Here is a 144,179-nt window from a genome sequence, read left to right as displayed (position 1 = left end):
CAGAATCAATGCAGTGAAAAAAATGCGTTGCAATAGATTACCACGCAAAAAAACACTGTCCCCATTAAATGCTGAAACTAATATATAAAAAAATTCAAAACTGGGTGAGGTAACATCACACAGTACACAAGTGACTTCACCGACCAGGCTTAAGTGTTATGCTTTTCTTTTTAATTTAAGGGAAATACAGTGGGCGCTTTGCCACAGCCACGCAAAAAATAATGCCAGGTGGAACCGCAGTCTTCTATTTTTTTGTGGGTCAAGCCATCTCAGACAGGGCTTTCTGACACTGATTCAAGCTCATTTTTTTTTGGATCCTCAAGAAGCTCCTTGATTTTAGGTCTGTCATTCTTCATCCAACCACGACAAATTTTAAAAGTACGTAAGAGTCTGAGGAAACCAGAAACCCAGGTACGACGCTGCCCTGTGGAACTAGAACCGTAGCCACTAGAACTGTTTATTTAACCCTCCCGAGGACTCTAAGAAAAAGAAAATGGTGGTTGGTGTGATGCAGTCGACTAACCGTTAATGCAAGTATTTAGGAGCACGAGCACAATATTTGAGTATTTTTGGTAAGCAATTACGTCCAGGGACCACCACTGGCATTTAGTTTTGCAGTTATATAAATTCATTGGGTTATTTCTAGGTAGCTACTGCACAAATGGACCTTGTTTCGTTTTGCTTCTCGTTTATCACTTGGAATGTAAGAGAGCATAAAAAAATCACGGGATGGTTACTAATGTTTAACATAAATATTTGAGCATTAGCTGTGGCGACAGCTAGGAAAGAAGCCGCGCACCCTGCCGCTGGACACCTGTACCCATCCTTGTCCGGCCGTGGTGCTCGACCTGACGATCTCTCACAGCCGCTTCCGTCAGATGTACAATCTAGGTGACCAAATATATACTAAGACGTAATGCTATTGCTCACTTTACTTACAACTACTTGTAACGCATGCACAGACACACACAAAGCATTCCAGAACAGTTTCGAGGCGCATTTGTAGGCTCTTGGTGGCTATTACGAATGCGTCAGTGAAAATTTGCAGAGCGCAGAATAATAATAATAATAACAGAGCGCAGAAGCTGTGTTATTTCAGGAGGCGATGAAAGATGGAGTTAAAAGAGAGAAAGAAAGAAAGAAAGCAAAAGAAAGAGAAAGAAAGAAAGAGAGAAGGAAAGAAGGAAAGAAATAAAGAAAGAAGCAAAGAAAGGATAGAAAGAGCGAAAGAAAGGAAGAAAGAAATAAAGAAAGGGCGGGAGAAAGAAAGAAATAAAGGAAAGAAAGAAAGGAAGGAAGAAAAAGGAAGAAAGAAAAAGAAAGAAAACGAAAGGAAAAGAAAGGAAGAAAGGTAGAAAGAAAAAGAGAGTAAGAAGGAAAGAAAGTAAAGAAAGAAAGAAAGAAAGAAAGAAAGAAAGAAAGAAAGAAAGAAAGAAAGAAAGAAAGAAAGAAAGAAAGAAAGAAAGAAAGAAAGAAAGAAAGAAAGAAAGAAGGTGCGTAGTGGAGGGCTCCGGAATAGAACACATACCCCCGCCCACCACCACCACAATTCCTCCCGTGAGCGGCGGAGTACGCAGGCACTGGCCCATTCGGGTCTGGCCTCCCGGCATGAGCTGGTAGGCCCAGTCGCCCGGACAGACCGGGCCGCTTTTGCACAGAGTCTTGTGCATTTCACCTGCAGCGAAACACGGTCGTCCTGCGCCTCAGCAGCCTAGTGAGCGAAAGGTGTATGCGTGTATGCGAAGGAAGGTAAATGAAAGTGCACAAGCCTGCAGACTAGAACCAAAAAGTTTTTTTTTTTTTAAGGAAAGGAAACGGCGCAGTAACTGTCTCACTTGTTGGTGAACATCTCAACCGCGGCGCAAGAGAAGAGAGAAGGATGGTAGGGAAAAATGAAATGCAACTGTCGCTCCCAAGCACACACCGGGGCAAGTTCGGATGACAGCCCATCCCGAAACAGCGCGCTGTGCAGGATTCAGCGTTTCGGTTTCGCCTGCGCTCTTCGCCGTCTTTCAGGCACCGATCTGCACACCTCCAATATACTGCGGCTCGTTCTGGGCTCTCTTTCGTCCATCGTCGCTTGGCCTCACGCACCCCACACACAAGCCCACTAACGCTGGTCGCTTGTTCTGCCCGTACACGGGAACGGCGCACGACAGAGAAAAAGATAAAAACTTTATTGTAACGAAGGAACTCGGGACATGCAAGCTCCTGGGTCCCCGCACGACCACACTGCACTTAAATTTCTGCTTCTAATGTCCATAACACTGCCGACCAGGCCGGGAGCGATGGTCTGCACGGCCTGGTCCTCCGGGCGCAGCAGGGCCTCCCAGTCCTCCCAGGTCTTGAGGTACTCTGTGCCCCACTTGGGAGGATCCGCTGGGCAGAGAGCGAGGATGTGGGGAGAAGAGGTGAAGGGTGCTGTGCAGAGGGTGCAGGCAGGAGTGGTTAAGGAGCTATGATAGTGGGGTAGGGTAATGGGTGAGGGGAGAGTGCGTGTCAGTAGCCTGGGTCACGATGTTGCGTGTTTGTTATCTAGGGACCGGTAGGGCGAGGGATACAGCTGGCGCGACGCTCTGTAGGCATGCGTCATCTCGCTCCCGAGATATGAGCAGCGCCGCAGAGCCCGTGCGAAGGCACTGCACCGAGATTACGGCTCGAAGCCGGACGCCGTACTCGTGGGCGCTGCTTTCCCAGGTGCTGAAGCGAACGCAGCCGAGGTGGAGCCCTCCTCATGCGCAAGACAGACTGATTGCACATTCGAACAAGAGGTGGGCTCCAATATACACGCAATGTCATATAGCTCAATGGACATTATGGTATAAGGGTAACATCAAGGGTACGCCAAGAGACTGGCCTTTGCACATGTCTTATCCCTGCTACGAGTTGCTCTTGGTCGCCATGGAGTAAGGCAGAATTCAGAAATTGTAGGGTAGCTTTTGAAATGCAGAACACAGCCCATTTTTGGGGTGTTTGTGCACCGATGTACTGCAAAGCCACACGAAGAGCGGCCAATAGACCCGGTGGAGGTTGTCCCATGCACAATTAGTTGGTTGATACTGGCTTGTCTCACAGGAATCACCACGGCGCAAGCTGAATTAGTAGATGAGACGAGCCATCTGTATATACAAGAGTGCGATCACTATACTGGGCGTGGAATAAAAAGAGTGTCAACTGTTTAAGGCCAACGTCGATAGAGCCGATTTCTTCGACATGCCCGGAGTTGTAAGGCGCACACATGGCTCCCGCAGACACCACAGCGCAGAGGAAGACCACGCCGCCACGGTGAACTGTTATGGGATGGACGACTGGTGGGTTGCTATTATCTTTCAGAACGCAGCGTGTGGTATTCGTGCCGGTACTGACATAAGGTGATGCTGGGGAATCCCTGTAAGATGACGTGTCTGAATCCGCAGTGTGTCAAGAGCTATACACAAACCACATCATTTATTGCAAGTACCTACAGCGCCCATGTGGCATTATTGTATGGGGGATGTAACTACATACAATAACACATGCAATGAAGATATTGGTAAACATGCCAGCAAGGTAACACAACATACTAAAAGAAGACTAAATGAATTCACGGGTAGTATGAGTGATAACACAACATACATCGGCACAGCGCTGGTAAGCGCATGCACGAGACCTGGAAGAAATACATCAGATCATCATTTCAACAGCACTTTGGAAATCAGGTGCACAAACCAAATTATTCGGAAGCTTATTCCAGTTACACGTCGAAAGTTTGTAGTCCTTGGCTGTAAAAATGGTTGCAACTGTTGACGCGCTCCGAGGGAGACCCAGGCATGTGCGAACTGCATGACCTTGTAGGCCTATAATCTTAAGGGCATGCAAATTTGTCTTGCATGTGTTCGAAAGCACGGATGTACTATGTCACAAGGATCCCAAAAAGAGTGCTCTGTACAGCTGCGGTATTGACTGAACCGATGAGCCCCATGATTTTTCACCCAGAAATCTGTGTAGGTGAGCAATAGAAGTTAGCTTTTTCTTAAACAAAGTGTAATGTGGGCGCCATAGATTCCGGTCTATGATAACCTCTAAAAAGCGATGAGAGGCAAAGTAGGATATGGTATGGTCGTCGATAATTACCGGATATGGAGTCATACACTTGAATGTAAATGCCACTAACGTGCACTTCTTGGATGAAACGCTAAGGTCTTGCTCTCGGAGATAGGAGGAGGTTATGGTCGCGGCCCGCTGAAGTCCTGCTCCCACATGGATGCGTGTCAGAGAGTAGGCACAAATGCAGATATTGTCGGCATAGAGATGTGCACGGCATTAGTTAGGCTTTCTACAAGTGTTATATCTGTCATATTAAACAAAGTAAGGATGAGAACACCACCCTGGGGCACGCCCTGGTAGGTGTAATGCACAGATGTCTGGTAATCGCCACACATGATAAAATATTGCCTGCAGTTAACTACTGCTAAACCTGGTTAGAGAGCGAAAACTGTGGTGTATCGGTGTCACAAAATTCGGCGCATTTGCAAAAAAAAAACCGGCGCTGCGCCTAAGCAATCGCGCCCGCGCGCGGTAAAGTTAAACAAAAAAACAGCGGGGAAGAACCCCGGAGAGCGTGTAAACCGTGCGTGGTCTTTTCACTCATACTACCTCAATACACTGCGGACAGAAGGCGCACTGCCACGGGAATGGAAGCATGCAGAAGTTGTGATGATTCCCAAATCAGGCAAGAAGTTGGAGATAAACAATTTGCGTTCTATCTCGCTCACGTCGTGCCTAGGAAAGCTTTTTGAGAGAGTCATCACAGGGATAATACAACAATACCTGGAAGATGAAGATCTGTACCCGCACAGTATGTTCGGCTTCAGAACAAATCTATCGACTCAGGACATCCTCTTACAGATCAAGGAGGAAGTCGCGGATGCCGCCCCATATACAGAGGAGAACATAATCATGGCACTGGACATCAAGGGCGCGTTCGATAACGTCAGCCATGACGCCATCATGGAAGGGTTAACCACCACCAACTGCGGAAGAAGAGTACACGACTACGTAAGGGCCTTCCTGTCAAACCGCACAGCTACGGTTGGACTGGGGGACCTACGCAGCAAGGTATTCGAAACACCAAACAAAGGCACCCCGCAAGGCTCAGTGATCTCGCCGGTCCTCTTCAAAATAGCCATGATTGGGCTAGGCAGACAGCTGAGCCAGATAGAGGGGATACAGCACGCTATGTACGCCGATGATATAACGATCTGGATCAGCCAGGGCTCCCCAGGGCAAAAACAAGATCTCCTGCAGCAGGCAGCCACATGCGTGGAGAACTATGTCAGAGAGAGAGGCCTGGCATGCTCCACCGAGAAGTCGGAAATTCTACGAGTGGGCAAGAGACCATCCAAAGAAATATACAACATAAAAATTGAAGGGGAGGTCCTCCCGGAACGCAACATGATCAGTGTTGGGAATGTGGATTCAAAGCAGCGGGAAGTGCAGCCACACCCTAAGCCTTCTCCAACAATCAATGCAATAGGTCAGCAGAATGATCACCACAGTATCACAGAGAAGATTTGGCATGAAGGAGAGTGACACGATCAAGTTAGTCAAGAGCCTGGTGGTCAGCCGCATAACATACTCACTCCCCTACCACAAGATGACACAGCACGAAAAAGAACAAGCAGACACTTTAATCAGGAAAGCTTTCAAGACTGCCCTAAATCTACCAAGAAATACGTGAAACGAGAAGCTCAAGTTGGGAGTCCACAAAACGTTTGACGAGCTAAAGGAATCTCAAATAGGGGCCCAAATTTACAGGCTTCAGCAGTCAACCATCGGCCGAGCACTCCTCCGAAGGCTGGGCTACTTAAGTGAAGAAGTGGAAGATAGGGTTGCGGGCATACCTGATAACATTCGCCAAACACTCAGGGTGTGCCCAATACCTCGCAACATGGACCCTAATCTGCACGCAGGGAGAAGGGCTGCGAAAGCAGAGTATGTAGAAAAGCACATAGCTGAAAAAACAAATGTAGTATACACAGATGCGGCTTTGCATCGGTGGAACAGAAACACGAAGGAACGAAGAGTAGTATCGGTGGTGGTGAACCATAAAGGGGACCTAGTCACCAGTATATCACAGAGCGGCTGCAGAGTACCTAAGGAGGAAGAAGCTGCTGTTGCGCTAGCAGTAGCTGAAGGATACCGCAGAAATAAATCGCTCACAATAATCACTGACTCCAAAGAAGCATGCAGGCACTACACTAATGGTAGGATCAGCAAGGGAGCGCTACGCATCATCCTCCAGGCGAGACCCCCGAACAAGAAAATTCAACACAAAATTTTCTTGGTGCCGGGGCACACCGGGGTGACTGAGAATCAGAGGGCCGATTATCTAGCTCGCGAGCTTACCAACCGAGCAGATACATCAAGTGACCCTGAGCCCACCACAACGGTGGAACCATCGTACGCGGAAATCCTAAATCACTACAGAGGACAGAGGATAGCGTATCCTCCACCACACCAGCTATTAACGCAATATGAGGCAGTCGGTTGGCATAGACTGCAAACAGGAAGCTTTCATAACTTACACATACTTCACAAAATGATTCCGAACCATTACGCGGACACATGCAAGTGGTGTGGAGCCACCCCCACTTTATACCATATTACATGGGAGTGTAAAAAACAATTATTCATTCCATAAACTAAAAGAGCCCAATGCGGAACAGCGGGAGAGCCTGCTCACCAGCAGCGTGCTGGCGGTCCAAAAAGGACTGGTCCAGCATGCGTATGAGGTAGCAAGACTCAGTGGGGCCCTGGAATAAGGGCACCACCCCTGGAAGACTCGGAACTGCAACATGAAGACACCTGGGTCCCGCTGAATCGACTAATTTTTGGCGCCAATAAAGTTTTTCTCTCTCTCTCTTCACTCAGCTCGCTGGCGGGGCCCCAAAGTAAACATAGACACGCGCGGCATCGATATGTCTCGAATGGCGGAGAAGTTTTTGCTCGTTGCCGACGGAAAGGGGGTAACCTTGACCGCGCCAAAGTGATACCCTCTCCCCTTCGCTCCTGCCCCGATGACTCAGCGTGCCGCGAATGACCTATACTGTTCTAGAAGGCGGTTTCCGCGCTCGACCAATGGGGTCGGGCGCCCGGCGCAAGAAGGAGATGGAGTTTGTGCGGTTGAAGCTGCGTGTATGTGCGCGCCTGCCTTGGCGAGAAGAACAGACGCATACTGCGCCTATAAATGGGGGGCTTCAACCGCTGTCTGTTAGCCCGAGCCGCCGTTTAAGCTTCCGAGAAGCACGCCCGCTCGACTCCCGGGGAGAACACCACTAGCCCAGCCCAGACCAGCGAGGCAACGTGCGCCAACCTGCGGGACGGCCCCGTCGAGCTCCTCAGGTCGTCGGACTGTCGCAGTGCCCGGTGAAGAAATCGTGTTTTGTTTATTTGTCTCTCTGTGTGTTAGTGCACTTTAGGTGCAAAGATTTTGTTTATTTTTATCTCTCTCTATTGTGACTTTGCATGAGTTGCATTGTATTTGTGAATCACTTTGTATGTGCTCTTAAGAGTGATTATAAATTCCCCTGTATCGTCTCTTAGCTGTATAAACTTGGTTTTGTTTTGTGAACCTTTGGCTCCGACCCATTCTCTGGCTTGCGACCGGCGAAAGCTGGGCACCAAACGAACAAACCCCTTGTCACTTGGTAGCTGGTCTCCGGCTGAGTTTGCCACGCTGAGTCGAGGGCATCTCCTGTTTGACTGAGACCACTAACCCCACACGCTCTAAGGGTGTCTGGGAACGCACACAGAAGTGCGCGAAGTGATGACAATCGGGCAACTAGGCGCGGCTTGGCGTCTGTAACGTTGAGTGCGTTCCGCACACTGGATAGGCAGTGCGCTCACCCTACCACCCTGGCAGGTGTCAATTAAGTTAATGGTTGATCGCGAGAGGTTGGTCACCCAATGAACGCTGCGGCCTATTGCTGCAGTGCCCGTGCCGCGTGTTAGCCACAACGTTGTCAGCGCTAATGCATGCAGCTCTCATCCCTCTCTCACCACTGCTACGTACTTCAAAGCGCGACTGAGGCGCCCACCGTCCCAGGGAACCAGTTATGTGCCTTTCTTTTCTCAAAATCATCGAAGTCTAGAACGTTGTCGCAACGCCAACGGCAATGAACACAACGAACGTCGACGGTCTATAGCTTAAAAATTAAAAATTTGTTTTCGGGGAAAGGAAATGGCGCAGTATCTGTCTCACATAACGGCGGACACCTGAACCGCACCGTAAGGGAAGAGATAAAGGAGGGACTAAGAGACGAAAGTAAAGGTGCTGCAGTTTAGAGCTCCTGAAAAATGTCGGCCACCTGGAGATCTTTAACGTGCACTGACATCGCGCAGCAACAGGGCGCCTTTGCGTTTCGCCTCCATCGAAACGCGGCCGCCGTGGCCGGGTTCGAACCCGGGAACTCCGGCTCAGTAGCCGAGTGCCCTAGCCACTCAGTGTGGCGCCTTTCCAGATTCCCCGAATAACTTCATATTTACTATATCCCCTGAGCGCGCCATTCTTCGTTACAGCTGCGTTTCTTTTTGCTTTCTTTAGAATTTCCTCCATTTGGTAACACATGTATCCTTTGTTAACACATGTATCCTCCATTTGGTAACGCATTTAACACTGCCATCATGTATCCATACACCAAGATATTTCCACGCCTTAACTACAGGTAGCTCTAAGTTTTGTAGCTTGATCGCACCAGGCTCATCATTATAAACCATTACTCCTGATTTTTCAGCGCTAAATCTCAGTCCTAGAGCCTCCGACTCTCTTCCGCAAACGTCGGCGAAATCTTGAAGGCATATCGCACCGTCTGCTATAAAAATGATGTCATCGGCACATATAAATCCCGGTACGCGACTGGCCTCCTGTTGGCCCCTTTTCCGCCATGACACTGCAAACGCTAATCTGTTCGTTTCTTTCTCCAGTTGAATGTCCCTAATGTAGAGCATAAATAGGAGTGGCGATAAAGGCTATCCTTGCGTAAGTCTCTTTTTTTTAACCGCAACTCTTTCTGCAAATTCCATTTCTTTCCAATTCGCAGACACATTGTTTTCGTTATAAACTTGTTTTAACAAATATATTGTTTCACAGCTCACAGCTCTTTGCAAATTTTTGCCACAACAGGTCGTGGTTTACATTCTGGTAAGCAAATTTGGTGTCCAAAACGGCTATTCACAGTGGTCGTTCTTCATTTGCAGCATCGATGCGTTTGGTGACTACGAACAAATTGTCTAACCTAGGTCGTTGTATAGGTGTGTTCAGATAAGAACGGCAATCGCGGTCCAACAACCGTTTTTGGTTTTTCTTTAGGCAAATATGTCGGCATAAAATAATTGTAATTCGTTTGGCAAGAAACAGTAGTTTTTTTCGGGAAAAATCGCATATCACACTAGGTAGTAGTAAACGTCGATTTTGTCATTTCGCAAAATCGATAGTTCGGATCGCCGCAGAAAGGAATATAAAATTTTGTGCAATCTGAATATTTTTAACTAATAGTATGCAAGCTTTTCTGTTGGAGGGATTGCAGAATATTTTCTTGCATCTATAATTTTGCACCAAAAGAAAAATCGCGAACATTGTTAAAAAAGTAAGGCATTCCATTAAGGGCAGTTTTTAGGGCGATGATGGGGCAAGAAAAATTAAGAATCTGAGGCTCGAATTTTTTCGAAAAAGTAATCAGTCCTTTTTACTACAGTCTGACAAAATTTGTAGTTCTAGAAAGGGAAGATAACTTTTAATTAGGCTTTGAAATCATCTAGAATTCGAAAAGTTAAAAAAGGCGAACTTGGACGTTTTAAAAATTCTCCGAATTTTTTTAACATTTTCCTGAAAGATCTTCAGTACCTGGTAATTCTAGATCAAGAAAAAGGCGTTGCATTATATTGTTTCAAATTGTAAAATTAAAGGCCTAACAGAGATCATATTTCGTTCAGTTACCATTACTGGATTTTGGATTACTGCCTTGGACTGCCTAAATGTGCTTCAACAGCAGCAACTGTTCTTGTTGCCCGGGAACATACTGTTACTACATACATTGCTGTTGACACCATGAGAGCACATATTCGGCACCTCACACGGGTTCCCTGTCCTCACCTCGCAACACTCCCAATAATTAGGCCGCGTACTGCATTCGCTAAAGTCATTGAAACCAATCGCGCATATCTTCCATCGGAGTTCACCCCTGCGTCCAGACCGTCCAGACCTTATGGAGCCTTCATGAACCTCGGGTTCACCTCTATATTCCTGGCATTACAAAGAAAGCTGTTGTATCACTGCCCGCCCTCAAACTACAGACATTGAATTACCTGCATGCTTACCACAGTCACCGCATACATATTTACACAGATGGATCAATTCACTCGACCAGTTCCGCGGGGTCGGCGGTGATACCGGCCAGATCCATTTTCATGAAAGTGAACACGACCTATCCAACCTCTTCAACTGGTGCAGAACTCGCAGCCTTATGGGCTGCGGTTGAGTTGATCAGTCAAAAACCTCCACCTGACTGGACGGTTTTCACCGACTCTAAAGCGGCCCTTCAAGCCCTGCAATCTGCGATATGTCATGGGTCGCAGGAACAACTTGTTGCTGAGATCCGTTTACTGTACCACGGCCCCGTTTCCAAAGGTCATGATATCATTTTTCAATGGCTGCCAGGACACTGTGGTTTTAACGGTAATCACCAGGCCGATGCGGCTGCGCCTTCTGCTCACAACGACGGACTTCCCGTGAGGATCCCAGTATCAAGACCTCACGCTGCGTGTGGGCTTCGCCTTTTGGCGCTGGAGCTCACACTTTCAGCGTGGAACACGGGAGAGTTTTGCAACCTCCGCCTCAAGACACTGAAGCCTGGACTGCGCCTTCGTCTTCCACGTAACTTAGCACGTCGCGAAGCAGCATTGTTATGCCGTTTATGGATCGGTGTTGCTTTTACCAACCACTATGCTTTCCGAATGGGGATGGCCGACAGCCCTGCCTGTGAAAGCTGTGGTTGTGAGGAGACCATTGCTCATCTTCTCTGTGAGTGCCCTGCATTTGCGAGTGCAAGACATACACTGTGTTGTGTCCTGGACCGCCTCGATCCTCGCCCATTAATAGAGCAAAAGATCCTCGGTCCGTGGCCGCAGCAGTCGACTGCCCTCAAGGCATACAAGGCACTCTTTGCCTACTTGAGAGCAACTGGATTGAGTGACCAATTGTGACAGCGTTGTGTGTGTGTGTGTTATGCCTTTTTTGCCTTCTCTCTTCCTCCTTTTAGTCTCCTAATTCCTCTTCCCCAGTGCAGGGTGGCCAACCGGAACCCCTTTCTGGTTAACATCGCTTCCTTTCCCTCCACCTCTTTATCTATCTACTGGATTTTGTGTTAAAAAGAGGAATAGTCACTAACTAGAGTTCGAAGTGAGCGCATGTGGCTACGTTTTAGTTACACCAATGGCAAAGCCTCACAAAATATCTTGCAAGCATGTTATTATTTGTAAGCGTCTTTGTAAGTCAAGAAAAGAATACATTTTGTTCACGTGGTTTCTATGCGGCTGGCTAATGGATTCAGAATTTTCCCATTTTTGAAATGGTTCAAAAGTATTTCATGGCAATTTGGTTCGGAATCAGATCTATAAAACACTGAGCTCAATCTTTCATAGCGTTTAGTTCAACGATAGCTCGTTTAATTAAACTCGAACTTAAAACGAGCGAAATGATGTATTTGTGAGTTGGGCTTCTGGTACTCCAAAATGAGTCAGAAAAGCCTCTTTATCCCATAAGCAAGACTGTTCTCTGCATATGTCGAGAAGCTAGTGGCGGCTTCGCTTTCGATAAGAACAAGCGCGTCCGAAATTAAGTAAGTTTTGCCACAAAGAGATTCAATTTTGTAGTGAACACGAAGACCTAACGGCAACTTCGGAATGGAATGAGATGGTGAAACAGCTGAGACTTCTTTATTACTATTGAAATAACTTACAAGGATGGCCACCGAATTAATCCCGCCATGCACATAAGATATATTCCGACAAGATTTTCGCACGAAGGAAGCTATAAGTAATAAATATAAAAAATGAAGTAATTACTCATTGTCATTCACCCCCCCGAGAGCGCCGAACTCTCGAAACTCGCTTCGAAGACTGAGACTGCTGAACTCCCGTAGAGCGAACTCATTTAAACTTCATCGAATTCTCGAAACTCCGTTGAACCTCTGAACGTAATTACGAACCACCTTTGCAGTCTGGGTATTCGAAACTGGTTTTGCCCCCGTAAAGACGCAGCGGAGTTTGCGGAGCCTCTTCCAAGCGCACACCACTGAGAAGCCGGGCTCCGGGCCGGGGGACACTTGTAAACATTTCGACCGGTGGGTTGCCTGTGGTGGGTTTCGAAACAACCACCTTCCGCAGCCGAAGCGATGGTCTTGTGGTAGAGCATCCGCCTTGCATTCGGGAGGTGCTGGGTGTGATCCCCCAGTGTCGCCGGGTACCCGCCGGTTTTCAAATGGGTACAAGTTTTCCCCCGGCCTGGTGCTCGGCTTTCTCGGGTGAACTGTTTGGGAGAAGGGTCTCGGACCAAACCGAAATCGGTGCATTCCAGGGAGCAGTTACTTCCTTACCACAAATCTACTCTACCTTGGAGGATTCCCCTAAGCATTTGATCAACACTGTTCCTACTTAATTGATCGATTCGCACTCGCCCTATCATATGCTTGCCGTCCCGGTTTCAATTGGCTGATGAACTGCTCCGGTGAAGCGACGGTCCCGGGTTCGAACCCCGGACCAGGACGCATTTTTTTTTCAACTGCGAAGTTTCTGAAAAAGCTGTATAGCTTTTCTTTGTAGCCGTACGGCGGTGCTTGGGTGGATGCCAATGAGTAATTACTCCGTTATTGCAAATCTACTCCACCTTGGAAGATCCTCCTAAACATTTGACGAAGGAGAAAATATAGTGTTGCATTTTCGTTTTGTCTAGTACTAAAAATCTGAATCTCCAGATGCAGTCAAAGCGTACCATTGGCGTTTCCACCTAAACAAAAGAACTAGACGCGCGAATTCGCCATTATTTCCGAACTGTCGGACGAGCCGGCACATGGATGGCTGGCTTCATCGCAAGCGAGGCGCAGCATGCATCAACACAGCGTGCCTATTTAATATGCTATGGCCACCTTTGCCATGGAGAGGACTCCCGGTTGCTCCCACAAGAAATGTCATAAAACAAAGCTCCTGTTCCCGGCCACTGAAAACTGCAAAAGTGCGTGTAATGGTGATGGTGGGCTAGTTAACAAACAATACATACCTAGATCTCGATTGGAAATGAGGGCATAAAAAGAGCCAGTGGCTTTGTAGGCGCACTCAAAGGAAAGCTAAATGATATTACCACTCAGGACCTTCGGCATAATCAGTTTAATGACATGGATGGAGGATGGAGGAGAGCTCAGAAAGCACACAGATAACCACATGCATCGATTGTAAAGATGTTCAATCTAATTTAGGCAATACTTAGGTGGCTTACACCACTGTTTCGGAGTGAAATGAGCTGTGTAATAATTCACCGTCTTGTAAGGTGCCACTCATTGTGGCTATAGAGATATAAACTGTTCCCCTCTATTTGGTAATGCAGTTTCCGCAAAAGGAGTCACGAGCCAAAAAAGCTATCTTTTCAAGAAGTTCGCGCTTCGTCTAAGACATTGAAATTAAAACAATTCAGCGCAGGATAGGTTTTGTCAGTAGACTTTGACATGTAGGACCATCATAGATTGAAAATTAAACATTTTGACAGATTTGCCTGTCTGGTTGGGTTTGAAGATTTAATGAAAACTGCACATCTCCCACCAAAAATTTTAAATTTAACCCAACGTTTCGAAGCCGACTCGGCTCCTTCATCAGGGGTGACTGAGGGCAGTAGCTAGCGTCTTTTAAGTATGGAGGGGAGGGGAGGGGGTGAAAGGAACGACAGCTGTGACGCGGAAGACGTGGGGGAGGGGGGTTTAGGCTGTTAGTCACGCTGGCGCACAGCAGGGAGATGGTGAATGGCGACTTTTTTTCGTTGAGTTGACGAGCGAAGTCCCTGGGCATATACTGGGGCAGGTTTCCTTTTGTGCGGTTGATATTGTTCGGGGTGGTTTGGATATGCCAGGATTCCAGAAGGAGCCTTTTGTGGTAATTTGTTTCGATTCCGAAGATGCAGGTTTGTTCGAAGTTGATTCTATGGTCGGAGTCCTCGGAATGTTCGGCTACTGGATTGCGCTCTCTTGAAAATTTGCGGACGTCATTTTTATGTTGCCGAATTCTTTCGTTGAAATTTTTGGTTTCGCCGATGTACCTTGCGTCGCAGTCAGCGCATGGAATTTTGTAGACAATGCCTTGGGCTCTTTCTCTCGGCGGCCGGTCTTTGGGAACAGGTAGGCAAAGCGCAATAGTGTTTGTGGGCTTGTGCGCAACCTGGAGGTCCGATTTTTTCAGGATTCGGGCGATGGTTTCGCTGACACCTCCGACATAAGGTAAAGTGACGTATTTTGGTGGTGGAGTTGGACTTTGTGCGTTGATTTCTTGACGAAGGTTGTGTTTTTGACGTCTAATGGTATTTTGAATAAAGTCTTTTGGGTAGCCGTTCATGATGAGTTCTTTGAATATCGTGCGTTGTTCTTTTTTTCTGTAAAGTTCTGTGCTGCAGTGTGTCTCAGCTCTTCAGAACAGGGTCTTCACCACTGATGCTTTATGTACTGCCGGGTGGTTTGAAGAGAAGTGGAGATACCGGCCTGAGTGGGTTGGTTTGCGGTATACGGAGAATTGAAGGTATTGTGGTTGCGGGTCACGAGGACGTCCAAAAACGGCAGGGAGTTTTCTTGTTCCACCTCTAGCGTAAACTGAATGTCAGGTTCCACGGAGTTTAAATGGCGAAGAAAATTTTGAGTCTCCGATCTTTTGATGACGGCGAAGCAGTCGTCGACATACCTGAGGAAAATCTTTAATTTCGGGTGGAATGAGTTGAGGGCTCGTTGTTCGACGTGTTCCACGGTTAAATTGGCCATGACGACAGAGATGGATGCTCCCATTGGTGTTCCCTTCACTTGTCGGTAAAATTCCCCGTTTGACGAGAAGTATGTGTTTGATAGGCACAACTCCGGGAGGCGGCACACATCATTTACACTCAGCGGGGTTCGTGCGCTCAATGTGTCGTCGCGCTGTAGGGCGTCTCGGGTAACAGTCACCGCAAGCTTCACGGGGATGTTTGTGAAAAGGGACACCACGTCGATGGAGACAAGGCATTCGTCGGCCTCTAGGGTGGCTTGAGACACCAGCTCGATAAAGTGACTGGAATGACGGATATGGGTCGCTGTTTTTCTTGCGATTGGGGATATGAGTTGGTGAAGGTATTCTGACAACGAGCGAAGAGGGGAACACCGGAAGTCGACAATCGGGCGCAAAGGGATCCCCGGTTTGTGTACTTTGTGCAGGCCGTAGAATGCTGGAGCCGATCCGTTGGTGCTCAATAACTGAAGGTAGAGGTTTCGGAAGGTGGGGTGTTTTTGGAATACTTCTTTCAATGTTTTGTTTAGCCTTGCTCGGGTAGTGGTTGTGGGGTCTTTCTTCAGTCTTTCATATTCTTGACTGCTGAGTAAGGTGGATATTTTCTCGTCGTAGTCCCGTCTGTCCAGAACGACTGTTGTGTTGCCCTTGTCCGCTGGGAGGATCGCCATGTTGGTGTCGGTCTTGAGGCCTTGCAGGGCTTGCCTTTCGTCCGGTGCTAGGTTTGATTCTTTTCGGAGTGCTTTCATTGAATTAAGTACGCCTATTGTTTTGAGCCTGACTTCTCGTACACCAGGTTCCAGTTGCCGGATACCGACTTCAAGCGCAGATACGATTGCTGGAAGGGGGGTATATTCACCTGGAGGTAGAATTTGTGTCCCTTGGCTAGGATTGACGTTTCGGCGGTTGTGAGCTTCCTGGAGGAGAAGTTGGCGACCAGGTCAGAATGGTCCGGTGGGGGTTGTTCGGGCCGGTGTTGAAGTTTCGACAACTTCTCTGTCTGCTTGGTGCGGTGTTTGTCGGCTTTTAATGATGTGGTTTCTTTGGCAAATGCCTCGATAGACGTCACTAGGTTGGGCATCTTGTGCTCGAGTTGTCGGCGGGCGAAGAAGGCGTCGATTTCTTTCTTCCTAATCACGCTACGGCACTCATGTATCCGTGCCGTCACTAGGTGCTGTTCTGCCTTGTTGACGCTTCGTCCTTCCAATGTGGGGACCATGCGTCGTAGCCTAAACCCCCCCCTCCCCCACGTCTTCCGCGTCACAGCTGTCGTTCCTTTCACCCACCCCCTCCCCTCCATACTTAAAAGACGCTAGCTACTGCCCTCAGTCACCCCTGATGAAGAAGCCGAGTCGGCTTCGAAACGTTGGGTTAAATTAAAATTTTTTGGTTGGAGATGTGCAGCTTTCATTAAGGACCATCATAACACTAAAACGCTATGCACACAAGATACGAGAGCGTTTTTGGGTTAAAATGCGCTGCCAATGTCCTGTGTAGTGAAGGTGTATGGTGTAATTGAACCCGCTCCGGCTTCTACCTCAGCCTAAATTAAGAGACCAGTTCAAGTATCCTTTTCACGTGAGGGTACTAATATCTACATTTGAAAAACTTGCCTCTCTTAAACCGCACAAACAATAATTTCTAAGGGCAATCAGCGATGGTATAAGATACATTAAGAGAAAATAAATAAATAAATATGGTGACTTAACGATACTAACGATAGCTGAAGAAAAAGAAAACGTTAGTAGATTCAAGTTAGGGATGAAGGATTATGTATCTGCTTGCATTACCGAGACAGGGACAGATTACGGTAAATAGAAGACTTATATTAACGCCGAACGTGAATAAATCTAGACTGACAAGGAAAACAATGTATACGAGGTATTTTCTGAGATCATGTCAATATGGTAACTAATATTTAACATTATCCACCCGGTTCTAAGTCGAATTAGTGATGGTTACTCTTTTTAACAGACAGTATCCAGTAATGGTAACTCAACGAAATAAGGCCTTTGGTAGGCCTTTAATTTTGCAGTTTAAAACAATATAACGCAGCCCTTTTTTTATTCTCGACAATTACCAGGTACTAAAGGTCTTTCAGCAAAATTGTAAAGAAAATCGGAGAGTGTGTCGTTTTTTAACCTCCGTCAAAGTTCGCCATTTTTAAAATTCTCGATTCTGGATAATTTCAACGCCTAATTAAAAATTACCTGCCAGTTATAGAAGTAAAGATTTTGTCCGGCATTAGTAAAGAAGAGTAATTCAGACTGAGATAATTTCAGCCTCAAGTTTTCGCTCCGTGTTGACCCATTATTGTCCTAGAAGCTGCCCTTAATTGAATGCCTCACTTTTTCAACAATGTTTGCGATTTTTTGCTGTGAAATTAAAGTGGCCAAAAATGTTCTTTAAATGGTTCCAACAGACAAATTGAATTCATTTATTTAAAAGGTAATCAGATTGCACAAAATTTCATTTTACTTTCTGCGGGGATCCGAACTAGCCATGTTGCGAAATTGCAGAAGCGGTTTTTTCCAGCTCGTGTGATACAATAATTTTTTTTTTCAAAAAAAGCTACAACTTTTCATGCAAAACTAATTACGACTCCCTTGTGTAGACACATTTTCGTACCACATATAAATATTTATTTGAAAACAAAAAATGTTCGTGGGATATCCATTACAGTCCTTGTCTGAACACACCCATCTGGTTTGGAGAAAGTAATCCAGCGCTACATTGAGACGAGGGCATAAAGAGAACTTTACAGGACGGGTGCCTGTCCTGTCACGTTCTTTTTATGTCGTCCTCTTAATGTAGCGCTGGATTACTTTTTCAAAAGCAGTTCATAACCAACTAGCCCCGCAACGTGTTTTGTTAAGCACCCATTTGCACCCATTCTGCAGTTCTCCCGAACCCACTGCCTCTTCAGTCAATCCTTGTATTCGTTCCCTTGTGGCTTCTACTGCTATTCGATACAATACCGATGTCACTGCTAGAGGCCCTATGGGACTTAATGCGATCTTTTTCGCGTTTGCCTTTGTATACCAGGTTTATTCTACCCTCTCGCCAGCTTGCTTAGAGTTATTTAGTTCTCAGTACGACACTGAAAGCGGCATACAAAGTATTTTTTTCTTTACCAAGCAACAGAATTAATCTCATTGGTAGTTTTCCCACACCTGTTGCCGAGACGCGAACTTAGTGGTGGCACCTGGTTAGTAGGCGTGGCTAAAAAAAAAGAAAAAATGGCGTCATGACGACTCTTTTTGGCGCGCAGTTCGAACTTTTTTTTCTTTATTAAGCAACTGAGGACAACGACAACAACGACGAAGACAGAATGATGCACGGAAGAAGAAGAAGAAGCACCCTGACGCTGACGCTGACAGGGACGTGAAGTCGCACGTCCCTGTTCCCACAGGCGGGCGTGGTCTCACTGGGCGGTGTCTGGTCGTATCAATAGCTTCTGATTGCTTGATTGTCTTTCGCTTTTGCAGGGCGCTTGCAGGTCGCTAGGGGCGCATGTCGACGTCCTCTCCTGGCCAGGGGAACTCCCCCTGGTCGGCCAGCCTCCCCCCTAACCAACTTCCCCTGGACGCCTTCTTTCGGGGTGGCGTCGGCACTATTCCCGTGGCCTTGGTTCCATCGGATGGTGGCGCCATTCGACTGAATAACCCGGATGCAGTTCAGACTGCGCTACAGGCGATTACGCCTCACTTCTTAAAAATCGGTGATGTCCGGCAGTACGGCAGAGGAGGCGTGGTGTGCAGGTCGGCCGACCAGGCCTGCATCATGGATTTGTTAACGTCCACAGCTTTTGGAAGCCAGTCGGTAAGCGCATTTATACCGCCGCACTTGGCGTGCTCTAAAGGGCTGGTGCGAGGGGTTGACCCACGCCTTAGCCCTAAGGAAACGCTAGAGAAACTCTCCTCTGCAGGGGTGATTTCTGTACATCGGTGCACTCGGGTCGTTGAGGAAACAAAACTTCCAACTGAAACGGTAATTGCCACCTTTGCGGGTCTCTCCTGTCCATCTGAGTTGAAGGTGTGGCCCCTGGTTTTCAGGGTCGATCCGTATTCTTCAAGGCCACTTCAATGCCGCAACTGCTGGAGGTTTGGCCACAGCGCGAACGCCTGCAAGTCGAGCTCAAGGTGCAGTGTGTGTGGGGGTAATCATGACCGTGTAGGAAGGTGTTCAAAAGATGAGATGTGTTGCTTGTGCAGCGGTAGTCACTCCGCCACATATTCTAATTGTCCTGCAAGGGCTGAGGAGGTTAAGGTGCTGGAAGTATTAGAAAAGCGCCGGTGCTCAAGGCGCGAGGCTATGGCTATTGTTAAAGAAAGGACGTACGGGTACTCAAGTGTGGCAGCACGGCAGACGACTGCGGTCGTGGATTCAAGTCTGACAGATGCGATTGCTGCAGCGGTTGAAAAGGCAATGGCCAAGGTCATGGATCGGCTAGTGAATTCAATAACAGAGTGCATATCGCAAGTCATGGTGGCGCAAATGACCTCTTCAATAATGACCTCCAATGCTGCGTTCAAGTCATCCGTGGATCCTGCAGTACCTACTAAACTCAGTGCGGAGACACCTTCCCTTGTTTCAATGCAGCCGCAAAAAGAGCGCACGCCTCCAACTCATGTACCTGAAGTCACGACCGGAGCAATTGATGGGTGTGTTGAACTGATGGAGCTCGATGCTCGAGCTCAGAAACGTAGCCGGTCTCCTTTAGCCGTTGCTGGTCCGTCTAGCTCCCCTCAATCCAAAACAAAAAAGAGTAATTCAGGAAAAACTGGTCACCACAGCATTTTGGAAAAGGCAGTTGCTGCTGCAGATCTCTCCCCAGAATAGGCTCTCTGAGAGTGCTGCAGTGGAACTGCCGTTCCATTCAATCAGCTTTCACTGATTTAGTAACTCTTTCAAATCGATTTTCTCCTCATGTCATTGCGCTTCAAGAAACCTGGTTGTCGAAAGAGTTTTCATTTCAAATGGAACATTATCGAATTTTTAGAATGGACCGCCCATCAAGGGGGGGCGGTTTGCTTCTGCTGGTTTCATCCAGATTTTGTCACAAGGCACGATTGGTGTTTCAGCGGGTGGACGCTCATTGCGAAATTCAGGCAGTGGATCTTTCAGTTCCTGGTTTCCATCCCATTACTGTCGCAAATGTATATTTTCCATCTGGGGTTCATGACTCACGGCCATTAGATTCCTTACTCTCTGTCAGCAGATCACATGTGTTGCTTGTTGGGGATTTCAATTCGCATCACTTGACTTGGGGTTATCGAACAGACCAGTGCGGTTTGCGTTTATGGGATTGGGCTTGTGTGAATAACCTAAACTGTCATAACTCGGGTTTTCCGACCTTTCTCCGTGGGCACTCCCGATCAGCATTGGATTTAACGTTTTCAACCCCAGGGGTAGCAGTTTCCTCCTGGACTCCGGTTGACTGTGCCACAAACAGTGACCATTTCCCACTCACTTTTGACATTGTGTGTCCGATGACTTCTATAGGCGGATTCAGTTGCACCCTAATCGATTACAACAAGTTCAAAAGTTCACTCAGTTCAGAACTACACTCTTTGCCGAATTGGTCTCAGGAGAGCAGGGTGTTAGGCTTATGCTCTATTTTAGATCGGGTACGGAGGCAATCAGAGTTTACAGTGTGCGATAGCATAGGCACTTCTCAGAGCCCTTGGTGGAATGCAGAATGTTCAGAAGATTATAGGCGGCGCAAGGCAGCCTGGAAGAAACTTATCCATAATCAATGTCCCCGGAATTGGATCGATTATAAGTTTCTTGCAGCTACCTTCAAGCGCACAGTCGCTAGGGCAAAAGAAAAATATGATGAAGAGAATTATGCCCATCTATCAGAATCTAATAACAGACAAGCCTTGTTTCGCTTTCTGAGGTCAAGGAACAGGCTGCCAGCGCCTAACAACATCCCCTCTAATGTGCTGACTCCAGTAGAGCTTGCCAGGTCATTAGAAGAAATTGGCAAAGGCTTGGAACACCGTTTTTCGGCTGCGCTATCTCGCCCACAACTGCTTGGGAATCACTATGATGATTTCCTTAATGTCTCGGTTTCTGAGCTCTCCCAGGTGATAAATCGGTTACCTTCTGCAGCTCCTGGTCCTGACCGTGTCACCTCTGCGATGATTAAAATACTGTTCGACGAATCCCCCAATGCTATATTGGAGCTGGTAAATTACTCTATTAGAACCCCATGGATCCCTTATGTATGGCGTGTTTCTAAAATTATCCCGGTGCTTAAAAAGCCAGGCGAAGGGTTGGTCTTAGACAACATTCGACCAATTTCATTGACATCGAACCTGGTGAAATTGGTTGAACGCGTGCTGTATGGACGAATCATGCCCATTATTACTGAAAAGGGACTACTTAACCCCTGTCAGATTGGTTTCAAGCCTGGGTGCTCTATATGGTGTGCGCATACTGACCTCGAAAGCCGTGTCCGACTGGCGCACCGGCGTCGACAGTATGCTGCGCTGGTAACTCTTGACATCTCGAAAGCATATGACAGTGTCGAACATGGGCCTCTGATGTACAGACTACGTGCTCTGGGATTGCCAAGTTATTTTGTGGAATGGGTGTCAGCTTTCCTGGCTGACAGAGAATTTTATTGTTGTCAACGCGGAGTTTCTACAAGGAAATTTCATCAATCTAGAGGTGTGCCTCAAGGTGCAGTTCTCTCCCCTGTTCTATTCAACCTCTTACTCAGTTCGATTCCGACTTCCCCTGACGTGACTACGTACGTGTATGCAGACGATATAGCTTTCTTTGCTGCTGCGAGTGATTTACATTCTGTGTATATGGTTTTACAGTCATATTTAAATTCCCTTGACCGATGGTTATCTGAATTACACTTAAGTCTTAATGTAAACAAGTGCGCTTTATTACCTTTTCCGGTTACTCAACAGGTACACATTTCATTGTCTTATCGTCATCATGTCATTCCTCAGGTATGTTCCCTAAAGTATCTCGGGGTAACTTATGATTCCTCTCTCTCTTGGCGGCCACATATAGATCAGGTTGCTGCGAAAGGGATTCGGGCGGTAGGCCTTCTGCGAAGGATGAGTAGCCCTCGCTGCGGTTTGCGCAGACATGCTCTGCTGCTGATTTACAAAATGTATATCCGGCCAATCTTGGAATTCGGTTGCGTTTTGTTTTCTGGAGCAGCTGCATACAAAATGCGCCCACTTCTGCTCTTAGAGCGAGAAGCTCTGCGCCTGTGTTTGGGCCTCCCTAAATACGTGGCAAACAATGTTTTGTATCTGGAAGCGCGGGTGCCGTCTCTTACTGCAAGGTTTCGCCTTTTGACAGTACAAACGTTTTTAAAGTTTTGCGACTCGGACCAGCATGCATCCGCGTTGATCTTCCTAAGGCAGCGAGCGGAGTTCTTGGGTGTCGGATGGTCTCGCCTTCAAACTCCCCAAATCTGTTTCGTTGAATCTTTGCTGGGCCCACTGAATGTGCGAATACCTGAAATTGTTCCGGTGCGGTCCATCCCTGCAAATGTGTCTATCATCTACGATGATATTTATCCACGTAATGCAAAATTACTGCCTTTCTCATGGTTAAATGGTATGTTGCAGGATTATTTGTCGACCTTCAGCTCACATGTTGCAATTGCGACTGATGGCTCGGTGTGTGCAGAAAAGGCAGGTGTAGGTATTTACTCCCAGTCCCTTGACTGGTCTTTTTCTCTCCGTCTCCAAGATTTCACTCCTATCTATCTGGCTGAGTTTCTAGCAGTGGTTCTCGCTTTGCGAAAGGTACCAATTTCTTTATCAGCAGTAATAATAATTACGGACTCGTTATCTTTATGCACTTCCCTCTCGGCGTCCACTGAATCGCAGCTCTTTCGCATTCTAAAATTCCTGATCCCTCCACACATCACATTAATTCGATTTCTTTGGGTTCCTGGGCACAGGGGTCTTCTATTAAATGAATCAGCTGATGCTTTAGCGAAGGCAGCCCTGAGTGGACCGATTGTTGACCCGCTTCCAAAAACTGCTTACATCACGGCGGCACGCTTCCGACGGTACACTGTAATGAACGAACTGGGTGCATCAGCGCTTACTTCCTTGGACGACTTCCAGCACCTACTGTTCCCATGGAGAAGCTCAGTCTGGCGATCGCGCAATCTTGAAGTTTCCTTCACGAGGCTTCGCTGCCGAGTACCGCAACTAAATTTTTACCTATACAGGCCTGGTCTGGCGATCTCCCCATTGTGTCCGTATTGTGCGGAGCCGGAAACAATAGAGCACTTTCTTCTTTTTTGCCGTCGTTACTCATCGATTAGGAGGCGACTATTAGAAGTTCCAATACAGAATCTCAGTTTGCGCCTGTCTTCTGTGGTTGTTCTGTCCCTTGGCGCTTCTATGCTTGGCCATACCAATGGGAATGTTTGCTCTGCCGTTCAAAATTATCTACTGGAATCAAAACGTCTACCTTCATGATCTTTCGTCCTGCCCCTCCCATTATCAGCTTCTGTATTTCGGTTTTTACAACCACTTACAGTAATCCCTACCCCTTCTTTGCCTAAATTTTAGTTTGTATGCCCCCCTAACCTCTTGCAACCTCCTCGGCTACGAAAACTGTGCGATCCAAATTTTGGTAGGTCATCCCATGCTTGCCACATGCAACTGGTCATTTAAATAGCCACCGCCTGGTTATGGCCAATCCCCCTTGTGGGTATGTGCCATTGTGTGAGGTCAACAACAACAACAACAAAAAAGTCAGCAGGCAGATGACACCGTAACTTTTAAGCCGATTCAACTTAACAACAATTTTGGCTGCCAAGTTAAGTCATCTCGGAAGTGACGGTTTTCAACAGGATTAATTCTGGCGGCCTTGTCCAAGCATCGTTCTGTCTGTATCGTCGTTGGCCTAGTCTTCCGTCGAGCGTCATGTAAATGCGTGGCTTTTTTCTGGCGGCTAAATAAATTGGGGTTTAAATTTAATGTCACACCCCTTCAAAACTCAATCATATTTCTCGTGTGATTTCACTAAAAAGAGAAATGAACGCTCCAATGGAAACTGTGTTACATGGAAATCCATGCTTTATTAACTACGACTACACGCTTAGATGCGTCAAATGAAATCTTGAACTGTAGGCTCGTGACCATCCCCCATCCAGCTGCCGTGGATTCTTCACACGTAGACCCTGGAGATGGCGTAATGATCTCAGCGCAGTCTGTGAACGAAACGTGGTTCGACTGTAAAGGGGCGACACTCAACCACAATCAGTGTACTGCCATACGCAGAAGTATTAGTGCCTAGAGAAGAAATCTAAACCAGGCTTTTTGTCACTAAATACGAGCGCTTATCGCGCCTTAGAAGTGAAAATCAAATGCGCTATACTTTTCAGTTTCCCGGAACTCAGAACACGTCATGCTTTGCGCAATTAAATTTCCTGCTCTCCCTTCAATTGACGCCGACAGAAGACAATCTAAGCAAAAACGCGAAAATTTTAACGCGGAAGATCGAAAGCATAAACGCCTACAAGTCCTTATGCATATGCTTTTTTTAGTGAGGAAGCACCACTTGACGAGGTTAACCAGCTCACCGAGTTTGCGTTAAGCTTGACCTTAAAGGTGACTTGGCAAAATCTATCATAGCAGTAACCCATGCAGAAGTTAAATAAATATTGCCGCAACTGAGTTTCGAACACGCGGTTGCGTGAACAGATTAGTGGTAGCATAGTGCGCGAGGGCATTACGCTATCACCGCAGCCAATAACACCTCGTGTTAAACTGCAACACACCCTCGCGCTGTGCATTGCGCTTCGCCGTATTCATCAACTTCCATCTTTGACGCAAACAGGTCAGATCAGCTTAACGACGATCAGAGCTTAACCTGAGTCTCATATCGTGGCCAGACGGGCCGACGACCCAGCAAAGCAAAACTATGAGCCAACCAGGCTAAACAAAGGCTTTCGCACGTCTTCTAGGTTTAGCTACGTTAAAACCCTAATACTTTTTTAATGCACCACTGACTGCAGCATGACGGACAGTCCTCTACATATAACTCCGTATTATGTAGGCCCTTTTAAAACCAACCCATTAAACGCTCTAAAACTAGAGCGGCGTCAGCGCTTTATAGATCTATGTAAAACTACTGTTCAAAGAGCAACCCGTCAATCATAACTTCTTGACCGCATTCAGTTAACGCTTCTGTGTTAATACGGCGCAGAAACCTAAACGAGCAGGAAAGGGAACGGGCGGAACACTTTATGGGTAATGCGACACACGACCGGAAAGCAATAAAACCTCATCGCCAGGGTTAAATGCAAAGCGACGCAGCGAGACAACGGTCGTGTAGGTGCGCATCCACAGAACACGCCGCCACTTGACGCGCCGTTCGCGGGAGGCTAATCTTGCAAGCGCCGACGCAGCATTGTCGGAGCGTCCGAGGAGGCGCAGAGCTGAACCACAACAAGCCCAACCTTGATGAGAAAGTGTTTGACGCAGATAGCCTACGCTGCTCACAGACACTTACAAACAGAAAAAAACACTGCAACAAAGCGGCATTGCTAAACCGCCGCCGCTGCCTCACCGCACGAAAAAAGCTTTCCGCTTGGACCTTCATACTCTAAACTGGCTGTCGCGTCTACAGGACCAAGAAATGGCGCTAGAAACGAACTACAAAATCAGTGCTAGAAACAAATTTCACCTGCTTTTTTTTTACCAAAATTAGCTGAATCACATCTCTGTATGCTCCCAGTAACAAATACTTTACTTTCATTTGTAAACTATACAATAATTTTCAGCAGACTGTTCCGCAATTAAACACGCACCGTAGAGTGCTTCTCTCACGCTAAACTGGTGAATTGTTCTAGCTTAAATTTCGCGCATAAAATGCATTTGGTCCACAGAAATGTTTTATGCAGCATTTGTTTGGGTTACTTGCCTGATCTATAAAAAAACTCGATATTCGCATCGTCTACGCCAAGGACGAAACAAAAAAAAGCCGTTATCTCAGCGCTTGCAACGGCGGCGCCATCTCGTCTGTCTGCCGTGGATATTCGACAAAGGAACGGGGTGTCTTGCGGGAGGTTTGAAGGCGCTTCTTCATGAAAAACTTTAGTAGTTTAGTGGAGTTTGAGCCAAAGTAAGTTTTTGTGATCATTCATGAAGCGGTTCAAAAAGCGCCCACAAACCTCCCGCCAACACCCCCTTCCTTCGCCAAATCTAGTACTGAAGCGAGTAACTGAGAGGTCCCAATCCATTGCAACTCAGGGCAGGAGTTTTCCGATCCACGGCCGACAAACGAGATGGCACCACCGTCAATGTAGTAGCGGATATAACGTCTTGCTTTGTTTCGTCGCCTCCTCAGACGATTGGAATATTCGACTTTATTTGATCGATTTAGGCAAGTACCCCCAACAAACGTAGCTTAAAACAATTGTGCCGACAAAGTGTCTTTATCTCCAAAAATTTTATCTCGAACAATTCACCAGATCAGCAGAGATGCATTCGACGGCGCCAGTTTTCTTGCGGAACACGCAGTAGTTGTGCCTCCATTCCGAGACGTCCCGCCCAACGCACTATTACAGTTGGTGTTGCCGACAATAGGGGACACAAAGTGGCCCAGAGGGCGCTGCAGATGACAGTGAACTAGGGTGCTTCGTAGCCCAGCTACAGTGCTGTAGCCCAGCACTGTAGCCCAGCGCCGCTTTCAGGGTGAAGACACCGCTCTCGGCGGGGCATTTTGGGTCCCACTCTCCCGTTAGGCTGCATTGAGCGCAATGCGGCGGTGCGCCTTTTCGAAGAGAAAACTGCAGCTACCGCGGTGGAGTTCAGGAAATGTGGTGTTCTACTGAGACAGAGTGGTACCAGAGATTCTTTGAACAGTGAATCAGAGGTAGTTACTCTGAAGTATACCATCTTTCGCAGCTGATCGGCCGAGAAATTCAGCGGCTTATGAACAGTCGGTGCATTCATACGTGTTGGCGTTCATTTTGCGCTGTGTTCCTTCCTAATAGCATGCTTACAATTTGCGTAGCATGTTCCACTCTAATCTCTTGACCCGGATACTCTAAATTTTAATTACTTTTCCAACAATCAGGATTACTTATTTCGAGCCATGAAATCAATGCGAAAAGATGCGTTTTATGGCTGCTAATTTAAATAATTATGAGGATGCAAAGTTAAGTTGTGCATTATACTTCCGTCCCCAGCAGAAATTGTTCTGAAAACAAGCATTTCGCATGCCTTAATTACCTCTCATAACTTGGGGTTACCTTTTTGTCAGGCAGTCTGGTTTGACCTGCAATTGGCAATTTTTTCGGCGTGCGCTGTCGCGAGCAAAGCCAAACAGCCGGTGCACTTTAACAGTGTATGCAGAAGACACGGGAACACAAGTCCCTCGTTCGTAACTTGGTCTCTGACTGCTGCTTCACATACACACTACGAGCTCACTTCAAGCAAAGGGGCGTGGCCCGTTTTCGCCTCGGTTTTGAAAGTTTTGTTCGTTCTCCGCCGCCTTTCTTCTTCCGATTAGAGGCGCCTCGTTGTCATTACGCGTCGCGGCCTTTCTTCTCCTGATTACAGCTGCCTTGGTACACATCGCACGTTCTGCACCACGCTGTCAGAAGTCGCATGTTTAGTCCACCAGACCACAAGCGCTTGCACTAGGCCAAGGCCAAGAAAGCCAACAACGTAGGCCAAGAAAGCTGAAAGGCGAGTGTTAAAACGTGCCAGGCTACATCAAAATTTGCCGAGCGGCTTCTTCACAACCTGATCACAAAGGCGTTTCCCAATCATGTAGCCGTAATATTTAGGCGCTCTTGCGTGTAAGCGAGTATGTGAAGCTCTTGTCTCAGCGTTTTTTTTAGTTTATTATTTCTTTTATCTTAATGCCACGAAGGCATTATTACCCCTCCCCTCTCTCGACTTCTTAACGCCAGCTCACTACGAATATCCTGGCGCCAAACCTATCTTCTGTGCCTCAGTAAACAAAGAAGCCGCGGCTGCGTGATGCGAATGAAAGGCGGCCTTTTTCCCCACTAATGCTTTATTTTCCTTCCTTTTCGTATTCCTTTTAAAGAAACAACAATTGCGGGGGAAAAAAAGGCTCTTTTCATTGCCCTCACGCAGCCACGTCAGTAAAATTTGTCACGCGTATTTCTGGGTGACCATATCTTATAGATTACTTTTTTCCTCTTCCGATGACAGCAGCAGCAGGGATGAAAGCTTGTCACTCGTGTCCACTAGCCCGCGTCTTCCTGCGTGCTTTACCTCAAACGCGGTTTTACAACTATCCCAGACTCCTTCCTTAATGAGAGATCTATTGCCTTGCCCGACGACTATCGAGTGAAACAGCAAGCAAGCGTCTCTTATCAATGGAGGAGGCGGTTCCGCAGAAGCGAGTAAGGGGTTCGATCCGAACCGCGGTAGTCGTGTTTCGATGGAGACGAAACGCTAAGGCGCCCGTGTGCTGTGCGATGTCAGTGCACGTTAAAGGTCCCCAGGTGGTCAAAATTGTTCCGGAGCCCTTCACTACGGCACCTCTTTCTCTTTTTCCTCTTTTACTCCCACCTTCCTCCCTTCACTTACCGCGCGGTTCGGGTGTCCAACGAGACATGCGAGACAATTACTGCGCCATTTCCTTTCCTCAAATACCAAATTCTCAGTTTTATCCGGTGTTGCTCCGGCTTTTCTTTCTTAGTTTACCTTGGCAGGGACAATGGGATTGAAAACAAGTAGTTATCAGGGGCTCATTTTGTGAGGTCTCTGTGTATATCAGTCGCTTTTGATGATTTTTATTCATATTTTGAAAGGAAAAAGTAATTGTTCAGTTAAATTTGTCCTCAAATAAAGCGACTTAGCCACTACGGATTAGGAAGACGTCGTCGCATCCCATCATCAGTCTACGTGTAGTCAACCCCATTCAAAAGGAAACGCAAACAACTGAAGTACAAGCCACTAAGGGAAGCAGCTCAGAAAAGATGGCCTTTAGGTTTCAGACGTGTCTTCAGCTGTTCACTCCAGAGTAATGAGGCGACAGATCAATTGGAAATGAAATTGGACATTATTACGTGGAATTTCTCACATACGATGCAGCAACAAGACAAAGGCTCTTCAGAGAATGTTGGAAAAGGGAATGTTGAGTACGCAAAAATATAATATTTGGCAGGTCATGCATGCTCCGCGCTGCTTGTATAGAAGAGAAACTTGGGGCCTTGTGAACAGTCTTTACGTTCAAAACAACAAAAACAGCTTAATTTTATGGAATTCGGTGACTCTAATATAGTCCATATTATCGCTATCAAGGAACACAAATAACTGTTGTACTTTTAAAGTGCAGCCGTTGGCTGGGAAACACAGCAGTCCGTCATAACTTTTCGATTATTGTGTAGTCAGAACGAGTGCATCATGCAAAAAATAAGCTCAAAACTGCAAAAACACTACTACCACGAGTGAAACAAGTATGTACTGTGTATTTACAGATCAGTAGCATTATTACCGTCGGCACGCGACGGCACAGACGCATAGCGCACTGCACGCCACTGACACGTGGGACCCAACATGCCGCTGCGAGGGGGAAACGGCGGCGCGGAGTAGTACAAAGGGTGTCCCCAACCTGAAAGCGGAGGCGAGCGGGCATCCAGGCACCCTAGAGTCCCCTGTAAATGAACGCCATCTACAGGGGCGCCTGGGTCGAGACAGCCGATTGGGAACCGTTTCTAATCTGCAGGCATGTCGTGTGAGTTATAAGATAGCAACGTTGTGCAGCTCGCAGAGCGCAGCAGCAGTTGCGATCCAGGGGACATCGTCTCATTTCTTTCTATTTTTGCGTTCAGCGTTCGGAACATCATATGAACGCCAAACTTGCATGTGGTAACAGCTGATATCTTGAACGGTATTCGCGGCAGACCACAGTTATTGTATGGTTACAATCTCGGCTGAACCGTTTCAACCTAGAGATGTCTTAAATTTAAAAGAACTTTATACGAATGATTTTCTTGCTATGTCAGCCACGAGTGCACGATGCTTAGTTTAGCAGCCTGGTGGCTTGACTGACTATCGTCCGACTTCTAAAAACGAGGATATAAAGTATGACATCACCTCGAAATTAAGCTCAACAACACGCCGTCTCCCATTCCCTGGCACTGTCAACGCCATTTTAATCAAATGGGAAAATGAACAGAAAACTTCGGTAATGCTTTTAGCACATTTGGCCAGGCAGATTCTGCGACAGTGATCCTATACAAGTCATTGCGGTCTATGCCGAACGCCATCAAAGAGATCAGGTTAATCGCGAGCAAGAATTTTATCTTGTCATGGAGCGACGCCCCCCGGCACTTTTATATCGAAAGCGCTAGGGAAACCAGAAGAAAAATAAGCAGAAGATCCCTGGATCTCTACTGCAGCAGCGATGCTCGGCATTTCGGCGTGCTGCAGAACGTCGCAACCAAACGATTCAAGCGCAACCAAACGAGACGGCGCATAGGATTGCTGACAAAGTCAAGGCGAAGAGAAGGAACGTTACCATTTAGAATGTGTTGATACGATCCGCAACTCTTTCAAACGCAAGAAGAAAGAAAATTCCATGGTGAGATATGTGGCAAGCTATTTTAGAAACTCTGACCTCGCTTTGATGATGGCCTATAAAGAAGGATGCTTTGTGGTCTTGCCTCAGAAACTTTTTAGTGATAAGGCCATGTCAGCTGTCTTAAAGAACTTTAGGAGCACAGATCTGAAGCCGTCTAAAGCGAAGGAAAAGGCGGTTGCACTGTTAAAGGATCTGGAACTCGACCAGCTGAAAAGGGAAGTGGTGAAGAACAAGGGCCTTGTGCTCAGTGTGTTCTTCAGTGCCAAGAGCCACAAGACGGAGTGCCCTTTTAGATCAGAATCGTCTTTTCTTGGGCTAGTTGGTTTTTCATGCTGTAGGTGTTTGCAGCGCACACGAAACACGGACGGACAGCGCTGACTTTGAACTGAGCTTTATTGGAAAAAATAAGCGACTTTTATACAAAAATTTTTAACATGTGACTCAGAAGATGTCAAAACGTCCTACTACATGTGCCATCTAAAATCACTGATACTCTAGATAAAAAACCCTGAAAAAACATGAATGGAAAACACTGAAAGACACGTGCCGCCTAAACCACCTAAAGGGTGTCATGATCAACAACGGTGAAGGAACAACATTCGAAAAAACTACCAAAAAACTATGATACCAAAATGCAAAAGCAGGGTGAAGCTGTATATGGGCTCCCGTTGTCACAAAAAATTAAAAGAAAAAAGAAAATACATTGACAAAAAACCAGGCTGAAACGGTATAAAAACATTAACTAAAACAGCATAAGACCCATTATTTAAAGAGTGTTGAAATTTACAGGTGCGCGCCTGCGGCCTGCAAGAATCCAAGTTCTTTATCCAGGAGTACTAAGGACACAGCGCTGACGCACATGTCCCCTTTCTGTTGGATGGCTTTTGCCTCGATAATCTCCCTCGTGGTCTGATCGCTGCTTCTACCTAAAATCGTAGTGTCCTGGAACCGTGGTATGCACTTATTGCATTCGCTGCAGTGTACAGCGAGATTTCCTTCTCGTATGTTTCTCTTGCGCAGATTGTCATAATTATTGTTGTGTTCTCGGAGTCGGTCGTTAAGGCATCGGCCCGATTGTCCTATATAGACTTTCCCGCAGCTTAACAGAATCTGATACACCACACCCTTGGTACAAGGTACAAACGGAGACCGGTGTTTTTTGGAGCACTGCACACGTGGTGTACCACACGTCTGAGTAAGCTTGCAAAGCTTTGACAGCTTTTCCGGTGCTGAAAACAATACTCTCAACTTCACTTTTTTGCCTATTCGTTTCAAATTGTGGGAGATGCTGTGCAAATAGGGTACTACAACCAGGTTTCGTTTTTGTTGACTCTCAGCCGAAGCTTTCATACTTCCCTTGCTTTTACTCTTCACTTCCCTGTAGATTCTTTCAGCCACCGAGATCATGATCTGCTCCGGATAACCACTTTCTTTCAACCTTGCAGTCTGTTGATAAAAACTGCGCTCCATGGTATGTGGACAGGATTTTTGCAAAGCATTTGTCAAACACAGGTTAATAATGGAACATTTTACTAGTTTAGAATGTGCCGAGTTGAACGGTAGGACACTTTTTTTTGCCTCGTGGATCGTATGTCCAGCAGATATGATCTCTCGTACACGTGATGCTTAAATCTAGGAACCGGATGGTGTCGTTAGTCGGCAGCTCATGCGTTAACTCGAGTGGCTCGAACAATCTCTGAAAGACTAACAATGCTTGCGTTACATCTGCCTGGAAAGAATCATTGCTATCATCAAAAAGAATTAAATAATCATCTACATACCTAACACTTTTACGGCGTTGAACTCTGCCAGGTGACACATCAACATGTTGTCAAGATGGCCTAAAAAAATGTCACTGAGGATGGGTGCCAAGCAGGAACCTAAGCATACACCTTGTTTTTGCAAATATGTTTCGTTATTCCAAGTTACGTAAGTGGATCCAAGGTAGAAAGTAAGCATTTCTAAAAACGACTTGACACTCATCCCAACTGCATTCTGGAAAGCTACAGAGCCAAATTTGTCGATGCTATTTTCAAGGTATGAAAGTAACTCCTTCTGCGGAAGAGAGTAATACAAGTCCTTAATATCTATAGAACATGCTTGCAAGTTCTTGTGATTCTGGCCTTCCAGAAACCCTATGACATCTACCGAGCTTTTAATCTGGAAAGGATCATCAAAAGGGATGGTCTTCAGCTTGTCTTGCAGGAATTGGGAAATTGCTTTCTGCCATGAACCTGTTTCTGACACGTTTACTCTGAAAGGGCAACCGAGCTTGTGCGTCTTAGCGGAAAACATGAAATGAAGGCTATTGATTTCGGAGCTGTCAATACTTCGGCCTAAACGGGTCAGGTTCAGCCTCTCACACAATGTTTTGGCTGTCTGTTTCAATTTTGGTAAGCGTACCTTAGAATCTTCACGGAACACTCCTCTGATGGCGTCAAGGGCTGTGTTGTGTGCTCCAGGGAAATGTTCGGACTGAAAGCCCTTGACGCCATCAGAGGAGTGTTCCGTGAAGATTCTAAGGTACGCTTACCAAAATTGAAACAAACAGCCAAAACATTGTGTGAGAGGCTGAACCTGACCCGTTTAGGCCGAAGTATTGACAGCTCCGAAATCAATAGCCTTCATTTCATGTTTTCCGCTAAGACGCACAAGCTCGGTTGCCCTTTCAGAGTAATCGTGTCAGAAACAGGTTCATGGCAGAAAGCAATTTCCCAATTCCTGCAAGACAAGCTGAAGACCATCCCTTTTGATAGAGAAGAGAAGAGAAAGAAACATACGAGAAGGAAATCTCGCTGTACACTGCAGCGAATGCAATAAGTGCATACCACGGTTCCAGGACACTACGATTTTAGGTAGAAGCAGCGATCAGACCCCGAGGGAGATTATCGAGGCAAAAGCCATCCAACAGAAAGGGGACATGTGCGTCAGCGCTGTGTCCTTAGTACTCCTGGATAAAGAACTTGGATTCTTGCAGGCCGCAGGCGCGCACCTGTAAATTTCAACACTCTTTAAATAATGGGTCTTATGCTGTTTTAGTTAATGTGTTTTATACCGTTTCAGCCCTGTTTTTTGTCAATGTATTTTCTTTTTTCTTTTAATTTTTTGTGACAACGGGAGCCCATATACAGCTTCACCCTGCTTTTGCATTTTGGTATCATAGTTTTTTGGTAGTTTTTTCGAATGTTGTTCCTTCACCGTTGTTGATCATGACACCCTTTAGGTGGTTTAGGCGGCACGTGTCTTTCAGTGTTTTCCATTCATGTTTTTTCAGGGTTTTTTATCTAGAGTATCAGTGATTTTAGATGGCACATGTAGTAGGACGTTTTGACATCTTCTGAGTCGCATGTTAAAAATTTTTGTATAAAAGTCGCTTATATTTTCCAATAAAGCTCAGGTGAAAGTCAGCGCTGTGTTTCGTTCCCTTTTCTGTCCGTCCGTGTTTCGTGTGCGCTGCAAACACCTACAGCCCTTTTAGAGCCATCGTTACCGAAACTGGATCCTGGTCTGGCGCCCGACAATCCGTACAAGGCCAGCAGCTCGGACCGAGTAGCGCAAGTGCTCGGGGATAGCCTTTCTGCTGTTAACTCGGGCTTCTCGGTTGATATCGAAAAGCTGTTCTACTCCCTTCCCCACGATGACCTTTTCCGCGCAGTCCGGAACTGTATCGAACGATCTGGTGCTGTGTCTTTCCAGAATTTATTTATTTATTTATTTAGTCATACTGTTAACCCTTCATGAGGGTCGTTACAGGGAGGGGACAAAAACAAATACTTTTCATAAGCCCTTCAATAAGCAATCACGAATCAGAATTCAAACTTTGTACTCCATTTCTCAAAAACATATCGACACCTAGCTCAAATTGTTGCACGTTCGCACTCTCCACAACATCACTTGGCAGTTTGTTCCATAATTCGATAACATTAGGAAAAAAGGAATACCGGTATACATCCGTACGTGCGTTAATAGGTTGTAGTAATCTGCTGTGGTTTTTTCGGGAACCACGTTTTAGAGGCGCTTTCACTGTTCTTTATTTATTTTTAATGCTCCTTGCATTATCTGGAAAAAAAAAGTTTGAGTCGATGTTTTATCCTTTTAATTTCCAGCGTTTCCAGTTCACACTGCTGCATCATCTCTGTAACCGAGTCAGTACGGCGATACTTGGAGCATATAAAACGTGCTGAAATGCGCTTAATTCTTTCAGTCGTCTTGTTTAAGCATTTTTGGTGTGGGCTCCACACAGCATTCGCATATTCCAGAACTGGTCGTATAAACGTTTTATAGGCGACCAATTTAATTTCTTTATTCGCATCTGGTAGTTTTCTCCTAAGAAAGCAGAGCTTTTGGTAAGCTCTTGAACAGATATTATCAATGTGAAAACTCCAGTCTAGATTTTGCGTCACTGTCACCCCTAAGTATCGGAAACTGTACCTCGACCAAGGCATTTTCTCCTATATTATTTTCAAATCAGATAAGGTTCTGTTTTTTACTTACGTGAGTGTATGTGGATTTTTTGAATGCTTGTGGTATTTCTGTGGAAGGTTTTTGGAATTGCTTAAGGAGTATCTTTCTTCAACGATTGTGAGTTTTCAGGATAAATTTTACGTGCAGAAACGCGGCATTTGTATTGGATGGTGTGTATCTCTTGTTTTATCTGGAATCCTTTTAGTTGAAAATGACCGCTCGCTATCGTGAGTACTTTCTGACCACCGTATCGTTCGGGTGTTCCGATAAAACGACGACTTTTTAATCCTTTGAAATATTGACCGCAACGATAACTTGACACAGGTCGCGATGGAGGTTTTAGCATCCTTTAAGTCTGCTTTTGCCAGTTTTAATTTTACCATTGAACTTCCTGAGAACTCCTCTGCAATTCTTAGATTTACAATTATTTTTGACAATCCTGACCACCTATGCTGGGCGTACATGCCTAGGTCAAAAAAGGCACTCCTGCCCTTCAACTCGTCTCATTCGAAGCTGGTCAAGAGGGGTATTTCGTCAACTTGCCTCAGGGCTCTGTTGACCAAGTCCTGCCCTCATAAAGTTGAAGTTAGCTTTGACGCTCAGGTGGATCGCCTTAGGTCTGCCGATTTTCCGCCGGCCCTTCTTCGGGCTGTTGCCGAGTCCCTGTTGAAGTCCTTTAGCCCAAACACAAAGCCTCGTGGGGCGGATGCTTAGGAAAGGCGGAAGTATGAATTAATTCTCTATGTTCACAGGGTCTCGCAGGGCCTGAAGGGGGTCGCCCGTAAATTCGGCGTAGAGGTACTTTTTTCGGCACCTTGCAAGCTGTCGCGTTTGTGCAGTTTAGTTACGTTAGATACGCAAAAGAAGCTTGAATGTAGCCCTAATTACAGGAACAAGTTTGTGCACTGCAGATCGAATGTAATCTATCAGATTCCGCTGAGCAGTGGTAAGGTGTATGTCGGGCAAACTGGCCGCTGCATCAATATTAGATTATTAGAGCATGCCAATTCCTTAGCTGATTCTAGAGGGCAGCATCTGCCTAAGCATTTTAAGACCTGCAAGCATGACGACAAAGACTGCACTCCACTTTTCGGCAGGACTAAGATTATCGGACACGTGCGAGGGATAAGAAAGAACGTGAAGTTATCGAAGCCTTGGAAATCGCGAGATTAGGGCCTGACAAATCTGTTAGTGAGGCTTCCATACACCTGTACCGCAAGAAGTTGGAGTTTCTTGTATTGGCGAGATGATTATCGCTTTTGTCTTTGTGCTTGGTGCGCATGCGCTTTGTTGTCGAATGAAGGAAGCGTTGGTGTAATAAACCAGTTGTTAGTCTGCGCTTGTCTCGTGTGCTTCTCCTCCCTTGTCCCGTCCTTTTTGCGCAGTTATTCATTGTTCCCATAAAGTCAAGCGACCTGCCTGCAGATAAGAAAGGGTTCCAGGTCGTCTGGCTCTATCATGGATGTCGCCTGTAGATAGCACCGCGATGCAATTTTCTTTGATACTTTTCTGTAAAGGGCACCACCCTACAGTGGAAAGCAGCGGGGCTGATTTATCGAAGGCATTGGGGTTTAAGGACAGTGAAGGGAAGGTAGATTTTAAGCGGGTAGAGGTAACCAAGCGAAGGTTATCTGATTGGTGACTAAAATCAAGACGAGTAAAATTTCACAAGTCATGGCTAGGTGGCTGAAACCACCGCCCGATTTAAAATGTTCAGACAGAAGTCATTTCCGTTCCTCAAAACCAATTTTCATTTCATTTTCCTTCCCTTACGACCCGGTTCGGTTTTCCACCGAGATATAAGTTCCGGCCATAAACTCCAAAAAGACACACAGTCAAGAAAAGAAAGCAAACAACACTTGCATACGCTTCAAGGAAACAAAAACTAACAACATGCAGATTACATATACTGTGAATACAACTGTACAACTACCTGACAGGTGGATGGCATCCTCAATGTTCGGTGGCGCGGCCCATTAGGCCTGTCGGTGACTCACCGCTCGCAGACTTCAACTTGGACCGATAAGATGGACCGACAACCGACGGTGATCTTTTTCCTGTCGATGACGACTGGGCCGCGGCAGGGCGCTAACCGCACACACTCGGGCACGACGTCATGTTCGGACACAAGATAACCAGTGCACCCCTTTCGCGCCGGCTGAAACAGGCGCGGGCGTTCCGCGGCGTCTTGAGGTGTAAGCGTGGCAACAGCGAAGGGTCCCTCTCGTCCCCACGCTCACGCAGAAGCACACTTTTTTGAAGCTTGAAAAAATAAATCTGGGCGCAAATAAATTCACACAGACAAAAAACAAGGAGACAACGGACAGGCGCCAACTTCCAACTGTTTACTGCACAAGCACAACCACATAGATTTATAGCTTCAGGATACGCCCACTTTTTTCACTCCACGTGCCTTATCACAGCCATAACTGATCACCTCGCATTATCAGTTTTGCGCAGAAAATCGTACTCCGCCGCATACAAATTGACACAAGTATCACACAAACAAGGCTGCCTTTTTCTTTATGTGAAAAGCTTTCAAAAAAAAGCCTCGACTGTTTAATCTTGCTCCTGCCTTGAATCCTTGCCTTTTCCAGTCGAGGTTCAAAGTTGCACGTGCTAACATGGCTCACGAAATCGGCATATTTATCTTTATTATTTTCTACCTTTTCGCAATGTTCCCCAAGGCGTTTGTTGATGCACCTCCCCGTTTGCCCTATGTAGGGCATTCCACAGGTCAGGGGTATCTCGTACACCACTCCTTACATACAGCGGATGAAGGTACGCTGATGTTTTATAATGCACCCAGGACGCTCAGTGTCACAAATTCGGGGTATAGATAGATAGATAAAGAAGAGGAAGGAAAGGCAGGGATGTTAACCACAAAGGGGTTCCGGTTGGCTACCCTGCACTGGGGAAGAGGAATTAGGCGACTAAAAGGAGGAAGATAGAAGGGAAAAAAGACATAACACACACACGCGCACAACGCTGTCACAATTTGTCACTCAATCCAGTCGCTCTCAAATAGGCAAAGTGTGCCTTGTATGCCTTGAGGGCAGTCGACTGCTGCGGCCACGGACCGAGGATCTTTTGCTCTATTAATGGGTGAGGATCGAGGCGGTCCAGGACACAACACAGTGTATGTCTTGCACTCGCAAATGCAGAGCACTCACAGAGAAGATGAGCGATGGACTCCTCACAAACACAGCTTTCACAGGCAGGGCTGTTGGCCATCCCCATCCGGAAAGCATAGTGGTTGGAAAAACAACACTGATCCATAAACCGCATAACAATGTTGCTTCGCGACGTGCTAAGTTGCGCAGAAGATGAAGGCGCATTCCAGGTCCAGTGCCTTTTGGCGGAGGTTGCAAAACTCTCACGTGTTCCGCGCTGAAAGTGTGAGCTCCAGCGGCAAAGGGCGAAGCCCACACGCAGCGTCAGCTCTTGATATTGGGATCCTCACTGGAAGCCCGTCGTTGTGAGCCGAACGCGCAGCCGCATCGGCCTGGTTATTACCGTTAATACCACAGTGTCCTGGCAGCCGGGGTATAAGTTTGTTCAACTTGTTTGGGGCTGAAAAAACTAGCCGTACCTTGTGTCTGTTAGTCACCTTCTTCAGATTGTGTGACACTTTGTGCACGTAAGGCATAACTTCAGGTTTTACCGCAAAGCCCCCTTCTTCCGGACTCTTTGGACTACTGCAGCGTTTTGTTTTTTGGAGGAGGGCTTCAGCGACGGCTTTCAACACCACCGAGGGGAAGCCAGCAGCCAAAAATCAGATTAAAAAATCAGATTGGACGCCGTTTATTGCAATGTCTTTCCTGCTTGGGACAAGCTATGGCTCCCTGTATGTGTAAATAAATAAATGAAATAAATAAAAAGTCTTGTGCATAGAATGAATATGCCTCTCTCAGGTCTAATGCATATTAGTAGAGTTAGTTCTTGGGCTAGTTGGTATTCTTGATTCAATCTCATAGTTTTTCAGCGCAACAGCACACAGCCAAAGAAAAGAACAAGGACGGAAGCATAATACATATTTAAATCCAAGTCCAAATACACTTCATTTCCCACCTACAAGTTGGGGGTTCCCCAGGCAAAAAGCTGTGACAAACAGCTTGGCTGGGCCCTGGGGGCCTACAGGCAGCACCAGGCATATGCTTCCTGCTCTGAACTGTGAGCACCTCCTGCAAAATATAAAGATGCGACTAGCCGCAGGACACCAGACACTGTGGCAGCAAGCATGAATCAGGAAATAGTGGCACTGCTGTTATTGACAGTGCTCTGCATATAGCAGTATTGACGCCAGCAGTCAGCGCTATCAATTGGGTAGCTACAAAAAAAAAAATGCCAGCTTAAGCAAATCCAGTGAATCTACTGTTTCTCTTGTTTGTTTGAATGATTTCAACAAGGGTAACCAAAAATGCGGCCAGTGGATTGTCATACGAGTCATAAGTGTAAGAAGAGAAGAAGCCAGCTGAAATATGTGGGCTGCAGTATTAATAATTTATTCCATTGCATAAAGCACATGCATACTAACCCCAGATTTACAAACAAAGCACAGTCCTTGAAAATGTGTACTGAACAATGTACAGTGACGACTCGTAAATGCCTACAGGTGCTCACTAGGACAAGTGCGACGAAAATTTATCTGTTTTCGCAAATTCAGCTTTTATGGCTGTGGTGATCACGAGTTGTGATGAAATGAAAACTAACAGGTACAAAATGTTTTTGCAGATATAATACCTATCAGTGGGACACCCTAGGAAACACTGGCGGTGGCAGCAGAGAGGCAGAGTGTGTCGAAGACACAGATAATGGGCCACCTGCTGCCGAAGCAGAGTAGCCGCCCGGAGGAGTAGCAGCTGCCTCGAAATCTCTGCCACTTTTGGCAGGTGCCTCGCAACCCACAGCTCCAGTGCAACGGAGAAAGTGTGATAAGCAGGCAGCTGTTCAAGAGGAGCTCAGTGCACGCCTGAAAGCTGTGACTGACGACAATGAGCGAAACAGGAGGGAGCATCTAAAAAAAAAAACTCATGAGAGCTGAGCATGCTCTTCACATGAGGCATGCAAAAGAATTGCATCAACTTCAATGCACTAATACGAAGGTCAAACTGGAACTCATAAAGCTCAAAATGAGCGCCATCAAAAAAAGTGTTTAATTGTCCTCTGAAGGGGCGTGTCAAGCTTGTTTTGCCTTGCACACTATGAAAAATACTACTGAATAATGCTTGCTCGTGCCTTGAAGCCACTTGCCGAGTTAACGTGATGTGGCTGTTGAGCTTGCAAATCTGAGGAGGGCTGCTGAGGGTTTCATGTGTCCTTGCAGGGGAGCAGGCGGCATTTCATCACATGAGCGGTCCCGGCCAAAGTTGTGCAAAGCAGCGCACGCTGTGATGACGATTACAGATGTTGTTTCAATTTTCAGCTTCATATCTATAGTCGGGTACAACTTAAGAAGGCAGCGGCGTTTGCCCTTCAAAGGCGGATGCACACGAGCCTCCGCCAATAGGCGCGCACTGCAGGTGACGTCATGAGCCGGACGGCCGGTGACACCGCCCATAGCCTCCTCTATTTTTCTGTGCCTGGTCAATGGTAAAGTGTACTAGTTCTAGTTCACTTTAGTGAAACGAAAGCTCGCGAACCGCTTCGCAGCGCCGCGCCGCTGTTCGCTCTGTTCGCCAATTCGCTTGCATGTGAACCGCCCTTAACACGCGCTGCTTGAGCGAATGTCATTGGATTATTAACGGCCAGGCGTGTGGGAGCAGTGTTTGTTTCCTTAATGTCAGCCTTAGTACTAATATAAAATTATGACCGATACACTGGTGCCTTTACAAGGGAGCTTGGCATGAATTCGCGTCTCTGTATGGCTTAGAATTCTTCACTCACTGCACGCGCCAGCTGTAGAATGCCTGCTGTGACACAATCGCACATCAGTTGTGCTGCCAGCGCTCGACTTGCTTTCCCACAACACAGCTTTGCGCTGCTTTTCGATTGTTGTGATATGCTGCCACTAAAACAATTCCAAGACAGTGAAGGCAACAGAGCCATTATGTACATCAAATAAAAGTACGACAAAGTAGGCACAGCTGCTTGTGAACTGACTCCTAATACCTCTACTCGCGTCTGCATTAAATGTGTGTGCATGTTTTCTTGCGTGTTTGTTTATATTTGTTATTTTCCCCTTTTTTGTATTTTAGATCTTAGTTTTCGCGCTCGCGTTTGGGTGCATGTGTGTGAATATGTGAGTGCTTCTGTGCGTGTATGTGTTTATTATTCCTATTTGTGTCCTTTTATATTTGTGTTTGTTCTTGTAAGCATGCTGCATCCACCTCTTCCTTTACAATTTCATTAACTCGTCTCATTCAAAGCACCAAGTCCTGTGAATAGCAGGGCTGGCATCTTCGATGTCATTAAATCCTTACATTCTTGTCTACCTTGCCTCTTCAGTCTGCCATCTTGCTGTGTTTTCTCCTACTATTCTGACCTTGCTCCTTGTGCTGTTGTCACAACGTGATTAACCAACTTGCACTAAAGAAACTTCTATCAGCTATGACGACAGAAACATTGACCGATACAAAATATTAAATGCATCACGTGGCTTGCGCAATAACTTCGTCTCTTACCCCTCTTAATGTGTTTATGCATCAGTGCATACGGCAGCTCGCCAGGAGTGCACATGAAAGGGTGCCATATTGTGCAACAGCATCTTGCGATGGTGTTGCATTCAGTCTTAATAGATGGTTTCGCTGCCCGTCACATGTGGGGGCACACATAACATTGTGCAGTGGACTATCATTTCCTGTCTTGACGCTTTCATCATTGCAAATGCAGTTTTCTAGTGAATGGAGTCCAGCAAAGCAGTGCTTTGAGAGCTTTTTCAGCTTTCACCAATTATCACCTCACCAATATCACTGTCTGAATCTGGCCGTCATTTTGCCTACGGCTTGTAATGAACAAAGTGACTCACTAAAACACGTTCAACCTTGCTGAGCATTTTTCCGGTACGTAAATATGACCAAAAAAATGCTAGCAAAGTTATTCACGTTATTAATTGTGCTTGCATTCGCGTTAATGCCAGAGTCAGATAAATAAATTAAAAATTGGCTATGACAAGGCTGCGCTTTTCAGTGCATACTGCTAACAGAGCCATAAAGCCTGCTCTGACTACTGTTATTTCACCATGGGGCCCGACAAACTCGACGATGGCTGCCTGAATGAGCATTTTGGGCCTCAATAAGCTAATGATGTTTTATATTTATTCTCTTATTCTCATTACTTGTGTGAGCGAGATAACCAAAATAAACAATGCAACCACATGAATGTGCTTTGGCGTGCAAGCTGCTAACAGTGGCTGTCAGTTTCGTGTTGTCTACTGGTATCGCAGCAGCACTGGCTATGACATGACTGCGATTTCCAGTGCAGACTGCTAACAGAGCTATAAAGCGTGCCTTGAATACTGTTATTTCAACATGGGGCCCGTCAAACTAGATGGTGGCTGTCTGAATGAGCATTTTGAGCCCGTCAAAGATAATCAGAGTTAACAGTTGTGTTTCAATTCAGATATACCAGCATTTAAACATGTTTCTATGCCACTTCTTAAACCGAGCACAATGTGTGCTGGACGTTGCTTATCAGAATTGAGCTTCTATTATAAGGAATACGCCATAAATGGAACTGCTTATTTATTTCAGAGGTCACGGAATGGATTGTTGTCTGTTGCGAACCAACGGGAAAAATTTTGGTAGCCCTAATAAAGGCTGTTCTTTCGTTAAAGGAAGCCGTTATGCTTCGTCGAGTGGCTCAATGCCAGACAGCTCGCAGTCGGAGTCGCTTTCTTCAGTGTCATCTTCACCCAGCTGGATGATGACGGGTTGAATGTGTTCACTCCCAGACGTGTCAAGTCTGAACTTTGCCTCCAAGTCCATCACGTGCTGAATGCTCTTCGCCCAGTCTTCCGCCGCTACGTGCTCGATTTTCTCCCTCAAGATGGCGTCGACCGTGGACAGCTTGAAGTCTCTGTTGTCCGCAGCGATGTCATTTTAAACCTTGGCCCACACAAGCTCAATGGCATTAAATTCGCAGTGGTACGGCGGGAGCCTGAGTACAATGCAACCGGCGCTTACAGCTGCATTGTCTACGATGTAGCTCAGAAAGCGGGACTTTACAGATGCCACCATCTCAAGCAGCTGCTTCTTTATCATCCTTTCAGCGTAGGTGATCTTCTTGCTTGTGAGCCACTCCTGTATCTTCTCCTTCTTCCAGGCCGTCGTTGGCAATTTCTCTTCTCGCCGGCTATGGTAAGGCGCATTGTCTAAAACAATGGCGCTACCAGCTGGCAACTTCTGCAGAACGCCATTAAACTAGCCCTCAAAGCGATTTCCGTCCATTTCCTCGTGGTAGTCGCCTGTCTTTTGTCCTCGGTATACATCCAAGAAGCTGTCGACGAAGCCATCCTTGCTGCCGATGTGTGTGACGATCAGGCGCTGACCTTTCCCAGAAGGTTGTTTTAGACCCGTCGTTAGGCCATTTGCTCGAGCGAACAGGCGTCCGCGCTTCTGCACCACGGTGTCTGTCCACACGATCGACCGAATGTGTCCCGCCGTCACCCATGTCTCGTCCAGGTAGAAGATATTTCGGCCTTCCGCTCGGTAGCGCTCCACGTCACGGAGGTAGCGATTCCGCCAATCGGTGATGTCATCCCGGTCGATAAGCAGCGAGTTGCGGCTTCTCTTTTCGTGCTTGAAGCCGATCTCGGCAAGCAGGCGAGGCACAGTCCACTGCCTTAGTGATGGGAGTTCCATACGTTCCGAGAACTCGTAGTGATCTTCTCGACCGTCGGTATCTCGTTGCGGCGAAAGAAATCGTGCACACATGACCTCAGCGCGCACAACGTGAAGCTGTCAAACTTCGCGCTGCGTCTTCTCTTCTCCGCATTGCGTGGGCGCTTTCGGGACGGCGTCGTCAGTTTTCCACCCGAAAAATGCGAAACTTTAACTTCCTTCCTCACCCTGAACACAGTCCTTTCGCTGACACCGAGCATGACAGCGACAAACTTGCTCGTCTCCTCTACGCTGCGTTCAGGCTCCCTGTTACGCCAAAACGTGTAGCAGTGGAAGATCATGTTGCGTGAATCGCTGTTCAGGATGCGGCCGCTCTTGCTCTTGCCGAGGCTACTTGGTGGTGTGATCATCGATGCGAAACAAGGCTCGTTCGGAAACAAAGGCTCGCGTTCCGATGTCACCTCGCTGAGCTCCATGGCGGAAAAGAGATAAGGAATGCCGTGCGCGAACGTGCGTGAACTCACGAGATTGTAGGTTCGCAACCGCAAAAAAAAGAAACAAGTAGCAATTGAAAAATAAGCCTCACACATTAAAAAAATAAGCTTGTGAAAACACACAAAAAGTACATATGAATCCTATGCTATTCAGCCAGTGTTTTGTAATTACACGCCCGATGCCGTCGATCTCGCTCCGTAGCAGACGACGCACAGCGTTGTAGAAGGCACGGAGTTATTTTTCTCTCGCGATCCGGCATGTGCTGAAGCATTTGCATCATGATAGTATTACTAAACCACTCATCAAGATACACAAATCTTATTTATACAGAGAAATACGCGTTTTAGAAGCAGTCACAATTTTTTGAGTGGGGCCTCTCCTGTCTTCTAAAGTTGTACCCGACTATAGACATGGAAATCTTTTCCAGACGCCGAACGCCCTTTCGACGGAGTGCCTCGTTCGTACCTGCGACTTGCTGCACCTGAATAAAGAGACGTTCCACATTTTCCTGCAGCTTCCACGCAATATTGTGATGTATTCACTTACCTGTACTCTGGGCTACCTCTCTGTCCAAGATCTCTCAGTGGAGTGATTAGATAGGGCTGGCAAGCGTACCCCATGTCTCCAAAGAGTATGCCAAGGGCAGTTCCTTCTTCATAACGAACTATTGTATTGCTATTGTCAAAAATTCTGCTGTCATGTGCCGAGCCCGGCTAGCTTGCAACTATATCAAAAAATTCCAGGTGAGGTCCTGTTATAGCCTGCAAAAGTGCCAAGAAAAAAACGAATTAACATAAATGAATGTTGCACCTGTTAAGCTTTTATGTACACTAACTTTTTATGCCCTTTCCAGGACGACCACGTGTAACAATTTCCTATTGTAACAGTGGTAAAATGCATGATTCTTGAAATATTGTATACGGATATTTATACTAAAATAATTTGTTTCCTATTAGAGAAAATAAAGTGTGATGAGGTAAATCATGCAGCTCGCAAAACTGTAAGGCACCCGCGAAGTCGCGCACATTAACTGTTCTCTGATTTGTAACTAATTTTATTCTCGTCCGCTGCCTCTACTTCTATAGTGCCGTTGTTTCCCGTCTCTATGCTCGCCCTGAAAGTTATGTACACATTTCATTTACCTGCACATTGATTGAGAAGTATTCCTGTTTCTAAAACTTCGGCGTCATCTCCACCCGGGCTTTTTGATACGCACGTGGGTGCAGTCAACAGAACCAGTCACTGTGGGAAACTGTGCAATCTTGTAGAAGTCGTACATGAATTGATGCATTTTTCCCGCTTCAGGGAACTTGACTAGCGCCGGTTACAAAGTAGCGGCAATCATCGTCGACACTCGCGTTACAACCCGAGAAACTGTTGGCTGGGACACGTTGACAAGGTCTTCGGAGACGACTTGAATGGTACCCACTCGGTAAAAACGCAGCGTCACGAGCAATTGCAACAGCGGCGGCACAGGGCAACCACGTCCGTCTGTGTCCCGGTGCAGCGGCAACATGGACAGAACCTCCAGCACAGCAGTCTTCGAGAAGCGGTACCTTGCGAGGAATTCCTGGTTGTTGTATACTTCTATGGGACTCTGACGATCCCTAAGGTTCCGCCGCAACGGGTACACAAAACTGTATGCTTCGTCATTGATGACATCTTCCGCGCGGCGGTCAAAATCGACGCACTAACTGAAGCTGCCATAGCAGCATGCCGCCATGTTGAATTGTGTTACGTAGATGTCAAAGGTGCCCGGGAAGGTGCCTTAAATGGCTCCCATTACGTGAAATTTAAGATGGGCTAAAGGGGACCGCTAAGGGTAAGGTCTGTTTCTGAAACGCGTTAAGGAGCCGAAAAGGGAATGGGCGCTAAAGATAAGGGCGAGTGTGGTTTGTGAATACGGCGGATAGTCTTCGGAGCTGCGTTGTTCACCTTGCGAGGATGGCCTTTGGTGCGGCGAACCTGAAGCGGGTGGGTTATGGTCCCCTTTGGTATTACGGCCTTCACGGCTCTTTTTCACTTGTCCTAGCCGTTTGCTGATTTCAAATTCTTCGGCAGTTCGCGGCGTGCTCTCAACTATTGCCTTTATCGCGTCCCCCCGGTTTCCTCCGCTAAGCCACATATCGAGTACAGGGATCAATTATTCACGTGCAACGAGCTCACAAAGCACTTTTATTTAGGCAGACGAGAGTTTCCTCTCCCGGATAACAAATTAACCCGCAGCCAGTCGGTCACGGTACACTTGCTCCAAACGAACTCCTACCCCAACCCCTGGCGCATGAAGCACATCGACCCAGACTACGACGGACAATATGTGTGTTAACAGTGCAGTGAACGTGTAGACTTGAGCCATATGCTGTGTGGTTGTGCATCGAGTGACGCCTACGCCAAGAACAAGGAACATTGGGACAAAGAGCTAAAAAGTGCTTCACTACACAACCAGCTTCGGGCTGTCCAGGAGGCCCGCGTGGCGGCGGAGAGCTTCGGGCTCTGTGTGCCGACGTGGGAGCTGCCCTCTACACCTGGCGTCTAGCCGAGTGTCCTTCAGGACCCCTACTGTGGGATATAAGGTTTTACCACCACCATCGAGCTCGGCAGCGCGCGAGAGCGCTCCGCAGCCGCGCCGGGGAACTCCCGTCGCGGCTCAGCAGGTTAAGCTTAAGAGAGTATGCGGCGTGGTCCGGTGAAAAATAGAGCCAAATAAGGCTTAAATCTATCTACAGCTTCCAAATGGTGCCCACGTGATCCTGATGCCCTCAGGGATCTGCTGGGAACGTTGAAACTCAACTACTTCGGGGTATCCGGGTGTGCACCATGAAAAGTGCGGAACCCATATATTGTGCTGCCTACTCAGCTCTTCCCTGGCGTCTTCGCCCAAGACGTTGTTGACGATGGTGGCAGCGCAGTACGTAGCCACAAGGATCGGGTGAACTGAAAGTTTCACCAAGCTTCGTTTACTTTAGCCTCCATGTTCCCCTCCGTCCCGGCGCCAAGGCCACCGATGTTGCGCCGACAACGCGAGCTAAAAGCGTTTCATGCTTAAAACGCTGAACGCCAAACGTCCGAACGCTCAGATGTGCAGACGACCTTGAATCGATCACTGCGGCCAACTTCGGCGGAATGTGCGCGCGGGTGGTGCCACTTGGCAGATGCGGTGGGAACTGGTCGGGTACGTGTTTCTTCGGGCCAGTTTTCTCCGAGAGTCCTCTATTTATCGAAATTACTTTCTCTATGGCTACCTGTTCGTCTTGAAGGTTGGTAAAGAAAACCTTGTGTTCAGTTCATGTTTATACTACACTGCTTTGACCTCGACTGGAGAGACGACGCGACTGCACTAAGGCACAGCTCCGGCAGCGTATCTTGCAGAGTGGGAGCATCTGAAGATGCTGTAAAGCATAGTATCTGGTTTGCAGGAGAGTGCTGGTTGCCACTGAAACCGTAGACAGAGAAACTAGTGATGATGCTAAGCACGACTATTGTTCTAAGGAAGTCCAAACTGCCCTAGGTGATGCATGCTGGCCGAAAGTGAACTACTGTCTCTCCTCCTTACGATATGTATGTGCAACCTAATAGGCTTTCATACTGCAGCCATTATTCTTTGTTTCTGTCATTGTCGCATTTGGTCGTGGACAATACGCTGGTGGCCGCACCGTGTGTTGTGCGCACACGTAGAAGCTGACACATGAAAGCAGTACAAAAAAACGTTTCTTACACTCCATGCTTGAAAATAAGTGATTGACAAACTTTTAAATCCGCCTCAGAAGGAATGCATGGGCTACAAAGACATTTTACATTTCCAAGTGTGAGGTCTATTGGCGTGTATAGTAACAAAACTGATTTGTCTACTACAGTCATTTTACTACACCGCGGCACCTGTACAGGGCACACTATTACCAAAGTTGTTTCATTTAGTTCAGCCTGCTGCACTTCTCGACATTTAAGGCGCTAGTTCATAAGTGACAACTAAGCCAGGGCTCGTGTGCAGCGACGTTTGTTTTAAAACGCGCCATCAAACGCTTTACATGAAAGGGATTCGTTTGCATCTGACCCGAGGTTTAGGAGACGATGGACACAGTCTGTCCACTCTATATTTAGACTCTATATATGCAGCGCACCGGTACGTACCAACGTAAGTTTCCCATCAAAGAGAATGTTGGAGCTGTTGTCCCGCTGTCGGTACGCCCCATGTCGCCGTTGTGCCAGTGCCACCTAGTTCCGAAGCCGCCGCTGGCTCGAACTATGGCTGGACAGCAAGCACCCTCGAGCAGCGTGATATTTGCATGTCCAGTCCGATACATTTACAGAAAAGCACGTGTACATATGCGTTCACTTCGGTCGCTGCCGCCGTCGACTGATGCACCGTTTCTGACGTCACGACGCACTTGACCAATAAGAGGCAACAGTGCAACTTTCTGATTGCTCTGCGGCGTTGGCTCATTGTTTTCCGAAGTAAAATTGTTATTTGTTAATTATGACAAATTTTGGTGCTGTTTTGTGGAGTCCTAAACTGAATATTTACATTCTTAACTCAATTTTTCGGCAAGTTGTTCAGATGCCCTTCAGAGTTGGCGGCACCGCTGTCCGTATAAAGTTTTAGCCGTATCGTGACAGCCTGGATTTTGCAGGCTAGCTTTCTGATGTCCCGTGTAACCCTCATTGCGTGGCTTAAATAGTGTTGCTATCCCCTTTGTGTAAAAATTGGTTTTTGAGGAAGGAAAATGGCGCAGTAATTGTTTCGCATATACCTGTGGACACCGGAACCATGCCGTAAGGGAAGGGATAAAGGAGGTAGTGAAAGAAGAAAGATCGAAATAGGTGCCGTAGTGGAGGGCTCCGGAATAATTTCTAGCACCTGGGGATCTTCAACTTGGACGGACATCACACAGTACACGGGCGCCATATGCGTTTCGCCGCATTTGCGGTTTCCTTCCTGTGCTATGGATCAATAAGGCAATAAAAAGAAAAGGAAAGAAAAGTGCCGTGGGTAACGTACCCAGCTACAGGTGTTAACCATCTAAGCCGCTCTGTTTCCAACTGTGCACATTATGAACTCGCAGATTTTTCTAGTGTGTGCTCTACACAGCAGTGATTGTTTTGTTTCCTAAGAATTTCGCACATTCATCGCGCAAGTAAGCATATTTTGTGCTCACTAGAAAACGCCGCAAATAATATTTATCTAAATTGTGAGCGTGGCAGTTCGTCCACCAGGTTTTCTTTTAGACATATTGTGCCAAAACCATGGCTAACACCAATTTTTTGTCTGAATTTTTAGCGTAATGGGCATCTTCAAAAAAGAAAATGATTCCACGGTAACTCCTGGGTTTAATTCACCAATCCTGTTATTTTAATATGAAAGTTTCCAGCAATTTCTACAGTTAGTTAACTACATTGTAAATGTGCTTAGAAAACTGTCTATCGTTTATTACATAGGAGAACTGACTAATTTTCTCTTTAGGGGGAAAAATATTTGTTTTCAATCAAAAAGATGAATGGTGCCTGAAGCGGTTAATTTGGTTGGTTCGCGTTGGGGCATTGTTGTTTTTTCCATCTCCTTTTGTGCTTTGCTGTCTCAAACACAATGTTTGTCGGGCATTTCATCTTTCTGAATTCTTTTCATTCGAGCCTTGCTTTTCAGTCCCAGCAACCAGTTCCACCCTGTACCGAGACTCCCAGCGCACCGCGAGCCGGTGTTCAGCTCCCCACTGGCCGTATAGCATGGCACGTATGGTGCTTTTTTCGCGAGAATACGCGGTAAAAAAAAATGAAAACAGCAACCGGCATTCACGTGAGGCGGCCCGTGACGTTCTAAGCAGAAGAAGACAAGGAATCCGAACGAGTGCCTCCATGGAAAGCGACGGCTCTGCAAAACCGACGTCAGAGACGAGGAAAGACGACTGGCCGACATCAGCGTCGGAACGTCACGAGGACAAAGATGGACCTCGAAGCTTCCTGGCCGACGAATCGGGTGTCCAAGTGGGTGAATCTGCGATCCCTGCTTCAAGCGACGTTGCCCAACCAGTGCCAGCCGCCTCGCAACGTGAGCAGACGGCAGCGTTTCTTACGAGCCCATTATTTTGTGTTAGGCAGGCGTACGACACATACGTGATTTCCTTGCACTCTTTTTCTTTCTCGATTCGTTTTACACTTTGAAGTATCGGGCAGCGTCTTCTAAACCCTCTTTCTGTAGGCCCCATCCCCCAGCCTAGAATTCAGGAAAGTAATGCGGGGTGAGAACTGAAAGATATTAAACTAAGTCATTTGCCAAGTGTGAAACTGCGTTGATGGTTTTTCTTAATACGGAAGGAACGTTACCTGGAGCCCTCGCATGTTACTTACATTCACAGCGCAAAGACGAACACGGACACGAGGGGAGACACCACAAAGCGCCAACTTTAACAACGTTTATTGCTGCGCGCAGCGAATACATATAGAGTACAGCGGGCATGCGCAGCAACGAAAAGGAAAGTCATGCAAGACCGGCAGCAGCGCCAAACCGCAAGGGAACACATCATCATAGGTACAAAGAAGAAGACATAAAGCTAAAACCTAAAAGGCAGGACGCAAACAAGAACGAAAAACATAATACTCTAGAAATTCCTAAGACACGACACTCCTTATCACTGTGTCGGCCCCCATCGGTGTTGTTAAGGGATAAGGAGCGTCGTGTCTTAGAATTTCTAACTAGAGCATTATGTTTTATTTGTTCTTGTTTGCGTCCTGCCTTTTAGGTTTTAGCTTTATGTCTTCTTCCTTGTAGCTATGATGATGTGTTCCCTTGCGGTTTGGCGCTGCTGCCGGTCTTGCGTGACTTTCCTTTTCGTTGCTGCGCATGCCCGTTGTACTCTGCATGTATTCCCTGCGCGCAGCAATAAACGTTGTTGAATTCGTCGCTTTGTGGTGTCTCCCCTCGTGTCCGTGTTCGTCTTTGCGCTGAGAATGTAAGCATGAAATACCAACTCGCCCAGCAACTGATATTAAGCATGTTACTTAAGGTGGTTCTTTGCGGTTATTGTAGGTTGGTAAGCATGAGGGCCTTACATTTGGAATTTTGTAGCAAGAATGAAGGGGTTCTTTCACTTTGGTCCTCTCCTTACCAAACACATTCGCTCGCGCTAACTAAAGACAGTTTGAACCAAGTGTTTGTACAGCCAGCTCCCCTCACTAGCATAGCTGGGTGGACACAGTGTGGTACGACTTAGTTTTCCACGTTCTTGCTATAGGACCGCCAAAGACGGCTTCCGCCGGCTTGATGAGCGTCACGGCGAGGGCGTGAATGTTTTGCGCTGCCTCCGGGGCTGGACATTACTTGAACTGGAAGCTCTAGGTTTATTTAGGATTGGCGAGTACGTATGATTTGTACCGCACCACTGCAGAACGAGTGCTGAAAAACGCAGTTCTCGCTCTGAGGGCTTATTGGAACTTCAAGCTGTAAACTACAGGAACAGGTATCTGGCGGTTATGTTGCCAGCAGAAAAATCACAAAATTGATGACAGACGCTTAGCTTTGCGCAATAATAAGTGATGGTTGGTGTATCAAATTATTTAGCATTTTCAGATACGAAGCCAGAAATTAGCTGTCTGCTTCACCATACCAGAGGAACGGTTAGGTAAAATAAGAGCTAATTTCTAACCTTCACCCAATTTATTTCAAATTCACTTATTCTTTTGAAGCACATTGTAAATCCACGCATTGTATGATACTTAGCAGATAAAAATCTCATATCAACTCTACAGCAAAGTTTTTCAGAGTTCATTATCTGCTGTCACGCAGCTCAAGGTTGCGCACACTTTTTAGAATGATGGCAACATCGACGCTCAGTTAATCCACAACGCGAAAGCATTTGTTAAAATTTGTCATAGCAAGGTTATCTCTAAAATACACGTGGTTATTAAAACACCGAGCTAATGAACTCAGAGTCTATTTACCCCAGAGCCTTTGAGTCTTTCAGCAACCACTATTTCAGGTCTGGTGAGCTAACGTGAAGGCTCCCACAATGATCACTCCTGATATTCTGTTATTTGTTGGTGACGTCAGTGACGTCATGAAAGTATATACAGATACGTTTACGAAGTTGCGTATTCACGGCGGTGACTGTGTTCTTTCCCCTAAAGCCAATAGAGTGTGTCATCGGAGGATAACAAGCTTCTTTTTCCTGTCAGTGAAGAAATCCCTGACAAAGAATATTTAGCGCCGCAAAAGCTGTATCTGCGCAAACTCTAAAGAAACTCAACGTTTCGTTTTATCTTTTCTAATAAAGTGCGCAGTTTTGTGCGAGTTAGTAAATTTAGATGTTTTCATTACTCTTTCATCTAACTTAAATGGATAAATGGGTAAACTTGGGTCACTACAATGCACTTCATATGCTTGGCCAATTCACACTTACGCTAAAATACTTACTTAAAAAGTGGAGTCTAACCACTGACAAAACTTTAGTAAGACCAACCCTTCAGCATGCATTTATCCTCCGGTCGCGGCACTCTTGTGACAATATCAATTTCGAGTTTAGACAGAAAAACGCATATAGATTCCCAAGTAACACCTGCGATCGCCAGTTCTCGCCTTCTTTATACGCCCACCACCTACCTTTTAAGCTGTTAGCACAAAGGCGTAATTCTTAGCGTCTAGTAGCATTATAGAATCAGAATCATGCAGTTTTTTATAAACGATCAATCACGGCGTGCACATATTAGATAAATACAGAAGGTGGTCCCAAAGCCAAAGCCTGCACATGGGACCTCGTGTTAAAAACGTAAGAAAAATGAAAGCAGACAAACAGCGAATAAATCTGAAACTGTTTACAGAAATTAATTTTTAAAACTCGCAGAAATGCAGATTAATGCAACTATAAAGCAAATATAATTTCTGTATATTTTACATAAATGCATAAATAGAGGAAAGCAATTCAAGTGAGTGCTGCGTATCATCTTATCAATGAAAGAAGTTGTTTATCGCGATTGCAGAAAAGTACGAAAACTACATTTAAAAACAGGAATGTTCGAGTATTGCTTCGTACTAAATTGTAATGAATTCCACAAAAATGAGGCAGAAAATTTACTGCGAATTTACCGTAATTAGTTCTAGGCTTCGGTAGTAAGAAATTGGTTTGGCATGAGAAGCGAGTGAAACTTCGTAGAGGAAACTGGATGCTATTAACTATCGGAATGGGAAGTGATCCTTTCATGACCTTAAAGACAAGAATTCCAAGGGTATAATGAACCATGAATGAGGCTCCTAGGTTGTTATGAGCCTGCAGTAAGAATGCAACACTGCATAAATAGTATTGAACGTAATAATGCGTATGGCTTGGGTCTGTATGTGTTGTAGCGGTGTTATGTGTGTTCTCTAGGGGTTCCCCAAGAAGAAATACTATAGTTATTATGACCACGGATGGAAGCGTAGTAAAGTGAAATGAGCATGTGTAAATTGAAATAATCTGCTACTTTGTTGAGTGCCATTATGTCATATGCTGTTTTTCTTGTTAGGTAGTTTATGTGTCTCTGGAATAAGTGCCAGTCAAGTTCTACTCCAAGGAACATCGCATGATCAGTAGCAATGAATATGTGAGAGTCGAGGGAAATATGTGGAGATTCAACAATAGTCTTATGAGGAGATTAAAAGATGACAAAGATAAATTTAGAGGCATTAACAGTCATCATGCTGTTCCGACACCAGGTTGCTAAGTTTACAGCATCAGCATTCATTTTATATGTTCAGGAATCTATACACTTGTCAGATGCTAGTATGATGGTATCATCGGCATGTAATATACATTCAGAAGAAGAGGTAAGACAATATGGCAGATCATCAATGTATATTAGGAAAAGAAGCGGTCCAAGGATTTAACTCTGAGGAACGCCAACGTAAGTAGTCTTCAGGTGCAGAGTAAGTACCAGAGATGCAAACTGCTTGGATCCGGTGAAGTAAGCAGCTGCGAATAAATGTTAGTGCCAGACCAGATACTCCAAGGGCGTTTAATTTGTCAAAAAGTATGTTGTGATTGATTCAAGCGCCTTCGAGAGATCAATTAATGTGCCAGTAAAATCACCGCAGTCAATAGCTTGTTTAATTTTGTCTGTTAATAAAAAGCTAATTCAGTTGAAAATCATACCGGAAGCAGAACTGAGTGGAAGATACGATGTTAAATCATGCGTTCGCAGATATTCTGTAAGTGCACAATTTAAGCAACTGATATGCTGAACGTCATTGCGTGTATATTACATTTAGGCAGCATAAAATATGATGAAGACCCAGAGAGAACGTGTAAAAGATATTAAGGAAATAATTTGCCATTGACTGAGCTTTTGCAAGCTGTTCGCTAGCACAACCACAGCAATGAAAGGAGAAATGCCGGCTTCCTACAGACTTAACATCGCCGTTTGATACAAGTTAGATAAAATAACGTTTTAGGTAAGTTTTAAAAAATGCGGTCGGAGCAGAAGGTGTCTCTATGAAAGATACAGCAAGGAGTATTGAGTGATGAAAAACTAGAGAGGATCAGTGTGATGCTTGCGGCGATGTATGCGTTAGCATTGCAGCCTGCTGGTCATACGCGTGTCCTATACATAGCTTCAGCTGCAGACGACCCATTTGAGTCATTGAATTTACTTTCACCATTGGTTTGTAGTATCGATGGGCTTCTGGATGTGCCTGGGTGGGTAGTGGGTGAAGCCTCTGGAGGTGGGCGGAAATCTTTGAAGAGTGGAGGTTGGTATGTGGGAGGTGGGTGGAGGCTCGTAGGTGGGAGATGCACCTTCTGCGCACGGAGGGTGCACGCAAGGGGCAGGCTTCACACGCCAACACCGGGCACTGCGATAGAGGGCTGTCTAATGCTAACGCATTAAACCTGCAATAAAACAATCGTTAATTATCGCCAGACAACATCGCCTCAATAATATTACACCAGGACAAAGTGTAAAGCAGAGGTTTAGATACATTTAAGTTCTTAAAATGTTTTTTTTTTACAACAGGCAAAACTGAAGCTGAAAAAGACGACACTGAGAACTTCAGCACTCTAGGCGTTTCAAAACGTAGTACCAGATGTGCTTCCCGACGACGGCGGCATTCTAAGGCTTCGTCTGCCTCAAGAAAGGAGCGGCGGTTGCGCGAAAGCCTGAGCCGGGAATATGAACCGGCCCGCGAAATGCAGTCCACAGACCCACCGACCTTGAACCATGCAGCTAGTGCCTCTTCCAGCCGCAAGTACGACAAAGCGCTTCTCACTCAAGAGGAAAGGACTGACGTTCAGTCACATGGCACCGATCTACAGACGGCGGTCTTACCGCCTTCAGAAAACACACAATCATCTACTCACAGCGACTTCCAGCACACGCGTTGCAGAACCTCAGATGTCTTCCTCACGTCTGGCGAGGAGAGTACGAACCTTTCCAGGAGGCAAAGTTCGGCTAGTCGCATTAAGCGGGCGAAGCGGAAAACATCACTGCCGCCGAATCACACAGCCAATCCCCCGGTGATCATCCTGCCTCCCACTCACGGAAATAAAAGCTGTTCTGCAGTGGAAGATGAAAAAACTGCAACTGAGGTAAACACCGAATCCTTCCAGAAAGCAGAAAAGGTTGCTCTGTCCCTGTCGCCAGATCAGACAGAGATCGCACCGCCCTCTGCAGTGTTCCCGGCTCTGACTTCATGCAGACTGGAAGACAGCACATCAGCGACAGCTGACTACACGGTCACTGCGGCGAATATGCGCTCACCTCCCTCTCCCATCCAGATAAACCAGCAACTGCTGCCATTCTTCAGCGAGACGTCGTCCACGTCGCAGGCTGCTGCGGCGTATCCTCCCGAGGCGCACGCAATCGCCGTGGCGTCTGGGCCGCCGTCCGATCTACAGACGTCTCCTGGCGCGCTACTCTCGAGATGCTCGAATCTTACCAGCGGTACCACGGGCATTCATCCGGAGCCCGTCCAAGCTGACAAAGAGCCGCCCTTCATCACCAGCGAAGCAGACGGCTCTTCAGGGATGGTAAGTTCGCACTAGGAGCTGCAACCGCCTACCAAGCCCACCATTTATTAAACCAATCTCCTCCCCTGAGTAGAGACGAACGCATGTGGAATATACGCGCTTTTGAGTTTAGCTTGGCTGAGTACAACGCTTGTGATCAAGTCCACAGATGATTTCTTTCTAGATATTCAAATCTCTCTTCTGCTAACACTACCAGCCGTCATAAAACCCTATTTCTTTTATTCTCTCCCAATGCGTAATAGATGTACCCTGAATCATTGCGCTAACCAACTTGTCTGCCTTGCATCACCATCGACATTAGCCTAACTGCACTTACTGTAGTGTAAAGGCCCCTTCCATATCCATCTAATTAACCCTGTGCTGTGCCAATTGCGGCCACCTTACTCCGCACACTTACTAACCTCGTCGGCCCCCCTGACTCACTGCCACCCCTTGCAGCATTTGCCATCTCTTGAAATGTATTCTTGTACGCTAAGGTTCCATCGACTATCTTGACTTGACATTACGCGCCCTGCCCATTCCCTTATCTGCAAGCAATTTTTTTTTTCATGTACTCCGAAAATTTAAAAAGAAGCAGTGCGAGCACTCGGAATTGGTGCGTGTTACGACTTGTCTTATCGGAGATCAGCCCATCTTATCAGTGGCTCGGCGCTACACCTTTGCTTGGTATCTAAGAAATTATAGGCTGGGAAATTTATGTTAGGGATTGTTTCGTACAACAGCAATCATCGGGTTCGGGTGACGCATACCTTTATTTTGGAGGCTCGTTTATTATATTCCAAGAGTTCAGGCAACATAATTATTAAACACGTGCAGTGAATTGGCCGTGAGATGGTTATACCGCATATTTCAGCTTTGTATTTCAGAGCACATCTGTAACAAAACCTTCACGCTCTGGGGGACATAAGGAATACCTCCTCGTTAAGGGTCGCGAAACTCGATATCTTAAAGCAATGGGCAATGGCTGCCCGATGCCATGGTAAACGCGCACCGATGGCTGCAATGGCGCGGTTTTCACAAGGGCCATCAATCGACGTCAAAGCCGGTGTCGATGACTCCAAGAAGTACCAGAGAAAAGGAAATGGAAACACACAGAGAGGCATGCAATCTGGGGTGTAATAATTGGAAGCCAGCGCAGCTACAGATGACAGATTTTGCATGGCCTGTTTGATGTTGCACAAGCTTAGCGTGCTTGCGGGAACATTTTAACGCGGTATCCTTGAAGGCCTCGTTCACCGGCGTCCCTCGGTGAAAATCCGGTGTCGGTTTTGTCGGCGTTGCGTGTTTCCGAACCGTCAGCTGTGTACGCGCCAACGCAGATTATTTCTGAGAACAGGTGAGTGCACAATTAACATCGGGTGCCCTCGTTGCTTATGTGGCGCAATGTATTAGAGCACTGCTTTATAGCGCGCAAGATGGCAGTTCTGCTCCCATTTTTGCTTGGCCACCTTTAATCGTTTCTTTTTTTTCTCGTATTTGGATCGCGCTAACCACTCGGTAATTTTTATGTGGTGGTGATGTTGCCTTTTAGGTCGCATTCGGAGATTCGAGCGAATATCGCTGGTTAAGACACTCGATACAAATCAATTTTACTCGTCTTTTTCTTTATTTAAACAAGCAATTACCGCGCATCGCAAATAATTTACTAATTCTCGACGTGATGTGTACTACGTTATGTACACGTAGCATTGTGAGGGGCTTTGCATCAGAAACCACCGTTTAAAAACCTTTCCGACCAGCCAGGAGAAGAGTTGGCGAGCTGTATCGTTGACGAATTGGAAACACGCGTTTGCGTTGTGAGCGAAAAATCACAGGCGTGGCTCTGGCAGGTGGTCCACGGAGAGCAACCTAAGAGGCAGGTGGGCCACCTAGGACACGTGGCCTTACATCGTCATCACAACCTGCCCACCGGATAGTGAGCAAGCTGCCCACTCGGGCAAACGGCAGTTAAATTAATGATTGGTCGCTCGCTAAGAGCAACCTGTGTTGTACAAGCCCCACCGGTAGCAGCACCTGCCATCACAGGGCAGTGGCGCATCGCTTAACCGCTTCACCACTGCGCCAGGAGGGGGTATGAAGACCCTCAGGTATCTATGAATTTAGAGTAGAGAATGACCTTCTGCATGTATGGGAATTAACCCATTGCGTTACCGCGTCATATTTTTTTAGGGGGAGCTCAAATGTACCCTCGAATTTTATTTAGTTCTTGTATGCGTCGAATGAAAAGCGAGTTGGGAAGCAAGAAAGGTCAAATAACCCTGATGGCATGAACCATTGCCAGTATGTGGGCTGTGCATGTGCAGTCTGTTGCACACTTACAGGAAAACAAGATCGCGCGGCCACAACGCCCGCTAAGTATTAAAGAGACTGTACGCTAAGAAATAGAAAATCATCATAAATACCAAAGCAGAAATAACAGGGGCAGGTTATGCGCAGCAATTAGGCATGAGCCATGTTTTGGCTGTTTTGCTTTTAGATAATTTTCACTGAATTTTGCTCTCAGAATGGGGGCCCTTATCATAGATCGAACTCATTCATCGGTTTTTTGATACCTTAAGCAAGCACTTTATTTCTTTGCACAGAGGGCAAAACGCATGTCTAGAAGGACAGAAGTGCGTGTTCTGCACGTCCCAAAGCCGCTGCTGCCAGGAAGGCAAAAAATCACCAAGAAATCTTATGAGCTTTACTGCACATGCTTACATCCATACCATTTTTGACCAAATATTATGGCTAGATATTGCTAAGACCTAAACACGCCCAGAACGTGTTCTACACAAGCGTGTTGCCCTCCGTACATTGTTCAGTAATCATTCCTTACACTCGCCATAAGCGTAGTGGTCGTGGCTTAATACCTTTAGTTGCGACGACTTCGAGGCACTATGGAGGCCGCCCCCCCCCCCCTTGCCAAAAGTAACCGAGCAACAGGTTCTTGCTTCAGAGCAGTATAATGGAGCCTTTACAGCATAGCTGAAGACCGAAAGATGTCAGAACGTGAGGTCAAGGGTTTGCCTTACTTTACACAGATTCAGAGCTTAAGGGCTCCAAAACGTGCTTCGCAACATGTATAAAAAAACAAACCACTGTTGCCCTGTTACTTTTGACAGACTGTACGTATATTTTGTGTCGCCTACTCCGTATGATACCCGTTTACTCCTGGATGCATGACGCTGAAAAGCTGGGAGCCGTTTTAAAGATCGACAGTTGGTGCACAAGCATGAAAATTTTACTTGACTCCATCAAAAAGGCAGAAAACTAGCTTGAAGGCACATCTTGGCCTAGCGCGAGGGCTTCGTCCAATCTTTACCTCGCCGCTGAAGACTGGTGTGGAAATTAATGACCGAGCACTCACGCATAATGAATGCCCTGAGGCTATCATTTGGGCACCTTGCGAGTATTACTGCAAATGTGCGTATTATCGGGTAAACGTCATAAATTACTAAGCGAACGAATGAATTTTAGATTTTTTTCAGGTCACTGCGGAAGTGTTCGCTATAAGTCAGAACCTTTTTGAACGTAAAGGTTATCGAAAACAGCGCCTATGATCGAAAAAAGAAAGGAATAATATGTGTTTCTTGTCTGATTTGTACGCGCTTTTTGCTGTCTTGTTTATGCTTAACCCAATAGCCGAAATCCATACAGTTATCAAGTAATTTTGAAGGTCTCCAGATATTTCACTGCGCTCTCCTTTTGTATTTCACCTCCATTGAAATAAGGCGGCAGCGACAGACACACGTGGCCATAGCGATGGAGAGTTAACAATTTGTCTCAAAAATAGGCATTCCTTTTTTTAAATTATCTTAAGAGTGCGGAATATATTTAATGCAACATAGCTTATAATGTAATTTCTTTAACTTTACGGCACTTAAATACTATGCACCTCGTTACATAATTCGAACGATCTCCAGAAACTGGGTGGTGGCCCGAAACAAAATATAATTTTTTTTACATATTTCTCATAATTTCTTTGATCACGTGTAAAGCAGCGGGCAAGGCTCATGCCGCTGGTTTAAGCATCATCCTCGTGTGCTCGTCAAGTACCTCCCATCTTTCAATGGACACAAGCTTTCCTCCGGCTTGAAACTGGGCTTTCACTGAAGTGGAGTTCAGGAAAGCGATCTTTCACCCACCACGGTTAGGATGACTCATGAAACGCACTGAGTGATACCACATGCGTCCTCAATGTCACTTTTCTCTGATTTGTCCTTTATCCCTTCATATAAAGCACTTCGGGGTCTCACAGATCACAATAGCGAAACAACATACGGGCCGAACGAGGACTGGGAAGAGTAGTCGCAACGATACTTTTTATCCGTCAGTCAGTGGTACAAAACCTGGCAGGCCATCTTTAAGGTCGTGTATTCGCGCGCATAGGTGTGTTATGTACTTGTTCTGCTCTTGTTTTCTTGTATTGACTTCAGATCTGCGCAACCTAGGCAATTTGCGTCTTCACAGGAAGTGTTTTTTACCACTTCGGCGAGAAGCCCGAACGCCCTCGGAGAGCCAGCCCCGACTGAAGTTTATACCTTGGAGCCGTGAGAGCGCGCCTTCGGACAGCGTACGAGCGTTGCTCCGGACTTTGTTCTCGGCCATAGAACCAACAGCTTTCGAAGACCCGGCGCTTCAGGCTGGAGCTCGGAAGCAGACTGATACGTCCTCCCGCGCACTGGGTTAAAGCGACGGACTGTCTAACTTGCGGGCCAGCTTAAGTGCTGTGTTAACTTCTCCTATAATGCCTTTCAAATGTTCAATACTTTCTTACTCTCAATAAGTGACTCCGATAGGGTAGTTTGTTCCGCAATTTCATCAAACCCAGTTCAAGGGTTTATTTGGCGAAGCAGGCATACAGGGCATAGCTACAAGGGAAAGAAAGAAATGGCCACCATCCTTGCAAAATAAAAATAAAAAAGGAACGGAAGACGCTTCACTGCGCCTAATACTGCGTTATTACTTTGGCCCCCGTAGAGCTGTGCTTCTCCGTAAAAAGAGTTGCTGCTCAACCAGGCTGCTCTGTTTGTGATATGAACTGACTTCCATATACCCTTTACGAGAAAAAATGTCATATGTCTAGTGGAGAAAAAACGACCATTTCCAAGGGAAGACCAGACACAAGACGCAGTAATTTAATAAGTCTAAGCTGTGAGTGCTGCTCACGACTGCCCGAATCCTTCGACAGCATGACGAATTCTGCAGATTGGGAAGGTCTCAGAAGTAGGTATTGCCCGGCTTAGACGTTCTATATGACGATTCTCGTCAATGCATGTTTGCTTGTGTCTTATAAGGAAACGACACCCTTCTTACAGACAACGCATATCGAGAAGACGTCATTGATACGAAGTCCTTGTGACGTACGCCACGCATAAAAGTGAAAAAGCATGTGAAAACCGCTCGATCAGCACATGAAAATTATGTGGAAAATATCCGAAAAACCGTCGGATTAGTGCATAAGTTCGATATCTTATGGACCCCGCATTCCCAAGATCCACATGCAGAACACTCAAAGAAAACAGACCAGACGGATGTGACGCCGTGCTCACCAGTGTCCTCAGTTTTGCTACCTGCGCATTACGATAATTGCTGTAAACATGCTCTCGCCTCTTCCTCCTGTCCAGATGGGCCCACACAAGTTACCATCCTTCCCCGAGACTTCGCCAATATCGCAGCTACCTACGCCACAGCCAGTCACGTATCCTCCCGAGGCCTACGCAACCATCACCCCTGAGCCCAGCGCCGTGGCGCCTCTGACTGGATCGGCTCCAGGCCAACTAACGTCCTCTGATGCGGCCTTCCCGAAGGGTCCTGATGCCACTGGCCCCAGGAGCAGCGCCCCGTCGGAGGCCATCCACGCTGACGCAGCGTCACCTGTCGCCAGCAACTATGCAGAGATGCTGTCTTCGGGGATCGTAAGTCCAATCTGGAGGATCCTGTATTAAATTCGGGTTTATTCCCATCAGTGCATGCACAGATTGGAGAAAAACAGACAAAAATCAATCAAATTTGGCTGGACTGGTCCTGTACTCCTGCAGAAGTAGCACTGCATTCGGTAATACACAATTTACAACTTTCGGTACTGTAAAAAAACATACTATTAACCTACTACTACCGCGTATAGTTATAACCGACCAACCAGAATGCGTATTACAGTTTTCTGCGAGATTAGTAAACAAGGGGACGCACGAACATATTTACAAACAAGTTTATAGTTTACTTAGTATAGACACTATTCATTCCCATGTTTGGCGGCTGGCGGGAAGCAGCCCTGCATACCGGCAGGTGCCATTTATCTTATTTTATTTACTGTGATGTGCCCACAAACAGCAAAAGGCCTTTTACAAAACAAGGAAAGAGAAAAGAACAATGAATACATTTGAAAAAGAGCAACAAAAGAGCATTAAAAATTGCGAAAACACTGGCAATGAATGATAGAAAGAGTTAACATTTGAAAGATCTTAGAGTCCCAGTCAGCACAGCCAGTTTCGCCTGAAAGATTTAAAATCCTACTGAAAAATATCAGGACCACATGGTACCATGGCGTTATACGTACACATCTTTCCTACAGTGGGACTCAGTTTGAACGGTGACACGTCAAACACCCGACTTTGTCGCACGTACGGTTCAGGCACCCGAAGCTTGACCAAAGATGCTAGGTGCAAGCAGTTGTCGAGAAATTGCAGCGCAGCGCCAAACCTAGAGGTGCAACATAGCAGGCTTCTAGGACCCAGCTGCCCGTGTCCGGCTTCCTCCCCGCACACGCGCCGCTCCACTCTATTTTCATCCTCTGCCGAAATGCGTAGCTGGCACCAAGGCACTAGCTGGGAGCGCCGAAATGAGCGTCACCGCGTTGCGGCGTCGGTGGGCGCTACGCAGTCAATGAGTTCTTGTAAACACTTGAAGAGGAAGAGAAGGCCCCCTGACTGCCATCTAGTCTCAAAGTCGGTTAGTCTCGGAGCGTGCAGGGCAGCCCTATAATCGTCTCGGGGAGCAGATAGGCAGACGGAACGACCCATCGCAGTCCTCACAATTATTTTCTGCCCATTTTCGAGTTTGTGCCAACAGGTGCGGCAGATCGAACTACATACAACGGAGACATACTCAAGTCTCGGTAGGACAAGTCTCCGGTACAGGGCAACTCGTCATGCAGTACTGCGTAGTATACTACTACACCGGTCGTCATCGAAAGCACCCGCAGACTTCTGCTCGACCACCAGAATGTGAGGCGAAAGCGCAACTTCGCATCTAAGTGGACACCTAAGTTGCGTACAACAGACACCTTCTTAATGGCCTGATTGTTGAGAGCGTGAGAAAACTCAGTGGAGTAGGCCTTGGGCGTAAACGATATCATGACAGTCTTTTTTTGCGGTCAAGATCTATAGTATGGCGAGGGTCGAAAGTAAAAGCTCCAAGTGGCAAGCACGTTTGCAAGCAAAAGCATTTATTATCATTTCTCTAAACAGTGCTGTGAACTGCTCGTGGTCCAAAAGACCCCGCTCAATGGGAGCGAGGAAGCGGCAGAGCTCTCCCCCCTCCTTGATCGGCGTTGACGAGGAGTGCAAGTTTTGTCCTATAAACTGCCCTCGTTCCCAGAAGGAAACCTGGAGTGCGGTAACATGAACATTGACCCCTAGGAATCGTTATTATTCACTTTGTGGATAACTGGATCACCCCCATTGTGGCAGCGAAGCAGTACGACTGCCATGTTGGTCCGCCGCCATGGTTGCCTGCACAGGCAACCACGTCACTTAAAGCGAAGCGAACGGAGTCTATAACGGCTCAAAATAGAACCACTTCTCCGTGCCTTTTTTTTTTCGCGAGCTACATCCTCTTAGCGAATAACTCGCTTCTGCTTGCAAATAAAAATTCTACGAATAATTGTGCTCCATTTTCTCCTCACGTGGTCGCTCTTGAATATAAAATGCGTAAATTAAGGGGCGCCCGGATGCTGTATATAAATAGATTAAGAAGATCCTGGCGGCATTTGTCAAGGACTTCCATAAAGCGAACGTTTAGGCAATGCAACTTCTTGACGCCAGGCTAAGGATCGTCGGGGAGCGAAATGCGTATTTATCGAAAATTAAAGCTATCTACACGAGTTGCGTTACAAATAGGATTTGAACTTTTTTTTTACTGTGTTTATTTCAAAGCGCAATTTTCAGTTTCATATTTATGAATATTATTTTCTGCATTTGAATTGCCGTTTTTTTAGTGATAAATGTGGAATTCAAGTGCGACCTAAAGTTCTTGTGTTTATCTTGCCCTTTTTTGCTAATCGAAGCATCCGATTTATGAGCAATTAATGTATAAATGGTATAATGTATAAATTACTGCAGTGCTTGCAGAAGAACATGCGACCGCCGCAGATAAAAGTAACAGAAGTTAAATGATGAAGCCTTAAGACAAAAACTGAAGTGAAGGTCGGGTTTGAAAAAGTGGGTTACCATGTATTCGCTGACCTGTGCTGTGTTCAGCGAGAGGGGAGGGGGCATCACCTTGTCTCCAAGCCGGGTGATGTCAGTGAATGGCGTTACACTAGAACACACCATTAAGCGAGTGGGGACAGCCTTATTTTCTCTCTCGAGCGCATGGGCAATTTTTCTAGTGCTTCGCGTTTTCCTTTTATATCTGTGGTAATGTTTGGACACTATCCTGGGGTGCTCAAAGCAATAATAGGCTAGGTGGTTCTTGGAGGATACCCGGAGGATGCAGGAAAAGTATCTACTTTCTAAATATATACGGACTTCAGTATTCATATCCTTAGAGCGCTCCACTAACAGTACGGACAAAAAATGTACCAGACCAAGCGGTCCCTGAAACGATACGGAGGACACTTCAGACAACTTACGTGTTTTGAATGCGAAACCATTCTCTAATCGTGAGCTAGGTTGCGAGGTTCATTAAAGATTCCTTATTTACACACCTACTGATTGGCATGCAGTCGGAAGGAAACCCTACATTAGGTTCACCTTTATTCGCCAAATAGTTACGTGGTTTTGTGGCTGATGGGTTGCGTTTTCGCCTCGTAGTCTGAAGGGCCTTGGTGTTCAATTCCCCGCAACAAATATTTTTCCCCTTTGCTGTAGACGTCACTATCCTATGGTCTAATGATGAAGTTATGCCGGAGCAGGGTGACGTCACTGAGCAATTATACGTTCCATAGGAAACGGGCTTGATGTCGAGCTGATGCCGAACTTGTGCGGCCACCTCTTCGCAGCTGTCAGCCAAGGATTCACTCGGGTCGTGGGCGGCCAAGCAGCAGAAGCAGCGCTGCCGGTCCAGCTCACCGAGCATGAGCAGCTCGCTAACGCGGCGCAAGACGACGGTGCGATGTGAGCGCAAACAGCACGTCTCCGTGCACGCATGCATTGCTTTGCTGTGACTGAAACGTATTAAAAGCGCGGACAGAAATCCCAGTAAGACCTTACTGAAGCCTTTCTTAAGCACGAGATTGCGCCTCTCTGGAAGGTACATGGACGTTACTACGCTTCTTATCACGCGTACAGTGAAGTGTTCAGTGAATCGGCATCCATTCTGCACTCAATAATGGTTCAAACGCTCAATGTAAGGTTTGCCGAAGGATCGAAAGTAAGTTGAAAAATGAATATCTTGGAGCCTCTGCAGAGCGAATCAAGACGCCCTAAAGCGAAAACTCCCCCTTCGGTTGCAGTTCAGCCCCGGAATAGGGCGCAAACTTGCCAGCAAAGGCTCGTGCACCACTGGTGATAATTCAGAACGCTGTGCGAGGCGCAGTTTTTTGTGTTAGGTGTTTCGGCCGCCTTATGTGGAAAGCAGGGCAAGAATCCAAGTCAGCAATGGTATTTTCTTTAAACTTAAGTAAAGCCTTTGCGCTATCAGAGATACAGATGTGGTTGACATAGCTGTATCTGTTTGATACAACGGGTGCGAAATAGTGATGATCACTACATTTGTATTTAGTACCCAACGAACAATGGCCATCATAAGTTCTTGTTGGACATGAAACACATGCATATTAATATTGAGCGCTAGAAATCACCTTATAAGTGACCTCACGAGGTTATGACATCATCGCGTTGTCGAGGATCCCACCAAATCTAAAAGCCTCGCAAACTTTTCGTCCGCAACTTTTTCTGTAATAAGTGGAGTATAACATACTACATTTTGCAAGTATTAGTACAACGCTTCAGTACGGCATTCGTTGCAGGGCACTTTTTAAGCCGTGGCTTGACGCCAGAAGTACCAGTTCAGTAAGGGTCTTGCAGAAACTTTTACTTCAATCTGGCGGTAGAGTATAAGCTGTGGCAAGACCTGAAGATCATGGCCACAAGCTTTACATGAGTATCCTCGAAATTGCCTATCTTAGTGACTTCTTGCCTTTTCCAGGGGCTGAAGGACTGAAGGTGGTAACAACAAAGATGGTGCATGTAATCGGGCCTTAATTCACTTCTGAAAATATTGAAAGTATAATATGGCTCTCCAGAACAGGGTCACGCTTCGTCCTTAAGACTCAGCAAGGCAGCACAAAAAATTTATTGCTGATCCCAAAGTTGAGCTCGGGATTCGCGGTCTGCGACAATGACTTCGTGTGATTTTTCTCAAGGCGACTTCAGAAGATCTGCGCCTTTAAGGTGTAGTGTGCTGTGACAGCTGGACCTGCCAATAAACTAGGGAAGGAACTGTCATTTAGCTGGACGAGAGTAGCTTTGAGCAAAGTAATTTTGGTGACCTGTTCAAAATACGAATGTTATCATTTTGGCGCAGATACCATTTGCAGACTGAGGCTCGATTAGATTATATGCGAAGCAGCTTAGCGGTCTGGCAACGTCGGGCTCGCAGATTCTGGCCGCCATATTGGCTCAGTTGAGCTGGTGTATGGTTTGCTATGCGTGCTTTGCTGATGGCGGTGAAGCTGTCATGAATTTCGCGAGTAGAATTTCAAAAGACGAGCTTCGGCCATTGCGCTGCTTGTATCGCATCTTTTACCCAATGTGCATCCTTTCTTGTGGTTTAGTCAGCGCCAAAAGGCTTCTTCCACGTCCTTAACATCTCAAGTTTGACGTCGACGATGGCGGGAATCGGCGCGAGGAAGTGCGTCGGAAAGTCAAAATCTCGCCGCAGTCGGTTTAATGTGCGCCTTTGGACATCCATTCGAATAGCGCGTATTATCATCGCAGTTTTGTTTTCAAGTGGGCTTAATTCACCTGGTACGGTAGCGAGCGGTTATTTTGCCTTTGTACACAAATGCGTTGGCCTGCAACGACTTCCGTGGCACTGCGAACTTTCATGGCACCGGTGCCACCAGCCGTGTACATTGCAGTGCAATCACACACGACCCCCAGCCAGTTGCGTAATGTCATTTCGTTAATAGCAATTGGCGATAGACGTCCACGCTTTTCAACGTCACCTTTACAGAGCTCGACGCAGCTGTCAGTGTTGAATTTTGCTGTCTTAACTTCTAGCACCACATTTCAAACCGAGTGGAAGGCCCGTTCAGAACAGGTATTGCACTGTTGCCAGTCGATATTAACAAGGTGAAATCAGGTGTGCATTGTTTAAGGCATTGCAAGCAGATATGCAGCTTTTGCTTTCAGTTTTCCTACTTCCAGTATTGTAGCGGCCTTCCCTGCTGCCATGAAAAGCGCGCTTGACAAGAGGTAGCCTGTAGTAGTTCCTTTATGGACTTGATACGCTGGTCAAACCGCGTTAGGAGGTGCGAAGTCTTATGGCTTCAGACACTTAATTGTTTGCTTCCTAAAGCTGGACATAAACAGAATACTTAGTCCCCAAGCAAGGTGTTGCCGCTTGCCACAACGATAATAAAATAGGATGGCTTAAAGTGTTGGCAGCACATCGCCGTACTTTGTTACTTTTAAATGCTTCCCTCCGTCATGATAATATAACTACAGTATGTATTTTTTACACACTTGCATTCCGCGAATATTATTTGCAGGAAGCCGGAAAAAAAAACAATTGTGCCTCAGTTTTTGTACATTACGTATATTACTTCACAGAGACGCATTAACGCGCATCCCATGCGGACGCAATGGCATATTAGTGCGCGGCATCTTGCGACAATTGTACGGGCAAGGGAGCTTTGCTGGAGCTTCTAAAAATAACTGCCCACAAGAAATATTTAACAACAGAACACAAACAGAACTAAGTAGAAAACGGCGCATTCTTCTTTGGGTGCACTTAAGTACGCCGGGGCTCGAGTGATCGAGGTTTGTAGCTGGAAGCAATGAGGGCGCATGCTCACGATCTGCCGGCAAATTAAAGAAAGCTCTTCTTTGCGGCTGAACTACATGCTTGAGCGACACCACCGCAGGTTGGCTGAAAACATTTGCCTCATCTGTTTCATTGTTCAAGTTCGTGTCGGTATGTTTACATCAAACTGACGCTACTGATGAGTTAACAAATGCTCGAAATCTGCTCCTTACTTTGTTCGCACATAACAAAGAGTCTCGTCCATGTCGTATTTTCAACACAAACCACTTGAACAGCTTTGTGATATGTCAGCGCCAGAGGTGAGCAGCCTCACGAGGATTCGCCCTCATGAGGTCGACCTCAACCTCACGTCGTGAGGTGAGGTCGGCGACGGCTCGAAATTTTGTGAGTGAGGTCAGCAAATCAGACCTCAACCTCCCGCATGAGTTTGATGTTGAGTGAGGTCTTCATTACGTGAGGTCGAAATTTTGAGGTCGAGACTTTCTGCAGTTGCCGTGTCTTACTCCGACGAGGGCCGCTCCCGAAGCGGTGCTGGAGCGCACCACCGCAGCGTTCATGCAATGACGCTTGGTGTTCGGTTTCCCCTGTCTAGACAACCCGATGCCGCAGTCCGCTCTTAGCTTTTGGTGCTGCGCCGTAATGCCCGTTCAGCTCGAGCCTACAGGTGTGCTGCTGCTGCTGTCACGGCACGCCACCCTACCTCCCACTTGCCCCGCTGGCGTAGCACCCGTAGTTGCCTGCCGGTCGGCTTAAACTTCCGAGAGCGCGCAAAGCACAGAACTCACGTTGACCCGCGGTAGCTTTGTTTGATGCCGCAAATCAAAGAGTTAAGTCCAACAAGCACGCAATAAATTCGTAGCAGCGCGGATGGCCCCAAGCAAGACTATACTTCGTGTTCATGCTCGTTGCCGGCGCTGACGCCACGGGTCTTGCCTTGAGGTCGAGTAAATGGGATCGTGCTGTACATTACAAGCGGACAACAGGAACTGGAGCAGTCGGCATAGGCGAGAGAATGTGATTCAGGCGGTTCCTAACAAGGACGCCAGCTGATTTGATTAAAAAACCACGAAGCCAGAAAACCTGTATAACACAGTCGAAGCTTGATCGGCGCCTTCCCCTTTCGAATCTTACACTACTTCCATATATGCCTGTTCCGCAATGCAAGCAGATGTAAATATAATTTCACTTTTATATCCTTCCGAATAATTTATCTTTGGCCTCATGTTCCTTGTTCATTCTCGGAAATTCACTTACTATGCCGAAACACCGCAGCACAGGGAGAACGTGCTGCAAAACCATTACCATCGCCACCTGGAGGGAAGTGGCGGAAATTGGGGGATGGTCTTGATTTCTCAACAACATCAACATCATCCTTAATTATTAGCTGCAATTATTCCTGTTTTCCTGCAGAATTATTTTCTTCGTTTGCCGGTAACATACAACATTTAATCAATATCCTGGAAACTAAATTTGGTAACGGTATATCGGACTTCCCCGGGCTCATAAAGAAACACTATAAGCATCATCATGATCATCGCCATCATCTCGAGGGTCAACGGCATGTGTCTTTGCATGATCGTGGCAGTATGTCATAAATGAGAACTGGAGCGTTTACCTGGTGGACAATCCGAATGCCATTAATGTGGACCGGGTTGTGGGCACTCTTTCTTATGCGTCATGCGCTCATGTGTAGTAGTGTGGGATCCATATGGTTCTTGAAATCGGGGTGGGAGCTAGAGGGGCGGGTAGGGGCCTTGTGTGACGTGAAATTACATCGTTGTCACGTGGCTACGTGTGACGTCATATTCAATCGTCATCACGTCACTAAGTTTGACTTCACATTACTTCGTTGGCTCATGACCAAGTATGACGTCACACTTATATGTCATCTCTAATTATACTAATTATTCTTACCATTCCCTAATTACACTATTAGCATAAATTAATTATGTGGCATCATCATCTTTTTCGCGTGGCTCGTCGGCTCGTGACGTCACACGGTACCGTTTTTTTGCGGACACTTTTTTGCGCATATGACCTCTAAAGTAAGCCATCTAATGCTTTCGCATTAATAAAAGAAGATAATTACAACGCCCCTCTGTTGGTGTACTACAGTCGCATCTTTTTAAGTGTTTTCGAAGGCAACATACAGAGGACTGAAAAAAGCGTTTGCTGGGTGACAAGATAATTATCTACGCTGAGTCGTCTCGCTAGGCCGGATCGAGGTAGAAAATTGAACTATAATGATATGCGTCTGCGTAGCAGTCGCATTGGAAAGTACATCGACAACCAGTGTCTTTGCATTCGTTAACTATTTTCAAGTCTAAAAAGAGTATCGTGAATACCTCCCCCCCACCCCCCGATCCCAATTTATGGTAGATGGTGCACAAGGTCTGTGTTTGTCAATTCCCGGTTAGTGTGTGAATGAACGACAAGCTTCCAATACGAACAAGTATACACGAAGCAGGTTGCCGTATATTGACACTCATAAAGTACTCTCCGACGTACTCATGGTGACCGCGTATAGGACACCCGTGCCCGCAACCCATAAACTCTCCGAGGGTTCATCCCAGATTATAAGCTTCTCCTATTGCGAGCACAAAAATGGCGTCTGTACACACTTTATTAAATAATACCATCATCATTTTGGCTTTCCTGTCTCACGGGTTTCTCAGAATTGTTTTTAACTGAAAAACTTCTTAATCGCGTTTTGTTGTTTTTTTTATTTCTGAGGTCAAGCAGCCGACCTCAGCCTCACAATTAGATGTTGAGGTGAGGTCGGCATTGGCCTCAGGAAAAGTGAGGTGACGGCGTCTCAGGAGACCTCAACCTCAACTGATGAGGTTGAGGTTGAGTGAGGTTGTCAAATTTTTGTTGCGAGAGCTACACTACCCACAGTCTCACCATTTCGCTGTGCGTCTGGAAGGCCAGTTCTACGCATGCGTGACGAACCGAGCGACGTCAGAGCTGGTGCGCCTTAATACGCATGCGCAAGGGGAGGGGACGTGCTGCGGTATGAGTATAGGGCGGGTGTGATGCAGTAGCGGAGATCCGTTTCCATGGAGAAGGCAGCCGTTGAGCGGCTTGGCAAGCATGATAAGCTGAACTCGTCCGACCGTGAGGTTGTGGCCTGGGAGCTGGCTGTCGAGAAAAGGAAGAACGATGGGTGCAAGGCCAACAGAGCAGCGGAAACGCCTGAGGAGCGAGAAAAGCGCCTAGCCAAGGGGCGACGTCAGGACGCGGAGCGGTTGCAGCGTCGCGCTCTCGCTGCGTATATACTGGCATAGCTGAGCTAAGCCATTACCTTTTTTTGTGAGGTTGAAGTGAGGTCGAGATTTTTGCGGTCAAATTCCCAGTTCTGGTCAGCGCTAAAAGCGAAAGCTGTGAACTAGTCGGCGTTCCTGCGCATGATACCTCGAATTCCATTTGGTGACAGGACGTACGTGCACAGACAAAAATGTTTATATAAGCGACAAGCAGTTGAAACAAACCTGTCTCACGCACGCATCGTAATGTCCTCGCAGAGACCATGGCGTAGTGTAGCAGTGCATCGGCATTTCTTCGTTCACACGAAGCGCAGCCGTCTTTACCCAAGGCAGGGCAGCGGTTTCGTTTTCTTACCGAACCAACAATTCGGGCCCAGTTCTTGGACCACCAAGAGATTGCGGTAGACATTGGGCACATATGTGTGGATCGAAAATAAGATACTGAGAGAATCTTAGAGCCGGTTGAGGAGTGGTAAAAGTTTAGATGACAAACTGTTCGTGCTTACTCAATGTTTAAAAATGGTTAAGGTGGAGAACAGACCTTTGTGTTTTGGCTTCCTGGACAACAGCGGCGCATATGTAAGCGTAAATAGGGAATTCCTGTGGAGCATGCTTCAGAATGAAGGTATTGTTCTTGAGGTGGTAGAAATACTAAAGGAAGTTTACCGAAGTAATAGAATACAAACATGTATGGCAATGGAAAAGGGCTGCGGCAACTGTTGCGGCACACACAGGATTAGGGTTGTCCGTTATCACCTCTGCTGTACATCATTTATGTGATGAATATGAAAATTAGACTTCAAGAAAGTAGTCTAGGCAATGCACCAACACCTATCTTTGACATAAGCAAGGTCCGGTGGCACTGCTGTTGCCGGCTGGCGGTAAAATCTAAGGTTGCGCCCGATAGGAACACATAAACAAAAGTTGTCAAATCAGTTTTCTGATTTCACAGACCAACCATGATGTTGCCCCAGTTTAGCAGTCTATATAATTTGTTTTCCTTTTATAGAGGAAGAATTTTTAGATATCACCTGTAAATTGCTGATATTAATTAGATAAATATAAAGACAAGAATTTACAGGTGCTCAGATGGTCTGATGCGATGAACTGTGCAAGCTGAATGCGCTTTTAGGGTGATGCGTTTCCATTTGACACTTTTCCCTTTTGCCTTATCGCATGGCTTGAAAGTAGCAGCAATTTCGTTTTACTTTGGCTGGCTTTATGGTTCACTAATGATTGTTTTATGCTGTTACATTTGTTGCATTATACACATTTCGCCTTATTTGGCCCGCCCCTTGGGATCAGGTCATGACGCACTCTGACTGACATGATCCGCTGACTCGCACTAACTTTAAGAGCCACTTTCCCTTTCTCCGCACTCTCCGCTCACTTGGGGGCGTCGCTGCTCCTGCAACTCATGCCTTTCCGCCTCCACTGATGCACGTTTTCCCTCTCGCCTCTCGTGGGGAAGCGGTTTGCCCTCGGTCTGCTGCACGTGCCGGAGGCTTCACTCGGTGGCCATGCAGAGACACGCGCCGGCATTTTGGCTCAATGGCACTCATACTGCTTACTCAATAAAACGAGCATGGTGGCAACCGCCACGACCCCGTTTCAAAGCTCCCTCTCCTATCATCCATCCATCTAATATCCATCGTCTGTTTCTGCCGGTGCTGCTTCATACCTAGCCATTAAATAGCAGGGGCTGTTCGAACATTAACACAAATGCTAAACAAAAAATTGGAGGGAACAGTTCAGCTCCCCATAAGGGTATGACGCGTTAACGTTACTGGGTTAGTGCACATATCTGCGGAATAGGTTGTAGCGACTTCCTTTGGCTGCGCCTAGAGCATGGCCAAAGCGGGCCCGCGCGAGAAAGAAAATAAGGCGCTGGGCTGTGGCACGTGAAGCCACGGCTGGCTGTTCTATTCTTGACTGCATCCGAGTCAGCTGTTCCTTCCTTCGCTCAATAAGCCTACAAGTGGTGACCTGAAATGCGCATGCCTTTGGGGCTCCGCAATTCGGCGCAAACCTTCCAGCGGACTATCGCAGAGGTCACGCGGGCTTCCCTTCTGTGTTTGCGTACGTCGATGATGTCCTCATCGCCAGCCCTATGCCTGAAGATCACGAGCGCGATCTACGTGACTTACGCTTATCTACGCTTAGAGCAGTATGGCCTGACCATGAACGCAACCAAGTCGGTCTTCTGCACCTCTGGGCTCGAGTTCTTGGGGCATCATATATCATCGCATGGTATCCGCCCTCTTCCGTCCCACGTCAAGACCATCCAGGATTATCCCCAGCCTGTTACACTGCGCCAGTTACGCCATTTCCTGAGGCTGGTGAATTTTTCTCGGCGCTTCGTACCGCACTGTGCAGAGCTGCTCCGCCCGCTTACGACCTCCTTCGGTAAACCAGTGTCCCGTCCTCTGCCATTTCCTGGTCAGCAGAAGCTCAGGCCGCCTTTACTGCTGCCAAGCAAACTGTAGCAGGCGCTGTGCTTCTGATCCATCAGTGCAGCAACGCCCCTACTAAATTGATGGTGGATGCCTCAAGCGTGGCTGTCGGAGCCGTCTTACAGCAGCTCATTAACTCTGAGTGGCAGCCTTTTTTCTTTTACTATCGGAAGCTGCTTCCTGCTGAGACACCATACAGCTTCTTCGGTCGCGAGCTACTCGCCATCTACTCTACCATGCAGGACTTACGACATTTTCTGGAACGATGGAAGTTTAACGTGCTCACCGATCACAAGCCACTGGTGTACGTTTTTTGGGCCAGTTCATCGAAATACGTGTCTCGTGAACTCCGCCATCTCGCTTACATCTCGGAATTTACAACCGACATCCGTCACGTGAAGGGTGCCGTCAACAGCGCCGCTGATGCCCTTTCACGTATTCCTGCGGTTGACTCTTCAGCTTCAACCATCGACTGAGCCGCATTCTCTTCAGCACAGCAGGATGACAGCGAGCTCAAGACTTTTCGCGAGAATCCCCGTTCCCTCAGAATACGCCTTGTGCCCCATCTGTGCTTGCCTGATCCCTTGTGGCGCGGTCTCTCGGCAGACCTTCCCCGCCCTTTGTTCCGGCTGCACTTCGCCGCACCATTTTTCGCTCGCTCCACGACATTCGTCAGCCAGGCATTCGGGCTACTCAGCGCCTTCTCAGCCAGCGCTATGTCTGGCCTAGTATTAATAGTGATGTGCGCGGGTGGACGAGCACATGTCTCCCCTGCCAGGCGACAAAAGTATTCCGTCGTACCAAGACTCCTTCCCATGCCTTCCTTCCCCCCGGCCGTCGTTTCGACCATGTTCATCTCGGCATCGTGGGTCTTATACCCGTGTCACGAGGTTACCGTTATATCCTGACCATGGTCGACCTTTTTAAACGCTGACCGGAAGCTGTTTCCATTTGTGACACCACCGCTGAGTCTGTCTCCCGGGCCTTCATTTATTCGTGGGTGTCATGCTTTGGTTGCCCTGACACCGTAACAACAGACCGCGTGCGGCAATTTGAATACACCCTGTTTGCCACCATTAACCGCACTCTCAGCGCCAGGCATTGCAGCACCACCGCGCACCACCCATGCCCTAGCGGCATGGTGGAACGCCTTCACTGCCAACTGACGGCAGCCCTAACTACCCGTTCCAACTGCGCCCACTGGGTTGATGCCTTACTCCTTGTGCTCCTGGGTTTACGGGCCGTTCTCCGCGCCGACCTACAGTGCTCTGCGGCAGAGCTGGTGTACGGTAGTTCCCTGCGTCTTCCCGGAGATTTCTTCACATCAGCTCAATTACATGCCCAGCCGCAAAAGTTCCTGCAGCGCCTGGTCGACAATGTTAAAGACCTCTGGCCTATTCCGCCTCGCCCTCACCGCCGCAACAACATCGTTGTTCACCCGGATCTCGCCACTTCCACACATGTTTTCGTTCGCTGCGACGCTGTCCGAGCACCACTCACCCAGGCTTACGACGGACCATTCCGCGTCCTTCGCCGCACCCTAAAACTGCCACCTCCTTCAGAATGGCCATGAAGAGACAGTCAGTATGGACCGCCTAAGCCGTCCTGCGTAGAGACCTCCCCTGAGTGCCTCGCAGTGCCACCTTATATTGGCTGTCCCCCGTCTGAGGTCTCCGACTTCCATCTTACCCAACGAAGTGCGAGGTCCGAGTTAGAATGGTCGAGACCGATTTACATGGTCAGCAATTCACTGAGTGTCCGGTTAAACCGTTCATGTGAGGTCGTTGGTCTGAGGATGGTAAGCTGTGCAGATTTTGTGAACAATGCAGCATTATTAAAGAAGCGCCTGAACAACCTCTGAAAACACGCGATCGCGACCGCTGAGAAGCTCACGAGGCTCGCTGTGGCGGAGAATGAAGAAAGCCACACCTTCAGTTGTAGCCGCCGGAAGAGCCGCCGCTTCCGCATAGCGCGTGAGATGTTCAATGACGACCATACCACGGCGGTTACCAGACGGGGAAGACGGCAGGGACCCGTAATTATCGATGCCCACACGATCAAAGAGATTGGCAGGGCAAGGCAATGGCTGCGACGGTCCAGAAAGGCGCTGCGGCTGGGACTTGCAGAGTTAGTAATGAAGGCATGAGTGAATGTACAGTCGTCCATAGACCTGGCTAGAAAGCTCTAATGAACCACCGGGGAGTACACTCGCGTCATTTACAAATGGAATAGAGCTCGAAACAAGACCTTTATCATGCATGCATATTCCTACTGATTATATCTCTGCATGGGTTTTAGGGTCGTAATGGCGAAGGATGGGGGAGGGGGGTGAAGCAAGGAGCCGACGTAGGGTAACAAAAGCGTAAATCACATTGAGAGCACCATGACGACAAAAAACTCTGGACTTAAAGCCGCGTCAAAAGTGTAACCATGGTAGCAAAATTTCGTATGAAGCGCTGAAGATAGGAACATAGGGAACGAAACTCTGCAGTTCTTTGACCGTAGACGGCGCCGGAAAGTCGGCGACCGCGCGGAGTTTTGCTGGACTCCGAAGAATGCCGGCTTTGAATACGGTGTGACCGAGTATAATCAGCTGGCGGATTTCAAAGTGGAATTTCTTCTAATTTATTTGCTGTCCGGCGGTGGTGAGGCAGGTCAAGACTTGCCGCAGGCGAGTCATATGCGTGAAGAAGTCGGCCGAGAACATGTGTCGTAGAGGTAGCAAGGACACGTCTTAGAGCGTAGGCCACACAAGACTTTACTCTTCATGCGTTCGAATGTGGCGGGCGCATTGCAAAGACCAACTGTCATGACATTAAATTCGTATAATCCGTCAGGCGTGACGAAAGCTGTTTTCTCACGGTCGCATTCGGCCATAGGGATTTGCCAATATCCAAAACGCAAATCGATAGACGAAAGGAATTAAACACGTTGTAGGCCATCGAAAGCGTCATTTGTACGTGGCTAAAGAGAAACGTCTTTCCGGGTTTTGAGCTCAGGTGGCGATAATCCACACAGAATGTGAAGGATCCATCCTTCTTTCAAACGAGCACGAATTGGGGTGACCAGTTAAGGGCTGTTCGACGCCTGTATAATCCTGCGCTCTAACGTGTCGTCCACTTGCCCGGTGATGACGCGACGCTACGTTGCTGACACGCGACATGGGCGCTGTGGCAGAGGTGCATGGGAGCTAGTTTTGATGTTATGGTTGACATCTGATGAACGGCCGAGGGTTACACTGGCGCGCATCAATAGACAAACGAAAGTAGTGCAAAAGATCTAATAGTTGGTCACGGCGCGTTGAATTGAGACCTTGACTTCTTGCTCAATACTGGATGTCGTACGGCTGCCGGGGTCACAGGAGGACAGGATCAAGAGAGTCGAGCGATACAGGAAGAATAGTTTCACGTTCGCTGACGACTTTCATGAGTTGAGCCGGTTCGACGCACCTAAGGCATTCACCAGGAATCAGGGTCGGAGGAGGTGGCAGGCGGTTTCATACCGGTATTACTGTCGTTTCGGAGGTCACCCTGAGGACAGCGAAGGGAAGCGGCAGGTTATTGAGGCGAAGAAATAACTCTGAGGGAGTTCGACATCGTAAGAGAGATGCACTTTGGCCTGGTACCCAGGAGAAGGTCGGCCGAGGAAGCGTTGGGCACCAAATCATTGGTCGCGAGAGGTTGCTCGGGAACAGCAACCTGCTTCTCACAAACCCCACCGGTGGCTTCACCTGCCGTCGCAGGGCAGTGGCACATTGCTTAACCGTTGCACCACTGCACCAGCAGTGGTATGAGCGCTCCAAGCAATATATGAATTTAAAGTATGAAGCGACCAATTCCGCATGTATGGGTACTAACCCACTGACGCTAACGCGTCTTATTCTTAAGGCGAAGCTTAAGTGTGCCCTCCAGTTTTGTTTATTCCTTTTCGAAATAGAGCACCAATGCATGATGCTATGCTCTGGTCACTGATGGCGTGAAAATTTAGTTTTATGTGGGAAGAGCACTGTTTTACTGTGTAATCAGTATGAATTGCATTAAGCGAAAATGCCGACGTGTGTCTCTGCGAGGACGCCGAGTGAAGCTTCTGGCACCTGCAGCGAGCCGAGCGCGAGAACCGCCCCCCGACGAGAGGCGAGAGGCAGAGAGGCGGGCGCAGCGATGGCCCCAAGCGAGCGGCGAGTGCAGAAAGAGGGAAAGTGGCACTGAAAGCGAGCGCCCGTCAGCAGATCACGTCAGCTTGCGCTCGTCATTGGCTGATCCAACGCGGCACGCCAAGGTGAAATGTGCATAATGCAACAACTATAAAAGCATAAAAAATCATTAACGACCCATATAAGCCAGCCAGTATAAAGCGAAAATATTTGTGCAACTTTCAGACAATCGATGCGTCAAAAGTTAAGAGCAATAAATTGAAAAACATCAACTGGAAAAGTATCAAATTAAAAAAATAGCAGGCGGTTTAGCATGACCCAGCGCGGAATATCGTGCACTAGCGGTGGGCGCTTAAAGTCCTTATGTGCTAAAAACATTTACATAAAGGCCTTCACCCCTGAAGGCATCTACCTTGAAGGCCTTGACCGAGGTGAGGGCCTGTGAGGGATAGCAAACATGTACAAGTGCACAAAAAACACAAACACACGAAGAAAGAGACTAAGACGCCACGAGCGTTCGTGGTGTCTGTCTCTTCGTGTGTTTGTGTTTTTTGTGCGCTTGTACGTGTTTGCAATGCACCAACTGGCCCAACAGTCCGTGCTCCTGTGAGGGATACACTTATAAGGGTGATTGTTCGGGCAAGTGGGTAATTCAAATGAGGTTCCATAGCGCTAAAGCAGGGATAAAACGCAACACAAGCGCTTGTGTTCAGGTGTGCACACCTGGCAGGTTGCTCACAACCCGGTGGGCAGATATACCGCCTGCCACAGAGCAGGCTTCAGGAACGTGTACCTACCCGAAATCGAAAAATGCGCCTAGTAGTACTGTGCACTAAAAGTATCACCCTAGATGCGCATTTCATCACAACAGATCATCTGAGCGTATATAATTTTTTCTGAGCACCGACTTTATTCACAGTAAGAAAACAGCGCTCTGTCAGTGGTTGTACAAACACCCTTCGATATAGAAGTTGGCTAGGCCTCGTTCACTCTGTATGCGCAAATAAGGCCAGACATGAAATGGGCAGAATGTCTGGGCCCATCAGCTCATACATTCTAATGCATATAGGGTTTTTTCTTGCTTCACGCAGTCGGCGCCACAACCTTGTGGGAGATAACACAAGCAACGCTCCCTTTCCTGACCAGCAAGACCTGCGTATTCGCCCTTGCCTGCGGCCTGATCGTCCTCTGCGCCACTGTGGTCTTGTTCGTGCTCGTCTATCTGACAAGGCCCACCCCCGAATCGTACATAGAGGAATGCACCAGCAGCGCCTGCGTCAGGGCTATGTCTTCGCTTTCGGCCTTGATCGATGAGGCCGTCGACCCGTGCCATGATTTCCACGGACATGTATGCCGTAAATGGGACGCCATGACAGGCGGCCGCGTCAGCTACGTGGAGCACGCCGTGGAGCAAATGGCACGGCATGTTAACGAGAGCCTGCACGACGTAGACGACTTTGGCACCACATCTAATCAGGCACGCACCGTTGCCAAGTTCTACAGGCTCTGCATGAATTTTGTAGCAGCTACGGATCGCTCACTAAATAGCTCCCAAATTATGCGATCTGTCGGTGGCAGGTACGCCGACCTCCTGAGCAAGAGGAGATACGTGGACGTTGTAACACTCCTCATTCACCTGTCTTTTTCTCGAGGCTTACATACCGTGTTCGGCCTGAAGCTGGTGCATCGTGACAGAATAACCAAAGTCTGCGTGTTTCCTTGGAAGACGCTGGCCAAGAAGGTGAGCCCCTACTCGACGGCAGCGTGGCAGGCCTACCTTAGGAAGTTTGTGACGGAAGCCAACGAGTTGCACCCTTCCGGACGGTTTGGATTCGACCGCTTAAAACAGATTGATGAAAAGATGCATGAGCTGCTGATGCCAGCAGATAAAGGCGCCATATCGGAGGAGCACAGCGACCTCGCCAGTCTAGATCTTTTTGGCGATGTCGCAGAGTCGGACGCCTGGCTCGCTGCGCTGAATTCTTACTTGTCTGTTGAAAAACGACTTGACAGCCAATCGAAGGTCTGGGTTACAGATTACGGCTCGGTGCGGAACGTGCTAGAGTTTCTGCGTAGCCTCGCAGACTACGGGGTCGCGTACCTCTACTTGAGCCTGTTGCTAGATATCCTTCGTTTTGACTACCTCCGCGCGCTTCAAGACAGAAGCGCCGTAGACATGGTGAGGGAGTGTCTACAGGCAAGCCAGGACGTCATGTGGTACACAAGAAACGTCGTCACAACTAACTTATTTCCAGGGCGCCAAGGAACAATCAAGAGGGACAGCTCAGGCAACGTTTTCCACTGGGTCATAGAAGCCGCTTCCAGCACTACTGCCCGGCTGAATTGGATGTCAGCCAAGATGCGCTCCAAAGTAGATAGAACACTTTCAACGGCTGCAGTGCACTCTTACGACTGGCACACATCAAACACCACAGACGCAATCATGATCAGCCGGGCGGAAAATCTCACGTTCGGTGCGCGCCTTATCGATTTTCCATCCATCTACATTCGCCTGAGGGAGGAACAACACAGGGCTTTCCTAGGCAACCAAGGCGCTGACAGTGACGCCGACGGCAGGCTTCACGTCTTCGAGGTAGACCCCGAATACGATGCCAGAGGCAATTTTCTCATGTTGCCTGCTTCATTGCGCGTCGAACCAGTTGCCTACGCGAAGGAAGTCCCTTTTGAGTTTACCGCTGGCACGCTTGGAGCAGTTGTCGCCAGGGAGTTGCACAGGGTTGTCTTGCTACACCAAGACTCAGCTGAGTGGGGCCTTGTGCAGCGAGCTGTTTTTACTAAGTTCCAAGAATGCGCACGGAATTTAGCCCGGTCTTCGCTGAACATTTCACTTCCTGTGCCGAAGAACCCTGCCGATTGGCATGCTCCGAAGACACTGGTACACGTCTTCTGGATGCTGGCTGCAAACACAGCGCATGAGGCCCTCCGCTTAGCATTGGAGGACCTCACGCGTGCAGTTAACTGGGCAAAGTATTGGAAGCAGGCGCAAAGAAGCTTCTTCAGGCGCTTTTGTCTCATTATGTGCGGCTCGAGAGAAGAAACAGACATCATCATGAAGCACGATGATCTGCCAAGGCTTCTGTGTGGTTTGCCCATGGCAAACATGCCGCAGTTTTCGGAAGCTTTTGATTGCCGGGATAGAAATGCTGCTCAGACAGAGCCGGTTTGCGTCATTGAGTGAAGTAAACTCTTCACCGTTATCTACTTGTTTCTGCGACGAATATTTACTATCCCTCTGCCTTCTCAGCGGCGACTATCGCACTCTTCCCTTATTAAGCCAATGGAATTCACTGTGCGCTTATTTTGTCACGACTGACGCTGAGAGTGTGGACGTCGTTTTTAGCATGTATGCGCGAGGTTTGAGCAGTTTCATTCGAGATTTGAAAAAACAATTGTTGAGCAGTTCAACAATGTGCAGCAGATAAGCCGTGTATATACCACATTGTGCGCGTTTGTGCCTTACGAGACAGGAGGTGTTCATAAAAGTGAGTCTCTGAAATCTGCAGCGATAAACCTAAGGCCGTATCATGCGCAGTGCAGCGAATACCGCCGTGAGACGGCAGATGTTATACACTGCGCAAGCCGAATGATCGGCTGTTGTTCAACGAACCTGCATCTTTGAATTCTGCAGGGAAGTGTGTGTTCCCAACTTTCTTTCGTGCTCATCTCTTTGTGCTGCAATCTAGTATTAAATTTTTAAATTTGAGTCTGCGGGGCAGCCAGTGCGACTGTACACCCTAATTAAAGTTACGGCACTGTTCTTTTACCGCAGTGATGAGACCACCAGAGACATTCCTCCAGCATGCTATGTTATAAAGAAATAACGCCGATATAATTGTGCGTGCGTGCGTGCGTGCGTGTGTGCGTGTGTGTGTGTGTGTGTGTGTGTGTGTGTGTGTGTGTGTGTGTGTGTGTGTGTGTGTGTGTGTGTGTGTGTGTGTGTGTGTGTGTGTGTGTGTGTGTGTGTGTGTGTGTGTGTGTGTGTGTGTGTGTGTGTGTGTGTGTGTGTGTGTGTGTGTGTGTGTGTGTGTGTGTGTGTGTGTGTGTGTGTGTGTGTGTGTGTGTGTGTGAGAGAGAGAGAGAGAGAGAGGCAAGAAGCTACTTTCATCGTCTTACGTAAATAATGGATTGACCACTGTTTCCATTTGGTCTGTGTTCTTTTCTACCTTTTCTCTTTTTGTAATGTCAGCTCTTTATGTTGCCTCAGATGCATGATTCGTTGGAAATATATTTTTATTCAAGAAAACATTTCGTTGTGAGCTCATTCCTCTATATGTGGTCTGTACATTCCTTCTTCCCTTTTTTACTGTGAGTGTGCTGGCTTATCCACCGTGAATTCCTACAGCCTCGGCCAGCCAGCCCTCCCTGCGGTAAGCATCACGCGTTCAGCATAGCACATGACATGTAAGGAAAGCTTAACCTGGAGGCGAATCCAGACTAACTCCTACATCTCGCCCAAAATCGACAGCATTTTTCATCCCACGTTCCCAGCAGAACTTGGTCAATGCCGCCACCCGGAAGCGTATCTGCAGCCCTACGTACGGGCGCTCCTTGCTCTGCAAACATTAACCGCCCTGGTTTGGTTTGGTTTATGGGGGTTTAGCGTCCCAAAGCGACTCAGGCTATGAGAGACGCCGTAGTGAAGGGCTTCGGAAATTTCTACCACCTGGGGTTCTTTAACGTGCACTGACTTCGCACAGTACACGGGCCTCTAGAATTTCGCCTCCATCGAAATTCGACCGCCGCGGCCGGGATCGAACCCGCGTCTTTCGGGCCAGCAGCCGAGCGCCATAGCCACTCAGCCACCGCGGCTACTTTTAACCGCCCTGCGTTATCCCTTCAAAGGTAAGTGCATGAGTGGCATCTATCCTGCTGTATTACTGCGTGGCTCTAATGTTGCCTCGAGATTTCTCGATTTTGTAATTCACGATCGTGGTTCCTCCGGGTTGCTTTACTTTTTGCTCTAAAGTTACATACATGATATCCCAACGCTTACAGGATCATACACGCATACAGCGCATACATGATATTAGCAACGTTTAAGAAATGCTAGAAAAAAGGAAGCACAATGTGTCAACGTTTGACAAAAATAAAAAAAAAATGGCCTGCTGCTTTCACGTGAGAATCCGGAAACAATATTGTGCCTGTGTGCATTGCCACTCACACACGCACGCGCACGCGTGTTTGACACCACCCAGAACGCTGTACGAGGAACGGTTGCACTACAATTTAGATGCGAAAATTGGTCTTTGACGAAAGAAAATGGTGCAGTAATTGTCTCGCATCTCGGTGGCCACCTCAACCACGCCTAGGAGAAAGGGTACAGTCTGGAAAGGGATATAGTGTTATTATTTATTTATTTATTTATTTATTTATTTATTTATTTATTTATTTATTCTAAAGGTCCATAACTGGGCATTAAATTTTGAGGGGGGGGGGGGGAGCAGGGGGGGATGTGTCAAAGAAGTAGCATCCGATGATAGAATATGTACAGCACGCAAAGTTGAGTTACCATTTTGGCATAAGAGAAGATTCAGAAACTGTGAAAACACGCTGGTACACAAAACAAGCTCAAGCATTCTTCAGCATGGCACAGGAACAATAGAACATAAGCAAAGCAACAGGGAGCCGGCAAAATGTAATGGCATAACTTACACAGGAGTCAAGCTTGCACTCTATGACACATTTTCTGTGTTCAACCGTGTTTGTAAATCTGCTTGAAAAGGCGATGATTCGGTATGGCTGACTATGCTGGATGGCAGTGCGTTCTATTCATTTATTGCCAGTACCAGCGGTGACTTCTGATATTTTCTTGTGCGAGCGAATATCGGGTGGACTTTATGCGCATGATCTAGGCGAGCTGGGCAATGGGCCGCTGGAAAGATATGATTTCTGGAGAATGGCTGGTCGTTATGGTATAACGTGTGAAAGAATGACAACCGAGCAAACTTACTACCCGTAACAAGAAGTTGAAGATTCAGGGTGTGCTTCAGTGCTGATACGCTTTGGTGACGTAAGATGACAGTGACAGGATGGATGGATGGATGGATGGATGGATGGATGGATGGATGGATGGATAGATGGATGGATGGATGGATGGATGGATGGATGGATGGATGGATGGATGGATGGATGGATGGATGGATGGATGGATGGATGGATGGATGGATGGATGGATGGAAGGACGGACGGACGGACGGACGGACGGATGGATGGATGGATGGATGGATGGATGGATGGATGGATGGATGGACGGATGGACGGATGGATGGATGGACGGACGGATGGATGGATGGATGGATGGATGGATGGATGGATGGATGGATGGATGGATGGATGGATGGATGGGGCTAAACCCTTCAAATCGGGCGGTAGCTCAAGCCACCTAACCATGACTTATGAAATTTTGCTCTTGTCTTGATTTTAGCCGCCAATCAGATAACCTTCGCTTGGTTACTTCTACCCGCTTAAAATCTACTTTCCTTCACTGTCCGTAAATCCCAATGCCTTGGATATATCAGCCCCGCTGCTTTCCACTGTAGGGCGAAGCCCTTTACAGAAAAGTATCAAGTGTTCAGCCGTTTCCTCCTCCTCTCCGCACGCAACCCACAACGTGTCTATCTCGTGGTACCTGACTCTATATGTCTTAGTCCGCAAAACTCCCGTCCTGGCCTCAAACAACAAAGAGCTTCCCCTACAATTATCATAGATATTTTCTTTGGCAATTTCCTGCTTAAAGATACTGCATCTTCCCAGTGCCGATTTTGTCAGCATCTCTGTTTTCCACAGAGCCTTCTAGCTGCTGCTTTAACCTTTTTCTTAACCGATAATTGCTTATTTGCCCCCCTACTGCTGTCCAGATATTTTCCTGTCAATTTTCTAGTTCGCTTTCTCCATTTCGTGTCCCGCCGCGGTGGCTCAGTAGTTAGAGCGCTCGGCTAATGACCCGGAGCTCCCGGGTTCGAACCCGACCGCGGCGGCTGCGTTTCGATGGAGGCGAAACGCTAAGGCGTCGGTGTGCTGTGCGATGTCAGTGCACGTTAAAGGTCCCCAGGTGGTCGGAATTATTCCGGCGTCCTCCACTACGGCACCTCTCTCTTCCTTTCTTCTTTCGCTCCCTCCTTTATCCCTTCCCTTACGGTGCGGTTCAGGTGTCCAACGATATATGAGACATACTGCGCCATTTTCCTTTCCCCAAAAACCAATTAACATTGACATTTCGTGTCGACATTCCTTATGTGCAGGTATCTGAAAACTTTCCTAACCCACAGCTTCTTCCCCATTTTTCTCAATCGCTCCTCGGATGCTATCGTACTGCTAGCCTCTCTGCTCTCGAACGACGGCCATCCCATATCACCCTGTACCTCCCCATTCGGTGTATTGTCATGTGCTCCCAACGCTAGCCTCCCTACGCCGCGTTGTTTGATTTCTAACCTCGCTTGAACATCATGCACAGGACCGCATTACCAAAAGTCAGGCTAGGAGCCATCACCCCTTTCCAGATCCCTCTTACCACTTCATACCTTTTGTAATTCCACAGTGCCCTATTTTTTATATATAATTGGTTTTGGTGGAAAGGAAATGGCGCACTATCTGTAATATCGTTGGACACCTGAATCACGCCGTAAGGGAAGGGATAAAGGCGGTAGTGAGAGAAGAAAGGAAGAAATAGGTGCCGTAGTGGAGGGCTCCGGAATAATTTCGACCACCTGGTGATCTTTAACGTGCACTGACATCGCACAGCACACGGGCGCCTTAGCGTTTTGCCTCCATAAAAACGCAGCCGCCGCGGTCAGGTTCGAACCCGGGAACTCCGGATCAGTAGCCGAGCGTCCTAACCACTGAGCCACCGCGGCGGTTTATCAAAGCAGCATTCCTGCTAGCTTTATTCATTACCGTGAAGTCTACTGTGGCGCCACCTCGTGTCGGCGCCGCGAAGCAGAAGCTGTCGACCGTGGCCGTCTCGATCACCCGGACCAATACCTCATATAGGTGTTGTCCCGGAGGTGTTGCCCGGGCGCGGCGGGGCAACACCGCAACCCCGCCGCGCGCTCCGATCCAGATGGCCGTGCTGTCGGCATCGCGGAGCCGCCCCTTCCACGGAGGAAGACTATAAGGAGTGGAAACTCCGCCGTCTCCGGCGACCAGAAAAGGTCATAAGCCCGCGGCACCACTATCCTGCTGGCGGCGCCTGGCGGCCTGGAAAGAAACTACTGAAATACAACCAAGGCCGGTCTTGACGCGCGCTTTCGCTCGCGCGCGCTCCTCTCGAGACCGACCGTGATACAAGGTCACGGCGTGCCCGCTGAAGCAAACGCTTGTTTCGTCTGCTTGTCGTCTGCTTTGAGTGCGAGCCGCCTGCCCGGGCGCTGCAATTTTTTTTTTTCTGCTGCTTCTACGAGGCGCCGCAAGGCGCCGCCACTGCACGCCCCCGTCTAGGGTGCCTCGATGCGCGCGCCCTCTCCGCCGCTCCGTGCAGGGTGGAGCCATCCTTTGACAGGGTCAGTGCCGCCGCCGCGGAAGAGGGCAGCCATATTTGAGCCCACTCCTCGCTTCCCCACGGGCCCTTTGCACGTGCGTGGTCGCGCGTCCGCCCGGTCGCAGTTTTCTTCGGTTTCAAAACTCGCAAGATGCCTGGCTGTTGCGTGCCACTGTGCTCAAACCACTCCAGAAATGGCTGGAGAATGTTTTCATTCCCAAGAGACCCTAAAAGAAGGCTCCTCTGGACGGTGAAGATAAAGCGGGACAAATGGCAGCCTGCAAACTCTTCGCGCATATGCAATGTAAGTACAGTGATTATTTGGACGGTTGCGATTTTTTGTAGTTATGTCTGTCGCTGCAGGTTTACATTTAATATGTGCGCTGGAAGTTGTGTTAGTGTTCCTGGAAAGGCTGTAACTACGCACGCTACGTGACTACATCTTTTATGAAACATATATAAGGAGGAATTATACAGCAGATGAGTGGCGGAAAATCATTTTCATAACTCGCAGGTGTGGACATGGATTTTGTATTTCTGTGCACAGGCTAATAAACACAACTAACGGTAATATTAGTTATATACAGTGAAGCGTTGCAGAAGCACTCGGAATTTATGCAATAACAGACTGCTTGCTTGTAGTCGGTTAGCTTAGAGCCGACAGGTTCTTGATTAATTTTTCAAATGGCCCTAAAAGCAAACGCATCAAGAGACATGCGTCAGAAGCGTCAGAAACTTTGACAATAGTTTTGTAGAGTTTTTATTTGTTCCAAGGCTGTTTGACGAAGCCAGGAATTAGTTACTTTTGGTAGAACTCCCGTGAATGTGAGCTTTCGTATATAGTAGCTTCGCTAAGAACTTGTTGCTTCTATCTGGCATTTCTAACGTTGGCGCAGTTATTGTGCAGTGCCGGCTATTTCCCTTGTGCGCAGCCATTATTAGTCTGACTTTTAGGATTTGATAAATGCAGCTGCCGAGTGTGCGCGACTCCTTAACATCGCTGGAGCAGTGCCAGAACTTGTGTATCTTTCAAAAGGGGCATTTCTTTCTGTTTGTACTACATACTGGACGCCTGAATTAATTTTCTTATGCAGGCCCATTTCGAAGACAACTGCTACGAGAATCACCGCGCGGATGGAAGGAAGCTGCTAAAGTCAAACGCTGTTCCAACCATTTTTTCGTTCAGACGTAAGTTGCACTATATTTTATTATTGATGGCAAATATGATGTGCATCACTGTTGTGACTCATGAGTTAGAATAATAGCGCTTAAAATCTGGCCTTCTAAATGCAGTACCAATTGCATTACCAATTGCAATTTTAAAACTTTGTCATTGAAATTGTGCCTGTTGCCAAATGTTTGGGAGTGCTCTTTGAACAGCACACGTCTTGGGATCTGCAAGTAGATACAATCATTAGGAAAATATCCAGAGTATCCGGAGTACTTTCTAAATTGAGACATTGCCTCCCTACATGTGTAAAACGCTTTATATATAACTCTCTTTTTATGTCAATAATAAACTACTGTTATTTAGTCTGGGGGACAACCACTTTATCAAACATTAATCAGTTACATATAATACAAAAGAAGGCTGTTCGAGCGATCATGAATGTCCCATACCTTGCTCATTCCGAACCACTATTCAGGGAGTTAAAATTAGTGCCGCTTCCTGAACTTTATCACCATACTCTCAGAAAGCGTTGTCAAACAGGTATCAGAAAGAAAAACAAAACTCTTGAAATTATATCGAGTCTAACACTAAACAGAAATGTTCGGGACACTCGCTATCACGAGACTTGGGAGGTTCCGTGTAACCGCACAAAATATGGTGACCAGATGCTGCGATTTCAACTGCCGAAATTACTTAACTGATTACGCACACATATATATATATATTTTTTTTCAAGTTACAACGCGTTCGCCTCTGTGTTTTTTGCACTTATTTATTGACTGTTTGTTCAGATGTGTGGTGATATTGTTACTTTCCTATCATTATTTTTTGTATGCAAAGTGTTACCTGCCTAGTTTTTTTGCACAAGTTCTTTTCATTGATTTCATGTCTTGCTCATATCTAATGTATATTTGCACTGCTGTGTCGCTGTCAAGAAGACGGTCAGTGGGCGCTGCCAAGCCCTATTTTTGTGGCTTTTTGCCCACTGTCCGTGACATCAGTGTCTGTGGGTATTGATGTTGAAATAAATTGGAATTGAATTGGAATTGGAACTTTTCAAGCTTAAAATTTTCGCTTTTAGGTTATGGTTCGCGCAGCTATGAAATAACTGCCGACACTGAGCAATTCTGACGAACTTCACTCATTTCTGCTCTTGCATTTCCTTTTGTTTGTGCAGCTATGGTCCACCACCAAAGAAAAGCTCCTAAGGAGAGAGGCACACCCGCTCTACCAACTACATCAAACTCAACAGTGCAGGAACAAGGACCTGGCGTTTTTGCGGATTGCGATGAGCCTGGGGGAACGAACTTAAGTGAAGAGGTTGTCTATCAGCCTAGCGATGGACAAACAGAGCAAAATGAAGGCTGCGATGCACATTCATCCAGTAGTTGTTGCGCTCAACTGAGAAAACAACTGGAAGATGTGAGAAAGAACCACAGACAACTTCAAGAAGTGCATAAAAAAGCCAACTTGACTATTACCTCTCTTAGAAAGAAGGTGCGAAAGCTAAAAAGCGCCGTAGAGCACTTTAAAAAAAGGATAAAATTTTTAAATAAAGATCAAGTTCGTGCACTTTCCCGAAAAAGCAACAAGGGAAGCATCTGGTCGCCGCAGACTATTAAACAGGGGCTTCAACTGAAGTTTTCTTGTGGGAAGTCTGGTTACAGAACTCTCAGACAGCTCGGCTATCCACTTCCGGCAGAAAGAACTCTATCTCGTCGCCTCCACTGGCTCAAGTTCTCACCAGGAATTCTTACAGACGTTGTAGAACTTCTCCAAGCGAAGGCACAAGGCATGGAAGATGTAGAAAAAGACTGCGTCCTCTTTATCGATGAGATGGAGATTGCCAGAGGGTTTCAGCTTGACCGCGCTGAAGACATTGTGTATGGGGGAGTGACATTGCCACAAAAGCCAGATGAGCCTGCTAATCACGCTCTGGTGTTTATGGTTGGAGGTCTCAACCAGCGATGGAAGCAGGTGATAGCTTATCATTTCACTGGAAGCCATGTGGATGGCCGCACGCTCAAGGACATTGTTCTGCAAGTTGTCCAACTCTGCGCCGATATTTCCCTCAGAGTTCGGGTTGTAACGTCCGACATGGGCGCCTCAAATCGAGCGATGTGGCGTGAGCTGGGATTTTCTAGCCACCGAAATTCGAAGACAACCTGCTCAATACCACACCCTTCGCTCAATGATATGGAGTTGTTCTTCAACGCAGACGCTGCTCATGTTTTGAAGAATATTAAAGGTCAGTTGATAACATCTCATGCATTTACATTAAGTGAAGCAACAGCCAGCCAGTGCGATCTTCCCTCACGTGAAGTGAAACTGGATCATGTGCATGCTGTGCTGGAGTTTGACAAGGAAAGGGAGCTAAAGCTCGCACCGAAGCTCTCTGAAGCCCATGTCTCATCTGGACATTTTACGAAAATGAAAGTCGGACTTGCCGTGCAATTTTTCAGAGAAGCTCCCAGTGCAATCCGATACCTCATCAAGGAAAAAGTGCTGGACATAGAGGCAGAAACAACAGCTTGGTTTTTAGAGCTGGTATCAAGATGGTACGCATTAATGTCGTCGCGTCATCCATCTGTTGCCCTAAGTCTGCACGATGTGGCGAAGCATCATAGAGCTCTGGAAACTCTAAACCTGGCTCTAAACACCTTTCAAGGGATGAGCATGGGCAGCACGTCTCAGTGGAAGCCATCGCAGGCGGGCCTCCTGATCTCCACAACGGTCGTGCTTCGCCTGCAAGACATTCTTTTGAACTCGGAGGGCTACAGCTTCTTACTCACCAGCAGGCTGCTACAAGATTGCCTTGAGAATCTTTTCTCTGTGGTTCGTCTCAGGAAGCCTGTCCCAGACGCCTATGATATGAAATGCGCACTGAAACTTGTGTGCATAAGCCAATTTTTGCGCACGCCGTCTACCACCAGCTACAGTGTTGACGATTCTGAGTACCTGGTTGACCTTCTGTCAAACGGGAAACGTGAACTCGCTGAAGCCGAGGTAAAGGAAATCGATGACTCGGAGGTTCTTTTCATTGAAGCGCTAACATCGACTGAATGCAGCATTCTGTTCCATATTGCCGGATTCCTCGTTAAAGGTATTCTGAAAGCCATAAATAATTGCGAGCAGTGCAAAGCTACTCTGCTCGGTTCTAGTGACGCTGAAAATGCATATCTCACAAGGCTGAAGGAGTACCTCGAAAATGGCGACAACCTGCATTACCCCAGTCCTGAAGTGATGAAAGTGCTGAAGTCGTGCGAGGAGCATTTTAAGGGCATCACAGAATGGGCGGAAAGCCTTCTAACTATGAAATCTCCAGTGCAGGCTGTGATAACATACCTAAGACAAATGGTTCCGTTTAATGTTGAAACATGCCAGGTTCACAACGAAATCATTCAGAAGTTGTTATACTCGACCTACGCTCGAACGAGGCTGCGAATTCACCTGCGACAACTGGAAGAAAAAAAAGTCAATGGACATGCAAGCAAAACGTGTGCTGGCGTCAGCTTGCCGTGAAGAGATTTGTAAATATTGTGTATAAATGTCAAATTCACCATAGTTCGCTTGTCTCCTATTTTTTGACAGTAGCTTTAATAATTTACAACATAAATAAACTGCATTATTACAACTCCTAAGTAAGTGAAATTTATGCACTTACGTTTCTCATTAACTCTTCACACTATATAAGAAAAACTTCCTCAGTCGATGAGACACGCGCATTTTCCCAATATAGGCTCTGTTGATAGATGTTATTTTTTTGCCTTTTCATGAGAGTATTTTTCACAGTCAAGTTTGCGTTCACTTAATGTTTTCGGTGAAGGTATGAAGGCGCCGAAATTATCCCATGCTTTGTTAAAGTGGTTACTTTACATGAAAAAAAGCTGCACGAATTATGCAGCTGCATTGTATATTACAGCTACAGTGCAAACTCCTGTACCACAGCATTGTTTCTTTTTTTTTTACCTGCACAAATTAACAAACAAAAACAAGCGATGCCAAGGATCAAACGACTACGAATGTCCAAGGGCCTACAGATTGCGTCCATTTGATTCTGAGGGGGTAAAATGTTTCATTAATAAGCCTTATCATTCTCAGCATTTAATATTGACTAATACGTTGCGGCGAACGAGATAAACTCTGTTTTTGCGAGTCAGCGCACTGAGTCCCAGACAATTTACAAAACTCCGTAAGTCAGCTTTTCTGCATAAAAAAAAAACACCTTTACGATTGCGACGCGAACTGTCCGAGGGAGAAGAGTTGGGTGCAGCGCAAACGACTTTTATTCCTTTATGTTATGGTGTGCACGGCCAGGCGAGCACCTTGGCACAGCTGCGTTTCAAATTTCCTTCAGGAATGCAGCCCGGGGAGGGTGCATTGTAACCGCAGCAATGGCTTGGGAGAGCGGCCCCTAATCTCTTTATTGTGAAAGCAACACAGGGCAGAAGCCTGTAGGAAAGGGTTCGGCAACAATAGATGTCCCCAGCGATGCACCCTATTTCTGCCTCCAAAACCTGTTTCGCCGCGATGGTGAAGGGGCCTTCGCTGCGCAGAGAAGCTTACCTCCAGTGTTCTGAAACGAGTGGGCTCAAATATGGCGGACACTGCAGCAGACGACGCGGTTGTCCCCACCCTGCACGGAGCGGCGGAGAGGGCGCGCGCATCGAGGCACCCTACCCCCGTCGGCGCAAACAACTGTGACTTTATCGGGTCGCCTGCGCTCGCTCGCGCAGACGGGAGTTTCACCTCCTGTATAGTCTTTATCCGTGACCCTTCTCACTGGGCTGCCGCGGAGTGAGCACACTACCCAGTATTGTATTTCACTGTAGCCTTGCCATCGCGCGCCTTCATGGGATTCAGCTCCTAGAACACGGTACAGGGAGAGAACTATTCGAGATAGTTGGCTGCGTTTTACAGCTAGATGCTGAAGCCGATAAGGGCCACTTAAGAGCCCGCGCAAGAGCGATTTCGTCACCCGTTTGGGTTGGCTTTGCGGCAAAGCTCACGAGCACGCTGGCCACAACACTTGTCCTCAAGACAGGATTGTCCTGTGGAGAAGCATATGCCCGACCGAAGGCTTAAGCGATGGCCGCCTCCTCGAATTGTTTCACACCTTCGTTCTAGCGCGAAAGCGCTACTTCACTAGCAAAGGTGAAAAACCCAAGGTATCTGGGAAGCATCAAGATTTGACCTTTGAAGCGGCGAAGGCCTTCACCATAGCCTTGCTTAGCTTCATCATCGCGCCTGTCGTCTGCTAGTATCATCCCTTTGCGCTGCTAAAAAATCCTTGGTTCTGAAACGTCTTATTCGAAAACTTTTCGGTTCATCTAAAGCAGTCAATGGCAAAAATAGTAGGCATTGTCCTAGAAAGACACTAGGATGACGAAAAAAAAATTCTGAGGGCGCGTAAGTCTGCTGACGTGCACGAATGCGAAAACGTGGAACTTTAGAGAACGCAGGTTTTTTCCCACGACGGCAGTACGCGTTGTATTTTTAAACTTTTTGTGTTATTTACCTTTTACAGTTCAATTTATTTTTACTTATATTGTTATTATTTATTTTTCTATTTTTCACAATTTTTAATGTTTTTATGGTTTTTTATTCTGTTTCATTTTCTATTTTAATTCAGTTTTGATAACGTCATTTGATTGACAGGTGAGGCGAACCTTCCGCCCTGCGAAGTGTCCGTTCCTGCGAACGGGCACTTCCGGCGGACCAATGAGGCAAGTGGCTTTCGCCTTAAAATGATTGAAGCGAAACAAACTAATGATGTCTTCGGCTGACGGCACTCGTTGAGTTTTCCACACACTCGTGTGGGGCCCCACGTTCGGCTGGATGCCACTCGTGCAGTGCCGTACGTTCGGTTGGGGTTCGGCTGGGACGAGCACGACACGCGTGCGCGCCACTGTGGAGACAGAACGGTGGAGCGCGGTGCAATCCCGTCGTGCAGCGCGCGCTAGCAGACGTCGCGGGCAGACGACGCTGTTGGCGCAGACAATTTCACTACACAGTGGCCGATAGGAAGCATCGACAAAGAGAAAAAACAGACGAAGCATTGCAATGCATTATTTATTCGCGCTGCAATCACGCAGCCACCGGCCGGCGAGCCATATGTGCTTTGCACTTATGAAAAAATTGAAGGTTTGTCAATGTTTTTAGTGCAACGAACGGCACATGCGGTTCATCCGGCATGCCTGCACTTAAGGAGATCGTATTTTTCGTCAACGCGAGCATAGGTTAAAAGATATATGTGAATAAAGCGACAATGTGGGGAGCTGAGACTGGATTGAGAATTGTAGGCAGATATTTTTGGGAGTCACTCTAGCTGCTCTAAAGCGTATGCATCGAAACCGGCGAGTATAACGCCGTGGTCTTGTCTCTGACAAACCTGCTAGCATAATCGCAGCATTTCATGAGCATGCTCGCGGTTCCCGCATTTCCCACCGTTTCTGTAAACGCGGGTCCTGCGCGCGCTCTTACTGAAGAGGTTGTTGCTAACTGTACAAATTGCTGACTGCAGTCGTTTCGCACGTTCGGCTGAGGTGCAAGTGAACGTGCCACTCGCGTAGTGTTTGACGTCACTTTCTGAGCACCGGCTCGGAGGCATTGCGGCCCCAATCTATCGCTCAATCATAAACATAAACCCTATGGGGCCGATGCCATCCAGCCCGCTTAAAAAAAAAATAGTAACGATCAGTCATTGAAACCAAAACCGAAAAAAGGTTAGTTTAACGTTCGTAGGCGAATAGCGCGTAGTAATGCATGTATAGCAATATCTGAAGCATCATTGAAAAGAATAAAACATTCAACCGAAATGCAGTATCCGCACTCCAGTAAGATCAAAGATTTCTGCATTGTGATATATGTGTAATAAAGTTTTAAATAGTGTCGTCTGTTGTTGTTGTCTGCTACGGTCTACTAAATAACTGTGCGAAGTAGTTTGTAGAGATAGCTGTTTTTGCATTCAGTACTTACATTATTAAGAATTTTAGTCCTCTTTAATGCTTACATTTCGGCAAGACTGTCAATAGCGGTTTGTAGTCTTATGTACCGTGGCCTATTCTCGAAACGCGTCGGCCAACACTGTAACAGGCAGGTCACCGTGTCCTCCTCCTCGTGCAGACTTCTGCCGGCGCAGCTGTGATTCCGCCCTAGGTGTTCGTTGGGAGCCCGTGAAATCGCGGACACACACACACACACACCCTGCCATGGATAAGGTCAAGCCCGTGGTGAAGGCCTCCGACGAGGAAGAGGACCTGGTGGACCCCTTGGACACGGTCAAGGAGAAGTGTCGAGCGGAAGGCAAGTGCTCCGCGTACGGCGACAAGCTGCAGGAATGCAATGACCGCGTCAACAGTCGGTCACAGACGCTCGAGACGTGCACGGAGGAGCTGTTCGACTTCCTTCACTGCGTCGACCACTGTGCCGCCAAGGAAATCTTCAAGCACCTCAAGTAGAGCACCTCTTGCATCCTCTCCCGTTTCATTGGGGGTAGGTATCGCACCTAGGCCTACGCTCTTTCCTCTTTAAGTGCCCTCTCTGGTCGCCCTTACGCGCGGTTCATTCATACAGGAGTCCCCCCTGCGCAGTGCATTGTCTGCGTTTGTGTACTACTTTCCATTCACCGCTGCGAAACTAGTCTTTGGAAAATGTTAGCGCTGGAAATCCGGAGGCCTGCCGCTGACGAGTAGACGCATTTAGGAAATGAGGATGTGAGGGTATAGATCGCCAACTTGTTTGAAGAACCATTTAGTCGTCCTCACGCTCGCAGTTTTGGTCTTGTTGGGTGCTTCAGAGAGAAAGTAAAGCATTTATTTGGAGACCCAAGCTTGGACTGCTGGGTGCTCCGCAAACAATGCATCGGAGAGTATTGATGGGGGGAATTGGTATGTGATTTGCATTGAATGTTAGACAACGTGGACAAATAGCGAAGAAGCTACAGCTGTGGTTTCATTCAGCAAAGCAGTACCCAGCTAACAGTGCTGAGCATGTGCAAATGACTGTGAAAAAACATGAGAGAAGCGTGACTTTTAACAGCATTTTAGGCGTGTGCTCCCAGTTGCAATTTTTTTTGTACTGCCATTTGCACATGCTCTCTAATGTTTGCTGGGTCGTTCTTCCTTGAATTGAACCACAGTTTCAAGTCTAGCATTGAGCCTGTGCAGTTTTTCTATTTCTTTTTTTTTTTTTTGCCTGGTGCTCAGTTTCAGTCAATTTAATAATGGTTAGTCGTATTGAATCTCTCAGTGTCCGTTGACTTTGCTGTCATTCAAAGACTGTAACCAGAATTTGCTCATCTTCATGCTGTAGTTTTCTGGCAGTTTGCCACGGCAAATAGTACATGCGCTTCTCAGTTTCCATAAAGCTACCAAGTTGGCAACGCAGCCTAAATTGGTGGCCAGCATGGACTACAGATATGAAGATAAAAGATCCAACAGGAAAGCTACACAGTGGATCTCATGTCTTCCCATCGCCTTCTTCGAGTAGTGGGCAACCACGCATGTAGTGGACCACTCACTTCATGTAGATTGTTTTCATGTGATGTCACGAGCCCCATGTTTGGGTGCAGCAGAGACTAGGCAGGAAACGGTCCTTTGTCTTAGTGGCGTGGGGAGTGGCCTCCTTAGCACTAGGAACCTCGCACCATCTCTGCTACTTCCTACAATCACTACCATTCCCCACTCTGCACCTCGTGCCTGAACAACAGAACAGGAACAAAGGGTCATCTCCCCTTTCCTGCTTAGCCTCTGCCACATTGCCATAAAAAGTGACCAGTTGGCAATAAGCGGATTAGGAAAATCGCCTGGCTTTCGCTACAACCCAAAGATGGCGGACACTATGGCGTCGATCTGAACTATGTATTTCATTTTCATGAATCCCAACTCAGTCCTCCAGGCCGTGCATTTTCTCATTTTTAAGGGAGCATTTAGCCATTGCTGCTGGTGATACCTCTGAGGAGAAACCAGCTGAAAATGGCCTTGCTTATTTATTTTTGAAAGCAGTATGCACTGCACGAGGGCACTACTTCTTGTTGTTGCTTGGCTGCCTTTCATAAATAAGGGAAGATAGCAGTAATGCATACCAAAGACATGGATATAGGGAGAAGACAGGATCGGTGCTAACTTTCAACAAAGTTCTGTTAGGCAGAAATCATACATGTGCTCCTGTACCCATGGGCAGCCTCTGATCAGAAGACGCATCATAAGTCTCTTGGTTACCGAAACAGATCTGATATAAAATACCTCACTTCCACTCAGAACCACTGGCATATAACTAGTACAGTCATTTTCTCTCTTCTTAATCAGCCGCCGCGGTGGCTGAGTGGTTACGGCGCTCGGCTGCCAGCTCGAAAAACGCGGGTTCAATCCCGGCCGCGGCGGTCGAATTTCGATGGAGGTGAAATTCTAGAGGCCCATGTACTGTGCGATGTCAGTGCACGTTGAAGAACCCCAGGTGGTCAAAATTTCCTGAGCCCTTCACTACGGCATCTCTCACAGCCTGAGTCGCTTTGGGACGTTAAACCCCCATAAACCAAACCAAACCTCTCTTCTTAACCAAACGCTTCAATAAGTTCACATGCACTATTTATTATGACACTTCGGCAACACTCTGCATTCAGACAGACAGTGGGCAAGTAGGTGTGCACCTTCTATGCTTTTTAACAAAAGCTTGTGCTTGCCCAGGCACTCATGGAAGGAGTAGGGACAAGAATTTTTGGGTGCGTGTTCTTTGGAATGATGCCCATGACATCAGTAAACATGGATTGCCACTTGAAATTTTCTAAAGCCTAGTAAATAATTTTTACGAGGTATCCAAAAATGTTCTTGCGGTTTTTGCATGACATTGAAGTCGTAGTGATCTGTGATTTGGAAATTGTTGCCCATGTACCAAAAGAATGGTGAGGGTGTGTGCAGGAACATTGCCTGTCACAAATACATGCATGTTGCACCCTCACAGTAGTCGCAGCTATGGCAGTGGCAAATAGAAATTAAGTTCTTCCGTGGATGTAGAACACGTCTTCCAGTGTGAGTCACAGGGTCCCATGGTGACAACTACTGATGAGCATGCTTGGGAGGCATCTATGTAAAACTTCTTGCTTGCTTCGTGAGTTTGTTCATGCTACAGAAAAAATTAGTGCCGGCATGAACAAATACAAGAGAATGACACGGACAAGCACTTATCAGCGGCAAAGGCCGCCGTGGTGGCTGAGTGGTTATGGCGCTCGGCTGCCGGTCCGAAAGATGCGAGTTCGATCCCGGCCGCGGCGGTCGAATTTCGATGGAGGCGAAATTCTAGAGGCCCGTGTGCTGTTCGATGTCAGTGCACATAAAAGAACCCCAGGTGGTCGAAATTTCCGGAGCCCTTCACTACGGCTTCCCTCATAGCCTGAGTCACTTTGGGACGTTAAACCCCCATAAACCAAACCATACCAAACTTATCGGCAGCAATAAAAATTAATCGGGAACCGTTTGTCTGTGTCACTCTCTTTGCATTAATTTGTGTTGGCGATTCTTTCTGTCACGCGAAGGGTGTCATACAAAACCCACTTTTCATCTTTGGTAAGCACTTTACCAGTGACGAACAGGCTATCATCACTCCTTGTTACTTGATAGCCTCTGACAGCGTTGGAGGTTATTTGCATATCAGTGTTCATTTTTTCCAACACGACTTAAGAGGTATGAAGTTTCTTGGTTACCTTGTAATTTAATAATTTGTCATGTTATTTCAGTCTTGATTTCAGCAGCCATTATATCAGAGGCTAGTTGAGACGCTGTTGAGATGACTTGAGGCATACAAAAACTGCAGTGTAACACCTGTTGTTCATTTGGAACAGCAGAGTAAAGTGAGAAAACAAATTATGACAGTGGGCAGGGGACACCAGAGAACACACTGCTCAAAGAGTGCGCCAGTGCCTTTTTGCTTGCTGTGTGACTAAACTCTGGCTGCGGTGGTTCACAGAGAGCACATAAGTCCCCTCTGGAAGAACTTGGTTGCTAATCTCATTGAGCAGCCGCCTTGGTGGCTCAGTGGTTATGGTGCTCGACTGCTGACCCGAAAGACGCGGGTTCGATCCTGGCCGCGGCGATAGAATTTCGATGGAGGTGAAATTCTAGAGACCCATGAACCGTGTAATGTCAGCGTACGTTAAAGAACCACAGGTGGCCGAAATCTCCGGAGACCTTCGCTATGGCCAACCAACCAGTCAATCAACCAACTAACCAGTCTCATAGCCTGAGTCAGCTTGGGGGCGTTAAACCCTCAAAAACCAATCCAATCTCTCATTGAGCGAAATGTGTCTCTAAAGCAGCAGTGACAAGAGTAGCTTTTGGAAACAGCTGTACTGGTGGACGGAAACTAAGCGTCTTCTTTTTGATCTCAAAGCTTGTACAGTATTGTTCATGCTTATTGTGAAGGTTTTTAAAACTTTTCCATCCGTAACTGCTCGCTCATTTGCAGTGAAACGGTGCACAGAGCTTCCGTATTGTGGCAGCATTTGCTTCATAGCAAGTTTGACAACAGTACTTACCTGGCTCAGCCATGCATGATGCAAACACGTAAGTGTTTGCACTAAAATAGACCAGCTGAAAAGCCGCCAGTGACGGGTTGCCTCCAACAGAAGACCCACGCCCCTTTCAGTGCTTGCCTCGGCGTCTTTTGCATCGTGGTGCTTTTTCTGCAGGCAACAGATGGCACCACCAGCTCCCTTCGATTAATGAAAACCTGACGTTGGCGGCTTTCGTTTTTTCAGGCTCGGTGCAGGTGATTATGGCTTTGCTTCACGTGCGCCTGAACTAGGCGAGTACTGTTGTCAAACTTAACTATGAAGACAAAAGTTACCGCAATGCCCAAGCTCTGTGCACAGTTTCATCTCAAACAAGCTAATGGTTGAGGCAGGAAGAGTTTAGAAGTCTACACGATAAAGATGCACAGTACTGCAGGTACACTGCGGCAAAGATTGTACCTTTAGGCGTACTTGGTGTGCTGAGGCTTAAAAGGACACTGAGGAGAAATTAAAGTTGGCTTGTATCTATAGAATACCAGCTCCTGAACACAAAAACCCCATCTTTTACTGAGAACAAAGCCCTTCTAAGGTAGGAAAGAGCTCGAACTAAAATACAGGTATCGCCGCCACAGGCCAAACTCGCAAGTAGAAGCGTGATGTCAAAATAAGCACAAAAAAAACACCACTAATCTCCGAAACTAACAAACGTGCATGAAGGTTACGCATTTAATTGATATTGAAGTATATGAATTTTGTTTTGAAACCGCAACTGCACTTTTATCACATGGGGAAGACAAAAAAAAACAGCCTGAACGTTGGAAGCCAAGGAATCCTGTAATTGGCAGCACAACAGGTGGCCAGCTGAGTTTCGGTATATTTTGGGGTGCCTCATAGCTATGTGCTTGCGCATTCACGTGGTTTCGTTTCTGACACACCTCGATTTACAAGGGCGGAGTAGCAGAGGAACTCCATGTCCCTCTCTCAGTGTTTCTCGACAAAGTTCATGCAAAGGCACGCGCCTGCGACAAGGAAAACAAGTGTGCATATGTAATTTTTGACATGCGTCCATGTTAACAAACGCACCAAGACACTGGGCTGCATAACTAGATCTGCTAGGACTATTATAACACAATCTAAATATGCCTGCACCTACCAGTCTCTACACATCAGTCGTGACGGTGGCTAAGCGGTGATAGCGATGCTGCGCACTCCTCGGCGCTCATACTGTCTTGCCAGACCGGCCACCTCAGCCCACAAAAGCATCGCACGCTGTGTGGGATTGACGTCACTGAAATGCAGGCAGAAGTTCTTTGAGAGAACTTTGTTGCTAAAAATCAGGAACAGCACCCATCATAATGTTGGCACAAAACGTAAATGAACCGACTATGGCTGATAGAGGCCTTCAACGTCCGGCCGGTGGTAGTTTTGATTTCGGCTGCTGCTAGGTGGCAGCGCAGCGCTCACTGCCTGCAATCACAGAGTCCACGTTTCCACCAGTTTGCGGCATTTTTCTCCTATTTCATGAGTGTAGAGTCCGAAGTTTGAATTAGAACGGGCGGAAAAATGTTTGCGGCTTCGAATCCAAATCTCTTAGCAATAAATGCACCTTTCGCTGCCGGACAAGCGGCAACAAAGCCATGAAATACCGAACTATGGGCTTTTACTAACAAGCAAAAAATTTTTACCGTTGTCCTCTGTGTTCCTTTAACAGTTTGTAGGTCTGCAAGCTGGCGGGTTTTTTCAGTGCCTTGGGCCAGTTTACCATTGTCATTTGTAAACTGGCACCTCTTGGATAACTGAGTGCTGATTTAGCATTTTTAGGGTAGGCAGTACCGGAAGGAGCCTTGTTTTTTTACATTATTAGCTGATGGTGGGCCAGCTTATGCCAACCACAATCATGTTACCAGCAGGGTGTTGCATGCTCACACAGACGACGGCAAAGATGTGTATGAGAAGGTGGGCAACAAAACGAAGTTGGGGCACTCTTTTAAGCCACCTCGATAACATCTCTGCTGACGTGGTGAGTAGACTGATCTTTAATGACCTGTCCTAAACACAGCTTTGGCGAAGAACTTTGTGGCAGTCATCGTGACCAGTGCTTGTCAGCGCAGGCATTGGCAGTGAGAAGAACTTGAGGTATGTGTCATGCAGCAAATTAGAAGCAGCACTGACAAAAGGATCCTGAAGCGCAATCCCATGAAACCGCAAAAAAAGTGACACCTCAAAGCATCCTGAGGTATGTGCTCGTGAGAACACATCTCCTAGGTACTGATGGCAAGCTAATCAACAACGTGCTATGTTGTGGCATCAGTTTATCAATAACCCATCTGATTTCGCATGTTCCATTCATGACACACTTACTTTTACCGCGCCCTGAACACCACTGTTCAATACAACTCAGCCAGGTATGAGGCGAAGGCGAGCCACAATAGTGGCTATCAGGCATTCAAGTACATATTTAGTGGGTTCAACGTCAAGGCACAGCTTTGTATGTTCGATCTTCGATAGACACTCAAGGATGCTGCGCATATCAGTGGGAGCAGAATGCTTAACTGCTTTGACTGTCGGTAAGGTCATAGTGAGGTAGGGTTAGGCACCTAGCTAGCCCTGAAATTCACAGCATGTTTGATGCTTGCCTAGCATATCTGTTATTGTTTTTTAGAGTTGTATGCCCTGTCAAGTGCTTAAATTCACCTGCAAAGAGTGCTCTTTGAAATCCAGAGTGGCACCTTGGGCTGCATGGCACTAAAAGGCAAATAAATGGTTGCTTGTACAGTGAAATCTTGTTAAGGCATGCCTTGTGAGACCTAAAATGGCCTAAATATATCCACCAGCTTGGTAAAAGGCGGAGCCTGAAGTGTTCATGGAAGGAAGGCAAACGCGGAAGCTTTTATTCAGATAGGACCACAGGAATCAATCAATTATGCCTCAGCCTCACTGCTTCTAGTGCAACCGCATAGCACTTAAACAGAGTCCCACCTGCTTTATGAGCCCCCTATTTTTGGCTAGCATGCAGAGCACGTCTAGCGCACATGCAGTTTCTCCATCAGTAGGCAGTAGGGCCCAGGCTGTCTTCAGCTTCCATGTTGGCGTCGCTCGCATTGGGTGGCGTTTCGCCAGTGAAAGAGGCTTCAATATTACTATCTGACCACACTGGAGAAGTCTCAACTGCGCTACCTGTGCAAGACATGCAGAGTGACTGTTTCCACTGCGCTTTCTCAGTGCATAATTTCTGCGAAGAGCTCTGCACAGGTGTCACCATCTTAATTTTTTTTTTTTTTTGCGCTACCTGTGCAAGACATGCAGAGTGACTGTTTCCACTGCACTTTCTCAGTGCATAATTTCTGCGAAGAGCTCTGCACAGGTGTCACCATCGGTGATGGTCACCAGTTGGAGCTTCGCCCCAACGTGAGACATGCTGCGCCCTGACAGTGACTGCTGGAGAGAGATGTCACTAGGAAGCACTAGACGTGGGAAGGGCACAATCCATGCGAATGCCAACAATGCGGTAGCACAACTAGGTGGCGCCGAATCACAGCCGTGCAGTGATGGCGGTCTGCCTGCAACGCGGCAATGCTAGCTGCCGCACAGTGGTCAAAACGAAATTTTGCTCGAGCCAGCCTAAACTGTGGAGCCACCGGGCTGCGGAGAAGCCGGGTCACATGACAGTGATAAGCAATAGCTCTTGCAATGGGTACACGTGTGTAGCTCGGACCGTGACCCCTTAGACAATAGTGCCTCTGATTAGGGTGGTGGCAGGTACAGTGACTTTAGTGGCAGGGTTATGCTGACGCACCCAGATTCGAAAGGAGTGTATGCTCTCTCTCTCTCTGGGCGTGTGAGCAGCTGCAAGCATGCTCGTCACATGCTGGTGACGTTTCCTTCCTGCGCACAGCTTAGTTCCTGGCTGCTTTATGAGAGATGACTTTAGCCTCGTATGTGATGATAGGTACACTAACCAAGACATTCAGGACAAGCCACTGCTCTGTAAGTGAGCACCAAGTCCATGAATTTTAATGGAAGGTGAGTCAGGGATTTCATGTGACTGCATCCTAAGTGGAACTCCCACTTGAGCTAGTACTCCGTAAAGAGGTTTTACTGTAGTATAGAGAAGGGAGCACATGACAACTTTAACCATGTGAAAAATGAGTGAGTTGAACATGACCTTCAGCAGGTAGATTGTTTTGCACAGTAAAATGTATCTTTTTTTTTTTCTGCAGTGACTGAAGCAGTTTATTTATTGTTGTAAAGTATTGCAAGCCAATACAAGTTTCTAGCTTATCCAGAATCCATGCAACAAACACTGACATCACTGAAGTATCCCCTGTGTCGCTTATACTTCACAACATTAGTTGCGTGCATTGCTAATTTCTTGTGGTTCTTTGCATATTCGTATTTATACAGAAAGCAAATATAGAATTATCTGTAGTATTGTAACAGCTGCAGTGAACTTCTGTGTGTTTTAATCTTTTGTGCCTCTGAAGTTACTGCTCGCAAGCCACACATTCAGTCAGCAATGTGTGCTCTGAAAATCCACTCCAGCCTGAGCGCACTCTTAAACAAGTCATTCTAGCTGTGGAGTGGGGCTGTGCTCAAGTACGCTCTCAGAGGCTGGTGCTTCCTGCAAGTTGCTTTCAATTGTGGCCTTTACAGGGTACTGTGCTTTTGCTGAGGGACGTTGTTAACCTGTTTTGTTTGGAGAGGAATGCTTCGGCCACACGTCATTACCCCCTGCATGAGCTGAGCATTATGTGCTTTTCATTGATCAGTTATAAACTTTTCTGGGCTATTGTTGAAAAGTACAGGAGCACAAATTAAAAGAAATGCCAGGGCCATTGTTGAAAAGTACAGGAGCACAAATTAAAAGAAATGCCAGGTTACCATCAAAGGTGGTAAGAATTTCAGCACTGGCTGGATGCACGGCTCCACGTTACTGTGACATTACTGATGACAAAGGGGGTTAAGCATGCAGCCACCACTGACATGCACAGCATCTCTGAGAGGCTGTTGCACACGTACACAAAGCTAAACAGGTTGGCATTGTATTCGCTGGAATGCCACAATCATGGTTCACGCATCTTTTCGCCTGGTGAACTGAATGGCTGTGCTTGAGGAGCAGCATGAGGTCCTTGTAAACAGGCGTCACAAATTTAACACTGGAAGCAAATATAAGTACCATTGAATTGACACCTGAATGTACTAATAGAGCCATCATGGTTTGCTTGTCATCAGGGAGAGGTAGCCTTGTTCTCACGGTAACATACACAGGGTGGTGTTGCCAACATCAAGGTATAGTTAGATGATTTCATTTCAGGATCATTTTGTTGACAGTGCTCCTGATCAGCTTCATGGGCACGCATGCGTTCGCAGAAACGGCCACAGCAATAGTGTCGAAGTTCACCATCAGAGTAAAACTTGGGACAGGCCATCAAAGGTTGATCTACTCTGCTCACCAGCCCAGTTAATATTTAGGTGACATAGGGGTGACCTGTCTTTGTGTGCACATGCAGTGTGCAACGTGTTGGTGGCCATGGGATTGTGAACACAAAAGGCAACTATTTGAGCATGGTGATCGTAATGTGGCCCACCGTCTCACTAGCATGCAGTGCTGGTCCTTGGTCCTTGGTCCTGGTGCTTGGTCCTTGCAAGAGTGCATGTGAAGTCTGAATACAGGAGAGATGGGTTCACATGGCAGGCCCCGGAAATACCATCATGTATACTCCATTTCATATCTAATGTGCAACACTGCTAATGCAAGTATGCCTATTTGTGCTAGCTATATTCGTACCCAGAAGGTAGTTTGCCATCTAAGCAAAAAGACAAAAAGACTTGCAGCTCGCATAGTACTGTAGAATCTTGATGATACGGTCACAGTTGATGCAAATTTCAGGAGATAGGTATTTGTAAAATTCAGCAGTTGTGGAGGACATTGTGTACAATGCCTAGAATTAGAGGTTCTGAATGTTCTTCCACACCGCGTTAGAATATACGAACACGCGAGCTGTACCGCATTCTCAAGCACTAAACGCTGCCCATATATTGCTGATATCCGTGGCCACCAGATGCAAGGTATGCCACCTGCACCTGTGTGGCGTTGCGTTAGCCAGTCAAGTAGTGCGTACCACGCGCAGTAAGCAGTGGCACACGGCTGTAAATAAATCCTGTCAACCATAAACATATCTGCGTGAATGCATTTCCTGTGCTTCTGCAGATGAATTTTGTTCGTTTTGGGAGATATGAATATTTTTTTGGTCACATGAGGTTTGTATCATTGAGATTCTGCTGTGTGGCTTGAACACATGCAATGACTAGCATTTTATTTTATGCCTTACCATGTTTTTGTTGTACCCTTCATCGAGGTCTTGACAAGCGGATATGATTGTTGGACTAATTGCACTGCTTCTGCTTTGTTGCACGGTAAGACTGAAACAGAGGATAGGTCATAAGTAGCGATAGTGCGGGACGGGAGTTTGCATGGTATCAGGGTCCATTCTTTAGGAACATTCAGCTGTAAGATGGCAACTTGACTGCCGCTTTTTAACTGATGAACATTGAGTAAGAATGGCAAGCTGGGCGATTTAGTTTGACATGCTAACGGCATTGAACAGCGCGAAAAACAGGGACAAGGGAGACACAACAAGACAAGCACTGACATGCAACTGAAAGTTTATTAGGTTGAAACGTTTTTTTTTTCTTCGATCCCTTTCCACCTAATAAACTTTCAGTCTTTTGAGCTATTCAACACCGTTAGCATGTTAAACGTTCCTCTTCAATCACTGGCCTGCTAGCTTGTCATCAGTTTTTTTGTGCATGTGTGTGTGTTTGGCTTCAGTGCAGAAAAAAGTATGGCTAGCAATGACAATTGTTTATTCAATGTTGTTGTTTGTAGATGGCTCTGGAGCTCTTGAAAGGCTTTGCTTTACTTTGCTTCGGGCCATACAAGCTTGTTATTTTCTGATCCTTTTCCAGTTTCGATTCTATTTTGATTCTCTTCTTATTGCATTGCAATTCGTAGTCGCTTCTTGTAATGCAGAGAAGCAGCTGCAGTGAAGGGGTAGCTCCCCACAAGCCTCATGTTTGCACAGATAGCTCTTCGATAGGCGGTCAGTAGACATGCTTTTGTTTGATAAATTCCTCCTTCCCTCCGCAGTTCCTTTTACTGTCCCTGCATGCCTGTGCAGTAGCAGCTATCGCGCTTGATGATCAAGCTGCCACTAGCCGTGGGAGGGCCATCAATTTAGTCGAGGTGGAGCGTCATGCTCTGAATGCTGCTCTGAGGCCAGCAACACAAACATCCTGTGCATTGAACAGAGGACAAACGTTCTCAAGGCATTGCTCACTGGTGTGCTGCACGGCAAGATGCTCAAGTCTGTGCCAGCACATTTCTTACACCATAAAGCACTCATTTTGTTTTTCCCAAAACAAACACAATCATCACATACCCATGAATGGTATGTTATGCTGCTATAGTGAGGCAATACAAAAGTACATTGCCTCTGCCATGCAACCTCACATGTGGCAGCAGCTTTCAAAGCAAATGCAACAATTTCTAAAGCACAAGGTGGACCAGCTAGCTCTGATCATCTGTTTTGCTGTGGGTGCAGTCACAGTTTAATTCTTTTTCCTATTACATTCTGCGATGTTCTAAATTTGGTTTCAAGCTTTTTGTTAGCATCAAAGTTCACCCCCATAGGTCACCACAGTGACAGGATGCAACTGTTAAATGCTTTTCTTCTGAGGGATATCGGTAAGCTCATGCTTATAACTTGAGCGTGCCTTCTTGATGCATTTCTGCCCATTCTTGTCCTTTGATAGTTTCTTTTTTGTAATTTGGATTCGCAGTCACTGCTTTGCCTGTCTAGATGTGCCCTTACGACATCCACCATCCATGCAACCTATCGTAAACTTGCTGCTTGCCCAGACTGTTGTACATTAGCTGTTGTTATTTAGGTCATGATGTATATGCTTCATTTCTTCACCAAACAATAACAAAACAATATTGTCAGAAAGTCACAGGTTACAGTTTTATCCATCAATTCTTGTAGCTAGCTGTTGCTGGTGCAACCCTCAGAATGCCTATTTTAATTAAGCACACAGTGAAAAGTAGCAGAGAGATTGTGTCCCCCTGCCTTTGACACTCCTTGTGATCAGCATTCTGTCACCCCTGTGAAGGACTAATTCATTTCATTTATCCTTAATCGCATAAAAGCATAAGAGGGAAGTGGTGCAAAAAATGCAGCATAAAAAGTGCAAAACCAACGTAATTGTGTAGTTCCTGTGTCCTAGCACTCTTTGCATAGACTTTCTTCACGATCTGGGTAGTTAATTTCATCAAGAATACAGATGTTACTAGTGAATGAATTGTGTCCATAGTGTTAATAAATTGACCTGCTTGTCTCTCTTGGTGCATAGGTCTTTTTTTAAGCACTTCTTGCAGTGTTACGTGGGATTGTGCCATATGTATATTCATTGGGGTTTCATTCATCGCCTCTATAATACAGCCCTCTTTATCAGTTAATGGAATAGTTTGTCTTGAGCAAGGTTCTGAATTGATATATTTTCTCTTTACTGCTATCTCATGCATAAGCTATTTTTGCCCTCCACCTCTCAAATCTAGGCTATTACGGGACCTCTGCATCCCATGGTCTTGACATCTCACTTTGCCTGACTCGCCAACATCCTGTATGGTGTTAGGATGGATCGCTGCATAGTACAAAGTCAACTTCATTCTCAGTCCACTTCATTTTTTTTTCATTTGCAGGAGGCCTTCCTGCTCACTGAAGGGAAAAATTTTCTGACATTCACACTAATGGTGTACAGGGTTACTGGGGAATGCCTAATAGGACACCCAGTGCACCCCCATCTGGTTTAGCTCTGAGTCAGAATTTGTTCAGTGGCCCTTTCTGACTACATATATTGATGTTTGTCCACTATCAAGAGACGCATTTGTTTGAAGGAAAATTGGGCTTAAATTGCCACTCGATTCAAACTTGTGACGTCCACACTGAAACAGACGCCGTGTTCACTGTTTGGAAGTGATTGGCAGTGTAGCCTGGCCCCTGGAATCCATGCGCAAAATACTTTTCGACTCAACGCATTTGGCTTGCAAAGACGACCAGTGATGGCGGCCCCTGTATATATATTTATTTTTTACCTTTTCTAGCTTTTTAAAGCTCTGTTTTCAGCTAAAGTGACATTATTTTCATTAGAACATGCTAATCTATCGATACAAGGCAAATTCATTGTCCTCAGTGTCCCTTTAAAGGGACGCTAAAGAGAAAATTAAAACACAAACAAGGGGGTGCACTAGACTAATAGGTTACCCTTCAGTAGTGCTGCCAGCATTTTTTCTGCTTCTAAAGGTGACTACATTGCTGGGAAAATCGCAAATCAAGACCCCACTTTCTTCTCCGATTTACATTTCCACAAAACACCAGTAGTGGCACACCATTCTTATGATGCCATCCCTTTGATGAATCGAAGTGGTGAATCTCTGCCAGTTACAGAAATTTTTATATAAAAACAACTGCTTTTCCTGCAGATTACATCGGCCTAACATTTGTCAATCGGTGGTTGTGTTTGCCATGAAGTCCAATTTTTCCATAACCCTTTATACATACTAATGGAAGTGTCACCATTTAGAAAAAGAGGGTAAACAACCCTGGCAGCTTATTTATTTATTTATTTATTGTACCCTCAGGGCCCGAAGGCATTACAGAGGGGAGTGGGAATACATAAAAATTCAGCCTAAACAGCAACAACAAGGAGGGAAAACAAAAATAAACCAGGAATACATAAAAAGTGAAAACACAGGAAGGCAATAAGATTAGAATGCAGTGGGGATATATTAAAACAGTGTGTAGACAGTAAAAAGGCAATTTTTATACAGTAATAAACGACACATACTCAGAAAGAAACATTAAGGACTTTACGAAATGCATTGTTATCGGAAATACCTGCGATGTCGTGGGGAAGGTGATTCCAGCTGACACAAGTTCGGGCTATGAATGAGTCATGAAAACATTTGGTGTGACAAGATGGGATTCCAACTTTATGACGGTGATCAACACGTGCTGATATGTAACATGGTCTAGACAGTAACTTAGGATTGAGAAAGCTGTTGTGGTAAATTTTATGAAAGAGACACAATGAGGCTATTGTTCTGCGGTGGGAAAGAAGTGGTAGGGACAAACTTGATTTCATGGCGGTTACACTGCTTGTTCGGTGATAATTAGAAAGAATGAAACGGCATGCGCGGTTCTGTACAGCTTCCAAATCTGAAACAAGTGAATCGATGCCAGGGCTCCAGACAGATGCAGCATATTCTAACTTGGACCGAACCAATGTTTTATAAAGTAATAATTTTATTGAAGTAGATGAACGTGAGAAATTTCTGCGAAGGTACCCAAGCATGCGATTAGCGTTTACAAGAAACGTAAACACCCAGATATTTATAACATGACACGGTTTCGAGAGACACGTTGTTAATGTGATAAGAAGAAGGGGCATTAGAGAGACGAGAAATGCGTACATGTTTACACTTATTAATGTTTAGTTGCATGTTCCAAGTAAAACACCAGTCAAGAACCTTGTTAATATCGGATTGAAGACAAGAGACATCATTACCATCTTTAATTTCGCGGTAAATAACACAATCATCGGCAAAAAGATTAATTGAAGAAGAAATGTTAGCCGGTAAGTCATTTATATAGATGAGAAAAAGGAGGGGCCCAAGAACTGACCCCTGAGGCACGCCGGAACGGACAGGCAAAGAATGAGAGTTTATATTGTTCGCTGTTACGAATTGTGAACGGTTAGAAAGAAAGCATTGTAGCCATGCAAGGACATTAGGGTCTATGTTAAGATTGCTTAATTTAAGAAAGAGAAGCTCATGTGAAACAGTGTCAAACGCTTTCGAGAAGTCCAAAAATATGCAATCTGCCTGAGACCCGTGGTCAAGGATGCAATGAAGGTCATGTGTGAAACATATAAGCTGAGTTTCGCATGAAAAAGACTTACGAAAACCATGCTGGGCAATGCTGAAAAAGGAGTTAGATTCTAAAAAAGAGATGAGATGAGAATATATGACGTGTTCCATGATCTTGCACGGAATACTAGTGAGTGATATAGGTCTAAAGTGCCTGGCTTGTGCTTTTGAAATTGCACTTCTGAAGCATTTTATGCAAGTGGTACTTCTCATTTTCATATTTCAGCAAAACACATTACACTGCATTCTTTTCGGTGGTAGCTCCCATCAAAGTAGTGCTGCACATCAAAGTGATGAGCCAGTTGAGGGTGGCAACGAGTTCACTCGGCCAGGCACACTTACTGGATTTGAGGGTGGGTGGCGTCACTCAATCTCTTACTTCTGTGTAGTTTATGGCTTATGTTCTTGAAGATAAGTTAGAGGGGGTGCAAGTGGCTATCTGCATGCTGGAAAGCATTTACAAAGAGTAGAATGGGCAAGAAAAATAAACAAAAATAAAACTGCCCAGCCCGCACCACCTAAGGTACAGTGGGCTTAAATCATTTAAAAACAAAAACAGGTCCTAGGCCAACTAAAATTTTCTGAAGAAAGAAAAACATTGAGAAGTAACACAAGAATCGGCAAAAACATAGATTTAAAACAACCTCACTATCAGTCCGAGAGACTAGACAATTCCAAAGAAGTCGGGCCATACTGAAGTCTCATAAATGTATTTAAGTTTCCATTCTTTCTATGAAAAATTGTAAATGAAATTTGCTCTCTGATGACAATCATAGTCATCGTCAGCCTGACTATGCCCACTGCAGAGCAAAGGCCTCTCCCATATCTCTACAATTAACCCTGTTTTTAGCTAGCTGTGGCCATCGCATCCCCGCAAACTTAATCTCATCCGCCAACCTAACTTTCTGCTGCCCCCTGCTATGCTTGCCTTCTCTCCACTCCGTTACCCTTAAGGACCAGCGATTATCTTGCCTTCCCATTAAATACTGTCTGTGCCCAATTTTTTATCTGGTATAGCATCACGTGAACCTGTTTTAGTTCATACTTCTAGTGTACTATTTATTGCATTGTGTTACAAATTTTCAAATTTGATGCTTTATGCTTGCTATGCGCTGTCTTCTGTTCGCCTACGATAAGACTGGTTTGTGTTATTGTAACTGATTTGATGCTTTTGAGCTTTCTTTTTTTCCTTGTACTTTTAAATACCCCCCCCCTCCATGATAATGCTTAGTGGGTGCTGCAGGTATTTGTAATAAATCAATGAATAAAAATACAAGCTCTGTTCTTGAAAAAAAAATGACATTTGCTATCTTGGCATACTAACCTGAGTGGATTTAATATCCCTTTAATGCTCCGAGGTGGTGGCTACATCAATTTCTCATCTTCCCTTTTCCATAGAAGGCAATTTACTCTGTTGATGCTGTCTGCCTTTTCATGTACTACTTCCGTTTATTTAGCTCTTTTCAGACTAACCTGGACCGCATGCATAACCTATCCTCCTACCTTTATGCCATGTACACTCTGAATGCTCATGAAAGCATGGGTGCACTTTGTTGTTATCTCTTGGAGGTTTGAGGTTTTATTTCTTTCAGAGATGAAAGAGGGAACTGTGACAAAAGGTGGTAAAGCCTGACGAGGCCACAGTTCCCTAAAACTCTGTATACAGCAGTGCACAACAGCAGAAATTCTAAATATTAACAGTGCATAAACTTTAGAGCATAACACAGCATAAACAATATATTTTCAGCAAACGACAGTATTACAGCACAGATATTACACGTATACGCAGATGGTACATCGTAATGTCACAGTAGTCTAAAAAACGTGGCATGAAATCACTAAAGAAAAGAAACATCTGTTCATTTAGAGATGACTAAAAATTCGCTGACACGGGAAATGAAACTGCAAAAGCGGCCTTAAAACCAGACCAAAGGATGCAACACAGGAAAACAGAAAAAAAAACAGGACAGAGGCTGGACTATGAACTTTTTATTTAAAGAAAAAGCAAAAAAAAACTCAAAGATGCGTTCGCACATGACCCAAACCAGTGAAAGGGCGGACACCAAATAAAATTCAATGTTGTACTAGCATGTCATCTAGAAAAGCAGATTCTTTCAGCTGAAGATCACCAACGGCTTAGCTACACATGTCGCCTTTGTCTTAAAGACAGTACGCCCAGTTGTCACCTTTGCTGTAGACATACAACACATTTCTGCATTAAAGGGGCTCTGAAACACCTTTTCAGGAGAGCACATTGACACACTTGATCACTGCATTGTATTACCATGGAAACCTCAGCAAAATAATACATTTTTGCAGCAGCAGAGGACCCACACTCACGTGTTAAAGTTGGCGAGCCCTTTCCAGTAACTTTTCATGCTCACAACCTCCCCTGTCGCTTGCACCTGCGTATACAAGTTGAAAGATGGCTATTGGTTAGATTCTTTAAGACGCCGGGCAGCTACCATGGCCGCGGCCAATAAGCCGCGTAGCACCATACTGTCACGAAACTCCGCCCCCAGAGGTGGGGCCGACATATGAGTGCCGACCTTCCAGCATGCAAAAAGTGACGAGAGGAGGGGAAGAGGCACAATAACGCTGAAATTAAAATTTTGACTACAGATAAATCAGCTTCTACCATGCGTATTAATAAAATTCTTGCTGGACTATATTCGTGAAGCGGTGTGCTTTAACTACCCAGGCGTATTTCAGCTCTATTAGAGCCCCTTTAACAAGAAACACACATGAATGGCAACATTTGGGTTAATGGCACATGGCAGACACACGAACTACTTATTCTGTGGTGTTATTTAAGGCTAACACATGTGAGTTCTTTAAGTGTATTGTGAAAAGCTTCACTGATAGGTATAACTGATGTCTGCACATGCTTTTTAATGTACTAGATAACGATGGATAAAAAAGAAGCAAGAACAGACACAAAGTTACTTGGTTATAAAGAAGGCATATTGTCCCACAACATTGACAGTAGGCACAGTTGTAGATGGTGGACTGCCATAGAACTCACTGTTCATTTCGGGAACTTGTGCCCACAGACAGAAAAGAACATGGCAGCAGCAATAGCAGCAGGTGTACTTGACTGTCAAATGCTTGTCGCTCTGTCACACTCAGCCAGAGGTGGGCAAATACCCTCATTTTTACTTTTCCTCTATCACCCTCAATTTTGAATCCATGGCCTTTTCTCACTCTCGCACTCATTTTGAAAAGTTATCCAGCCCTCTCTCACCCTCATCCTCACTTCCGAAAATTTGCTGGCCCTCCCTCACCCTCATTAACAGTCGTTTTAAAACTCGTTATTTTTTGTAGTCTGCAACTTCTGGCAATATTACTGAGTAATAAACATACAAGACAAGCCTTCAAGGCACTATTGGACAAGAGGCTAGATGCTTATATTGTTGTGTTTGTGTGTGTGTTGTTTGAGCTAATACTTGAGACAAAGCCGAGACATTTACAAGTTGAACCCCAAGATATCACTCTGCCTTAACTTCTGGCACGCACTGCATGCATACGTGTGCCCTGCACTTATAACATTTCATTGTTATCTATATGCACTGCTCATATGAGTCAGTGCGTTGTCTGTGTACAAAAACTAATAGCATTTACCATGACAATAACAAGTGCTAAACACAGAATAGACTCAAACAAGGAGAGTTTGTAGGTCGCTTAATTACCATTACCCGATGACATTGCGATAGCATTGGTTGTTCTGAATTTCACTGCTTCTAATCTCCCGCCATTTCATGCGGTTTGCTGCATGCGCGTCTGATTACGCTTCCACGGGCACGGATGGAAGACAATGAAGATCACGCTTTCAAACTACAGCGTGAGATACTGGCAGTTTAACACGCGTGAACGCGGGTACGTGACGAAGACGACGGCATTATGACAGCTTCATAGCTTGCGAGTGTGTTCAGGCAGGATGTTAAGCTTGCTCCCTAGATTGACCATCTGAGGGAAGTGTATGAACCGACCTACTTTAAATTGGAGTGGCACTCCTTGGTGATGTGCTCAGCCTTTCCTCGCGTCTAGTACTCTGTTGCTCTTTTTGCGATGTTTCAAGGCATTTTCTAAATGCTTTGTAAATAATTTGGTTTGTGTAAATAGAATACATTTTCATTGTAATAAATGCCATGCTCAAAAACAAACCTATGGTGCTAGCGTAGTGGTCTGAATCAGCGGCCAGCGGAACTAAATTTTTAGTGCCACCGCAGGTTCGAATCCGGCTCCCCCAGCTATGAAGTTTTTTTATTTCTTTACTATCTTCCCCCAGTGCAATGCCAGCTTTCTGCTGCAGCGAGCGTCGTATGCTATCGCTTAGAATAAAACATTATTCAGGCCACTTCAAAATCAAGCAGGTTGGTAAAATGCAGCATTTGGGCTGAATAATGGTAATCACTAACTCCCAGAGTCTGGAGTGAATGATTCCTGTGGTTGCCATTTTAGTGCCCTAGCCCTTCCACTCCGCCGAAAAGCGGTTGTCTGTCTGTCCGAAACCTGCTTCTAGCATTTGGACCTCCTTGGTCACGTGACATTCTGACGTCATCACAAGCTGCCCACTGAAATTTGAGCAAATTTACTGCCCACCGTGGCAGTTCAATGTTTAGTAGCGAGGGATTCCTCAGGAACAACATGGGTCTCACAAGCCCCACCGATGGCAGCACCTGTCATAGCAGGGCAGTGGCGCGTCGCTTAACTGTTGCACCTCTGCACTGGGAGTGGAATCAGTACTCCCAGGGATCTGTGAATGTAGAGAATGACAATACAATTGTCTAATTACCCTCCAAGAAATAACTAAAGTATTGTATGCCGGCAAAAAAACTGCTCCAGGACACGACCAGATACACTACGAAATGCTTGCCCATTTTTCCCAGCCTGCCATAGAGGCACTCTTGAATTTTTTTAACAAAATATTCACAGAAGGAAAAATACCTAAGGAGTGGAAAAAAGCCATCATAGTGCCACTCCTGAAACCTGGGGAACCACCAACTTCCCCAAGTAGGTTTAGGCCGATAGCCCTCACAAGCTGCCTCGCGAAATCTTTTGAAAGTGTCCTTAATATAAAATTAACATTTGTCCTTGTATCCCGCGAACTTCTTGATGTCCATCAATGCGGTTATAAAAAGGGATACTCAACGACAGACCATTTAGTTTGCCTCGAAAATACAGTAAGAGAAGCTTTTATACACAAACAGCATTTTCTTGCCGTTTTCTTTGACATGGAGAAGGCGTAATATACAACCTGGAAGTTTGGGATCCTCCGCGACCTAGTAGGCCTAGGTATCCATGGCAGGATGTTGAACTGCCTGAATGACTTCCTTTCCGACCGCTTATTTCAAGTACACTTGGGATCAACCCTTTCCAGGAACTTCGTTCAAGAGAACGGGGTTCCTCAGGAGTGTATTTTAAGTACAACACTGTTTACTGTAAAGATGATTTCCATAAGGAAAATAATCCCAAAGTCCATGATGTACTCAGTCTATGTCGACGACCTTCAAATAGCTTGTACATCATCCAATGTAGCAACATGCGAGAGACTAACACAGCTAACAATAAACAAACTAGAGACATGGGCAGACAAAAATGGATTCCAGTTCTCCACACAGAAAACAGTGGGCGTGCTGTTCTCACTAAAACGAGGTCTACAATCCAACCCTAGCTTACATCTAAACAAACTCGAACTGCCTATAAAAAATGAAGTAAAATTTCTGGGCATTATCTTTGACAAAAAGCTGACGTTCCTACCACATATTAATGCTCGAAAAAAGAAAGCCCCCCAGTCTTTGAACATAAAGTACTCTGATAGGATGTGCCTTTTACAAATTTATTGGTCTGTTGTTCGTTCTACCTTAGACTACAGAAGTATAGATTACGGGTCAGCGAGACCTTCGTACCTGAAAAGACTAGATACAATACATAATTTAGGTTTGAGTCTTTCCTCTGGTGCTTGCTAGACGTCGCCGAAAAGTAGTCTTTATGTAGAAATCAACGAACCGTCACTTACAGATAGAACCATGCTCACCTGCTCATACATTTTAAAAATCTGTTCACTGCCCAAACACCTATGTTACCCAGTAGTCACAAAGTGCCCATCTAGAACACTGTTTAACAATAAACCGCTCGCTATCAGGCCACTCCTCCTGCTTTTTGAAGAGATGTGACAAAACCTCGGCGTACTAGATACATTACCTGACATTGCTCGGAGACGAGATCCCCGCTACCTCTTTGGTACAATTTTCCTGCAATCTGTGATCTAACTCTTACTCAGTTCCATAAAAAAACAAACTCCAAAACAACATATACTACAAGAATTCCTTGCACTCGAAGAAAAGTACAGTAGTTTTACGCAGTTTTATACAGATGGTTTAAAAACAGGCGTGTATGTAGGAAGCGCAGTGGTCCGAGGGTAGTCGGAGAAAACAGTATGACTTCCACAGTGCTCATCCATCAGAATGTTACGCAGTCTGTGTGGCCGTAGAAAAAATAGAAAACGAAAACCTCACCAACAGTATTATTTACACAGACTCCTTCAGTATACTTACAGCTCTGCAGTCTAGAAATGCAGTCACTCCGATTCTTGGTGACATCATACACAAGATAGTAACAGCGACAGCTCAAAGAAAAAACATAAAACTCTGCTGGGTTCCCAGTCATGTCGGGATAAGAGGCAACGAGAGGGCGGATTTCTGTGCTGCTAGAGCTCGTGGCAAGGAAATAAAAAAAGTAAATATACCTTTTGGGGATTGCATGAACTTAGTACAACGTAAATTAAGAGAAAAATGGCAGTCGGCATGGAACGGCAAAGTGAATAATAAAGTACACTTGGTAAAACCGGTTTTAGGTGAATTTAAATCATGTGTTCACCAGGAACGTTTTAAGGAAGTGATTTTATGCCGTCTCCGGATAGGCCACACGCACCTTACGCGCAACTTCCTGCTAACAAAGCAAGACAAACCTGTTTGCGAATGCAGGGATGATCTTACTGTTAATCACATTTTATTTTCATGTGTGAAACTTGAAACACTAAGAAAAAAGTATTTTACTCAATTTTATAATAAATGCATTCCTTTTCATCCAGCACTGCTCTTAGATGATAATGCCATTGTTAACATACCTTCCGTTTTTAGCTTTTTAAAAGAAGCAGGGGTACTTGAAAAACTGAAAATTTTGAACCACTGGTTCGCTTTATTGCATGGTACTCCTCAGTCACTTTCTCATTCCTGAGAAGAAGGCTGAGGCTTCTTATTTGATCACTTGGGAGACTCGGGATCCTTGCCAAGCCAAGGATAGCTGCTGAGGCTACCTTACCTTCTCTGTGGCTTTTACCATTAGCTACTTCCAGACTTCTTCTCTTTTTTTTTACCAGGAAGTTCAATATTTTTAGGCCATCTACACCATCAACGATTTTTCATATTCCTAAACATTCTACTGAAAACCATTTCTGTATCTTGAGCTTGGCGCATGATGACCTTAGCTGCCTATGTGCCATAAAACACAACACAACACGTTATTGCATACATTTCTGTTTCACTTTGGCTGAACTGAGTGAAACTGAAAGCTTTTCGGAGTATATGCTGCCTCATCATCATCAGCCTGACTATGCCTACTGCAGGGCAAAGGCCTCTCCCATGTCTCTACAATTTACCCTGTCCTTTGCCAGCCATGCCCAGCATCCTAAAATAAATTCTTACTGTAACATTTTCAATGTAAATTCCCTGTCAAATATAGCAGTCCATGATTCTAAACAGTGCAGTCAGGCTCTTGTCACATTCATAAAAGTCCTGAACAGTAGAGGGCTGAGGACCAAAGGTCCACTTGCAAGTGATTTCAAATGCTGGCAGTGTGAAATGAGCCACCCAGCACACCCCAAAAGCAAGCCCGTTGGGCTGTGTATTTTTTATAGAGGTTTTGGTCACCGCGTCTTATTTGTTAGGTGTCCTTGGTTGTTGTGGAAATAAAGTGATTCGGCATAATGGTTTGCAAACAAAGCGCTTGCTTTATCCTGTTAAGGCTCCTAGCATACCTCAGCACTGTAAATAAGCCCAGGGGCTAGTAAGCAGTGCCTGCTAGAGGAATAATTACTCATTAGCATTCACCTGAGCACAGTCAGACAGCTGTTACAAAAGGCTATGTAGCTTTTTTGGAAATATTGCTGGTTAACTACAGTTACATCTTGCCCGGGGCATGAACCCGGGAACACCGCCTTCTTGCCCAGAGCAGCTAGTAGTTGGCAAGGCATGGTCAAATTTATCGAGAATGTGAAGAGGGGACTTTGTTCGCACTGCACTCATGTGGATGCTAAATGAGTAAATACTCCCTTAGCTGAAATCTACTCCATTGTGGGGATGTACCTAAAGCTATTGACTCTGTTGCGTGGCTGTGCTTATGGCCAATGAAAAGTACACATCATTCTTTCATCCTTCCGCATTCCTGGCCAGTGTGCAAGTGGAGAAGTGCAGTGCTCGGGTAGTGTAGCTTGGGGCATATTAACAGGGCCTGGTCTTACTGATCAGGGCTGCCTTTTCAGGTTTTTGGTGATTTGTCATGGTGTACACACAGACAGGTGGTGGTAACTTGCGAATTGTTTTGCTGTGTGCAGTGTCCTTAAGCAGCATCACGGTCACGAAAAGCATCACTAATGAACAGTTCAATGCAGGTTTGCCTTTAATGACTCTATTGGTGCATTTGTGCACAGATTTCTTTTCAAAATTCTGCACCAGTCTTCATCTGCAGCAGGTGCACTCAGAGGGTGTAGGGTGGGTGGGTACCTTGAAGTGGTGGTTGTGCTTGTTGAGGGAGCCATCTGTGGTCATAACTGGTCAGGGTGGCTCTTCAAAGTTTGTGCACATAAATTCTGTGCTCTGGTGTGCACAGGGTAGGGGACAGGATGTGGATGTTGGTATATGTGAACTACAAATACACAGCGTTACTGGCTCTCAGGCTGGTAGTCTTATGGCTAACTTCAGCTGTGTATCAAAGCTAGCAGCAAACTGCAAATTTATCTGCAGCTTTCCCGTTTCCAGCAGTTCCAGTTGGGCATCAGTCGTTATGCATGTCGGTAGCAAGAATATAGGTGCACAGTTTCATGCCAGTATCCAGTGTGTTTCATAATTCTATCGTCACATGACAGCCACAATTTGGGTATCCGGAAAGGAATGAATTGCTTTCTTTTTCATGTGTGTGCTGTTGTTTACCATATGCTTTCTGTTGGAAGTAGCTCATTATTAGCATTCAGTTATTTGAACTGTCACCCTGAAATAATGTCATTGTGGAGCTGTAGATATGTGTATAAAACATAAATGTAGCATAGGAGGCAAATATACTTGTATGCAGATGAAGTGACACCAACCCTTTATCAGCTACAGATCACATTTTTTTATTTACATCATATCTCTAAAGCAAAGGCACACTTGTGACAGATTTAATCGAGCACAGTAGATTTCACATTGCAACCCCTTATCCTCTGCATGTACTTCTTGTAACACCCTCACTAATGTGAAACTAATGTGCACAAGTAGTGGGTGGATGCTAAAGTGTTTAAGCTTTTTCCACTCTGCATTCTGTGCTAATTTACAGCTGCTGTTAGTCGCTCCGGCAGTAGGTAGCACGGTGTCTGTACGTCATACCTTGGGCCTTCGTGCTCGCGCTTTCATGTGCATTGGTTGAATTCGATTTTGGCATCCCATGATGATTAAACTGCCAATTGTTTGTAGCTTTCCTCCCTGAGGAGCATGTGCCAGAGCAGGCTCTTAAGCATTAGTGGTGGCACGGACAAGACGTGCACAGGTATACACTGTAAATACAGGAGCACAAGTATTATACCATTCCTTTGGAAGAAACCATTGCGCTACAATTCATGGGACCAGATGGCATTATTCAGTGCCGTAGAATGGGCAGTGAAAAAATGATTTTCAAACCATTGCAGTTCCATTTCCTTTTGCAGTGGTCATGCTGCACAGAATTCATGGAGTGTTGACTGAGCATCATCTCTTTTTCCGAGCTGTGCTATGTGTAGAGATGCCACTGATTTGGCCTATGCTCACTTCATGACAATTTTTACAGCACTATCATGGGTGATGCACAATAGCATGGGTGCCTCATAAATTTTATGGTGCTCTGTTCTGACTAACTCCATGTTTCTAACAGTCATGAAGCTGTACTGTCAGTTGTGCATGGCAGGTTCCTGTTATGAACTAATAGCATTAATCCTTTATGTGGTTATGCCAAAAGCAGCCAGCACATTTGAAGGCATTTGAATTGACTGTCTTGCAGCTCCATGTTCAGGGCTGCACATTCATTTGCATCATGTCAGTGAAACTTGCTTTGGTAATGATGTCAAAAGTTTGATTGATATGCACATGCATCCTTTATACTTTTTTTATTGCAGTTTCCGAGTGATTGGGATGCTGACCATCTGAAGGCACGGCGGGAGCTGCACTGAACATCTGTGAAGAAAGAAGAAAAGAGTGTAGATAATGGATGTTTCAGTGGTGTGTAGAATAAACAGACGCTACGGCCCTGCTTCTGGAATGCAAAAAACTGGCACGCTTTGTCTGCTTTCTCATATGCAGTACTTTCAACTTTGTGGCGGGAAATCTTCAAGCGCCGACCAATCGTTAAAAAGATGACGTTTCGGCCCCGGCTTACGGGGGCCTTGTTCACAATGAACAAGGCCCCCGTAAGCCGGGGCCGAAATGTCATCATTTTAACGATTGGTCGGCGCTTGAAGATTTTCCGCCATGAACATACCCGACCAGACGGGTTTCCGTCGAACCCTGGATTTCACTTTCAACTTTAATCTGCACATTTAGAAGGGTGCACTAGAAGCGTAGCACATCTTAGCAGTACGAACAAGATCTGCTTCTTGTAGTTCATAGTGGCAGAGGTTTTCTCACTTTCAACAAATAGAAAGGGCATTCACATTTTATTTACACTCCATTTCATACATAGCAGTCAACGCTGCCAAAGCTAGCAAGCCTGTTTGCATAAGCTAAGTCTGTGCCCAAAAACTAGTTTGCCTTACAAGCAAGTGAACACAGGCATACTTCGCTGCAACAAATCTCAAGTACAGTGACTGGCAACCTCCTTTACTTCACATTACATGTTGCCAAATTTTCATCCTGCGACGTATGGACACTACGAGAATGACATGCTGCTGGTTAGGCAAATCACTCTGACTCTATGCGCACTTGGTGAAAATTATAGCCAGAAGGCCCGAACACTGAGCTTCTCGCAGCTTTCACTACATTACCTCATTACTACATTACTTCATTTTACACTGCTCTGTTTTCATCCAAACTCTCATCGAAGCTTCAAGGAGAGCAAGTGATACGTGGCAAAATAATATGGTTTTACAGGCACACGGCAGTATTAACTGCTATGTATGAAATGGAGTGTAGTACTATATTGATTATTTGGCTGGAAGATGAAAAGCTTTCCATTCTGTCATGTCAGCTTCAGTACAGATCAGTGTAGTGCGGTGATACGAGGCAATCTTGTCACAGGAAAGGTCCAAGCACCATGCATGCTGAGCTGCAAGATGCGGCAATGGTTGGCACTGAATCCACTAAAGACCGGAGGGGTGCTGTTACTAGAATCAATAGCCATAATTTTGCGGAAATATCCGCGGTAATAATCATTCGCAGCCTCACAGGCCCCATGTGTGTGGGTTGGTGGTGCAGCTTTCAGCCAGAATTGCCATCTCACTTTCACCGAAGTTTGTTTTTCTTCAAAACTTGTCCTTTGGTAGAAGGTGCACCTGTGAGTGCAGTACCCTTCTCCGTGTCATTTTTAACAGGTGAATAAAATAATTGCCATAGGCTACCATTACAACATGTCACACCTCAAAATCTCATTTGCCTGCACATGCGAACACATGACCAAATCAAGCAGTTCATACTCTGCATAGTTTTTACCATGTGCTGCTTGTTCCTCGAACACTCCGGGAAACCATGCGAGTGACATTGACCACTGGTGCATATACCACTTCCTGAGGCTGAAATTTTCAGATGACGGGTCTCTCGTGCCTGTGCCAGTGGAGGGATACACTTTTACTTTTTGGTCACACAAAAGTAGCAGTTGTAGACATGCTGAATGTAGGGCTAATCCTGCTTCACATTAAGTATACTGGGTAAACAAATTATCCAAAAGAAAAATTTTCTCTTCCATTCCACTTTGGAAAATATATTATTTCCAGCACCTTTTCTAGTATCGCACTCCTTCCTGTGTGGTTTATTTCCCTTTTAACAATGGTTTTCAAGCGGGGGGAGCAGATGCGTTACCTCTTTTTTGAAGCCCAATCTCATGACTAAGTCTGAAGGTTTCTTAGTTTAGTTGGAGTGAAAACACATCTGGCAACAATCAGGAGGCTAGCCTGTTATTAGTTGAGTATATAGTGAACTAGACTTTGAGTAGCATCGTTCGGGCAAAAGCTAAAAAAAAAAAGTTCACGATTAGGCTCCCCCACGTCTTTCCCACAGCCCAAAGAATCTTGTCATGCTCTGCAAAAGTAAGGCTTAAATGCGCTAGCAGGCAGTTTACCACACTAATGACTGTCATAGCAAACACCTTTTATTCTCTCAACTTTTGAACCACTGCTACGACCGTCTTGTTCACACTGCATCATTCTTTTGTTGCTTTTATTTGCAACAAGTGGCGAGGCTGATGCAACTGCACGAGCGCGTGGCAGCTTTCCATAACGTCAATGGAGACTGAGTTTGTATACGTCATCCAGGTTTTTTTCGCTTAAGCCATCTATACGCCATCCCATAACCAACTTGCTGCACTACCAAAGCAGAGACTTCCTCAACCAATCAACCGAGCGCATTAAATGTGTTACTTCGGCGTGGTGGACAGTGCAAAAATCAAGTAACGCCTGCAACCCGTTCTCATTCTGTAGTGTTCTCAGCGTAAGTTTAGGCGTGATATTCCGTGTGCTTGGAATCTTAAGTTGAACGCAGGAGGCCATTTTCAGGTGCTGATCCCCCGAACAATGTCCCGAGCATCACTTCGCGCAAAAAAAAAAAAGCTACCGCCAGTCCTTCAGCGTTCACACCGTGCAGCGCTTGAAGAAGCACCGGACTGGGGTAGCAGCATGCACGACGGTTTTTTCTCTGTTTTCATTTTCGCGAATTTCAACAAGTGTGTCGTTTCAACACCGGTCCAACGACGCTAGGATCTCGACAAAGTCGCGCAGTGTTATTCCCCAAATTATTTGAATTTTCACATTGTAGGTCGATCAGAACCTGGCGAACACAGCAAGTTCCATACCAAAAGCCACTCTGATAAAGCAGAATGCGCACACATGAATAAGTTCTAAAATAAGAAGCAAAATTTTATGGCATAGCAGAATGAGCGTAAACTTCGTTTGGAGCTCGAGGAAAACGTCTATGCATGTGCTCGTGGAGCTCTCTGATCTCATTTGCCTTGTTCAAAACAGTTATAGTGTTCATTAATTTGCAAGGTCTCCGAAGTGGAGCGGCCGGTGAAAATAGGAAGCGTACATTACAAGGTTTGTCGCGTGAGAAAGCTGATTCGCGTCATGCATCACGTCGTCCTATCTTGCACTAGCAATCGGATATGCTTTATCAGCCCTTAAGTTGAGAACAGTGAACGATTAGTTTCTCCCCATACCTCGCGCTTTCACCCGCCGTGGCGCTGCGCTGTTACTTGCCGCCAACTAGGAGCGGAGAAGCACCCGATGCAGCGCTCCGCCTACTAATTCCATCTGACGAACAGGCTGAAAAGGTGCAGAACTGCTCTCCGAGCATCAACAGAAATGTTTCTAACCGCAAGCGACGTGCATGCTTTGAAATATTCGCATACGCCAGTTGGTCGCAAATTATTACAGTCGGCGCAGTTATCGGCGAAAAAAGTTATCTTAAGTCCACAAGCTTGTGAGGACTCATAACGCATTTCAACATGTTTTTGCTGTATGTAAAGCGTAAGAAAAGAGGTCAGGTTCATTCAGATATTTATTAATGCGAAAGCATTTATAGGCTATATCGACGGGGTCATGTAACCAACGCGTGACAGCAAAACATGTCCGCAGCGATTGTGACATTCTAAGAAGAGCTAGCATTAAACAAATGGTTATAATCGATAGAAGATGATGCGCAAAAAATTCGGAGTCAATAGGATGATTAGTTAATTATATAGGGCCAATAATGTTTAAAAAATGTCGAAATAGTCCGGATTTTAATATAGTGAATAGACGGGAAAACAGTCGTGGACGTCAATATCGTAGAAAATAGGCAAATAAGTGAAAAATAAAGTTTGAAATAGATTGAAATGTGTTTCATGAGTGATAATTAATCGAACCAAAAAGTTTGGTTGACATAAATTGATTAGTTAATTAAATAGAAGCAAACGTAAATAGTCTCACAGAGCGGCAAAGAGAGGCGAAGAGTGTCGAGGAGGCGTCAATGCTTTTCGTTCCTCCGGCGCGGGTTGCCCCAGTGATATCTAACGTTTTTGCCCTCGCTCCTCCACATCTCTTCTGCGCCGGTTCCCTGCAAGTCGAGGTTTTCTTCAGTTAGTCGCTTCAAATCACCCCCATTCACTTTGAGTCCTACTGAAACGGTGTATGTTAATCGTACTTGACGCGCGGCCTTGATGCTTTCTCAGGGCGTGTTCACAAATGGCGATCTTCAATCCATCACCCCTAGTTGTTGTCTTGGCTGTCATATGAGAATCAAGACATGGTAGCATGAAGGCACTGAATCTGTTTAGATTCAAGGATAAGCTTGAATTATAAACTTGAGATATCGTAGTGTAGGGTCGTGCATCGGAATATTGTATCACACTTTTGTTGCAATTGCATGTGTCTTTGTTAAGTTCAGGAACGCCGCTAATCTCTGTAGCGGCGCCATTCTTTTGATCGGCCGATAGCCTAGACTTACTCACCGGCACTAAACTATGAACTTCACCACAATTCAGCTGCATGCATTGCTTCTTTTGTGGTGCAATAGAATTTGCGGACACAGATCCTTCGAGGAGGGTTAGAAACCACGCAAAGGGACGACTCTTTATTTTGCTTGTCCTGCTGGGCTGCTGCAGTGCTTGCTTTTTGCAGTGTACTATTAGTAGCACGCATTATCTGGCTCTTTCGGTGTACCCCACTCATGCCTGGGCCATATTTTGGCCTGCAGTATGTGACGATTAAATGAATAAAATTTAAAAAACGAGCGCGACACCACGGGCACAGACTGTCAACTGTTTATTCAAGGAAGCGAAAGCACTAGCTATTTAAGGCAGGAACCGAAGGCGCTCGACCGCCTATATCCCTCGCACATGTACAGAGAAACTCAGGGAGAGAAATCTACAAAACAGGCGACACTACTAGAGGCCCAGGGAATAAACAAAGAAATCTGAACTCAGACCACACAGGAATTCTTGCAAAAGCATTCAAAACTTCTTTCTTTCTTTCATTCTTTCTTTCTCTCCTTTCTTTTTCCTTCCTTCTCAGGTCTCTTTTTCTTTCTTCCTTTCTTTCACTCTTCCTTCTTTCTTTATTTCTTCCTTTCTTTCTTTCTTTCTTCCTTCCTTTCTTGCTTTCCGTTGCAGAAAACCGGAGCGAAAGCTATAGGCTATAGTGCCTGACAAAGGCTTTCGCTCCGGACAACGTTCAGCGAGCAGGAAAAGGGACATGTTAAAAGAGCATTCAATAAAAAACAACTGAGAAATACAAATGTTGATCACATAAATATTTCCAGCAGTCATGATCACAAACATACAAGTAAACAGAAGAGAAAAAATAGGCGAACATGATAATGCTGATTGCTTTGAAATGACAAAACATCGGAATTATATTCAAAGTCAAACATGCCAATACAGAAGGCATTACTAATGAAAATCAGTAATACTAAAAAACATACATATGTTTTCAGGCACAACAAAGCAAAAAGAACAGCACAAAATTATACAAATTCAAGGTCATGCTTGAGCAATAGGGTTTTTAGAAAATGTTTGATCATTCGTCGGTTAACAATTTACTAACTCATCAACACGATTCAACAATGAAAGTATCTGGAAGTCTGTATGCTGCCAGTCATAGTTAGCTCTTGTAATAGGTATCCTTCTGTGTCCTCTGCGAAGAGAATAGTGTAATCATGGCTCGGGATTTGCTGTAGTGTACAGCTTGTTGTTCTTTATGTACTGCAAGAGCTTGAAATAATAGACCTGGTTTGCTTTGATTATTAGATGCTTTGAAAAGAGCGCACGAGTGGGAACAAGTTGAGGCTTTCCATAGAAGTTTTCAAATATTCTCAGTGTTTTCTTCTCTGATAAAATTAATTTATTATATTTTTGACCTGTTGTTACCCAGACCAATGCGCAGCATGAGAGCTGAGAGTAAAACAGCATATAATACAGGATTTTTTTTTAACCAAAGCGGAACAAGATTTTTAGTTTTAAACAAACAGGCTTGGCTTAGTTCCCTTGCTAGACGGCGGACATGTGTAGTTTAGGATAAGTTACTTTGAAACCATACACCCCAAAAAAGTTTTTTGTCATTACCTGATTCAATTCATTATCACGGAAGCGCATGGTGATTTTACGACATAGAGGCTTATTAATTGGTGAAAAGATTAAATATTTAGTTTTTTTGCGATTTAACCATAAATTATTAGTATCTACCAGAGGGACAATAAGTCGAGGTACTTATTTACTGCATCCTCAAGAGGAGTGAGTGATCTGGCAGAGAAAAAAATGTTGGTATCATCTGCGAAACTCATTAATTTTGGTGAACTTGGTATACTGCATATGTCATAGATGTACATATTGAACAATATAGGTCTAAGGATTGACCCTTGTAGCATGCCATATAGGACTTTCATTACTGACGGAAGAAGCATTGTTTATTGTAACATATTGGGATTGATTAGTTAAATACCTTCTCATTAGGTATAATGTAACACCTCGTATTCCACAGTCATAAAGCTTGGCTAATAATACCTCTTGGTACACCTAATAAGGCCTTTTGAAGATCCAGAAATATACCAATTGTATACAGTCTGTTCTATATTATGTATTATTTCTTTTTTTATGTTCAGTAATGCCTGTTCAGTTGTTTTTTTTTTTGAATTAGTATTGCACCTCACTGATTATTTTATGCTTGGTTATAAAGCCTTCCAGTCTCACGTTTATGACACCTTCAAAAATTCTGATAATCCGGGGAGGACGTATATAGGGCGGAAATTATTACCCGAGTTATCACTCCCACCTTTATGAATTGGGCAGACTCTTGCTATTTTGAGTTCATCTCGAAATATCCCAGTCTGAAACGTACTGTTAATAATATTGACATAATGTCATCGAAGCCAGCTGCAGTGTTATTATAAAGATTTGCTATCAGTTTCTCAACTTCTAGCGGTGTAATTGGTGTCATTGCTATTGAGTTCGCTATAGCAGGTTTAGGAAGAGCAAGGCCTGGTCCAGGGGGGGCAAGTTAGCATGTATTTTCTGCTGTGTCTGAAATGGTTATTTATTTTATCGGCAGCTATACAGTCACTAAGGTTTCCTTGTGACAAGGAACATAGGTAATCCAGGTATGAGACTGCAGTAAAGTTTCTCACCTCTGGCAAGATTTTCCTAGGGTTGTTAGAAACACGTGTGAATAACTTTTCATAGTAGTCTAGCTTTGCCTGCATAATATCCTTATCAAGTCGGTTGCGATATTTCTTGAATTCTACAAGTTCACTGACTTCATGAGTTTTTATAAAAGAATTGTATAGTCTATGTTTGTTTGATCTGATCTAACAGCGCTGCATATATACATGGTTTCCTTATTTTATTTTTGTGCTGTGTGTTTCTTGCGGTTATAGGGAAAGCTTTGCTATGGCACTGTTTTAATTTTTTCAGCAAAAAACCGTATGCAATGTTAGAATTCGACACATTGATAAATTCCCAACTGGTATCCGCTATCATATGACGAAACTTTTTAGAGAATCGCTACGTTTATTACGATACAAAGAGACAGGTTTATGGATTTTCGTTTCGTGTGCTGATGCTGTTAAACAAAAAATTGGGAGATGGTCACTCATCTCAAGTGATAGTACACCCGATGAAGCATGCTGTGCATCCACGTTTGTGATGCAGACATCTGATAATGCAGCAATGTGCTCGGTAATGCGCGTGACTAAGGAAATGAGATTCACACATGCGTAGGAATTCACTATGCCGCCAAAAGTTCTGGCATTCATGTCGTCCGCCAACATGTTTACATTAATGTCAACCATGATAACGAACTTAACCCAAGTGCTGCTTAGGCAGCTTGACTTATCATCGGCAAAAGAAAAGAAAGTTGTTTTATTTCCGCACGGTGGCCAGTGTATCACTGCAACGATGGCCGATTTCAACCGAATGGTCAAACACTCGATATTTTGATCGATAAAAGAGAATTCAGGAATCGCTTCATGATATAAATGCTTTTAAAAGTAGATAGCTATGCCCCACCACGTCCTAAATTTCGGAAAAGGCCGTGATAGACGCATTTTTCAAATTGCGGCGGGCAATCATTTTCAGTCAACGAGGTTTCTGAGATGAGCACAACATCAAACTGAACTACAACATTTTCAAACAGATCGAGTAATTTCTCGTGTTTTTTTTTTCTAACACTGCACATATTCAGATGCAACAATGAAAAGCACCTATGCAGGCTGGAAAATGCATCATTAAAAGAAACACAGTCATAGTATTTGCACTTCATATCACTAGGCGTGGGCATGGTTACGTGTCCATCCATTTCCATTTTCTTAGCTTTTGTCAGTTCTAAAGAGCAGAACAGATTTAAGTGGACATTCTATCGAGGTCGTCGGCTGAAGAAATGAGCAGGACTGGAGAAGTTTCATTTTGTCTGGCAAATATTTTGCCTTCTTTCGTCAATACACATTTACACTTACCCTCTTTCTTATTCTTTATGGCAGCGCCAAGAAGCTGTTTACCAAGCCTAGTTCTTTCCGCTTCTCTGCACAAAATGAATAATTATGTTGGACTCGTGCTTGGCAGTTTGAACTCTGTGGCATATGTCAATGTCATGTTCGTTAACCTCTTCTCCTGCAAGGTGCCCGATTTCCTTGATGATCGTTATTGGCTCGACTTCAAGAGGGACTCCTTTCACTTCGATATTATTGGAATGCTCGTATTGTTCCAGCTCTTTAAGCCTTAGTGCGAGCTTAGCATTTTGGCATTTCAGGTCCCTGTTTTGTTGAATTATGGCACGAATTTCTTCTCTCAGAGTTTTCAAATCATCCAGCTCTTGCCCTACTTCTTTCAGCTCCTCCACTGTTGCTCTAATTGATTTGAGCTCTTCTTTCAGTTCACTGCAAGAAAACGACTGCTGCAGGGACTGCTCATTCTCAGCAGCTCTCGTGTTGCTTCACGTACCTTTTGTCATCCTGAGTTTGAATCAAAACACGAACATGCAGTCCTTCGGCAGCAGTGCACGCATTGGCAGTATGCCTTGTGTTAATAATTATGTAACTATGCTCACCTGAAAGAGCAGATTTCCTTAGATGGGTGCCCTATGTGCACAATATACATACACACACACACACACACACACACACACACACACACACACACACACACACACACACACACACACACACACACACACACACACACACACACACACACACACACACACACACACACACACACATACATACATACATACATACATATATATATATATATATATATATATATATATATATATATATATATATATATATAAATATATATATATAATATGTGTGTGTGTGTATGTAAATATGTGCTCTAATATAAAGATATCATAGTGTCTCTTAACCTATAGCGATGAAAACCTGAACAGTAACACAAAAAACAACAGTTAACGAAGCTAAAGGCCAAGGCATAGTCATAAAACTCGAGATGACCACGTAGGTGGCAGAATGCAAAGAATTATCCAGAGTAAAGGTAAAGGTGAGCCAGTAAAATGTTATAAGTTGTGCGACAATGGAAAAGCAGGCATGAGGGCAAGGTAACAGTGAGGAAATGAAAGAGGATAAAAACAAGTAAAAGCTTAAAACTGTGGTTTAAAACTCGTGAACAAGTAAAGACAAAGATGGTGAAAGCAGTGCCTGAAATGGATCAAGAAACTTACAAGCGACCTTCTATAGAAAAGCGATTTCGTTCGGTAGAAGCAAAATGGTCGTTATGTTCACACATTTGTCGTTTGTTTTTTTGGGTGTGAAATGCTTCCACCACCTTTTTTTAGGATTTATCTTTTGATTTCTCTCGCGTGCATTCACTTTGTACATCTGCGAGTGACTTAGGTGGTCCCGCGCCTCCTTGGATTCCCGCCTTTAATAGGCTGTGCATTCGGTTCCTTGAATAAACAGTTGGCAGCCTGCGCCCGTGTTGTGGTGTTCGTTTCTATGGCTCCTCTATTCGTCCCTTCACACTGTTTCTAACCTTCCTCGATAATGCACCAACTAGCCCGCAAGAGCATTTTACTATAGATCCTTCGCACGTAGGAATGGCTATCCTGCCCGCCGATATATTGATGAACCGACTGCGCACTTTTGATGATAATGTCCGCAAACCGATTCAGATTTCTAATGTGCTTCCGCATTGGCAGAGTTTTCAATGGCAGTTTAATTGAAATAATTATGGCCAAGTTTGTTGAGTTCTCCAGCTTGCTTTAGCCAATTACTGTTTCACTGTAAAATGTATTTGAGACATTTCCTTGGCACCTTTTTATTAAATAATGCTAAAGAACTAAACGAACATTCTTCCAAAACTGGTAGCTGTAGCTCTACAAGCGAGTGCCTGTAAGGAATTGCATTAGATTCTTTAGTCGTGCACACACCTCAAAACAAGAAATATAACTATTTTATTGCAAACTGTAGTTATGCAAACAGCTTCATTAATTGCTAACAGTAATGCTTATTTGACATCTGGACAAAAACGAAGGCTTAGCTAATAAGGAATACTCATCCCACTTGTTCAGCTACTGGCATAAACGCTTCCGCCTGTCGACCGTCCAATGCTTTTGAAAGTCGAGGAACCCCAAGCAAGGTTGGAGGACATGGTTTCAAGTGTTGGATGTGTAATTTTTTCCCATTTTTAAGTTTATGGGGTGTATATAACGGAATTTTGTTGTGGGTAATTACTGCTCCAGTGCAAATTCGCGCAAAGATGCAAAGATTTAAAGCTTTAAAATTTTCGCACTGGTTTATAAGATGATCAGCTTGCGTACACATCGAACACTCTATAAAACGAAATAGTTTAGTGAAAATGATTGACTATATATACCTCACAAAACTACCTTTTGTCTGTAATCATGTGAAAGTACGTTTTCATCTTAAAAGCAAGGCTGTAAGAATGGATACAGCGATTCTCTAAATGTAAAATTGCGGCTTCAATATGTATTTTGATTTTCACGTTATGTAAAATGTCTTGAAAAAAATCAGACTGTACAAGAGAGGTGTGTGCCGAATAACAAGACGTGAATTTTTTCTTTCCAAAATAAAAAAAAATCTTTCAGTCGTTGCAACCATTGCTTAATGGGAGTAATACAGTCGAGCCCTCTTAGAAAGAACCTGCAGGTTGTGCAGATTGCGTTCATTGTATTCGAGGTTCGTATGAAGTGGACTTCTTATTTTACAGCCATATTATACGAAGTCCAACGAAACTGGCATTGCTTTCTTGCAACAGTTCGTTATGCGCATCGGAACACGGCGCTTTTCAAGCCTTCAAAAGCGGTCATACATTACGTTCCTCACCGAGACCGTAATGCCAACACTTAGGCTGCTTTAAGGGCAGCATATAACTAATCGTGGCTGAATGTTTACAGCAGCTAGTCAGAGATTGGGCTCCTCTTCAAGTTCATCAGATTTTCTGCGGTCAGGCAACACTCTTACTTCGCGTGCAATGGCTTCGTTAGTGTATGACTTTTGGTTACCAGAGTTATGACCTGCACCAGCGAAATAATCTCAGGCTAAATGATGTCGGGCCATCTGAGCATCAACAACACGTTGCTACAGATCAACATGCTTCTAATCACGCAGATATTCGACACAGTTCTCAGCCGTTAAATGCCACATAAACCACGCTTTGCAGAAGCAATTCCTGATGCACTACACAGTCAGTCTCATCCAGATGACCTTAATCATTTCCTCAGCAGTCAACGAAGATATCCGAACCGGAACATCGCCACGTAGTGCATGAATTGCAGTCAGCATGAGCTGGATGATATATCGATGATAGTACATCTGCAGCACGGGCGGGGGGGGTCGAATGACACCCACCATGTCCGGTGACTGGACTTTGCACTTGGCGTTTGGTGGCCAGGAAAACGTTGTCATCACAGCTAGAGAAGGCAACATCTCGTAAGTTGCAAGTTATCACGCACGAGGTGAAGCTCGTATTGTTTTCTCTATGTCACGGTCGAGCTCAACAAGCTGCTGCTCGTCGAATGAAATCAAAAAGTCACGCGTTATCCAACTCTTTGTGTTCGGCCTGTAGCGTACGAAAACGCAACTCGCAAAGCATCACAGTGCACGACACTTCTCGATCGTAAAGGGCCGTTGCCGGTCACTGGCGTTCCTCTTCGTGCACACTATATAGATATTAACGTAAAAGTTTGCCGTGGATTTCAACAGAGCAGGTGTCGCATTTAAAGTGACGCGCTTTCCACGGCGGCAGCATTTTTAAAGGCTGTTCCGATTTGTCAGCAATATCTATCTTTCACATTTTTACTCCGTTTTTCGATCCCCCCACGTGCATTTCGGAGGAAGGTGTCACGGGCGCCTGTAGACGCTCTTTCACCTGCGAGTTTACTGGAAGCGTTTTTCGACTGTGGGGTCACGCTCACGACGCCTCTTCGTTCATTCTAAACGGGTTGTACCGCCATGGTTGTTCGTTGTATCTGAGACGCTGTCTCATTGTCCTAATGCATATTGTGGCGGTATCACCGTCCTCATTCATAATTATCGATTGTTCGATAACTGCGACCGCTATAACTGGGCTCTGCTATAACCAAGCACTTACAAGGAACCTGACGGTCGCGAAGTTCGTATTTAATGGGAATCCTATCTTATAGCCGAAAAGGTATAAGACGACTGATGCGACAGAAATGCATTAGCATTAGGCGTATTCCTTTGGGTTTCTATTGTTTGTGTTTATGTGTTCTCTTTATGTAGCCAATGAGTGAAAGACATTTATTAAAGATCATCTTCCTCTTCCCCCACTTTCTCTTTTCCTTCCTTTCTACTCTTAAAGCGGAGAGGGGAGCTTGCTCTCCACTTTGTCACTTAATTGCCAACCGTGGCAGGTGGAGGGTTCACAGAACACCAGCGTTGAACACCTTTTTTACGAGCTGGGGTCTGTAATGTTAACACATTTATAATCTTGAGAGGACAGTGGTTTGTATGTTTTCGAAAGTCAATACTGCGCTCATGTGCTACTCCTTGCGCTGCCTTATACAACTGCCTTTGGGACGTCATATAACGAATCGCAGTTAGTGTTCACAGCAGATGGCTGAAGGTCAGCCTCCCCGTCATTGTCTTCAGCAAATTAATGGCAGTCGGTGAGGGCCCGTGCATTGGGTACAGTCACTATACATCTGGGCATGACATTGAGATGTAGGCGTCGTCATTGTCACAATTAAGCCAAGTCACAGCCAGCATAAAGTCCGGCCGTAATCTATTGCGTACCTTGGCAGTTGCCATACTTCTTATTCATTGGTGTAGAATTTCAACTTCATTTTCTCTGTATATTTCATGAAGGAAATCAATTACCTCATGACCGATACCTTCATCTTTTAATATGCTCCACAGGAGTTCCCCGTTCACGTTGTTGTATGCACCGCTTATGTCCAGGACGATCGCCGCGGCCAGTGGCCGAGAATCTTCGTTTATGTCAGTGGGCGTGGATCTAAACGCTTCAGCGGTGAAGGCCTCCAAGGCACTGCTCCGCTTCTTGCTAACTTCTGGCCTGCACGATAGGCTGACTTTTATGAGCGCTTATTTTTCATAGTGACTCTCCTTTCTCTTTCATTTTTTTATCCCCTCACCCCTTTCCCTGCCGTGTAGGGTAGCAAACCGATTATTCTTCCGGTTAATCTCTCTGCCTTTCCTCTTCTGCTTCCTCCTCCTCCTCCTATGCCCAGGAAGGCTAAATACAGAGGTCTGTTTTCCGCCTTAGCTATTCTGTGCATTGGGTAAGCTCGAAGAGGCTACCATCTAAACGCCTACTCATGTTGGACCTTTTTTGAAGTTCTCTAATTATGTTATTACTTTTTGCATTTGTAATTTAACCGCCTGCATTGCCAGCCTGTATATAACAGTTCCTATCGCAATCTGTCTGAAGGATTTTATGCGCATCCTATCTCCTTTCTATTTATAAATCAAATTAATCTTACACTGTCGCCAGCTGTGCAGAATTTGATTATTTGTTACGACAGTTTCCAAAGCTTTAACCCGCTTTCCTTGCTTTTTGGACCACGTTCATTAATCAGGTTGATTCGAATTCCGTGTATTTCTGCGGATGTACATTTAGGAATATTTGCTTCCGCCTTTTTCCAATTCTGATCGTTCAGTTCTAAGCTGCTTTCTATTATGTTGTTCTGTATTGCTCCCCCATTTTGGGGAGATAACCCTGTTGTCGCTACTAAATGACTGATCTATAACTGCTGTTATGTAGCTCAGAGCGTCGTCTCCACCTAAACATTTTCCCTCGGCATCCTGAATCCGTTTCTGCCTTCTTTGATTCTTTTTACGCAGCCACCTTCTATTGTTCCAGTATTTTCTTGGGCCACCTTTAGCTTCGTTGCGAACTTCAGCCATCCAGCATCCAGTGGACTGCTTTATTTCACCCTGCATGAGGATCGGTACTTCCAGTTTCTTTTGTCGATAAGATTGAAATTCGGTCTATTTCATTTTGAGATAACTGCGCCTTCTTTGCCTCTCTATATTCACTTGAACCCACCCGCGCCATCACGTAATTCGCCCAGAAAGATCCGAGGCGTCTGCAGTTGCTGTTCGAGGAAGACTGACTGAGTGACTGTAGTTGCGTGTTTGTGAACATATTGTGCTGTGTGCTGGTCATCAATTCGGGTGAGTCGAGAATCCGCATGCAGCAAGGCTGAGCACTCTTCTCCACTAAGTGATAGTATCTTTTTGCATTTTTAATTAATTTTAATTGTTTGTTCGTTAATAAACTCCAATGTATCTCTCCAAGCCACGCATTAATTTGCTGTTTGTAATTTTTCTTTCATGAGTGTATTTTACTTATTTATTTATAAATTAATAAATAAATTTACACCGCAAATAGTGCTGTGAACATACCGCTGCCCCCCCCCCCTCCGGCGCCAACAACCAACGGGCGCCCCCCCCCCCCCCCCCCTGCAAAAAATTCTGCGGACGCCCTTGCGCAGTAGTAACATATCGAATTTTGTCCTCGGTCATGTCGACGGTACACACCCCCATGTACTGTTTGCACTCACACTGCTGTTCATTGCAGCGGCCGCGTAATATTCCGCAAATGTCTCGCTGTCTGACAGGCATCGCAAACGCATAGCGCACACGCACAACACGTGCACACCGCCAAGCAGTGGGATGACCAGCAGCACTGCAGCGCCTCTGGTGTCGCTCACAGAAAACATTCAGATAGCTAAAAAGTTTATCATAGCTGCCCGCAAGCGTTATAAAACTTTTTAGATTCTAAATTACTTCATTTTATACTTTACAACAGCGAAAAGATTCAGTAGCGTGTTTGACTGCCATAAAAATGCCGACCTCAAAGCCACCCCAACAAACACAAAACCTCCTCAAACTCTCCCAGAAATATCCCATCAGGACATTTGGAATGTTCCCAGGAGGTGCTCATTTTTCCCGAAGACATCCAAAAAACGTCCCCACAAATAGCCGTGTCCAAAAAGTTGTGCGTCCCAGGGACAGCCCCAAAAGGTTAATGCTAGATTTCTCGGCTCTGGCTCAATAAAATTATTTCTTCTTTTTCATGCAGACTTCAGGCGTCTAAGCGCACATATGTGCCAAATTTCAGGCACATGCTTACGTTACAGGTGGTGTAATACATCTGTCGACTCGCGTGAATGCTTGCTGGCTAGGCTATTCAGACTTACCTGTTTACATGAAATGTGCTTTAACAAGGTGAAAATTTGGGCTGGTTGGTGCATGATCTTGTGACGGGAGCAGCGCAGCACGAGACAGAGAGAGGCGGGACACGACGCTGAATAACAAGATTTTTAATGCACGTTCGTCGAAAATATACATCTCGCTCGACGTATAAGAAGGAAAAGAAAGAAGCATGAAAAACGCATAAGATGTACACGTGGTGAAATATTAAGACATCGCACGCAGATGATCAGTTTCTCTGTCACGAAGAGCTATTGAAGGTATGCAGACGCACATGTCGCTCTTTAGTCGGATGTTGAAGGCTTCTTCAATCTCTCTGGTCCGTTGATCAAAATACGATAAGATGACCATTGTGTTGATAAGCTGCGGAGCACATTCATGCTCTCTGCAATGTTTTGCTGATTCACTGCTGATGGCGCCCTTTAGGGATCTTTTGTACTCTGGAAGCCGTTTATTCAAAAAACGCCCTGTTTGACCAATGTATGTGCGTCCGCATGACAGAGGTGTTTCATAAACACCGCTTTTCACACATTCACATGTTTTTTCAGGTGTTTTTCTTGCATTGATTTTTTTCTTCGCTCGCTGCTGACTTTGGCGCACAGGCTCCTTAACTTGTTGGGTGCTGACATGAAAACTTTTACACCAGCTCTTGCTCTTACCCTTTTGAGACTGTGGGAAATGCCATTTATGCAAGGAATGACCGCGTACGGCTTCCTTTATTCTGATGTGGTTGTGACATATTTTCTGCCTCTAGGTGCTTGCAGAATCCCTTCTGCGACACTGGATAGCAGTCTCGTCGGGCAACCTGCTGCTTTCAGCCGACGGTTCTGGGTGTCAAAACTGCCTTGAACCTCATGATGACTGACAGGATCTCTTCAATGCGGCTCTCATTGCTGTTTTTTCTACCCCCGCTTGATGATCTTAGAGTGCGCAGATGTGTAGGGGAGCAGTCCCTTCTAGCTTCGTGGTCCGTACCGCCAGCATATGTGAGCGCCTAGAAAGGCTAGCGTCAAGTCAAGAAATCGCGTAACGTTATTTTCTGGGAGTTCACTTGTTATTTCTAGTCCTAATTCTTCTACTCCTTAGCAAAAGTAGCAATGAGAGCCGCATTGACAAGATCCTGTCATCATGAAGTTCGAGGAAGTTTTGACGCCCAGAACAGTCGGCTGAAAGCAGCAGTTTACCCGACGCGACTGCTATCCAATGTAGCAGAAGGGATTCTCCAAGCACTTAGAGACAGAAAATATGCCACAGCCACATCAGAAGAAAGGAAGCCGTACGTGGTCATTCCTTACATTAAGTCATTTCCAACAGTCTCAAAAAGGTAGGCGCAAGAGCTGGTGCAAAAGTGCTCATGTCAGCACCCAACAAATTAAGAAGATTGTGCGCCAAAGTCAACAGCTAGCAAAGAAAAATCAATGCAAGTAAAAGCACCGAAAAAAAACTCGTGAAATGTGTGAAAAGCGGGGTTTAGGAAATACCTCTGGCATGCGGACGCACCTGCATTGATCAAACAGGGCACTGTTCGAATGAATGGCTTCGAGAGCACAAAATATCTCTAAAGGGCGCCATCAGCAGTGAATTAGCAAAACATTGCAGAGAGCATGAATGCGCTCCGCAGCTTATCAACACAATGGTCATCCTGTCGTATTTTAATCAGCGGACCAAGGAGATTGAAGAAGCCTTCAACATCGGGCAAAAGAGCGACGTATATGCGTCAGCATACTTTCGATAGCGTTTCGTGACAGCGAAATTGATTATCTGCGTGCGTTGTCCTATAATCTTTTACCATGTGTATATCTTATGCGTTTGTCATGCTTCTGTCCTTTCCTTAATGCACGAGCGAGATGTATATATTCGATCGAACGTGGATTAGAAATCTGGTTGTTAGCGTTGATTCCCGCCCCTCTCTTCTTTGTTTCGTGCTGCGCTGATCCCGCCACAAGAACATGAAATGTGCTAGAATTTTACACACAAAAGAAATATGAATTCAAAAAGTCGCCCGATCCCGCCCATATAACAGGAAATAGCAGGGCAATACAGATGTAATTTCAGTTTATTAGATGTGCTCTTTGCATTCAAATGAATACAAACAGAAGACGCATATGTATGCACCATTTAACACACAATGTACGGAGCACTACGACACCAGCAAATAATAATGGCCAAAATTTTCTCTAGCTCTGAGAAATGTGAAAAAAATGGAGCAATAGAAGCATAATACAGGCTGAAAGTTGATGCACCTTAAGCAAACATTCTAAAGGGTACAAAAGCATATATGCACACGCAAAAGCAAACGCATGTGAAGAGCAACCTGGGTGCCAAAAGAAAAGGCGATATGGGCGTACGATACAGATACGCGGTTTCAGGTTACGGATATTCTGCAAGGTGAAACCTCCCTCTCGCTTTGCCTCTCGCACGAGCCTCGGAGTAATCTTGAGCGTGCTATCAAAACAGGAAAAAAAAATTAATTCTACGAGGCGAAAATAAAAAACGAGCATAAACCAAATACCTTGACGACGTTGCCAACAGAAACCCGGAGATGAAATAAAATGCTGCAACTATATACATGAGTTCAACGCAGCCTTCTGTCCTGCGCCTCATCACGGCACAGCGAACGCTCAAACATACGCTACATCCTCGTTACACCCCAGTTTTATTTTCTTGTGACTCAAAGTGGAGATAAGAATGCTTGGAGCTGGATGGAAAGGGGGGACGTCTTGAGGTAGGAGCCCTGCCTCGCCGCACCCATGGTACAGCAGACGACGCGTGCGGCACAATACGGCGTGGGAGGCGAGATCAAGGTGATCAAGGCACTAGTAATCCGATGGGGTGGGTTGGGAGCCAGCGACGCGAACACAACAGAAACTATACCGCTGCGACAGGCCGGCAATGTATAGTAGAGCAGGTTAATCCATGGGCACTCGCAGCAAGAGTCTGGTGGGCTTCCGAAGATCTCTCCCGCCTATGACCGCAGTGGACGGCCACGCTGCCACCAACCACACGCCACAGTCGTCGGAGGCGCTGAGGGATGCAGAGTGCGCGCTAGGAGTCGCCCATTGCCTTGAAATCCGCTGCCGCGAACGACGCCTGTAAGAGCGCCATTATGGTGTAGGGCCGTGAAGCTGTGCAAAAGACTTGCGATGCGCCGCGCGCCGCTGCACCAGTCCCAAAAGAAAGTATTTGGGCACGCCGAGGTGCGCGCGAAAGCTGCCATGAATCCGCAGCTACGAAGTTCACGACAGCCCAGTGATGAGAGCAAGAGCTGCTGCGCGCTGGGGCTTGCGCGCGAGCGGCTAGGGGCTGCGCAAATGTGTGCGCAAGATGGCTTCCGTCCAGCCAGGAAGCCGGGCGAGTGACGGGATGCCCATTACTGCGCCTCTACTAGACAGCGGCGCAACGAGGACTGCTGGTAGTTGGAGATGCCTGCAGGGACCGCCGCATCGTGCTGAAGTTGGAAACACTATTGAAGACGGGCACGTTGTTGACCGCCGCTCCCGGCGACGCGATGAAAAGGCAGACCGCCTTCGCCTGCCTGCCTGCAGCATGGAGCCGACGGCCCACGAGATGCGGGGTGAACGGCGCTTCCTTCGGCTGTTCGAACAAAACTGTCTGATCTCTCAAAACGGCGAGTGCAAGCGCAAAACCTTCTCTCTCCGTAGCTTTTGGCGAGAAGGAGAGAGAAAAGGGAGCGAGGGGTCAATTTGTATTTTTTGTTGAAAAGCATTGGTCCCAAAAACATTCTCCCAGTTACCTTTCTGGGACCAAAATGCTATGATTTGTTTTTGTTTCTGCTTAACACCCTCGCAAAAACGTTTCTAGGCCATTAGTGGGCGCACCGCCCTTTTGCTTATGTTTCTGTGCCCTGCCTCTACGGCCTGGAAATGTTCGATAAATGTTGTACTGGGAATGGGACATTCCATCCTTTCTGGGCGCTCCTGGGGAGGTACGTTGTTTGCTGGGACCAAAGCGGCTCATCCCGAAGCAAGCCATTTCAATCCAATACGGTTGCGCGCCCTATTTGAACTCAATCTCCTTTCCTGATCGTCTTCGGCGAACGTGGTAACCTCGCAAAACCTTAAACGTATACATAGATGTATACGGCGCGTACTCGATCAGATATATAGTTTAAAGGTAAAGGTATACACGAACATCATACTTCTAAATTTAGGTTCTGACCTCTGTAAAGGAGTATGTAAACCTTTAAACCTTGCAAAAAAGGAAAATATACAAAAAGTTGAGCCATGTAACCTCTAAGATAAAGGTTAAACACTGATACAGAAATACATAAAGGTTACGCGATTAAGAGTGTACGCCTCTCCTCTTCTTGTCCGTTGTTGTTCTGTTGAACCCTTCTGAGGCGTAGACATTAATGAACGGTGGAACTTCTAGACCCCTGAGATGTCTCGCACAAAGCGTACGCACCTATTTCATCGTCCTTTAACTGCTGCTCTATTTCTAACCATTGCGCTCCCTTTCTTCTCATTTGCATGCTTATGTAACCGATCGTGTTGTTAAATTTTTTATTTATTTATTTTTAATTTATTCAATACTACCAGCCGCCTTTTGGTGGTAAAGGCAGGAGTGAGGATGCAATTGCAGAGCGATTTGTCAATAGCAAACAACAAAAAAAAAGGGAAAAAGAAGGCCTACAGGCAGGGAGGAAAATTTCTGCGGAACAACTCAAATAATAGACGAGTAACAATTAAACACTTTACATTAAAATTCAAAACGAAACGCGACTAGGGCAACGCTCCAAAATCGAACCAAATACCTTAGTTTGACCGGCTGGGGTTGATTGCAGATAAAAATGTGTCGGCTGACGATAAAGTGACCACTTCGCGAGGTAATTAACGCATTCCAATCGGCTATCGTGCTTGGGAAGAACGACAGCTTCTATGCAGTTGTTCTGTATTTGGGCACTACAATTGTTTAATCGTGTTTGTGCCGAGTTTTCCGTGTTCTGTTATACTGCATATAAGTGTGAAAGTCGATTCTGGCGTGATTATTGACGATGTTGTGATGACCCCCATAATGCGCAGGTCCACACGGGACGGAGAGGCAAAGAGACACCGTATGGCTCAGTTTAAACAAACAGGTATATTCAATAATTACACATGATTAAGGTTATACATCAGAGGCTGGGGCGTCCGAGCTTACGTGCCGACGACTTCATGGGGGCGATGGAGTGGCTCCGGAGTTGGGCTCGAGCGGTTGCTGGCAGAAGCTGCACGCCGTCGGGCTTCGGCGCTGAAGGCCCTCTTGGCGAACGATGTCGTCCTGAGCGTTCTTCTTCCGTTTCTTCGAGGATGGTTCACAAACCCTTCCTCTAGTGTCGTTCGGCTTGGAAGATGAACAGGAGGCGAGCTTGTAGATGATGACAGCAGAGCATAATTTTACAACAGAACAAACTTTGCACTACTTTACTCATCGACCGGGCAGGTTAGTGCCTAAGTAGCATCACATTACATGCTAAGCATGGAGCCCCAGCTCAGACTGGACTGCATCCGTTTACATGCGCTTTTAAGCACTTGATTAACAAAGGACTAAGGGCGGTCATTTTCAGTGGCCCGCCCAAAGCATCAATTCTCCAATCCAAAATAACATGCGAGATGGGGACCACCCCTTGGGTGGGGCTTAGCCTCGAACCCAGAGTCTGTTAACAATACAAACTAAATAAACAACAAAAACGCCACCACTCTCTCTCAAGTGAGAGTATACACAGGCTCTCTCTTCGGAGCTAATTCACTAGCGCCTGTCTTTCCACATTCTTGGCGAGTCTTGCCTGTCCGCCATGACAGGTGTCCGTCACGGCCCTTCTGGGAAGCTGTGGGTGCCTTCCCGGCGATAGCCCACGACAAAGGGGGGGGGAGGGAAAGAATGTTGTCCCAGTGGCCCGGAAATTGGGGAGGATAAAGCCTGTTTCCCCGGGGCGGCGGCGGGTCCGGTTGTTCTGGTCGTCTCTCAAAGAGCATGGCTGGGTAATTGATGATGCCGCTGTCACGGGTCTCCGTCTACGCCGCGCCGTCGAACGTGGATCCTCGTAGCACACACGGAATGTCACACTCGCTCACCCTCCAGAAGAATGTTCTCCGAACATTTGAGTCCACGCAGCTCCCCTTGTCTTTCTGAGTCGCCTCGCACAGTGCGTCCGACAAAACACTTTTCGCTGCACTCAACACCACTGCACAACACCATATGCCTCCGCTGTCAATACTGGCGTCTCCAGGGGCAGCACTGATCTTCTTTTACAGATAAACATGAAACTCAGCACCCAAGCCTCTCCTTTCTAGTCCAAACTGGACGAAATAAATTTACCACAGTTACAAAGGAGCTCCCACTTCTAGCACGATCACGGCACAGACAAAAATATAGATAACGAAAGGAAGTAGGGCAGGTTCTGCATGCGCTCCGCATGCTCTCCTGTGAAGGTGTTACTTAATGACAGAAAGGTTTAACTACCAACTCCGATAACTTAACACATAAGCACATAGCAATGTTATGAGCTGCGGCATTACACAATTCTAACCAGTTCACAACTCCGCTCTCTTTACGCCATTAGTCCGACTTAGCTTTCCGATTTCGCAGCGGATATCGGCCTTCATGAGTCATACTAAGTAAGTCTGTGCCCCTTTGTCTGCTTTGGGACTCGCGAGGGCTCGTGGCAGGAGCCTCTCCTGGCGTTATCTGCGCGGCAACCTCGCGCGCTTCTTCTTCTAGCAATGCATGAAGTAAATCCGGTGGCATTCCGGCCGTCACCTCGGGCGCCTGCCGAACAAATGCAGGAGAGGGCGTTTCTTGCGAACTATCTGCGCGCTCCGCTTCACTTCTGTCCCCATCAAAATCCGCGCTTTCCCTTTCCTCATTTCGTGAATACTGAACCGGTGCCGACTTGAGGCGATTTGCGTGTATCCTTATCAAACGCCGGTTCACGTCTCGGACTCTGAAGTTTACCGGAGAAAGCTTCTCGACAACCTCGCACGGTCCTCTCCACTTCGTCTGGAACTTACGAGCTAGCCCAATCTGCCTTTGGCAGTTTTCAATGTACACGCTGTCCCCCACATCAAACGGCGCGTCTCTAGCACTGCGATCGTGCACCTCCTTCCTGCGCTTCGCCGCTTTCTTTAAGGACTCCTTTGCGATGTCCCTCGCCACTTGCAAGCGCGATTCTAGCTCAACCTTATAGTCGTCCAGTGAAGCGTATGGGACACGACGGGGGCCCTCTGGCACTTCACTAGGCTGGTCCGGGTCTCGGCCGTAGAGAAGAAAGAATGGCGATTCGCCCGTGCTCTCGTGTGCTGCGGAATTGTAGGCAAACATTGCATACGGGAGCCACAAATCCCAGTCCCGCTGGTCGCGCGAAACAAAATGCGACAGGAACCCGGCCACGGTTTGGTTCAGTCGCTCCACCGCGCCGTTGCAAGCCGGATGGTACGGTGTTGTCTGCTTCTTAGCGATCTTAAGCAGCTCGCAAA

The 144,179-nt window shown here is 46.1% G+C and overlaps 2 protein-coding genes across 2 annotated transcripts; both read left to right on the top strand.

Moving 5' to 3' along the window:
* Positions 1-55,331: 55,331 nt before the first annotated feature.
* LOC144123862 (uncharacterized) lies at positions 55,332-89,385 on the top strand. Its single transcript, XM_077656589.1, has 5 exons — positions 55,332-56,338; positions 61,948-62,238; positions 65,544-65,658; positions 79,497-80,584; positions 89,251-89,385. Exons 1-5 carry the CDS (start codon positions 55,499-55,501, stop codon positions 89,383-89,385), a joined length of 2,469 nt encoding a protein of 822 aa, XP_077512715.1. The 5' UTR covers positions 55,332-55,498.
* A 5,768-nt stretch (positions 89,386-95,153) lies between these two features.
* On the top strand, positions 95,154-121,109 carry LOC144124698 (cytochrome b-c1 complex subunit 6, mitochondrial-like). Its single transcript, XM_077657540.1, has 2 exons — positions 95,154-95,567; positions 120,969-121,109. Exon 1 carries the CDS (start codon positions 95,285-95,287, stop codon positions 95,531-95,533), a length of 249 nt encoding a protein of 82 aa, XP_077513666.1. The 5' UTR covers positions 95,154-95,284; the 3' UTR covers positions 95,534-95,567; positions 120,969-121,109.
* Positions 121,110-144,179: the final 23,070 nt, after the last annotated feature.

The sequence above is a fragment of the Amblyomma americanum genome, chromosome 3 (genome assembly GCF_052857255.1).
Source record: "Amblyomma americanum isolate KBUSLIRL-KWMA chromosome 3, ASM5285725v1, whole genome shotgun sequence".
NCBI classification, from domain to species: domain Eukaryota; kingdom Metazoa; phylum Arthropoda; class Arachnida; order Ixodida; family Ixodidae; genus Amblyomma; species Amblyomma americanum.
This window is presented reverse-complemented; position numbering and strand designations above follow the sequence as displayed.

Excerpts from the sequence above, each read along its gene's own strand:
- LOC144123862 (XM_077656589.1), top strand. The coding sequence starts at position 55,499 with ATGCAGTCCACAGACCCACCGACCTTGAACCATGCAGCTAGTGCCTCT. Across the intron at positions 65,659-79,496 it reads GCGCAAGACGACGGTGCGAT|TCGGCGCCACAACCTTGTGG; the intron begins GTGAGCGCAAAC and ends TGCTTCACGCAG. Across the intron at positions 80,585-89,250 it reads ACAGAAGCGCCGTAGACATG|CTATGGTCCACCACCAAAGA; the intron begins GTGAGGGAGTGT and ends TTGTTTGTGCAG.
- LOC144124698 (XM_077657540.1), top strand. The coding sequence starts at position 95,285 with ATGGATAAGGTCAAGCCCGTGGTGAAGGCCTCCGACGAGGAAGAGGAC.